Raw genomic sequence first — 113,489 nt, 5'->3', positions numbered from 1 at the left:
AGGCTGCTACATCTAGTAATATAGATTAGCAAAGAGGAATCTAGCGTGCTGAAGGGGTGTAGAGCCCGACAGATAATAGTCATTGGAACTCCTAAAACCCTCATTGGAAGTGAGGCTGGAGATGCAGTGGGGTTGGGCAGTGGCAGGGTCTGACTTGCTTTAAAGGTCAGTCATTGCATCACTGGGTGTGGTGGTGCACATCTCTAATCCCAGCACTCTGGAGCAGAGGCAGGTGGATCTCTGTGAGTTCAAGGCCAGCCTGGTCTGCAGAGTGAGTTCTAGGACAGTCAGGACTACACAGACTGTACGTTTTGTGGAGCCTGCTGTCAGGCAGGTAAGGGTGGAAGCTGTTAAGGTCTGTTGGGTGCTGGGGTAATGATGGCCACATCCAGAGAATGGGGCCCTCTGAAACTGGGAGCGACAGTCTTTTCTGGGAGTTAAGGATGATTCTGTGGCTTCTGGGCTAAGGCTCTGGAATGGTCTGAAGGTGAAGTGTATGAGAAGACTGGGGAGCTGGGCTGCGATTGGGCAACTGTTGCCTGTCGGGTGGAGGCTTTGAGCTGTCACTGACCATGCACATGTAAAGTACAGAGAAGTAGTCTTGGTTAGGGATGGCACCAGGGGACTGTGCTCTCAGCTTACTGCACTGTGAAAAACACTTGAATGACCCAAAAGGGCAAAGATCTGTCACTTCTGGGGTCAGTGTCGGCTTTCAGTCCATGGTCACAGTTCTGTTGCATCGGGCCCATGGGGAGCTAAGGCCATGCTGGCAGGGGCCATGAAGTGAAAGCAGAACTGCTTTCCTCATCACAGATGGACAGAAAGACAGAGGGGAGGGGCTGGGCAAGTGATAACTCCCAAGGATCCACTGCCTTGAACAAGGCTCACTTCCATAGCTTCCATCATCTCCCAACAACCAACAAATTCTGAACGCAACAGTGGATTGACTGGTGAGGCTAGAGCGCTCGGGATCAGGCATTGCCCGGGAGCATCACTGCGCAGAAGCAGCCCAGCCTTCGCTGTATGTGAGCATTGCAGATCAAACATCAGGGCGTGCAAGCCACGCAGGGAGAGAGCTGAAAGGGCAGGAGTCTTAGATACAAAAGAAGCTGGAGTGCACTTTGAGGTCTCTGACCACCCAGATCTCAGTAAGACGAGCATTCACCCAGGTTGGGGCAGAACTGAACAAAAGCTTAAAGGTGTGGAAAGAACTTGGGGGTATCAAAACTCTCCCTTAGGGTTGGGGTAGTGGTAAACGGGCCCTTGTTCTGGTTCATTTTATTATCAGTCTGGAGTCATCTAGAAAGAGGGAAGCTCAAAATTCAAACTGGCCTGGGTCAGATTGACTGTGCGGCATTGTCTTATTTCTCATTTATTCCAGATGGCTTGGCCATCCCTGAATGGCTGGTCCCAGAAGCATGCAGGACCTCCTGCTTCCTGCCTCTGTACTCTATCCCACTGCCCCACTTGGCTATTTAAGATGTGATCTCTTTATATAGCTCTGGCTGTCCTGGAACTCATTGTGTGGACCAGGTTGGACTTGAACTCATGGATATAAACCTGCCTCTGCCTCTTAAGTGCTGGGATTATAGGCTTGGTTACCATGCCTGGCTTCTGCCCTCAGGTTCTTGCCTTGTCTTGTCATGACTGCTGTCCATGACGGATTATGACCTGGTAGCTATAAGATAAGACAAACCTTTTGCTTCCCAAGTTGCTTTTGGTTAAAGTGTTTATTACAGCAACTGAAAGGAACCTAGAACAGCCATTACATTTAGCAATTTGAAAAATAAGTAAATAAATTTAATGGCTGAGTCTAGGCATGGTGGTACATGCCTCAAATCCTAGCATTGAGGAGGTTGAAGCAAGAGGATTGGAAATTCAAGGATGGCCTTGGCTACAAAATAAAGTTAAATTAAAAATCAAATTTAGGATTTGATTTTAACTTTGATTTAGGAGGTCATCAGTGACCTCAACCTGAATAAACCAGTTTGGCAGAGTGGGTGTCACAGTGTGTTGGTATGTAAGTTTGAATGGGGTAGAATGCAGGCAGGCTTCTGTGGTCTTGTCCTAAAAGGAAGTTGGGAATAGGGGACTCCCTCCCTTTTATTTTTAAAGATTTATTTTATTTATTCCATGTATATGAGTACACTGTTGCTGTCTTCAGACACACCTGAAGGGGACATCGGATCCCATTATGGATGGTTGTGAGCCAGCATGTGGTTGCTGGGAATTGAACTCGGGACCTCTGGAAGAGCAGTCAGTGCTCTTAGCCGCTGAGCCATCTCCCCAGCCCAGGACTCCCTTTTTTAATATGCTAGCTGGGACGGGGCTGAGCTAGACAGCTCTGACAGCCCACTAGCGGCCTGCACATTCTCCCAGGAGTCCATTCCTGCACTGGCTCACAGGACCCTCCATCCCCTCTACTCTACAGTCCATGCTGCTCTTGGCCCCAAAGCTGAGTGAGACCAACCTCAATGTGGAGCTGCTGAAGCACTTCGCAAGGCTGCAAGCCAAGGACGACCAGGGTCCCATCCGCTGCAACACCACGGTCTGCTTGGGCAAAATCGGCTCCTACCTCAGTGCTAGTGTGAGTGTCCTGTAGAGCTGTGGAAGGGTGGCAGTCTCCTCTTGGGCGACAAAGCCTGTGTGCCTGGGTCCTCACTGTCCCAGAGCATCATTAGTCCTGAGCATCTTTAGGCCTAATGCTTGGGCTTCTTGAGATGGAGTTAGCTGTAGGTTAGATCACAGCTGGCCTTCAAGGGGGTAGGTCTGGGTTCTGAACCCATGACTCCATGTCTTTACACAACACTTGAACTTCTGCCAGGCCTGGCCAGTTAATAAGACTGAATGAAAGCTGGGCATGGTGACACATGCCTCTAGTCCCAGCACTTGGGAGGCAGAGGGTGGGTGGATCTCTGAGTTTGAGGCCAGCCTGATCTACGGAGTCAGTTTGACAACAGCCAGAGCTACATAACATAGGGAGACTCTGTCTCAAAAATAAATAAACAAAATCTAGTGATTGAGTAGGTCAGCAGCTAGGGAAGAAGAGAGGGGCACACTCGGCCTCAGGCCGCTGCTGTGTACACCTTGAGGCAGTGTGGATTCCAGTGATCCAAGAGAAACCTAGGCCCACACCGTAGGTAAGTTCTCTTCCCTTTTTTTGTTTTAAGTTTTTGGTTTTTTGAGATAGGGTTTTTCTGTGTATCAGCCCTCACTGTCCTAGGACCAGCTGTGTAGACCAGGCTGGCCTCAGACTCACAGAGAACCACCTGTCTCTCCCTCATGAGTGCTGGGATTAAAGGTGTGCACCACCTTTGCTCAACATAAAATCTTTTCTTAAATTTGAGATTGATAGATTTGTATTTTTAGGCCTTGGCTCCTGCCTGGAAAGTGAGGTCTGGTAGCTTGGGGCTGCTTGTTGCTTCTGTATATTCAAGTATCCTTTCCCTATCCATCCGGGCTTTCAGACTAGACACAGGGTCCTCACCTCTGCCTTCAGCCGGGCCACTAAGGACCCATTTGCACCATCCCGGGTTGCGGGTGTCCTGGGCTTCGCTGCTACACACAATCTCTACTCAATGGATGACTGTGCCCATAAGATCCTGCCTGTGCTCTGCGGCCTTACTGTAGACCCTGAAAAATCTGTGCGGGACCAGGTAAGGCATAGCCAGGGTAGACCTGGGGGCTGAGCTTGGAGATATTCAGTCTCCCAGAGACCTGACCGTGCGTTGGGATTGCTGGAGCACCCAGCTTGGCCTCTTGCTACTCCATAGGCCTTTAAGACCATTCGAAGCTTCCTGTCCAAATTAGAGTCTGTGTCGGAGGATCCTACCCAGTTGGCAGAAATAGGTGAGTGGCCCACACTCAGGCTCTCGTTCACTTTGCCGTGTCTTTTACTGTCTGTCCCCTGGTGTGTCCTACCCCATGGGGGCATCTGGAAGCTGGAGAACCCCAGTGAGTCACCATAGATGTTGCGTAGATAGGAGGAGGACTAGGCAAGGCCAGGGAGGGTTTGCCGTGCACCACTGTAGCAGAGCTGACCCTTTTGTCATCTCAGCAGAAGCCCATACTTGTGTATCTCTCACTGTCCAGAGAAGGACGTCCATGCAGCATCCAGCCCTGGAACAGGAGGAGCTGCAGCCAGCTGGGCAGGCTGGGCTGTGACCGGGGTGTCATCTCTCACCTCCAAGCTGATCCGAACACACCCCACACCTGTGCCGTCTGAGGCCGCTGTGCCCCAGAGACCAGTGCCAGAGGGTGAGTCCAGGGCTCGCCGCATCAGTGGCTGAGGGCTGAGGGCTGAGGGCTGAGGGCTGAGGGCTATTGTCAGGCTCCCCTGCTTCAGGAACAGAGACATAGGCATGGGGCACTGTCTGGTCACTCTTTGGGCCTCATGATACCCCTTCTCCTTTCACTCCTTTCCTGTTAACCACTTTACCCGAGAACCCTGTTTCCTAGGAGACCCTGCTCCAGCTCCAGCCCCTGCCTCTGCCACCCCTGCGACCTCAGGCCACCGGGAAACACAGGAAGAAGACAAGGACGCTGCAGAAGACAGCGCCACTGCCGACAGATGGGATGATGAGGACTGGGGCAGCTTGGAGGTAAGCAGGGCAGAGGAGGCCTCACCAGCTCAAGGCCCAGACTAGAATTGGGCCCGCCCTCATCTGTGTGGCATCCTGGTAGGGGAGCTCTGTGGATGGTCATGAGAGGTCAGCAACAGCCACTGAGCCTCTATTCAACTTCAGGGTCCCTAGAGCTAGGTCAGAGAAGAGAGGGCTGGTAGGTCTCAAAACCAGTAAAAACCCAAAGGGCAGAGCCATGGCCAGGAGGGCTCACTGTACTTGGCCTCTTGGGGGTTGAGAACATTGCTGGTCATGCATTTCTCCTTCTTACCCTGCAGCAGGAAGCCGAGTCTGTGTTGGCGCAGCAGGATGACTGGAGCACCAAGGGCCAAGGGAATCGAGCTGGACAGGTGGGCAGGGTCAGGCGGGGACTGTAGGGAGCACTGTTTGGTCATTTACTCTACCTGGCCTACCTGTCTTTCCTACTGTTCACACACAGGTCAGCCATTCAGACCACAAATCTCTGGACTCACACTGGAGCAGCTGGGAAGTTGAGGGCTCCTGGGACCAGGGCTGGCAGGAACCCAGTTCTGTGGAGCCACCCCCAGAAGGAACCCGGCTAGCCAGCGAGTATAACTGGGGTGGTGCAGAGCCCAGTGACAAGGGTGACCCCTTTGCTGCCCTGTCTGTTCGTCCCAGCACCCAGGTACTGGCTCACTAGAGCACGGTTTGGAGTACACTGTGCTGGGCATTGACCCCACTGCAGCCTGCATTTTCCTTTTCAGCCCAGGCCAGACCCAGACTCCTGGGGTGAGGACAACTGGGAAGGCTTGGAGGCTGAAAGCAGTGAGTGTTTCCCAAGAGGAGCTGATGGGCCTGGGTAGCGCAGGTGTGGGACCGGAGAGCTGAGGCTGCCACACACTCATCCTTTCCTTCCTGATCCCAGGGCAGGTGAAGGCAGAGCTAGCCCGAAAAAAGCGAGAGGAAAGGAGAAGAGAAATGGAAGCCAAGCGGGCGGAGAAAAAGGCCACCAAGGGGCCCATGAAGCTGGGAGCCCGGAAGCTGGACTGACAACCCTACCCCCAGACCCCTGGGCATTTCCAACCACTGGAAAGCAGGCCCGGAGGATGTATTTATTGTACAAACCATGTCAGCCTGGTCAGCAGGTCAGGCACATCTAGTGTACATAATCAGAGCCACAATAAATTCTATTTCACATCCTGGGTTCCAGCTCAGCCTAACCTGCCCAAGCAGTAGGTCTTGGTGCTGCCGTCCCAACCAGCTTTGGATGTGAATATCAATTTGCCTTGAAAGCCAAGAGTAAATTAAAGGGGCAGATCTGACTTGGAAGTTTCTAGAAATCATCCTCAGGGAGGAAAGCAGACAGCACTCTGCAGACAGGAGCACCCTTGGTTTTGGGGTGTGGGCAGGAGCTCTGTGGGCCCAGAAGGGTCCTTGGGTCCATGCTCTCATTTGGTCAGAAGCAAAGGATGTTCTTGTCTCCACTTTCAGTGGAGAGTACCCTCGACGGATGATCACTGAGGTGTGGGCTAAGACTGCATCAGCGGCGCCGCTGAGGCACACAGGCACCGTGAGGGCGGCTGCGGGTGAAGCCAGCTTTGCAGACACAGCGGAAGGAGCCACTGGTGTTCACACACCGCTCACTCTTGCACAGCAGCCCGCGCTGGTTCAGCTCTCGGCACTCATCAATGTCTGCAAGGTGGCATAGCAGACGCAGGCTTGGGTTAAGTCCCACTGTGGTGCACTCTAACCCCCACTGACTCTGCCCTTCTGTCCCTAACATCTTGCTCACCCACGCAGCGGGCACGGGAGGCGTCCAGCTGAAAGCCCCCAGGACATTCACATACTGCCCCTCCTGGCCGTGGCACACAGCGGCCACTCACACAGCGGCACTCATCTGAATCCTCTTCCGAGCTGTCCTCATCTACTTGGGCCAGAGGAATGCAGATATCACCATGGGCTCCCACTGATGGCCTCTAATCCACACCTCTGCTCCCTTGGCCTCACTTACCTCGTGGAGACTTCCCCAGTAGCAGGGGACTTGTATCCCAGAAAGAATTGCTCTCACTCTGTGAAGTCGGGCACTGGGACCCTGGAAGTGGGTACAGAGTCAGCAAACCCTGTTGTACCCCTGCACCCTACCTCTAGTCCCTCTGGGGTAGCTCACCAGTGCCACGCGGCGGGCACGGTCTGCACTGGGTACCCCAGCCACGGCCCTGGCGGCAGCAACAGTCATCGAAAGTGAGGGCAGGTCCCGCCAGGGGCCCCATACACATGCCGTCCTCTCCGCGCTGGCCCCAGCATACTTCTCGTCGCTCTGGGCCATGCTCTGTGGAACAGGACCCACATCAAGAGGAGGGAGGTAGGGACTACCCACTGTTGTCCCGTCCCAGCTGCCGGCTGTGGCCCGGGGGCTCCACCCTGACAGGACTCAAAATCGGCCCAGGACGAATGTCGCCCTCACCCGCCTGGCTCTCGGGGAGCTGGCAGTCGCGGCCGGAGGACCCGGGCACCCAGGGCGGGTGACACTCGCAGCGGTAGGAGCCCGGGAGGTTGACGCAGCGGCCAGGGCGGCAAGCAGCCGGATCCTGGCACTCATCCATGTCTATGGGACATGGAGGGGGTTGGTGGAGGTGGTGATCACAATTCAGCCTGGGCTCTGCTCCCCGCACTGATCCCCCGGGCCTCACCCATCTCCTCCTGGGCTCTGCTCCCCGCACTGATCCCCCGGGCCTCACCCATCTCCTCCGGGCTCAGACACTGGCGCTGCGCGGGGCTGTACTCTGCGGGCGGTGTGCAGGCGCAGCGGTAGCCTCCGCGTGTGTTCTCACACACTCCGTTCCTGCAGTTGGACTCATCCAAGCACTCATCCACATCTGCGGAGAGAAAGAAGGGCTGGTAACAGGAGCGGGCCTGGCTTAGGCTGCTTCCCCAGGAACACCACTTGCAGGTGTGCTCACCCACGCACTCCAGCAGGTTGCCGTCGTAATAGAAGCCCTGCTTGCAGTAGCACTCGTAGCCGGGTTGCGTATTCACGCACTTGCCCTCCTTACAGATCTCTGCCCCAAACAATATGCATTCGTCGATGTCTGTATAACCAAGGGAAACGTGAGTGCCCAGTGGCCTCTCCTTTACCTGGAAGTTTACTGGGCCCCTTTGCTGAGACTCATGGGTGGGGCATATTGGGAAAGTTGAACCTAAGACAGGGTTTCTGGTGGGGATTATTGGAACCAAGCTGGTGTAAGGGGTGGAGTTTACCCAGTGAGTGGTAGCCAACCAGCACCCTTAAACCAAGCCAAATTGTAAAGGAAGAAGCAAGGAGGTGCCAGGTCAGAGCTTACCACGGTGGGCTGGAATGCCATAGTTCACGATGTTGTTGTCTTGAGTGTAGCCCTTTCCATCAGGACACAGGCTGTGAAATTCAGCTGCAGGGTGAGGGAGGGAAGGAAAAGCAAGGCTGAGCACACAAACCACACATCTGCTCTCTCCTCCTTTCCCTCCCATCCACCCAGCGGGATGAATAAAAGGGAGCTCTGGGAAGGAGTGGGTGTATCCCTCTTACCTGAGCTGTAGACTGGACAGGGATAGATTTCACAATGGTCTCCCCAGCCGGCCCCCAGAGAGCAACAACACTCCTGCTGGGTGACATTGGTAGCCAATACACTGTCACAGAACACTGTGTCATCAAAGTTAAGGTAGCATTCCTTCTTGTGGTGGGGCTGCTCCACCTCTGGAGAGAGGGTGACAGTTCAAATTCATGGAGGTAGTAGCTTTGGCCCTGTCTACTGTACCCCAAAACTGCACGTACTCTGGCCTTTACTTGCCCTGGCCCTCCTTGTCTAGCCCCACCCACTTCTCCCAAGCAAAGAGGATTTCTTCCTGTTTCAGGAATTCAAAAGGGTGGAACTGGGGCACACCTCCAAGCCAGCTGTAGCTCCAAGGGTTACCAAGGGAGTGTACTCACCCTCACATCCATGCTGGTCCTGGGTGAGTGTGAAACCCTCATCGCAGACACAGACATAGGAGCCCTGGAGATTCTCGCAGGCCCCGTGGGGCAGGCACAGGCCTGGGTCCTGGCTGCACTCATCTATATCTAGGAGGTGCAAGGAGACCAGGAAGCAAGGGCAAGCTCGGCTGTGGAGAGACCCAGCCCCTCTTTCCCTGGGGTGTGTCTAAAGCCCTTACACAGGCTCAGAACCTGTGCATACCACAGAAGTCCCCTTGGACCCATCTGTGTGGGGAGGTTTGTGACACCGCTGTCAGCCTGTGTAAACCCTAAGGTCCCCCTGGCACTGGAATGAGCTTCTGACCCTCAGCTGACATTTGCAGACCTTCCTGCTCATCTCCCACTACCTTTCAGTTTTGCCATTCCTTGAGGCAATGTCTGTTGCTTGCTATCCTCCTGTCTCAGCTTCCTGTGTTGCTGGGATGGCAGATACATGTTATCAAACTTGGCTCCACACTTTCATTCCTCCCAAATTTTTGCTCAAGTTAGAGTTGTCCCCACCACTCTAAAAACACACTGAGTAATTTGCAACTCCTGTTCATGGAGTAGAACCCCACCCAGAGAGACCCTTCGCACCCAGAGACCCCCTTCCTACCCACAACCCCCTACTTAGAGACCCCTTCCCACCCAGAGAGACTCCTTCCCACCCAGAGTTCCTTACTGAGAGAGCTCTTCCCTCCCAGAGCCCCTGCTGAAAGACTCCTTATGATTCAAATCTCAACTCTACAGTCAACTCCCTTTAATTAACTTCTGGGTACCCTCACCCTGAACCTGAGGCCCGCTTTCCAATCTAGGGCCCCAGTTCATTGCTGAAATACCTAGTACACCACTTGGCAGACAGGGATGCAGGTATCACATGGTGATGAATGTACATAGAGGTCAGGCAGTTGATGGGTCAGACTGTCACATCTGTAAGGGGCTGAGCGGAGGGGCTGGAGAGGTGGCTCTGCCTTTATGAGCACTGGCTGCTCTTCCAGATGACCCAGCACCCACACGTCCACTCACAACCATCTGTAGCTCCAACGCCCCCTTCTGGCCTCCACAGAGATGTGTGCATGTGGTTCACAGACATGATTCAGGCAACCACACATGCACAAAAAGTAAAAACAAGGAACACAGAAACACTGCGGCCAGCAGGGTGATCCTTGTCAGAGAACAAATGCACTGGTGAACCAGTTAGATGGATTGATGGAGGAATGGAGGGATACAAAGACTACAGAAAAGCAACAGTGTGTCAAATAGATACAGAAAAGCTACAGTGTGTCAAATAGGTAACAGAAAAGCCTCAGTGTGTCAAATAGATACAGAAAAGCTACAGTGTGTCAAATAGATACAGAAAAGCTACAGTGTGTCAAATAGATACAGAAAAGCTACAGTGTGTCAAATAGGTAACAGAAAAGCCTCAGTGTGTCAAATAGATACAGAAAAGCTACAGTGTGTCAAATAGGTAACAGAAAAGCCTCAGTGTGTCAAATAGATACAGAAAAGCTACAGCGTGTCAAATACACTGCCCTACTGCTCCTTTCAGAAGCCTTCTGCCAACTCCTCTTACCTTGGCACTTCCTGCCTCCCACCAGCCGATGGCCTTGGGGACAAAGACATCGGTAGGAACCATTGGTATTGATGCAGTCACCCCCAATGCAGGCCGCGGGGAAGTCACATTCATCAATGTCTGTAGGAGATTAGGGTTTGGAGAATTTCCTGGGTTGACCCCATACACATAGCCTGGAGTTATCTGAGTTCCCTACTCCGAGACCCTTGGGTCACTCCCACACCCTCATGTCACAACTGGGATCTGGATGGGGACTGGACCTGGGCAGTAGAGATCCTGGGGTAGGTAGGAGCAGGCCAGCGCCCAGGCTCTAGGATCCCTCACCCTCACAATGGCTCCGGTCCCTTGACAGATGATAGCCAGAGAGGCACTGACACTGGAAGGAGCCTGGTGTGTTCGTGCAGATGCCATCGTGGCATATGTTCCCGGTCTCACACTCATCCATGTCTGCGGGACACAGAGGAGTGTCAGGGGACCAGGCTGTGTGGTCTCAGGCTTCTGTTACTGTTTTCCCACTGCCCTATGGGGCTTTCATCCTGCCCACACATAAAAACCATGCATGGGTGTCCATGCCAACTGTTCCCAGGATCCCATGGCCATACTTGATGCTAAAGAGCTCATGTCTTCCCACCCTTCATCCACACTCACCAAATAAGAGGTACTCTTGCTAGACTGGTTAGAGTTCTTTAGCTTCTCAAGTGGTACTTTGAAAGCCCAGCCACCTTCCACTAATGCTACCATGCCTTTACTCGAATCTCCTGATGCCCTTTCATCTACTCCGCCTTCCCTAGCATTGGTGCCGAGAGGCTCTGCTAGACACTCTTCTATCCAACTCTGTCTCCTTGGCTAAGTAGGCTCGACTCACCTTTCCGTAGCCCCCATAGTCCACAAACCAGAGTTTCACAGGGAGATGTCTGGTTCAAGACTCCTAACCTACAGTGGTCAGCCTCTGGCATTTCTGACTGAGAGACCCAATCGGACCGTCCTACTGACTTATCTAGCATGAAGGGGCTCCCAAACTTCCCTTTTTTTTTTTTTTTTTTTTGGTTCTTTTTTTCCGGAGCTGGGGACCGAACCCAGGGCCTTGTACTTCCTAGGTAAGCGCTCTACCACTGAGCTAAATCCCCAGCCCCCCAAACTTCCCTTTTAAAGGGGTCCAATCCCGTTCAATTCCATGCAAACACATGGTGGGTCACAACCATCTGTATTGGGATCAGATGCCCTCTTCTGGTGTGTCTGAAGACAGCGACAGTGTACTCACATATATAAAATAAACAAATAAAAATCAAAGAAGGGGGAGTCCAATCCCAGGGACCCTATCCCAAAAAACAGAACCACACATGGAGTCACTGAATCAAACTCCCCTCTTTCCCTGACCTTGACATTTGGCCAGTTTGTCCTACCATCGAGGCATCTTATGGCTGTCCCAAGCCGCTACCCTCACCCCATCCACCCATTAAGTACGCTGCTCTCTGATTCTTCTCTGCTCGCTACTTCCTACCGTCCTTTAGAGAACGCAAGCCTCCTTCCTTCAGGCCTGTGTCTCTGCTAGTCCACAAATTTGTCAAGTTTCCCAACTTGTCTGAATTCTAGCATCTTGTCTAGTTTTTGGTACTTAAAACATTACAAGGACAAGGACAATGATATCTTCTTTCCCTTCAAATTATCAAGCTTCCCAAACTAAAGTTTCAAGCCTCATCTCTTAAGAGACAAAAGTTGGTTCAATAGTTAAGGTCATTTACTGCTCTTACACAGTACATACCCACTTAGGAGTTCACCGAGGTCAGTAACCCCAGTTCTAGATGATCTGGTCCTCTTTTTTGGTTTCTGAAGACACTAGGTATGTACACGATACACATGCACTCATTCAGGCAAAGCATTCATATATTAAAAAAAAATTCAAGGTTCAGCTGCTTCCCGTAAAACGTTAAGCCTCAGTAGACAGCAGAATTGGTCCCCCACCAGCTACCCCCATTCTCTAACTTCTGTGAATGAGAGTGCTAGCCTGCCCAGCATGCGGGAGCTCACCTATGCAACTGAGGCCATCCAGTGCGGGCTCGTATCCCTGGGCACACGTGCAACGGTAAGAGCCCGGGAGGTTCTCACACCATCCAGGAGAGCAGGGGCTCCCCTCGGAGCATTCGTTGATATCTGCAGGGAAGAACCCCAGTATCAGACTGTGCCCAGCTTACAAACAGTTGGGGTGAGACTCCCCTCTGCAGGGCTAGGGGCGGAACTCTACTCTCTGGAGGCCCGCCCTCCACGTGGAGCCAGATCCGCTCTCACCACGACAGGCTCCGCCCCCCTGGCTGCGATAGCCAGGCTGGCAGGCGATGCACTTGAAGCTGCCAGGTTTGTTTTCACATTTGCCATCAGGGCAGGTGCTAGGGTCGCGACATTCGTCGATGTCTGCATGGAAGAGAAAAGGACGAGGACAAGTTTGGGGACAACATAGCTGGTCCAGTGCTCTTAGTCCTCGACAGGGCCTCCCTCCGTCACAAATCAAGGCAAAATGGACCAGTTTTAGCTTCCCTGACCCCAGCCTGAGAGGATCAGAGATAGGTGCAGGCCTCTTGTTCCCATCCTAAGGGACAGCTGTGATGCCTGCTTTGGTCTGGAGGGTAACCCACCTTCGCAAACGGGTGGTCGTGAGGTCTTGAGCCGGTAGCCAGGATAGCAGTTGCATTTGTAGTGACCAGGAAAGTTGATGCAGAAGCCACCGTCACCACACAGATGAGGCTTGGCGCACTCGTTTAGGTCTGAGCAAAGATAGGGTGCGATGGGGCGTGGGGCGGGCAGTAGGAGCTGGTCCCACCCAGTATACCCGGGTTAGCCAAGGGCTGGTGGCGCTCACCCACGCACGAGCGGCCCCCTGCACCCACGTGGAGGCGGTAGCCTCGGTTGCAGTGACAATTATAGGAGCCACCAGTGTTCATGCAGATGCCTCTCCCGGGACCGCAGGGCTCTGCCTCACACTCGTTCACATCTGGAAGGATCAGTAGGTGAGGGACATCAAAGGCAAGTAGTGAGCCACGGCAGTGGCTCTCGGGCTCCTCCCCAGCCAATCCCTGTCCACACACACACTACACCCCCTAAACCCTCCACCCCTGCTCACCAACACAATATCGGTGCTGTGGATGTGACCGGTAGCCCGGGTTGCAGTGGCAGGAGTAATCCGAGGGGCCAGGCACACACTGTCCATGGCCACAGATGTTCTGGTTCAATCGGCACTCATCGGTCTCTGTGGCACGAGGGTATCCGGTCAAGGGACTGATCAGGGAATGCGTGTTTTCTGCCACACCCCCAGAGACAGATGCTGGCACACCAGCCCTACTGACTAGGAAAGCTTGGTCACACAGTGACCTCTGGCTTCTGCACATGGGTATTTAAATCCTAGGAGTTCCTAGTAATTATTTCAAGTAATACTAATGCCATTGTTCCAGAAAGTCTCCAAATAGGACTCTGGTGTCTTTGTCATCCCTGCCACCTTCATTATTTCCATTCCTACCTAGCATTCTAAGAGCCCGACCCCTGTCACCTCAAATCAAACCACAACAGCTAAGTGCCCTATGTTCTTAATACTCTTTCCCAAGAGTCTCTGAGACAACATTCTTGCCAGTCTCCTGTGGCTTCAGGTTTATTAATATCTTCTAGCCAATGACTTCAATACCCTTTGCTCCAAGGACCTGCATCTTCCATTTTCCAATGGTTGACTGTCTCCCCTCCCAAGACAGACACCAGTTAGTTCCTAGGAACCCAACTTGGGCCAGCACTGTGTCCAGCTCTGCTTGTCCTCTGGGTCATAAGCTCCATTTCCTCCTCTTCCCTTTGGTCCCCATCTTTTCCACAAAGCCCAGGGTGATGCTAAACTCAGCGTTGCCAAAATCCACCTGACCAGTGGGCCTGGATGGGCGCTGCTCTCTGCCTGCTGTGCTGTCCATAGGCTTCCTTGCTCCCCTCCCAGGCACCTTGTCCTCCACATTCCCACAATCCACTTGCGCCCCTCATCTAGGAGCTCATCTAGGTTCAGGGTTTCAGTCAGGGTCAATAACTGTGGCCTTGGAGTCCCTACGACATAGGTTCCTTCTGGCTTCTCTGTGACCTGGGACAAATTGCTAAACCTCTCTGAACCCGGCAGTTCTCATCTGGAAACCAAGGCAAGCACTTCCCTTCAGAGTAAGAGAGCACACTGATGCTTAGTCAGTGAAGGTAATCACATAGAGCCTGGCAGAGAGACTGCTCAGTCTGTGTTGGCAATTCTGACACGCAAGTCCTTGCAGATGCTTCTCATCTTTGGCATCAACCCCGAGCCTGTTATGGCGGCTCCATGAAGTAGCTTCCCCTGCTTCTCTGTGGTTTCTCCCTCCTCCACCAATGATTCATACTTCTTACACCTTTGCCCAGACTTAACCTCCCTGGAATGTTCTTTTTCTGAATCTGCACGTCCCTCCCCTCCCCACTTCACTTGAATGTCTAGCAATCTTAAACACACACACACACACACACACACACACACACACACACACACACCCTACAACCTCTCCTTGTACGATTGCTACTGTTACAATCTTCAGCCTTCCCTGACTTCCTGACACCTTTTCGAGTAACATTTATGAGACATGATAGACTTTAATTATTGCTCTATTTTGCAGGTCTCACACCATGGCCCAGGCTGACCTTGAACTCTAGGCAATCCTTCTGCCTTCACTTCCTGAGTATTGTGATTACAGGTGCGAGCCACCACACCAAGCTCAATCTGTTTGCTTTGGTTGGGATTTATTTGGGAGACACATGGTAGGTGCTCAATAAATATAAGTTGAATGATGAAGACTCTCAATTGAGCTGGCCATCACACTAACAGGCCCACTGGAAAGCAAAGCGACCCCTCTCCTGATCACTGGACCTTCCCCAGCTCCAAGTTCTGGGCAAGTGCTAGCCTGTTAGTTTACGGAGTGTTGGAAGGAGGAAAGCTAAGCTGGATGTGTAGCCTATTCAGGATGTGGCCCTGCTGGCAGGCCTTACCTGTGACCTGAGTGGGGGCGATCTCCACCGCACTTCGGGATGGGGGCAAGTCTGGCAGGAATCGGTGGAAGGTAGGTGGGGAGGGGCGAGAGATCAGCTCTGTGGGCAGAAGCAGGGGCTTTTCAGAAAGCAAGGCTCCTACCTCCTGTAGGCTACACCAAAGCTTTGCCACCCAGTCCTCACTGTTACACCCTCTACAAGCACACACCTCCCAGTGGTTTGGCCCCCATTTGCAGTGCCTCTGCTCACCTGGGTAAGGCCGGGCAGGTGAGGTGGTGGTAGTGGGGTGGCTCTGTTGCACCGATCGCTCCTCGCTCACTGGCTGTGGTTATAGCAATATAAGCCTCCTTGCCTCCTTTGTCTCCCTATCCCTCCCCCTGGGCTCCCATACTTACTGGGTCCAAGGTCACTCCTAAAAGAGAAGAAGGAACATTATTTATGTCAGAATGGGAGGTCAAGGATCAAGGTGTATAGCTAGGGTAGGTCTCTGAGAGTTCAAAAGTCATGCCTTTGGGTCAAGGGTCAAAGCTTAGATCCTGAGATTAGGGTACTTTTGCTTAGTAGCCATTGCCTAGAGGGCAGGGAATTGTACAGTGCCAGCCTAGAAGGTGATAGGCCAAGTCAGATAGTGAGAGGGTGAGGGTGAGAGGGTAAGGCCTGGGGGAGGAGGGTGTCCGTGGTTCGGCCTAGGGATTTAAATGTTAGAACAGTAGTTCTCAACCTTCCCGCCTTTACTACACTTCCTCATGCTGTGGTGATGCCCCCCCCCGCCATAAAATTATCTAATCGCTACTTCATAACTCTAATTTGTTACTGTTATGGATCTTAATGTAAATATCTGATAGGCAGGATATCTGATATGTGACCCCCCAGGAGGGCCCGACCCACAGGGTGAGAACCACTGCCTTAAGAAGTTAGCCCAGGGGTCTTATCTGTAGATCTGGAGCCTTTGGATCAAGCCAGACCTCTCTCTTCCTCTGTGTCCTCGAGTGCTGGTGCTCGGCTGGGGCTTTCAGGAAGCTGCTGGGGTTTGGGTGGCCCATCAGGGTGCAGGAAGAGGGAGAAATCACTTTCACCCTGGATGGTGAGGGTCTGGTGGGAGGTGAGGATATGGTACCCTTTCCCAGCCGGGCAGATCTCCTTGAAGGCTGCTGTGGTCAAGATGTAGACACCACAGCAAGTGAACTCCTGGACAGGTACACAGCCCATGTCCCCACCCCACGCCATGCACTGTGCCTCTGCCTCACCTGTACCATCTGCTGGGCAGCGCTGGCACCGGGCGCCCCAGGCTTTACCCACACTGCAGCAGCAGAGCTGGCGTGTGAGGCGTGTGGTCAGTGGGTGCTGGCACTGATGCTCAGTGCTCACGAGGCGGAAACACAGGCTCTTCTCCTCTGGTTTGTCGGCTGCAGGGGTGGGAGCAGAGGGCGGGACCTGAGCATCACCCATGTCCGTCTGCCCAGTTGCTTCAGACGCTCCCTGCTTCTCCATTCTGTCAACTCTTGGCCCTGACCTCTGTGACCCCAGACCTCTGTGACCCCCGACTCCTGATTAGAGTGGCTCTGAATTCCATCTGTTCTTCTCACCAAAACAGTGATGTACAGGACGCTGACTTCCTCCTCTGACCTCCATGATCTCTGACCTCACACCACTGACCCCTATCTGCTCTGCGTCTTGTCCTTTCTGCTACCAACCCTTAACCCGCCCTGACCTCGTGACTCTGCTTGAAGCCCTGTCCTTCCCATCCAGCCTTGTGAATTCACAGGACCCAAGTCTCACCAATGCACTGTGTGCGCGAGGGACCCAGGCTATGACCAGGCGGGCAGACACAGCGGTAAGAGCCAGGGTTGTTGAGACAGTCACCATGGCGACACATGCCGGGCATCACACATTCGTTGATGTCTGTGATAAGCAGTTTGATTCTTGTAGCTGGGGCCATAAGGTAGCAGCAAGCTGCTCCAAGCACTTGAGGGTTCTGCCTTCATCAGACCGTTTCTCTGACACCTTGGGACACCCCCATGACCACTGACCCACCCTACAGCCCACAGACTCTCCAGCTGACCATACCCTGGCAGTGGGTGCTGTTGAGCCTCTTGTAGCCCTGGGGGCAGTCAGCACCCACCTCCCCACGTACAGGTCCTGGCTTCTGCACCCCTGTATCTGCAGAGAAAGGGCAGACACAATAGCAACAAGACGGGGAAACACTGTGGTTCTGCAGGAGAGAAATGAGGGCTTTGGAGAAGAGACAGAGGATTTCGTGGGTTCACCACCAAATTTGGGGGCGGAGCCTGCACTGGGGGGGGGAGGGGAGATTCCCATAGCAGGGATGGGAGAAAGATAGCTGGGCCACCCTGTGGGGGACACTTCATTGAGCCAGGCACTCACACTGAAGCTGTGGGCACTTGTGACACTTGCTTTGTCCCCAGGCAGTACCGATGCTACCGCAGCAATCTTCCTGCTTGGTGAGGCCGGGCAAAGGGTTGCTGCCACACTGGAGGAAGGGATGTGGAGAGGAATCACCGAGTGGCTCGCCTCAACTTGCCTCCCTCCTGAGGCCCCTTTCTTTTTCCAGCCCCAACCTGTGACACTCAATTGTATGCGGTCATGATGTGACTCAGGTGACCCTGAAATAGAATGACTGTTCCTTTGGAGTTGTGGTTTTACTCACAGGCTGCTTGGGCAGTGTGTCCTGGAAGCAGCGGCCCAGTGGTTTTTGGGTGGGTGGCCTCGGGTGCGGGGGCTTGGGATGCGGCAGCAGGTGCTGGGAGGAGGCTGGACCTTCAGCATTCGGCCCCTCGATGCGGTGCACCTGAACGGAAGCTTCAGGAGGGTGATGGACACGCACGTTCACCACAGGGGGCGGAGCCTGCACTGGGGGGGGCGGGGCGCGGTGGCCTCAGGGCTGTCCCGCTTCTGGAGGGTCGCGACGCTGAGCTCCTCCAGGGCCTGGCCCGCGCCCCGATCCGACCACCCTTATTACCCGCCCATTTAAGCACCCCCCGGGTTTCCCAGTCTCCTAGTACCTTCTGCTGAGATTTGTCCTGGCCCCAGGGGCACCAAGAAGGCTGCATGTTGTGCAGGAGGACCCTCCCCCGGCCCGGGAGGATCTGCGATCACCTGCACCGCATAAATGGCGTGTTTGCTAGCCACAGACTCTCCTTCTGGGACAAGGGGCGGCAGCGGGCCTGTGGACATGGCTCCGGTCCGGGCCAGTCCGGGGCCTGAACTGCCGGTGCCGGCTCCAGTTCCTGCGGCAGGCACCTGGCAGAAGCGCCCCGTGAAATCCGGGGGACACAGGCACTGGTTTCGGGAGGAGCACTGGCCACCGTTCATGCAGGGTAGAGGGCACACCACTAGGGAGGAGACAGGGGTCAGAGCCTGGTTTCTCTTCAGGCCATCATCACCCACGACCTGACTCACTATTCAGGCTTCCTTGCCACCCTAGCTCTGCCCTATGGGGAACCTGACTTTGATAATAGGTCACACACATGACCCTGAAAAGCAAAAGAAAAATAACAGAAGAGAGCCCAGGAGGTGGGAGACAGACAGCCTTTGACAGCTATTTTCCATGATAAGGTTAATATTTGGAGTTTACAGAGAACTAAAAATGCTGACATCTAAAGAACCAATCAGTTAATAGGTAGGCATGAATGGCCTTCTGTAGGTCCCCAAAACCTTTCTCTCCACGACGGATTGTGGAATCTTAAATTCCAGGCTTAACTCCTGGCCATATGCCCTTATGTCTCTGAGAATTTACTTCCCCTTCTCAGGCACCTGGGCCTCCTCTATGCTGGTAACGTTGCCTGGAGCAGGCAATGTCTATACAGATGCTTACCCCAGTGTGGAACAGAGTGTACAGAAGCAACAACTAATGCTCTCCCCTTAGTTCAGGCCTCAAGTTTCTCCCCTAGCCCATCCTCATATTCAACCTTCATCTTGCCATCAACCCTAGTTCATGCAGCTGCCAATGGCACACCATGTCTAACCAAACCAGGGTCTAGCCCAGGACACTGACAGAACTCAGGACTTCTATCTGCCTGGGCTTACCCCTGGGAATTCTTGGCTGTTCAGCCACAGGTGACCGACCCTAGCATATAATTGCAGTCTCTACAGTGTCCCTTAAACCCATCTCCGGTCTCACTCAGGACCTCTGCCCAACTGTCCACAGTCCCATCATGACTAGAGAAACCTGCCTCAGGCAAAGTTCTAGAAAAAAAAAAAAAAAAAAAAAAAAACAACCCTACCCCTTCCCTCATCTTACTGCTCTGCTCCCTGTCTGAACATTTGAGGCCATGTTCCAGAACCTTCTTTTACTCCAACTCCCTCTGTTTGTCTCCTGCACACCCCTGGCGCAGGACCTAGCTACCTCCTACCAGTGTGCCAGCGTCTCCATCCGTTGGCTGTACCTCTATCCGTTCCTTTAGTTCTTGCTAGTTGCTTCATGGTCCAGATCTGGCCATTTAGGGTCCAGTGTCTCTCCCAGAAAGGAGGTTTTCCCATTCCCCACCCTCTGCCCGGCTTGGCTGGCACTTTCCAGAGTTGTAGTCATATTTGCTTCTCCCAATATAAAGGGCATTTTCCAGGGCACAGTGTGGTGGTCCTCAGCTCTGTGTCCCAAAGGAGGTCCCTGAGTTCCAACCACAGCTCCTCTCTTGCTTGTTCTAAGGACACTCCACTTTCTCGGGAGGGTAGGTGGCTGTGCTATTTCCCTGGACACTCACAGGGGCAGCCCTGACCCATTTCTGATCATGAGGGTGGGAAGAGCATCCCAGACTAGCCTATCCTATCCTGTCTAGTCTCTGGAGACCAGGCCTCAAGGGCAACAGAGGTGTGTCCTGGGCCAGAGGAGGCAGAATCCTCTTCTTCCTGCTTTCCAGTGAGTCACCCATCGTGGTGAGAGTATGACCTCTCAGTGACATCCTCCCACTGTGGCCCGGGCACAGAGCCTGGGGGATGTGGGCAGCATGGACAGAGACAGGAGCCTGCACAGGATGGTCAGGCAGGGGGCCCGAGAGGCTGGGCATGCATACACTCACATGCACAGTCATCCTGTCACACATACACACTCATTCTGACACAAATACTATGGGCTCGCTGTGTAAACACTCCCAGACAGTGACTGTAGACACACACCCGAAACACACAGAGCACGAGCTAGTCACATCGTGCCATGCCAAAGCCTGTGCATGTATACACACACACACACACACAGAGAGAGAGAGAGAGAGAGAGAGAGAGAGAGAGAGAGAGAGAGAGAGAGATCGAGCGCCCTTGGGTCTGGAGCTGTGAGTGAACATGAGAACGTGTGAGAGGGGCTGTTTTCCTGGTACCATCCTGGGCACGGCCTAATTACCCTGTCCAGGAGGGTAATTACCACTGGGACACCTCCCCCTGCCTAGCCCACAGGGCCCCAGGGGAGGAGTCTTGAGCACCAGGCCTTCTCTTTAGAGAGATGCTAAAGGAAGGGGTGGGCTCTAGGTTGACCAGGAGGCCCTCAGTCTTGGGGTGTGGGCAGCTCTGAGGGCCTTTCAGATGTTTGGAACTTATGAGTGATGTAGGGAACAGACTAGCTGATTGAGGACCCAAATGACCCCCACCAGCAGGCCTGTACCACTATTTAGTACCCTACTTCTTAGGCCTCAAAGCCTTTCTTTCCCCCTCAGATTTTGCCAATAGCTAACTCCTTCATTCCAGTCTCGACCCTAGCTCCGCCTTCCTGAGAACACAGGTGTCTTCTTCCACCGGGCCAAACTTGAGGCAGTTTCAAAAGAATTCTGTATGGGGGGCATATTTACCCAGCTCTGCACGACTTCCTACCCTTGCTCTCATCTGTCCAACCCCTTGTATGCTCCCTCTTAGAACTGAGCACCTCTCAGGAATCCTGTGTCATCCGGGACCCCAGCTTAAGCCTCAACCCTTATCCAATACTTAAAAGTCCAAGCTTCCATACAGCCCCTCACTCTGTTTTCCAAGGGCTGCAGCCTCTCAAGACCCTGCGATCGATCGCTGTATCCCAGCTTCCCATCTCTTATGCCAGTGTTCCACTCTGTTTCCTGCCTGGTGCTATTGCCTGCCCTCCCCTAAGTCCCCAGCCAGAGCCCCTGGCCCTCACCCACGCGGAAGCCAGAACCGGTGAGCGTGTCGGTGCTGTGGCCGTTCTCTCCGATGAGCGTCATATTGGAGCCCTGCTGACAGCTGTCCCGACACTGGCCCTTCAGACAGGTCCGCTTGCAGATCACCGGCGCAAAGACCACCTTGAAGCGTTCGCGGGCCAGCGCCCCGCCCCCGCCTGTGCCCCGCTCGCCGGCCGGCCCCCCCTCCGCCCCGCCGCCGGGGCCCAGCAGCGCCAGCAGCAGTAGCGCCAGCAGCCCCGATGCCCCCGCCTGGCGCATCGCAGGGGCCAGGCCGCGGGCAGCCCCTCGGGGCCCGGGCATCCGGGGCCGCACGACCCTCGGAGATCGGGGGTGGAGCCCGAGCAGGGGATCGAGTGTTGGGAGCCCGGGAGAGGGCTGCAGAGGGCTGAGCGGGGCCAGAAGCCAAGGGCAGGGAGGGGACAGCAGGAGCGGCCGGGATCTCGGTTGCGAGGGAGAGCGATGGAAGCTGCACTGAGGGGAGAGCGAAGAAAGTTCCCTGGCCGGGAGAACTGAGGCCGGAGCGAGGAGGCCGGAGCAAGTGGAGGCGGAGAGGAGGAGCGAGGGGAGAGGAAGGCCGGGCGGCCAGCCCGCTCCGCGCCTCCCCCTGGCCGGGCTCCTCTCCCGCGGCCGCCGGGAAGCAGGGAGCGCGCGGGGAGGACGCAGGGAGAAGTGAGCAGTTGTTTTCCCTGGCTGGAGCGCGCCGGCGGCGAGGGGGGCTGGGACGCTGGCCCCGGGCCAGGGAGACACTTTTTTTTTCTCCCTCTCTCTTTTTTTCCTTCTGGTTCACGCGTCTTTCGCTGCTGCCCGGAGAAGCGACGATGTGCGGCAGGGAAGGCGCCGGCTGGAATGGGGGTAGTTCCTCAGGTGCCCGCCCCGCGCAGGAACTGAGCTGGGTCCTTTCCAGAAGAATCCTCACCTGGGGACTCGCGGGCCTGCCCCATCAAATTCCTCCAGGCGGGTGCAGAGGCCTGCGTACACCTTCCCAGCCAGTTACTTTCCCACCCGGTCAAAATGGGGAAACTAAGGCATGTGAGCCTTGCTCAGAGGACCAGAGGTCTGTTAACTTTTGCCCATTGGCATTTGTACACGTAGGGGTCCTCCAAGCCCTGAAGTCATGGGAAGTTATTTCTGGTCCTGCCTTCCCCTTGAAGGAAACGATTTAAGCAGGAGAGAGCACCTTCTGGCCAAGGTTCACTGAGGTCCCTGGAAGAAGCCTGTAGGATCCAGAAGAAGAGCAGAAAGAACAAAGCTAGAAATCTGACTTCCCTGCCAATGCCACACACCCCACCCCTTTTAGAGGGCTTCCTGGTGCCCACCCTGCCACCTCCCCCCTTCCCCTTGTCTGGCCTGGCTGGCGGCGCTGGCTCTGGGCCTCAGACACTCTGGAATCGCCAAGGTCTGAGCTCAGGGCCTGGCCCCCTTCCCAGGCTAACAGCCGGAGAAGGGGAGTACTACTTACTTGAGTGCTCAGGGGGCTGGGGAGAAGCACAGCAGGGCCCTGGGGCAGGGGTGGACAGGGGCTGGGGAAGGGTCTTGAATTTACTTAAGGCTGGAGAAGAGCTAGGCTTCCTCACTGGTCTGAAAGAGAGGTTGTGGTGAACATGCCAGGAAGCCCCAGGATCCAGTGTCTGACTCAAAAAACTTATTAGGGCTAAGGGTGTCCAGGGTCAGGACCATGCCAAGTCTGGTTCATGCCAGAACCTCTCCTTGGGGAATCAGGGGTGGTAATCTGATGGGAAGAGGGGGCTGGGCTTGGCTTTAGGCACACCTTTCCAAAGAGCTAATGGTTTTTACTTTAAGGCTGAGTTTATTTGGGTAGATTTGGAGGGACTGAGGGAGGCCATTTGATGAGTTCTGCTTGAATTACTCAGTAGAGCAGGGGCCGTTCAGCACTACCTACTGCAGCAATTCTGGGAGGGGGCGACCTCTGTGTCCCTTGATGGAGAATCTAGGAGGACCTGTGAGGGGGGCCACTCCCCCCTGCTCTGGCAGGAGGGATGCTGAACGGTTTACATTCATTTTTCCCTTTGAACTCATGTAAACCTGACCCTGCCCTGCCCAGAGTAGCCCATGGCTCACCCTGGAGCACAGCACAGTCAAATAGTCCACGCTTGGAATCTCGATCTCTTCAAGCCTTGGATTTCTTGACCATGAAATGAGATCTAGTCACCGAAATCTGAAACGGGGCAAAAGCAGTGGTGGGCTGTTGGGGGTCCAGGATAGCTTCTTTCAAACAGGCTTTTCCATCGGATACTGAAGGGAAGTAATGAGGGGAGCCTTAGGGAATGCTGGGAAGCCGAGAAAGGTGAAAAAGCTGCAAAGAGTCATTCAGAGGAACCAGTGCAGGGGAAAAAACCCTCTGTCCTTTCCAAGTCAGAGGACGAGCCAGGAGAGCGACAGCTGGGGAGAGGAGAGGGTGGTGCAGCTGGGGGCTGAGAGCAGGTAAGTTACTGTGAGGAATTTCAGATCAGCAGGCACTGTGTCAGGGCAGGTGAGGAGCTGCCCACCTCACCTCTGGGGAGAGATTTAGGGCTGTGGAATGTAGCAGCATTGTGAAGTAGGTGATATGGGAGAAGAGGTGATATGAATAGGTCTTAGGGTTTGGCCTCATCCCCTGGCTGGGTGAGAGAAAAAGAGAGGAGAGGGAATCACTATGGAAGTCCCCTTCAAGTCTTCTGAGCAGAGCCTAGGACAGACTGGGACATAGGCTCATTCCTCAGCACCTAGAGAACAGCTACACTGTAGGTGTAGGAAAGGTGACTCACTTGGTTAGAGAAAAGGACCCATAGAAACAGGTAAGTCACCATTCCTGCGCACTAGGGAGGAGAGTCATCCCAGAGTCCCAGAAAGGGCATTGGAATGACATGAAAGGAACTTGGTGTGGAAACACCAAAAGGAATTTTCTAGAAGTATATGATCAGCAGCGCATGATGCTGTGAGGGGGAGTGGAGACAACACTTGTCCTGGGCTGCTGCAGGGACTCAGGGACAGGAAGGAGCAATGAGACCAACTTAGACCGTCTGGCAGCGACGGTCCCCAGACGTGATCTCTGGTAGACAACTTAGGCTCTCAGGGCCTTAGCAAGAAGTGGCTGGTACCCCTCAGGTTGGTTTGTGAAGCAGGGTGGAGGGACTATCTGGGAAAGACACCCTAATATCAGAGGGAAGACCTTATCACCATTGAGGAGACTAGGAGAAGGGCTAACTGAAGAGAACCCTGGAGCTGAAGCTGTATGGAGGGCAAGCAACCTTCAGACAACTGTGGGCCATTGACAGATCCCTTAGGCTCCTGAGCCTCTGTAGTTCATCAGAAAGGAGCCCAAACATGGATTCTATCTCTAATCTCCTCCTGTTTCCCATTTTTGCTGGTCCGGGCGGTGCGGTAGTGTGACCCTGTACTGTGCAGCAGGGAGGTGAAGTGGATCTGCAGGGTAAACTGAGGCAGTTGAGCACACAGTGTCTGTGACTGCCTTTTCTAGCCTCCTCACCATCCAGAGCCATCTTCCTAGAAGGCAAATTCTCCAGTAAGGCGAAGGAGACCGTGGCCATTGCAGACCATCAAGGCGCGTCGTCCCTAACCACCGTCCCTCCCCTGGCGTGCTCTCTCACTTGCTGTCAGAGCCGTCTTTTATTCATTTTGTGTGTATATGTCTGTGTACTTCTTCTTTTTTTTTTTTTTTTTTGGTTCTTTTTTTTTTGGAGCTGGGGACCGAACCCAGGGCCTTGCGCTTCCTAGGCAAGCGCTCTACCACTGAGCTAAATCCCCAACCCCGTCTGTGTACTTCTGTATATGTGGGGGACCTGTGTGTGGGGTATGTGTGTATTCATTCAGTGGAGACCAGAGATCAATTTCAGGTGTTTGTTTTTGTTTAGAAATACTTCTCTCAGGGACTGGAGACGTGGCACAGAAGTTAAGAGCCCCTAGTTCAATTTTCGGCACCCACACCACGGCTCACAGCTGTTTCTAACTTCAGTCCCGAATGATCCATTTCTGGTCTCTGTGGGCGCTGCATGCATGTAGTGCACAGACATACTTGGAAATAAAATACTAATACACATAAAAATATTTTTAAACATTTATTTTGAGAGCTGGGCATGGTGGTATTTGCCTTTAATCCCAGCACTCAGGAGGCAGAGGCAGGCAGACCTCTATGAGTTTGAGGCCAGAGCAAGTCCACGCCTGAGTGTGGTCTACAGAGCAAGTTCCAGGACAGCGAAGGCTATTACACCAGAAACCGTGTCTCAAAATAAACAAACAATTTTGAGACAGAGTCTCATTAGGTAGTCCTGGCTGGTCTTGAACTCATAGAGCTCCACCTGCCTCTGCCTTCCAAGTGCTCCGGTTAAAGGCACAGAACTTCATGCTTTGGTATGTTTAGTGTGTGCATGTGGTGTGTGCAAGTTTGTCTGTGCACTATGTGCACACCTGGAACTTTCAGAGACCAGAGAGGTTATTGGATCTCCTGAACCCCAGGTACTACAGATGGTTGTGAGTTGCTGGGTGGGTGCCAGGAATCGAACCTGGGTCATCTGCAAGAGAAGCAAGTGCCCTTCCCCCACCCCTATTTTTTTGAGATAGGGTTTGTGTAGTTTTGTCTGTTCTTGAGATCTGTCTGCATCCACCTCCTGAGGACTGAGACTAAAGGTGTGTGCCACCAGCGCCCAACTACCTCCTGTTTTAGACAGAATCTCTGCCCTCGAACTCCAGGTGTAGCTGAGGATGGCGACTCTCTGACTTCTGCCTCCACAGGGCTGGCCTTACACAGCAGGTTTCTGCAGCGCTGGTAGGCGAGAGTTCCATCCCCAGCTCAGAAACCTTCTCCTGCTCTGTTCGTGTGTTTATGGTCCGTCTCACTCACCTCTCAGGAAGGCACAGTTGTATCTCCAGATCCCAGACAATGGTAGACGATAAGGAGTGCTGCTGTTTATTATTGATTCCATCAAGAGTGGCAAGAATCTGTCATTACAATGTTTACACGGTGATGTCATCTCATCCATTCAGTGACATTGCACAGGGGAGTCCAAAGCTCTGAGAAGTGAAACAATTCCACTCAGGTTCCCCAGTGAGTTAGCTGCAGGGACCAAACCGGACCCGTCCACAGCCTGCCTGATGTTAAGGCTGTGCGCGCTCCTAACATGAGGAGTGAGGTTGGAGACCCCACAAACGTCCTCAAAGTAGGTGAGGGGTTAACAAAACAAAAAAGAACAGAGTCCAGACTCAGAGGATGTATGACTCGCTCAACTCCTTGGGGCTCAGAGAAGGCAACTGCCTAGGGCCACACAGCCTGTCAATGGTGCAGACATGACTTGGTGTGGAGGCTCCTCATGCCACAAAAGGAACTGGCTCGAGAGAGGTCATGACAGGTGAGTCTAAGGAGAAAGTACAGCACGGAAGTTGCATCATTACCTAGCTGCACTGTGGGCCAGGTTTCAGTTTTTTTGAGACTGAGTTTCTCTGTGTAGCCCTGGCTGTCCTGAAACTCACTCTGTAGACCAGGCTGGCCATGGACTCAAAGATCTGCCTGGCTCTGCCCCCTGAGTGCTGGGATTAAAGGTGTCTGCCAACATTGCCCAGCACTTCCTCAGTTTAAAAAAAAAGATTTATTTATTATATATAAGTACACCGTAGCTGTCATCAGACACACCAGAAGAGGGCATCAGATCCCATTACAGATGGTTTCGAGCCACCATGTGGTTGCTGGGAATTGAACTCAGGACCTCTGGAAGAGCAGTCAGTGCTCTTAACCACTGAGCCATCTCTCCAGCCCACTTCCTCCGTTTTCAACAGGGACCAACACGTTTATATTTATAAAATCCTCTGTTAATATTCATGTGAGACAGAGCTGGGTGTGAGTTAGTTCTTTGCATTTTTACCTGGGTCTAGGAGCTACACAGAGCTTCGTATCTGGATCTAGGAGTTACACGGAGCTTCGTGGTCTTTGGACCAGTCAACAGGACTGGCTCTGTCTCTGCTAAGCTTCCAGACTGTCAGGAAAGACTCAGTTCTGGGATGGTGTGTGGGTGAGAGGGTCTCATTATGTAGCCCTGGCTGTCCTGGAACTCAGTAAGTAGACCAGGCTAGTCCCCCTACCTGGGCTTTCTGTGTGCTGGATTAAAGGCATGTGCCATCACTCCAGGCTGCTCATCAAGTCTAGAGAGAAGGGATGATGCCACAGAGACCTGTGGGGAGACAACTACACCCTGAAGGTCTCTCTCCAAAGACTGAATGTCTCTGCCACTCGGTTGGTGATGGGCTTTGGTAATGCTAGGGTCTAACCTAGGCTCTGGAACATAACAGGAAGCAGGCTACCACTGAGTCACATTCCCAGCCCGTTTGTATATTCTAAGTTAGTGTTACAATGTATCTGACTGGCTTTGAACTCAAAGCAGTCCTCCTGCCTTAGCCTTCTGAATGCTGTGTTTGCCATGCATGTAGCCAGGGCTAGCTCAGCTGTGACACTGTGGCTCCTAAGATGATGAGCGCTGACAGGGTTTGATGAAGTTCAATAAACTTCCCTTCACACTCCCACCCTTCCTGGGGATTGGACCCAGAGCCTCAGCATCCTGGGCGAGTGCTCTACAGCTGAGCCACATCCCCAGCCCTCTCCACCACTTGATGCGTCAGAGTCTCTGCCACTGGACTCCTCTCGTTCTTCACAGGCAGGAACTGGTGAGAACAGACTCAGAGGAGCATCGCTTGCCAGGATGGAGGGACCGCCCCAGCTGGGTGACCATGGCAATATATCTGTTCCAAGTCTCGGTTTCCTTATTTTTTAAAAAGATTTATTTAGGGGTTGGGGATTTTTTCTTTCTTTTTTTTTTCCTTCGGAGCTGGGGACCGAACCCAGGGCCTTGTGCTTGCTAGGCAAGCGCTCTACCACTGAGCTAAATCCCCAACCCAGGGTTTGGTCCCCAGCTCCGAGAAAAAAAAAAAAGATTTATTTATTTATATATATAAGTACAGTATAGCTGTCTTCAGACACACCAGAAGAGGGCATCATATCCCAATACAGATGGTTGTGAGCCACCATGTGGGTACTGGGATTTGAACTCAGGACCTCTGGAAGAGCAGCCAGTGCTCTTCACTGCTGAGTCATCTCTCCAGCCCTTAGTTTCCTTACTTAAAACATTGGAATGAAGGCATGACCTAACTTAGTATCATCCAGAGAATTAACCAAGATGAATCTCTGAGTTTGAGGCCAACCTGGTTTACATACCAGGATCTATGCCAGCCAGTGTTATGTAGTAAAACCTGTCATAAAATGAATATGAATACAGAGCTGAAGAGATGGCTCAGCAGTTAAAAGTGTTTGCTGCTCTGCCAGAGGTCCTTTGTTCTGTTCCCAGCACCCACATGGTGGTTCTCAAACATCTGTAACTGCAGTGCCAGGGGGGCTGATGCCCTCTTCTGGCCTCCATGGGCACCAAGCGCTCATATAGTGTACAGACATGCATTCATGCAAAATACACATAAAATAAAAATAAACAAAAACAATTGCAAAGACTGTCCTGATCCACAGAGGGCCTAGAGAACCTATCAACCACAGCATTGGACGGTGACTTGGAGCTGATCCAATGACTCTTTTATGGAAAACTGCTGTTTCTCAGCTCCCTGGAAGATTTCTTAGAATAGCAGCCAATCATCTATCTAGTGATGAACAACAGACCCAAAAGTTAGGTAAATCTATTGAATTTCTGACAATTTTAGGGGCAGTTGGTAAGGAAGGATCCAGGGGTTAGGGAGAAGAGCTCATTGATGTCTTTCTTTACAAACCACTTAAGGTATGGGGCATCCCTTCTTGGTGACAAGGGTGTTGCTTCCCCTGCTCTCTCACAAAACACATGAATTCCTTTCTTTTTCTCCTTGAAACAGTGTCTTACTATGTAGCCCAGGCTAGCCTGGAACTCACAGAGTTGATCAGACTAGCTTTAAACTCATAGCCATCCATCTTCCTCTGACTCATCTATCCCACCTTTAACCCAAGCACCCCCACCCTAGACATTTCAACTGGGAGAGTCAGGTAGGAGAGGAATAAGGGTGTTTTTATTAGACTCCCCACAGTTGAGGGACTCAGACAGTAGAGTATAAAACAGCCCAGCTGTTGGGGATTTAGCTCAGCGGTAGAGCGCTTGCCTAGCACGCGCAAGGCCCTGGGTTCGGTCCCCAGCTCCGAAAACAAACAAACAAACAAACAAAAAAAAACAAAACAGCCCAGCTGTTATACTCAGGGTCCAGAACCCAGGTTGGACCAGCAAATGAGTCCTATGATCTGGATTAGCACTAGGCTCCAACCTCCTAGGCTCTCATTTGATTCCACCAGAGACTGGCCATGGACCACACTGTCAGTGTGAAGTGTCATGTCCTGGAATGGTGAGTGTGAAGCCTGGAATCTTCCAAATTGTTCCAGCTCAGTCTACACACTTCTCAGTTCGATTACTACAGAGGCGTCCTTTCCTTGGGACAGTCAAACACTCGGTGAGGCCGCTTCACTGTTATGAGTGCTCTGTGTGCACATACAGTGCATGTCAGAAGAGGGCATCAGATCCCATTATAAATGCTTATGAGTGGCCATGTGGTTGCTAGAAGCAAGGACCAGAGGTCCTTGAACTCAGGACCTCTGGAAGAGCAGCCAGTACTCCTAACCACTGAGTCATCTCTCCAACCCCCAGAAATCTTTTTGAGTTGATTTGAGGAAGTCATTTCAGCCCTCAGCAATACAGTACCACAGAGCGATGGCAGGCTGAATGCCCAGGCTGTCAGCTATTGTTGAGTCAATCTTGGAGACAAAAAGCCTGTCACCGTTAGCTGTAAAGGGTATGCTCAATGACAGATTCATCTCAAGAACTACAGAGGTATCATTAGAACTGGCAAACTGTGCTGAGATAAAACCACTCCACCCCAGTACTGTGAGTGAGCACTACAGCCTGTCAATGGGAACCTGATGCTACTGTGCCTTTAATATTTCTGGAGTGAGCAGGGGCAATGCAAGGCATACTATGGCTCCCTCATCACAACATCAACATCTGGGAAGTGTCGAAGCTGGACTTGTGGTGGCCTGGGCACCAGCGGCTTAGTATATTTTGTGTTCACACTGGGGTAGTTGATGTTTTCCATTTGCTACGGTGACAGATCAGGCAGAAATGCAGACAATCCCAGAAGAGCCAACAACCGTGAATTAAGATCAGAAGCCCCAGGCAGCCTCCTCCGAGAATGAGCATCTACTTAAGTGAGTCACAGTTCCTGGGTAGCGAAAGACACTGTTGTCTAGAGCCATAAGTTGTTTGAAGGGCGCTGCTATTGACATTCTCTACTTCACACTGAGAAACTGTACGACTCAGATACTACACTGTTTTTGTTCTCACGGAAATCCACCTGCCTCTGCCTCCTGAGTGACCGGATTGAAGGCATGTGCTGCCATGCCTAGCTATATCTATTTTTGTGTTCGTGTCTGTTTGTGTATGTTTTGCTGCATGCAAACCTGTACACCATGTGCATGTCTGATGCCCTTGGAGCTCAGAAGACGGTGTGTGACCCCTGTGTGATCCCTAGGAACTGCAGTTGTGCGTGGTTGTGGGATATCCTGTGAATCTGGGCACCAAAGCCATGTCCTCTGCAAGAGCCATTAGTGCTCTTAAACTGAGACATCTTTCTACCGCCGTTCTTCCTCCTCCTCCTATTTATTTTATTATATGAGTACACTGTTGCTGTCTTCAGACACACAAGAAGAGGGCATCAGATCTCTTTACAGATGGTTGTGAGCCACCATGTGGTTGCTGGGAATTGAACTCAGGACCTCTGGAAGAGCAGTCAGTGCTCTTAACCACTGAACCATCTCTCCAGCCCTTCTTCTTCATTTAATTACTTGTTGTTCTTGTAAAGAACCCAGGATTATGAGGAGCACTGGTAATTTACTTGTAACCCACTCAAACACGATTATAAGCCATTTCACTAGCAGGCCCTATAGTCATCGGAGAGGAGGAAACTTTGATTGAGAAAATGCCTCCTTAAGACTCAGTGGATCCTCCTGTAGAGCATTTTCTAATCAGTGATCAATGTGGGAGGGCAAAGCCCATTTTAGGTAGGGTCATTCTTGGGTTCTGTAACAAAGCAGGCTGAGCGAGCTATGAGGAACAAGCCAGTAAGCAGCACCCCTCCATGGCCTCTGCATCAGCTCCCGCCAGGTTCCTGCCCTGCTTGAGTTCCAGGCCTCACTGCTTTTGATGAACATGTTACATGGAACTGTGAGTGAAATAAACCTTTTCCTCCCCAAATTATTTTTGGTCATGGTGTTACCTCGGCAATAGCCATAACTAAGACAGCAGGCTTTACATCAGTTCTAGGCATTGGTAGAAGGTGTACAGACGACATCCAGCATGCAGACAGGGTGTTGAAATAAGCAGAAAACGACCACAGTCCCCTGTGTAGCCAGCCTGATCCAAAAAGACCTAAAGAGTTTCTGCGCCCTCGCAGAGAACTTTTTTTTTTTCTTTTTTTTTTTTTCGGAGCTAGGGACCGAACCCAGAGCCTTGCGCTTCCTAGGCAAGCGCTCTACCACTGAGCTAAATCCCCAACCCCCGCAGAGAACTTTTTATTGCAGTGACTTTTGGGCAGATGTCATTCATGGTCCCGCCTGCCTCCTGCTCCACCTGTGTGGAAAGACAACCCCGAGGGAATCGGGTATCTATCTCAACAGACCAAAGGTCCACTCCATCTGCAACAAGTAGAAATAGAGACTCTGAAAAGCCACACCCAAGTACTGAAGTGTTACCAGGGAGACGGCGGTACCCATGGATAATTCTGGCTAATAGCCGAGCGTGTAGGTCAGGGTCAAACGTGCAGCCGACACGCCCCTCTTTGAGTAAAGCGCCAGGAAGACCATGTAAACGTCACTTCCGCCTTCAGTTTGCTACATGAGGGAGGCGGAGCCGCAGTGGGGGCGCGCCTTATTTGCATCATTTCCGGTGAGCCCAGCAGTGACCACGGCAACATGGCCTTGAACGGTGCAGGTGAGCGCTCGGGTTGTTTGGGCACTAGCCGTGGGATGTGGGAGGCGGTTCCCTCCATTTCCTTGGATCTGTCTCCCCTAGATGTCGATGATTTCACCTGGGAGCCTCCGACTGAAGCTGAGACGAAGGTGCTGCAGGCGCGACGGGAGCGGCAGGATCGCATCTCTCGTCTCATGGGCGACTACCTGCTCCGTGGTTACCGCATGCTAGGCGACACGTGCGCGGACTGCGGGGTGAGGCGAGTGATGAGGCTGAGGCTGCGGACTAGGCCGCAAGACCTTTTCTCAGCGCTCTCTTCTGTGGACCCTGTCTCTCAGGCTCACCTGTGTCCATGTACTTTCTGGTTCCCAGACGATCCTCCTCCAAGATAAACAGCGGAAAATCTACTGCGTGGCTTGTCAGGAGCTCGACTCAGACGTGGATAAAGATAACCCGGGTGAGGGGCCGAACGTGCACTATGGGGAGAGGAACGTGGTGATAGTTCCCCAGGAACAGTGAGCCTGGGAGGTGACAGTGGAAATTTCTGCGTGAAGGGGCATTAAGGTGCCTTCTCATTTCAGTCCTAGAGAGGAGATTCATTCAAGAAAAACAATCAGCCTTTTGTTTCTGACACCGTGGCAAGAATCCGAGCCAAATTAGCCATCCCCACGTGTAGAATGGATGTGCAACACGGGTACTTGTGCATGTCGTGGTGCAAGCACTTTACTACCGAAGTACAGATCCCAGTTTAAAGGCACAGACTTAATGCATAAATGAGGCTAAGGCAACTGTGGAGTAGCTGGTTCTCGAGTGTAAAACAGTGGGGCAGTGTTTGGCAATCATGTGTGAGGAGAAAGAAGAGTAGAGACTAGATGGATTGGCCTACACAAAAAAACACCAGACACACAGGGGGATCAGTACAGAGCAAAGGGCTCAGGGGAGCGATGGATCTGGCATCCTGACTATTCCACTTATTTTCTTGTTTTAGCTCTGAATGCACAGGCAGCCCTCTCTCAAGCTCGGGAACACCAGCTGGCCTCTACTACAGAGCCTGCCTCCAGCTCTCGGCCCCCATCCCAGCCACCAGTACCCCGTCCAGAGCACTGTGAGGGAGCTGCAGCAGGGCTCAAGGCAGCCCAGGGGCCTCCTCTTCCTGCTGCACCTCCAAATGCAGACGTGGTGGCTTCCACACAGACAGCCCTCCTACAGAAGCTAACCTGGGCGTCAGTCGAGCTGGGCTCTAGCGCTTCCTTGGAGACTAGTATCCAACTTTGTGGGCTTATCAGGGCTTGTGCTGAGGCCCTGGGCAGCCTGAAGCAGCTGGAGCACTGAGGCCTCTACCCTCACCCCTGTTCCCCCTGAGAAAAACCCTCTAGAAAAACAGCTTTTCCTCCGTGTGGTCTGTTCCTTTCTTGCCTCTGAGTGTGCATGCAAGCCCAGCTCTGCTCGACGTTTTTTCTTATTTTTGGTATCTCACCTTTCCATGGTCTTTTTCTACCTGAATGGAGAGGTTCTACATTCAGGACAAGATGTAAATGATAGGGATAAATGACACCTTATTTTAAGGAGTGACCTCAGTCCCCTCAAAAGTTGGGTCACTATCATTGTCTCTGATCCTATACCCCCTTCATCCACCTTTTGGACCTGATTGCCATTTGAAGTTTAGTCCCCTTGGTGGTTTCCTTTCCTTCCTTTGACCATTCTGATTCCATCATCTTGCTCCAGCTTATGGCCATTGCCATCTTGACAAATTGTGGGGAGGGCAATGGTGCACTTTAAGAGCCAGGCACAGTCTTACTGCAGACTCCAGCCTCCTGCATCCCCATGCTTTTAGAATTGTTCCCTTGGGAGAAGAATAGTGTAGAACAAACATTGTGTAGGAATGAGGCAGCAAAAAGAGTCGGCCTCACTCCTTCTATCCAGTTCCTTGATGGGTTTTCCGGCTCCAGGGTCATCTCCGCGTTAAGTGTGGCTCCGCCCATGCAGAGGGGTGGAGCATAGGCGGAGTCGGAGGAGTCTGGGACGGAACAAAGCCCGGCCTGCGGGCGGCGGCTGGGCTCTCTCCGGAGGCCGGGCCACAGAGAGCGGGTCCTCTGGGCAGCAGTCCGCAGCAAACGTAGGAGGGGTGGAGGCGGCATCGCGGTCCGCGCGGTCTGGCTATGAACGGGCTGCCCTCAACTGAGGCGCCCGGTGGCGCGGGCTGCGCTCTGGCTGGGCTCCCGCCGCTACCGCGCGGCCTCAGCGGCCTTCTTAACGCTAGTGGTGGCTCGTGGAGGGAGCTAGAGCGTGTCTACAGCCAACGGAGCCGCATCCACGACGAGCTGAGTCGTGCCGCCCGCGCCCCGGATGGTCCTCGCCACGCCGCGGGCTCTGCCAATTTAGGCTCTGCAGCGGGCCCGCGCCGCCCGGTTAACCTCGACTCTGCACTGGCCGCGCTGCGCAAGGAAATGGTGAGTAGGTGGGCGCCCCGCCAGAGTAGTGGCTCTGAAGAAAGGGCAGAGATAAGTCAGGGACCCGTTCCTCACCTCAGGTTCAGCAGGAAGCGTCGGGTCACGGGGTTTTAGCTCTGATAGTAATGTTTAGCAATTGTTGCATTTTAAAAAACTTGCCTGATTTCATCCTGCTGGACAATGTTACCCCTTTGTATAAATGAGGGCCAAGGACTGACTGAAAGGTTTTACAGTTGGCAAATACCATCTGTTCTCAGAACTTTCACTTAGAAGGTGCAGGAAGATTGGATAGAGTTGTCGCCCACGGCGGGAATTTTGGGGGTGGCCTGGAACCCCAACTCCAGCCCACTGTCAGTTGTCCGCAGGTGGGTCTGCGACAGCTGGATATGTCCCTGCTGTGCCAGCTGTGGGGCCTGTATGAGTCGATCCAGGACTACAAGCATCTGTGCCAAGACCTGAGCTTGTGCCAGGACCTGTCATCCTCTCTGCACTCCGACAGCTCCTACCCACCCGATGCCGGCCTGTCTGATGACGATGAGCCTCCTGATGCCAGCCTGCCCCCAGACCCTCCACCCCTCACCGTGCCCCAGACTCACAATGCCCGTGACCAGTGGTTGCAGGATGCCTTCCAAATCAGCCTTTGAAAAGCTGAGGTGGATTGGAATGCACCCACACAAAAGGCTCAAAACTTGCCCTTCAGCAAGTCCTTAGTCGACAGTGCCTGCTCTTTTACCGGTACCACCTCACCTCACTTCAGGAGGGCAAGGCATTATACCCATCAGGCAAAGCGGTCAAGATTGCAGCCTCTACCCGGTGTACTGGGCTAACACTTCTCCCACATGTGTGCACCCTAGCTTGGCCAGCCCTTAGTCTGACCGTGGGGCCCAAAGCGTCTTGCACTCCCGTTTGCATCTCTGGGACTGGGATGAGTGCCTAGCTTCCATCTCTTTGTCGTCTTTTGCTGCCTCTTGCAGCTACTGGCTCAGGGGCATCACTACCTGTGGCCCCAGGATTTCACTGCCTGGGACAAGGGCTCCAGAACCCACCTCTGTAGCCACCCACGACCAGAAAGGCTAAGGTCTTTATGCTGGATATTTAAGTTTAGCGGTCAGTTCCTGGACAGGGAAATAAACAATTTCAGCATTGTATTGTGATTGCTTGGTTAATTGGTACTGACTGGGTTGGGGATAGTTTTCTGGCAAGGGTAGTCCGCATTCTGCCTGCAGGTGGCGTCCAAAACCCCCTAACGAAAGGCTTAGCGGGCGCGGGATGCGAATTTTCCCTCTTGTGGGCAAGACTGGAAGCATTCCAGTCTGCCGGAGCCTGACCCTGCAGCAATATGAAGGCGGTCAAGTCTCCTCCCCTTGGACTATAAGTTTTGGAACCCAGCTTACCCTTCCGCTTTTCTTTGAATCTTCTGGGAAGGAAAGAGCCGCCCATCTGGAGGAGAGAAACTTTCCACCTCCAGTGCTGGGCGGAGTTGGCACAGGAAATGGGTGGGCCGGAGCTGACTGGCCCACGGGCCCATTCCCCTGATTGGGGAAAGGTCCAAGAAAAGCCTTGGCGTTGGTGCCCCAGCCCACAGGAAGAAGCCTGCACATTTTCAAAGTTGCACCCGAGCATCCTCATTCCCACCCCTACCTTGCCTGCTGAAGATGCGAACAGGCTAGCACTCCTGGAAGACCAGACAGCCTAACCAAACTGAGGGAGAGAACACATTGATGTGTTGCTCTAGGCCATCTCTCTAACTGGGTATAAAACACCTTGCAAGTCCCATTACAGTTCGGGTTGGATGGGTGAGTGATAAGGAGTCTAATCTAGGTGTTAACACAACAGCTAACGCCCCAGGGACTTCCCGGGGAGGAGGGAAAACACCCATGTACATATTTTCTCTAGTTCTGATAACGGATTGCATTTAATGAGACATGCCAAAATCAGCCCAGCCCTCAGCTAACCGCTTTCCCAGGCTTCACCTTTCAATGACCATAAAAGATAGACCTGTAATTAGCCCCATTTAACAGACTTCAAAACTGAGGCTCAGAGTGTTAGTGCTTTGTCGACGGTGACACTCTTCATTAAAAACTGGTATTTGAACCTTTCACCGCTTGTGAGAACTGAGGATTGTTTTCCCTTGTGCCATATGAGAAATCAGGTTTGGAGACACTAGGTATATCTCACCAAGGCTGGCTCCCGAACCCTGCATTTGTCTTCTCTGGTTAAAGACATGGACGTTAACAAGAATCTCCCACCCAGAGCTAAGGAACGTTAGCTCTGGCTCAGTGAACGTTTCTTTCCCTTTCACAGTCTCTACAATTTCTCTACTTGGAAATGGGGTACCAACCAATGCCACAAGGTTGCAGGCAGGAAGGGAGACGGCCGAGGCAGCTCTTTTGAAGGGCAGCACCAAGTTGAGGGCTGTTACTTCTTGGAGTTCACACGTCCCCCCAACCCCATCCGGCTCGCGGGCGCCCACCAAACTGTCTTTGCGGTCGGGACTCGTTCCCTCCACCCCCAAACCGGGTACCCGGGTGTCCCGGTCCGGACGCTAGGTCCCGGAAGCAGGGTCGCCCCGCCCCGTGCTGCAGCCCCGCCCGCCTTCGGACGCAGGGGTGGAGGGGTGGAGGGGTGGGGGTGCGGCTCCAGGAAACGGCGCGCTCGCAATTCGGAGCTCCGACCAGCTCGACGCGCCGCGACGGCCCGGCAGACTCAGCCAGCCCACCAGGCGGACCCCGGCGGCCACCCCAACAAGCACAGCCTAGGTCCGAACCTCAGACGTATCTTCTCGGACGGGGCGGACAGATCAGGCGACATAGAAAGGGGCTCCAGAGACCATGGGGACCCTGGCTGGGCCAGCAGTGGTGGGCGAGAGGGAGTCCCGAGCCTGAGAAGAGGTCTGGGAGAGCTGCTCGGCCATGACTTCAGTGTGGAAGCGCCTGCAACGGGTGGGCAAGCGGGCCGCCAAGTTCCAGTTTGTGGCGTGTTACCATGAACTGGTGTTGGAGTGCACCAAAAAATGGTGAGTAGAAGGGGAACCTGAGGGAGTCCCCTAAGACTGATGTGGGATTCAACTTAGTTTGACTCGTTTGAACCTGAAAAAAATCCCCTCAAGTCTAGCTAAAGGGGTTCCCGCCCTAGGTATTCCAGGCACCCAGGTACCTTGCAGGTTGGGGGACTACGGGTGTGGAGGACCTTGTGGAGAACTCAGAGGCTGCAGGAGAATCTGCCTTTCCCTGCATTTAAATCAGCTGTGGTCAGGGAGTGAAGGAGAAGTCAAGCCAAGAACAGTGGTCCAGGGTGGCAGTGGAAAACAGAACAAGTTTTTAGGTTTCCAGGTGGCCTAGGCTGGGAAAGACTTTATGGTTCTTAGTCCAGTTCAGGATGAAGATGTGGCCTTCTCTTTTTCTGCCCCTCTTCCTTCAGCCAGAGTGGGCCCCAGAGCTGGGGATGTCTCCACAATGTCCTTAAAAGGGGAAACTGAGCTTGGAGAGATGAAGAGGGAGGCGGGGAGAGGCTTAAAGGGGCCTGAAGCCCTAGGAAGTGGTGAGTTCAGGAGAGGGTCCGTGGAGGGAAAGAGTTGGGTGAGGGGACAACACCCAAGACAGTACAGGTCTTGTCCTGGACTGTCAAAGGCCCCTGGGGGCATCTGGCTCACATGCCCCCACCGGCCAGCTGCCCAGGCCCCTGCGTCACACCCTAAATATATGTGTTCAGCGGTGTCAGCTTCTCTTGGCTGGATTAGGGCACAGCTGTGGGGGCCTCACAGGCCAGGCAGGGCTAAATATAGACTCCCAAGGGGGAAGAGCTGGGGTAGGCCGGAACTATGGGGTCTAAAGGGAGGCGGAGGAGCAGAGGCTGGGGTCTTCGGGCTGGGGCAGTAACCATTAATCTCTGGCCTTGAACATGCTGAGCATACGGGGAGGCCCTGTATGCAGTAAGGGGTGAGGGAGAAGAACAACTAGTTGGGGTAACACAGGGGAGCTGGCACTTGAACTCTGGCCTCTGGCTCCTACTCCAGCATTCTGGGTGAGGCCAGAGGGACGCTGGGCATGGTTCTGGTGAGCAGACAGTGTCAGTGGGCTGAGTCACAAGCAACTTGGGTAAGGCCTGCTGGGTTTCTTAGCCAGGAGCCCAGGACAGGAAGCTGGCCCCTGCCTAGGTCATGGCTTCCCAAGAAGGCGTGCCGGCCTGAGTCAGGCTGCCCAAGCAGGCCACACCCTCCCTAGACACCCTTACTGTTTCCCTTTTCTGGGAAGGCTTTGCCGGGCTTTGCCTGTGGTTTGGAGCCCGGGGATGGTTTCTTACTTCTGGGTCAGAGGACTCTATAGACTCAGTTGTGTGACCTTATCTAGCTTACTTCTCTGTGTCTCAGAAACCTCAAGGGGTTAACAACCGTAAACCACTTGTCCTGCCTCAGCCTTGAGAGAGATAGTGAGCTGGGCAGACCTAAGCCTCCAGTTGTGGGCCTGGAAACAGGCAGGGAATGTTCTCTCACTTCCTTTGCCTGATCCTTTCCTTGACCAACCCTACTTTCCTGGGCAGAGGTCAGACACTAACCCAAAGAAGCCCTGTGCTAATGGCCCAGCCCTGTGCAGCTCTCTCCTTGTGCATCTCTGCCACACGTGTCTACCTCCCCCGAGTCTTTGCAGCACATGCTTGATGTTCAGCATAGCTGTCACTGCTTGGCAGTCTCCTCAGACTTTCCTGAGACTGCACTGCCATCATCCCTTTAGAGTGGTGGTCAGTGGCCCTGGCTTTGAGGAAGTAGGGGCGCTGCTGGACCCTGCTCAGGGACACTGAGTGCAGTAAAGGGCTGCCCACAGCATGCCCTCTGTGGATGGGGGTATGTGTAATGTCAAGCTGACCCTGTGCTTCTCTGGCCTCATTCCTCCTGTTTACTGTCAGTCAGTCTGCCTCTGCCACTCCCCTACCCTCAGATCCTCGCACTTGGCCAGTTCCTCCACTTGGAGCTTCTCTGAATGTCTGCACACAAAGCCACCTCCTCCACTCCTGCCTCTGCTCAGAAACCCAGCCTCAAAGAGACCCCAGGCAGGCTCTATTACAGCCCCCTAAGAGTCACTTACTCATTTCTTTTCTATTTTTTTCTCCATCTTTATTAACTTGAGTATTTCTTTTTTTTTTTTTTTTCTTTTTTTCGGAGCTGGGGACCGAACCCAGGGCCTTGCACTTGCTAGGCAAGCGCTCTACCACTGAGCTAAATCCCCAACCCCAACTTGTGTATTTCTTATTTACATTTCGATTGTTATTCCCCTTCCCGGTTTCCGGGCCAACATCCCCCTAACCCCTTCCCCTCCCCTTCTCTATCGGTGTTCCCCTCCCCATCCTCCCCCCATTACCGCCCTCCCCCCAACAGTCACGTTCACTGGGGGTTCAGTCTTGGCAGGACCAAGGGCTTCCCCTTCCACTGGTGCTCTTATATTCATTGCTATCATTTATTTTCTTACACACACACACACACACACACACATTTTCAAAAAGGATTTATTCATTTTATGTATGTGAGTACACTGTCACTGTCTTCAGACACACCAGAAGAGAAGAGGGCATCGAATCCCATTACAGATGGTTGTGAGCCACCATGTGGTTGCTGGGAATTGAACTCAGGACCTCTGCAAGAGCAGTCAGTGCTCTTAACCGCTGAGCCATCTCTCCAGCCCATTTGTTTGTTTTTATTTTCTTTTGTTTTGCTTTGAGACAGGGTCTTACCACATAGCCCTGGCAGTCCTGGAATTTGCTATATAGACCAGGTTGTCCTTGAACTCAAAGACCTGCCTCTATCTACCTCCCAACTGCTAGTATTAAAGGTCTGCACCAGCCAGCCAGACTTCATGCCTAAACTCTTCTTCTACTTTCCTTGTCCTCGAGTCCTGTCTTCTCCTTTGCTCTGCCCTCAGAACAGGGCTGAGCGTCTAGAAGCTCTCCACAAGTATTTCCAAACAGATGGGCTGCTTTATTGAGACTTTGTCTCCCCATGTTTCTGTGTACACACGTGTGTGCGTGTGGCTGTCCCTGTCTATCGCTGTCTTTTGCATAGGCCTCACTGGGCCAGGATGTTCCAATCTCCACTGCCCAGGCCTTTGCCCTTTGCTCCCTGCCCCACCCTACATGAGAGGCTCCACCTACACTCTGTGGCCCGAGATAAGAAGCTGCCCATGCCCTCTCCTCGGGAAGAGGACCAGGGGAGACCCCCTCCGTCCCCGCCATCCCCCCCACCCAGGGAACTAGAGAGAAGAGGAAGGGAAGATGAGGAAGCTGGGTCTGCCTAGCTAAGTGGTGCTTCCCTATCCTCCAGGCAGCCCGACAAGCTGGTGGTGGTATGGACTCGGAGGAACCGACGTATCTGCTCCAAGGTGAAAAAGATTGGCAACTGGGGGTCCAGGTTGGGATGCAGTCAAAGGCCAGGGCCAAGGAGAAGGTAGATGGAGTTGATGGGGGAGTGGACAGGGTCAAGCCACATTGGTGTCTACAGGGAGAAAGGAAGATGAGGTGAAAGAAGATAAGGGCGGGGTAGTGATAGGGTAGAGCTGGGCTCAGGAGAGGGCTCTCACTTCCCCTTGCAGGCCCACAGCTGGCAGCCTGGCATCCAGAACCCTTACCGTGGCACTGTGGTGTGGATGGTTCCTGAGAACGTGGACATCTCTGTGACCTTGTACAGGGTGAGTCCTTGGAGCTCAGACATGGACAGGCACAGGCAGAAACTAGTGATGCTGGGTAGCCATGGGCACTCCTGGAGGACTGCTCACCCACAAGAAAGAACTAAATGGTGGAACCAAAATCTTTGCGAGGTTATTGCAGGTGGCTGAAGTGCTCTTGGAGGGGGAGTGTTTAGTAAGAAATCCTGTAGTAAGAAAGTCACCTGAGATCAGAAGCCAGGGTATAGGGATGCAAAAGATGGTGTAGCAGGTAAGAGCCCGGGTTGCTCTTCCCAAGAATCTGGGTTCCATTCATAGCACCCACATGGCCGCCAATAGCCATCTGTGGCTCCAGTTCCAGGGGGGATCTAACACCCTCTTCTGCCCTATAGGGGCAATACACAAATGTGTCCAGTCACAGTCACACATGCAGGCAAAACGCCCAGACACATGAGAGAAAAATAAATATTTTAAAAAGAGGAAAAAGGAGTCCGAGTAGAAGGATGGCTGGAGATGTGGCTCAACGGTAGAGAATATGTGAGGTTTTTTTTTTTTTTTTGGTTCTTTTTTTCAGAGCTGGGGACTGAACCCAGGGCCTTGCGCTTCCTAAGCAAGCGCTCTACCACTGAGCTAAATCCCCAGCCCCTGAGAATATGTGAGGTTTTGGGTTCAATCCAGTACCCCCTTCCCCACCACACACACTCAAAGAAGCCAGAGTGTATCTCAGGGGGGAACGGTAGGTACGGTGGCCCCGCCCCAGCCCCAGCCAGTGCAGATTGTTCTTCTGGTGTTGCCCTCCTTGAAACCCTATGCTCACCAGTACTCCCCTCTCCAGGACCCTCACGTGGACCAGTATGAAACCAAAGAATGGACTTTTATTATTGAAAATGTGAGTGTCTGGGTAGGTTGGGCCTGTGATCTCAGGGGCCTCAGGATAGCAACTGATGCTTCCTCCTCTGTCTTCCCGCTTCCCCTGCCCACAGGAATCCAAAGGACAGCGGAAGGTACTGGCCACAGTTGATGTGAACCTGGCCCAACATGCGGGGCCCGTGCCCGCTCAGGTTCCACTTCGATTGCGGCTGAAGCCCAAGTCTGTGAAGGTAGTGCATGCTGAACTGAGCCTCACCCTTTCTGGGGTGTTGCTGCGTGAAGGCCGTGCCACGTGAGTGCCTACCTGTGTTCCTGACCCTCCCCGGCTAGTGATCTCCGACCCCGGCCTTCACTCCCGATCTCAACCCCACAGGGACGATGATATGCAGAGTCTGGCCAGCCTCATGAGTGTGAAGCCTAGTGATGTGGGAAACTTGGATGACTTTGCCGAGAGTGATGAGGAGGAAGCCAATGGCCCTGGGGCTCCTGAGGTCCGGGCTGGAGGTCCCCAGTCAGGTGGGCTCACAGTTATCTATGGGCTGAGACTGCCAGGGCCCAAGATGGATGCAGCATTCCTGGGTCCCAAGTGCTGGTTGCTCTGGGGCAGGGCTGGTGCATGCCCAGTGACAGGTGCTCAGTACTGCCCGGCAGCTCTGATTGTCCCAGCCTGGTTGGTCCTGAGGTTACATCAGTCTTAAACAGAATTCTGCAGAATGGACCCACGGTGTCACCCCATGTTCCTGGCCATCTCATCTCTAGGTGGATGCTCATTTAGTCCCTTCTAGGCCCAAGAAGCTGGGTCACATGATACGCTCTGTCCAGTCTCCTACCCCCGACCCAGTCTGTCTTCCCTCTGCTGTCCCTCCCCTCTCCTCCTTAAAGCCTTTTGTCCTTCATTTTTGTGGTTCTTTCTCACTCTTTCTCTTTCTGCATCTGTGGGCCTGCGTCTTCTTCAAGGCCGGGGCTGTGCCCTGAGACTGGGGCGTTTCCCAGGTAGGCCCTGAACTCTAGTTGGGGTCAGGGTGGGGCCAAACTGTAGAGTCCTGCCTTGGTCTGATTATACCCCTCCAATGGATCCCTCCTTCAGATCGGTCTCGAGAGCTGAAGACACTCTGTGAGGAAGAAGATGAAGGGCACATTCAGCCCCAGCAGGCAGGTGAGACTTGGCCTGGGACTGGGGTTGGGGACTGGACCTATGTCACAATGCAGTTCTCAGCGTCCCCTCCCTTTTCCCCCTAGCTGCCAGGCCCTCTAGTGCTGAAGACACCAGCTGTGCCCCTGTGAGTGCCCCTGCGCCCCTGGCAAGGGCCTTCCGGGGCCAAGGGTCAGAACCAGCTGCTATAGCCGGGGGCCAGGTGGGGCCTGAAACCCCAAGGCCCCCACCATCCCCACCAGAGACAAGGTAAGGAATCAGCTCCATTGCTGTTAGAAGCAGATACAGACACCCCAGTCTCCACCCTTCTCTCTACTGCTATAACATTCTAAAAGGTGGTGTAGGGCTGAGAGTGCACCCTAAAAGGAGGGAGCCCCCCAATATTTGTTTTTGCTTTTTCCTCAGGTCAACTGGGCAGCCAGATCAGAACATGGTCCCCACCCCAGCCCCTCGGCTCCGGAAAGGCTCTGATGCACCCTGGTCCCCAGTCCCCTGCAGGGGGGATGAGATCCCCAATACCTCAGAGGATCCTCCAACAGGAATGGGCTCTTCTGGGGAGACCCAGACCCAAATAAGCTCTCAGAAAGGGACAGAGGCCCATGGAGCCAGGCCAGAACCAGACATTGAGGTCAGAGGCTCCAAAGACGATCTGGGAGGAGACAGATCCAAAGTTGAAGAGGGGGACACTGGGGACATGCCAGGGCCTAGTGGGGCAGAGAATAGAGAGAAGGGCACTAAGAAGTCGTACACCACAGCTGGCGAGGCTGAAGAGAGCTCAAAACGTCATCAAGTAGATGCTGAGCAGAAGTCAAAGGTACAACATAGAGCCACAGAGGGACCAGAGGCTGCAGGGCTGGTGCCCAAGGCAAGACCTGGGGAAACTCCTGAGGCCCCACCTAGGAGTGCTCAGAGGAGAATGGGGGTTAGGACTCAGGAAGAGGCTCCCAGTGACCTGAACCCCCCTCCAGCTGAGCCTGAAGAGCATCTAGGGGATCTCAGGGATGCCAGGCTGGCAGGCCAGGAGAAAGAAAGCACAGAGGTGAGGGGTAGAGCCCCCGCCATTGGGAGGACAGGCCTGGAGCAGGGCCCCTCTGCTGGAGCAGCTGGTGCTGGGCCCCAGGTGAGCTGTTTTCAGGGAGTCCCGTCAGTTGGCCAAGGGGTGGTATCTAGAGATCAGAAGGCCCAGGAGGCAGAAGTTGGGGAGCCAAGGGTTCTAGAAACAGAGGCTGAGTGGGTGCCATGGGAGGTTATAGGGACACCAGAGACAAATGCTGGCTCACTAGAGTCCCCAGATATAGAGACTGGCACAGCAAAATCTGAAATATTGAAGGCCCAAGAGTCAGAAGCAGCAAGGTCAGAGGTCCTGGAGTCAGAGGCTACTGGAACAGCAGAGTCTGAGGTGTTGAGGACTCAGGATAAAGAGATTGTGGTTCTGGGGATGCTAAGGACAGGAGCTGAGATCAGGGAGCCTAAGGAATTTGGGATCCAGAAAACAGAAGTTGGAGGTTCTGCAGTTCCAGATACTAAAACAGTAACGGCAGAAACTAAGACATTAGAAGCCCAGGGGATAGCAGATGGTGGGGCCTGTGTGTTGAAGATACAGGCTGAGGTATTGGGAACCCAGAAGACAGAGGCAGGGGAGGCAGAAACTGGAATACTGCAGACCCGGAAGGTAGCAGCTGAAGGTTGGCAGGCTCCAGTGGTGGAGGCAGAGATGGTGGAGTCTGATGAATTGGGGATGCAGGAGACAGAGGTGGAGATTGGTCGGATTCCAAGAGTAGAGACTGAAACAGCAGGAACCGAGACATTGGGGGTCCACAGAATAGCATTTGAGGATTCTGGGTCCCCACAGATGCAATCTACAATAGTAGGGGACCAGGAGATCGATGTTTCAGTGACAGAGACAGCAGAAGATGCTATACTGGGGACCCAGGAGCTAGCAGCAGGTCATGGAGTACTTGTGATAGAAGCTGAGCTACCAGAATCCAAGATTGACAGGTCCCTGGAGACAGAGGAAAGAGGTTTAGGGGTTCTAGATACTGGGACAGCAGAAACCAAGATCTCAGGGACACCAGAGAGAGCACCAGGGGTTTGTAAGGTGCTGGGAATAGGAGCTGAGGTAGCCAGGGTCTTGGAAGAGGAGGCTGGCTCTTCAGAAGTCCCAGAGACAGAAGCTGAAGAAACTGAGACACGGGGAGCCAAGGAGCTGTGTGGGAGTTCTGCGGCACTGAGAGTTGTGTCTGGGAGACCAGAATCTAAGATATTAGGGGCCCAGAAGACAGAGGTGGGAGGCACTGGGCTGTCACAGGCAGAGGTTAGAGGGACAGAGTCGGAAATATCATCTGAGGGTTCAGGGGGTCCAGAGTTGGAAGATAAGTTGGAAGAGTCTGAGATACTGGGGGCCCAGGAGAGAAAAACAGAGGCTCGGGAGCTCTCAGAGGTAGAGACAGTGAATCCTCAGTTCACTGGGACCCAGAAGGACTTGGAGATCACAGAATCAGAAGCTAAGACAGTAAAGTCCGGGATTCCGGAAGCCCAGGAGACAGAAGCAAAGACAGCTTGGACCCAAGAAATAGAGCCAGGGGATGCTGGGGTCTCCAGGCCAGAGGCCGAGGCACCGAGGGCCCAGTGGACAGAACCTATAGTTTTGGAGTCAGGGGAGGTAAAGACTGACATTTTGGGGGTCCAGAAACCTGGGGCTTGGGGAGCTCTTAAATGTGAGGCCTTAGGAGTCCCTATGACTAAGCAAGGGTTTTCTGGGGCCAAGGAAGTAGTGCCAGAGGTATCCAGAGTACAAGAGCCAGAAACTAAAGTTTTGGGGATAGAAGAAGCCAAATCTTGGACTTTGGGGCAACAGAAAGCAGAGAGGGAGGGGTTTGAATCTCCAGAGAATAAATCTGATATTTTTGAGGCCCAGGAAACAGAATCTGGGGTCTTGGGAACCATGAAGGGGAAAGAAGCCGATGAAAGCCTCAAGGAGGCCAGCCTGAATAAGGCACAAGTGGCCAGTGAGGCAGGGGCTGGGGTACCCAGGCCCTCAGGGGCCTCTTCCCCAGAGGAGCCTGAAGAGGACAGGAGGCTGCCGGGCAGCCAGGTAGGGTTGGGGGCCATTGGGTGCCAGTCTGCTTTCCCACTAACCTGGGGCTGATTGAACAGTGGCTCTGCATGGACCCACCTGGTGGACTGAGATGTGGGATTTTTTTTGGGGGGCGGGGGGTTCGGCTTCAAGAGGGTCCATCATCCCTCCTCCCTCAGGATGCCCTGGCCCTCCCACCCTGCTGGGCTGCATGGAATGCATACCCCTTAGCTGATTTTCTGAGCTGACTTTGAGGTGTGGCTGCTGGTGACCTCTGACCTTGCCTGCGTGCCACTGACCTTTTAGGTGACCTTGGCAGATAACTCCACTACCCTGAGCTGGAAACCTTTTTGCCTGGCCTCAATACTCCGGCCAGTAGTCTCCGGTGACCCTTGTAAGCTCAGAGCTTGGGTGGTATTGTGCCAGACCTGAGCTTCCCCCAAAGGGCATAAGTTATTAGAATACATTCTCTAAGTCAACCCTTGTGTCCCTAGGCACCATCTGCCCTGGTCAGCTCCAGCCAGTCCCTGTTGGAGTGGTGCCAAGAGGTCACCAAGGGCTACCGTGGTGTCTGCATCACCAATTTCACCACATCCTGGCGCAACGGCCTGGCCTTCTGTGCTATTTTACATCGATTCTACCCAGACAAGATGTGAGCTGCCAGGGATATAGGGCTGGATGGGGAGTGAGCCTGCTGGGACATCAGTGCCATCCATACCTGACCAGCACTCTCTCTCTGCAGTGACTATTTCTCCCTTGATCCACTCAACATCAAACAGAACAACAAGCAGGTGAGATGAGGAGGGAGCCATGGCTGGAGACAAGGTCTAGCTAGAGATCGAGGCTGCCGGCCTGAGAATTGGAGTCTGAGGTCCAGTCCCCTGGCCTGGCTTTTAGAAACTTTAAAATCTTTTAGGTTATTAAATTGTTTGTTTCCCTAGTTTTGTTTTGGTGTTTTAAATTTTAAAAGCATATTTTTCCTAGGATTTTTTTTTTTTTAAACCATCCTAACTGGGTGGGCGATGTACAGTTGCTAGGTAACAGCGAGGGCGGGCCTTGATGTCAGATTTCCCTCTACTGGAGGGCCAAGGCGTTGCTAAGCAAATCCTGGCTTTAGAGTCTCTGGGACCCCCTGGGCTGGCGTGGGTCTGGAGTGTTGCTGGATGGATGCGGCTTCTGACCAGAGTACACTCTTCTAGGCTTTTGATGGCTTCGCTGCCCTGGGCGTGTCTCGGCTGCTCGAGCCAGCGGACATGGTGCTTCTGTCCGTACCTGACAAGCTCATCGTCATGACGTACCTGTGCCAGATCCGTGCCTTCTGCACTGGGCAGGAGCTGCAGCTGGTGCAACTGGAGGGCGGCGGTGGCTCTGGCACTTATCGTGTGGGAAACGCCCAGCCGAGCCTGCCGGACTGCCTAAACGCAGGAGACCTGGCGCAGCGGCTACGCGAACATGGGGCTGAAGCGTCTACAGAGCCTAAGGAGGCTGTGAACCGCGGGACTGGGGCAATACCCAAGGTAGCCTCCAGGGACACGGACCTGGGCTCCTCCTCTAAGGATGGGGAGGCCGAGGTTGCCCAGGAAGCAGTCCCTCAAGAGGCATCCTCCGACGGCCCTAGAGCCAGGTCGTCCACATCCCCCGTGGTCCCCACAGAGGGGCTGGTGAATGGAGTTGGGGCGCCGGCTTCTGTGAGTGGTGTGAGACTGAGACGGTCCTCGGTCAATGGGGAGGCTGGGCCAGTACCTCCACCCCGAGCACATGGCTCTTTCTCCCACGTGCGTGACGCTGATTTGCTAAAGAAGAGGCGATCCAGACTAAGGAATAGCAACTCCTTCTCGGTGGATGACCAGGATTCTGGAACTGCAGTTGGAGCAGGGCCTGCAGGATCTGGGGCTGTGGTGAGTACCCCTACTGCAGCATAGGACAGTGGGGAGCTTTCAGAAATCGGCCCTGAGCGGCCCCAATGTCACAGCAGGTACAGGAGTGGCAGTTTAAGTGAAGCGGCTTAGCTGGATGCTGGGGTGTTGTTCTGTCAGGTGGACCCTGGTGCTGTGGAAGGAGCCCCTGGTATGGTACTGAGCTTCCTATGAGGAGACAAAGCCTACAGGCCCAGAACACCTATACTGCGTTGCCAGTTTTGAATGTGTGAGCGGTTTCTAATACTTGGTACCCAGTTTGTAGAAACATAGGCTGTATAGGAGGTTTGCAGAAGGGTCCAAGTTTAGTACTGGTCTTTGGGCCTTTTCTTTCTCTGTGTGTGGCCCTGGGCGTCACCTAGCAACTAGGACCCCCTCCCCCCATAGCCAGGGGCAGGGATACTGTCCTCTAGTGGCCCCTGGAGCTCCTCCCAGCATCCAGATTCTCTGGGTGGAATATTTAACTCCTGAGGCTTAATGAGAGGAGGTGGGACTTCTTGCCTGGGAGTGTCTAGGTCTCAGGTCATATCTTCCTCTCCCTCTTCTTTCACACACACACACACACACACACACACACACTGCAATGTGCTAAAGGAGAGAAAATACTACAGGAAGCCCAGGGACTGAAGATGAACTTTGGCTATAGGCTATAGGCTTTTAATCTGAGGGTGACAGTAGAAGGGGTCACTGCACACCTGCACACCTGCACACCTGCAGCTGCTGTTTGGAGAGCATCAACGGAGAGCAGCTTTGTGGAGGAAGCAGCTGGTCCTCAAGTTAGTTGGTAGGATATACAATTTTCCCTAGTGAAAAACAAGACCAAGGAAATAGCCTAGGGGTAGAGCGGTTGCCCAAGAGGTCCTGGTTTCAAATGCTAGTGTGGAGGGTCTGGAGAAATGGCTCCTCGGTAAGGAGGACTGATCTACCTGATACCCGAGTTCAATTCCCAGCAACCACATGGCAGCTCAAACGCTAGAGTCAGTATAAAATAGCAAAATGCTGGGCTTGGTGGAGGATGCCTATAGTCCTAGCACTTGGAAGGTAGAAGCAGAAAGATGAGGAGTTCAAGCCATTTCAAAACAAAACAAAACAAAACAAAAAAGCAAAACATGCCAGGGCCGGGTGTGGGTGTCGGTGTGGGTGGGCTTAGTGGGTAAAGCATTAGCACCACAAGCTCCAGGACCTCAGTTGGGATCCCCAGCACCGTGGAAAAAGCCTGTACCAATCCAGGCTCCAGGTTCCATGAGGGATACTGTCTCAAAAAATAAGACGGCAGGGTGATGGCTTATCAGGTGAAGGTTCTTGTCACCAAGGCTGATAAACTGACCTCTATCCACACCGTAAAAGGAAGGAATCAAACTCCCACAAGTTATCCTCCTACTGTCACCCACGTCTTGGGGCACACTACCTATTCCCCCATACATAAATAAATCTATTAAGAAAGCAAGCAAGCAAACACAGTGGAGTGTGATGAAAGAGGACAACTGGTCTACACACACACACACACACACACACACACACACACACACACACACAAATGTATACGCAAGCATACAAGACACACATACATAACATACAATAAAACAGGAGCGAGGAGGTGGGGAGGGAAGGGAGAAAGGAAGAGAGAGGGAGAAAGGGAGGGAGGGGGCAGGGAGAGAGAAACAAACAAAAGAAAACAGGAAGGCATGGTTCTCAAATTAGGAGATCCACACAGGCAAAAGGGCGGTCTCAGGAAGTTCAGGTCTCATTTAGGGACTTGAAAGTCATGTTCATGAAGTCCCCAGATGGCTGTGAGGTAGTCAAGGGAATAGGAGCCCTGAGGGAAGGTCCGGAGACAGGGGAATCTGGGAAAGAGAAGTAGAAAGGCATTTCCTGGAGGAGGAGGTGGAGGTGGGACTTGTAGCCCAGCTGGCTAATGTAGGTCAGTGGCCCTTTAAATCACAAAGGGGCGGGTCCCCCCTTCTGGGGCCCACAACTGGTCTTTCCGAGCCAGGCCCTGCTCTAGCCTCACTGGAGATATTTGATGGGTGGGACAGAGGAGCCTTTCTCATTGGCTGACTTTGTCCCTATAGTTTTAGGAGGTTGTTCAGCCCGACTCCACCCTTGGAAGCTCCCCAAGGCCTGGAGTAGGATGAGATCAGGCACCTTGAGGCTGAGGTGGGGTAGAAACAGCTGCGTGAGAAACATGGGTGCTTTTAGGGCAGCCCAGCAAAGAAAGTATAGAAAGAGGAATTTGGGTCAGACACGAGGAAGAGGCTTTGGAATTCCCACTAGGGCTGTGTGAGTAAGCACAAACGTGGTTGACCTTTTCGTCCTCAGCCTCCTATTCAGCCGGCTCTGCCAGGTGGGCCATCTGCACGATTACCTGGCTTCCCACAGTGTCCCTTACAGGAAGCAGGACTCCTGCCTTTTAAGGATGGGGATAGTGAAGTTGAGGGAGATGAAGAACTGAGGCAAAGGGTTATGCTGCTCCTGCTATCTGAGTCTGTGGTTCTAGTCGTTGCCCTCTGCTGGGCCCTGCAGGGAGTGGGGGGATCAGGGGTGAAGGGTGGGGGTGGGGGTGGGGAACTGGAGGGTGGGGTCTTTTTCTCCTGAGAATAAGATCAAAACACTTTGCAAAGTGGCATGAAGCCACACTACATGGTGTCAAAATTATGGGCTAAATGTTTCCCTAGATGCCTGACTGGAGTCTTGCATCAGGGCTGGGATCTATCCCCAGTTTTCACACAAAGATGCTATCAAGCCCCGTGGGGTAGTATGTCCAAGTCTGGGAACAAGTTGGGTTTTATTTGTTTGCTTGGTTTTGGTTTTGTTCCTTTTCCCTGAAACAGGATTTCTTTGCTCGTATCCCTGGCTGTCCTAGAACTTACTCTGTGGACCAGGCTGGCCTCAAACTCACAGAGATCTGCCTGTCTCTGCCTTCTGAGTGCTAGAAGTAAAGGCGTACACCACAACCACCAAGCTGGAAATGAATTTTGAGTCAGACAACCCTGGACCATAGATCAAGTTCTGTGACAAACTTCATTTCTGGCTTCCTCTTGTCTTGTCTGCACAGTGTGACTAATCACTGCCTCAGTGGTCCCTGGAGAGACACCAGTGCTTAGTGCTTAGTGCTTACTGTCTTTAGTTGATGTACCTAATGTGTTGGACCCCTGGGCTAGCCAAAGGGTCAGTCTCTTGGGAAGATGGCTCAGGGTTAAGAGTGAAAATTGCTCTTACGAAGGGTCTCAGTTTGGTTCCCTGTGCCCATAGCCAGTGGCTCATAGTGTAAGTCTGTAACCCCAGTTCCAGAAGCTCTGACAGGTTCTTCTGGCTTCCAAGGACACCTGCACTTGGATGCACGTACACATGATTTTAAAAATAAAATAAACCAGGGCTTGGGGGATGGCTTAATGATTAGGAGTGAGTATTGGTCTTCCAGAGGACTCAAGTTCAATTACAAGCATGTAAGACAGGGAGGTCACAACAGCTTGTGAGTCTAGTTCCAGGTTAACTAATGCCTCTGGTCTCTGAGGGCACTCACCTGTGTGTGGCATGCACGTGATTACAAATAAATATTTAAAAATGTTTTAATATGCTAGGTGGAGGTTGGTGCTACACGCCTTTAATCTCAGCACCTGGGACGCAGAGGCAGCGGCATCTCTGAGTTCCAGGACAGCCTGGTCTACAGAGGGAGTTCCAGGACAGCCAGGGTTACACAAAGAAACCCTGTCATGAACAAACAAACCAAAACAAACAAGACCAAAGAAACTTTAATGGGACTGGAGAAATGTCTCGATGGTTAAGAGTACGTGTTGCTAATCCATAGGGCCCAGCATCCACATCAGGTAGTCCACAATTGCCTCTTCCTGCTCTAGAGGGATCTGATACCTCTGGGCTCTGTAGGCACATGCATTCACCACACACACACACACACACACACACACACACACACACACACACACACAAAATAAATTTTAAAAACTCAATCTTTAAAAATAGGTAGGGGGGTTGGGGATTTAGCTCAGTGGTAGAGCGCTTGCCTAGCAAGCACAAGGCCCTGGGTTCGGTCCCCAGCTCCGAAAAAAAGAAAAGAAAAAAAAAATAGATAGGGGAGGGGTTGGGGATTTAGCTCAGTGGTAGAGCGCTTGCCTAGCAAGCACAAGGCCCTGGGTTCAGTCCCCAGCTCCGAAAAAAAAAAGAAAAGAAAAAAAAATAGATAGTTAGGTGGTGCACACCTTTAATCCCAGCACTTGGGAGGCAGAGGCAGGTAGATCTCTGTGAGTTTGAGGCCAGCCTGGACTACATAGCAAGTTTCAGGTCAGCCAGAGCTACACAGTGAGATCCTGTCCCAAATATATAGGCTGCCTCTAGTTAAAGAGGATGCACGAGTAGGTATGTGGGGTCTGAGCCACCATGAGTAAGTTCTGGGGTGATCAATGCCTCAGTGTGGGGCCAGACACTAGAAGGCCAGGAAGAGAGGCCGAGGTGTGGAGGGACGTGTGAGGGGCCTGTTTGCAGGAGGGGTCCAAGCTGGGCCAGGAAGGGGTAGTTGGTTTGGAGCAACTCAAGCTGGAGAGTGGTTTCAGATCCAGGAAGTTTTTTAGGGAACTGAAAGGCCATTGCTGTGGCCAGAGGGTGGTGACTTGGTGGGCCTTGTGGTGGGAAGGGGATCGAGGCTGTGCTCCCCAGTCCTGAGCGCTGAGACTGGGGGCTGACATGGGGTATGGAGAGAGTTACACCATAAGTGGATGTTTTGGGGAGGCCTCCCAGTTTGAGTTGGAAGTGAGTGACGGTGGAGCATGGTGGTGACTGGTGGTACCACTGCTATCCCAGTCCAGGCAGGATAGCACCCGAGCCAGGAAGGCTTGTCTGATGGGCACACATTGGGGTGAACAGTTGGGCAACTCCTTTAGGTTCCACACCTCTGAGCCATAAAAGTGGCTAACAGTATTGTTCAAAGAGCCAGACTATTAGTTAAAGTTAGGCCCCATGGGGGCTAGACAGACAGTGGCTTAGGGGTTACGAGCACTGGCTTCTTTTTTTTTTTTTTGAGCACTGGCTTCTATTGCAGAGGACCTGAATTGGGTTCCCAGCACCCACATGGTGTTGAACCAATTTCCAAGAGATCTAAAGGCCATCTGACACCCCCTCCTGACCTCTGCAAACACCAAGCACCAGTACACCACACATAGATACATACATACTGGAAAAACACTCATACCATAAAATCAATATAGACTATTTTAAAAAATAATCGGGCCCTAGTAACAGGGAGTGGGGTACAGTGGGAGCCGGACAGCCTTTCCAGGATAAAATTCTTTAGTTCCTGCAAAGACCATGGCTGGCTCTAGGTATGGGATCCTAGCAGGTAGGAGGGCGCCCCCTTGTGGCCAGAGGGTAGATGCTGACTCAGGGTAGCCTGGCTTCTGGCTTCAGCAGCACTAACAGTGTTGGAGGCTCCCACTAAATGCAAGAGCAGATGACCTGAGGGTGCTCTTTGAAGGAAAGAGGAAGTGGAAAGAAAGGGCCCCCGCTGTGTCTTTCCCAATCTTTTGTCACTGACTAACCCTAAAAGAATTATCAACTCAATGTCCCCGAAGGAGCATTTGGAGGCAGAGAGGTGGGGCGGGTGACCCTGGGCCCAGGCCCTGGATGGGAGTGAAGGCATGGCTTTTCCTTGAGGAAGTCCTTTATCCTGAAGGAGGTGCTTGAGGAACAGGAGAAGCAGCTGGACCAGAGGTCCTCCCTCTGCGGTGTACGAGAGTTTTTGGTTATCTGCAGTGACCTGGACTGTTGGGAACTAAGAGTCCCGCTCTCATTAGACTCTTTCCACAGGAAGGCCCAAACCCTGACTCCAGCCTTGACTCTGGCACACTCACAGCCACAGCCCCACAGCAGCCACCCAGTAAGTTGTTTGGAAGGTGGGGGTGGTGACCGAGCTCAGCTCACAATGTTCACAGATCCTTCTGAGGGCTTCCCGGGTGGGTGGGTGGGCAAGTGGGGGGAGTGGGGGGTGGGGGGTGGGAGGGTTCTGCTAGCTGGAGGGACCTATCCTGGTTTCTGTCTGCAGGTGGGAACCCTCCTACTGAGGAATCATCCCCTAACCCCGGGGAAGAGGCTGGCCAAGTAAGGAGGAGAGCTAGGTGGGCAGGCAGAACTGTTGTGGTACTTTGTGAGAGGGCCTGGGATGAGCTCAGCTGTCCTCTCCTTCCTCTTGACCCTTTCAGCAACGGTTCCAGGACACAAGTCAGTACGTGTGTGCAGAGCTGCAAGCCCTGGAACAGGAGCAGGGACAGATAGATGGGAGGGCCGCTGAGGTGGAGAAGCAACTGAGGAGCCTCATGGAATCAGGTGGGACAGGCATTTTGGGGCTCACTCCTCAACAACCTCCCTAGATCTGCCCAGCTCTGCAGCAGTTCCTGACCCCGGGGGGAGCTAGGAGGAGGCCCTGCTAGCGTCCCTTTGGTGGAAGGAGCTTACTGGTGGGGTGTAGCCCAGACCTCAGAGATACCACAGGAAAACAAGCCCCCTTCCCCGATCCCCAGCTGCTCTGCCCTGCCAGGAGGCATCTCTGGTGATTGTCCTGGCCTGATTCAGGTGCCAACAGGCTGCAGGAGGAGTTGCTGATCCAGGAATGGTTCACCCTGGTCAACAAGAAGAACGCGCTCATTCGGAGGCAGGACCAGCTGCAGCTGCTGTGAGTCTGGGCTCTAAGCCTCCTCTCTGTCTGCTCACCCACCCTGCTGGCTCAGGACGGCCTAGAAGGCAGTGAAACTTACTTTGGTTAAGAGTTACCTACTCAAGGGGTTGGGGATTTAGCTCAGCGGTAGAGCACTTGCCTAGCAAGTGCAAGGCCCTGGGTTTGATTCCCAGCTCCGAAAAAAAAGAAAAAAAAAAAAAAGAAAAAAAAAAGAGTTACCTACTCACTTCTTTCTCCTTTTTTCAAAGATCTTTTGGGAGAGATTTTGCTCAGTCATTTTATTATCATTTTGCCTTGTCTAACTTACTGTAGTAAAGCATACACCTCTTTTTTTTTTTTAATTATTTATATGTATATGAGTACACTGTAGCTATGTTCACACACACCAGAAGAGGCACCAGATCCCATTACAGATGGTTGTGAGCCACCATGTGGTTGCTGGGAACTGAACTCAGGACCTCTGGAAGAGCAGTCAGTGCTCTTAACAACCACTGAGCCATCTCTCCAGCCCACACCTCTTTTTTAGTAATTTATTTTAATGTTATTTTATGTATGTGGTGGGAGGGTGTCAGATCTTCTATAACTGGAGTTACAGACAATTGTGAGCCACCATGTGGGTGCTGGGAATTGAACTGAGGTCTTCTGGAAGAGCAGCCAATGCTTTTTAACCCCTGAGTCATTTTTCCAGCACCAAAGAGAATTTGTTTGTTTGTTAGAGACAAGGTTTCTCTGCATATGTGACCCTGGCTGTCCTGGAACTCTCTCTCTGTAGACTGTGCTGGCCTTGAAGTCTTGAACTCATAGAACACCGCCCCACTCCAGCCCACCCCCCCCTCCACCCCACCCCCCCCTCCACCCCACCCCACCCCCACCTCTGGCTCCTGAGTGCTGGGATTAAAGTCGTGCACCACCACGGCCTGGCTAAGCGTATACATCTTTTTTTTTTTTTTAAACATTTATTTATTTATTATGTATACATCATACAGCTTTCTGCCTGCATGTATGCAACTACAGGCCAGAAGAGGGCACCAGACCTGATTATAGGTGGTTGTGAGCCACCATGTGGTTGCTGGGAATTGAACTCAGGACCTCTGGAAGAGCAGACAGTGCTCTTAACCTCTGAGCCATCTCTCCAGCCCAAGCATATACATCTTAAGTTGGTACTCTTTAGTGAGAAATCAGGCCCTCCACTTTGACTCTAGCTTTACAGTAAGGAGAATGAGCTGAGAGACATCTGAGCAGGTTCAGAAGTGGGGTGGCCAACCCCTCTCCCTACCCTTGCTTTCACCACGCTGCATGCCAGAGGCAGCTTTGCTTCCTGTGTGCAGTTTGAATCATTTCCCCAGAACAATGTTAGCTTACTTTTTCTTCTAAATAATCCTTAAAAAAAAAAAAAAATAGAAGAGGGGTGTGGGCAGGGAGAAACCTACATATCCACACCGTAACGGAAGGGCACCTGGAACAACAGGGAGCTCCGAGTGGGCATTGGCACAGGACACCGAGGGTCTCCCAGCCCTCTGTGGAAACTGATAGAAAGGAAGTGGTCACAGCGCTGGGCGCTTGCATCCCACTTCTTTTTTTTTTTTTTTCGGAGCTGGGGACCCAACTCAGGGCCTTGCACTTGCTAGGCAAGCGCTCTACCACTGAGCTAAATCCCCAACCCCTGCATCCCACTTCTAACCTAACATACTTCTCTAACAGCATCGAGGAGCAGGACTTGGAGCGGAGATTCGAACTGCTGAGCCGTGAGTTGCGGGCCATGCTGGCCATTGAAGGTAGGAAATAGGACAGCCTAGGCTGGAGGCAGAACGAAGCCCAGGTAGGCACCCTCCTGATTCAGGCTCCTGGTTTCTCAGAGTGGCAGAAAACAGTTGCACAGCAGCACCGGGAGCAACTCTTGTTGGAGGAGCTGGTATCACTGGTGAACCAGAGGGATGAACTGGTCCGGGACCTGGACCAGAAGGAACGAATGTGAGTGGGGGACCTGGATGGCTTTGGAGAGGCCCCAGGGCGCACTCCTGGAGTGCCGTGTTTGCAAGGCTTGCAAGTAGGGTCAACTTTGAGACTAACTTGAACCCCTTGTCCTCAGCGCTCTGGAGGAAGATGAGCGCCTAGAACGAGGCCTAGAGCAGCGGCGTCGAAAGGTGAGCCGGCAGCTGAGCAGGCGGGAACGCTGCACCCTGAGCTGAGCCTCCTGTCCAGTTAGTCGTGGACCCTCCTCGTCACTCCCCCGCCTGTACAGCGGAGGACAGGCCCCCCCATGCTCCTCCAGCGGGCGGAAGCAAGACCGATCAGATTCTCGGACTGGAGCAGTGAGCCTACCAGGCAGTATTTATTTATCCGAGTGTATGTGAGTGTGTGGCGGTGGCCAGGATCCCCCAAGCAAGGGATGGTGTGGGAACGACACCCACGTCCTCCTTCCCTTCTGAAGGGAGCAATAAAGTTGAACTACAACAAACCAGTGCCTGCCCTTACTCAGTAGGGCTTCAATGGGAGGAAGAGGGTGGGACTTAGGCTAATAATGCGGATGTGTACGGGATTCTCAACCTGGAGCCGCTGAGCTTGGTGGTACACAGATGCGGCCTTTCAAGGATTGAGGACCCGAGGGTGAACACATTTTGAAAGAAAATCTAAAAACACAAGTGTGATGGTGTACACATGTAAAACCTTTAAATACAGTATTTGGGGTGATGGTGGAGGTTAGAAGGATCAAGAGTTCAAGGCCACTCTCTACTACGTTGATGGTGGCACATATAATTCTAGTGCGAGGGAGGCAGAGCTCTGTGAATTCAAGGCCAATCTGGTTTACATTGTTCTTATGTTTGGTTTGTTGTTGTGCTGTTGTTGTTTTCTGAGACAGGGTTTCTCTGTGTTGCCTTGCCCATGCTGGAACTCACTCTGTAGACCAGGCTGGCCTTAAACTTAGTGATGTTGTTCTAAAGAAAAAAATATTGAAACAGGTCATTAAGATAGGGTGGAGAGGGCTGGAGAGATGGCTCAGTGGTTAGGAGCACTCACTGACTGCTCTTCCAGAGGCCCTGAGTTCAAATCCCAGCAACCACATGGTGGATCACAACCATCTGTAGTAAGATCCGATGCCCTCTTCTGGTGTGTCTGGAGACAGCTACGGTGTCCTTATATATGTTAAACAAATAAATCTTTTTTAAAAAAAAAGATGGGGGGGTTGGGGATTTAGCTCAGTGGTAGAGCGCTTGCCTAGGAAGGGCAAGGCCCTGGGTTCGGTCCCCAGCTCCGAAAAAAAAGAACCAAAAAAAAAAAAAAAAAAAAAAAAAGAGAGATGGGGTGGAGAGATGGCTCAGTGGTTAAGAGCACTGACCGCTCTTTCAGGGGTCCTGAGTTTAATTCCCAGCAAACACATGGTGGCTCACAACCATCTATAATGGGATCTGATGCCCTCTTCTGGTGTGTCTGAAGACAGCTACAGTGTACTCAAAATATCAATCAATGAACCTTAAAAAAAAGATAGCTCAGTGGATAAAAACATTTGTTGAGCAAGCTTGAGGATCTGAGTTCAATCCCTGGGACCACCTGAAGGTGGAAGGAGGGAACCAACTCCACAAAGCTGTCCTTTGACCTCCAAACATGCTCAATGCCTCCCTGCCTGAGTGTACCACCCCCACTAGATTGTTCGGGGGGGGGGGGTTAACATAAACACACTCTCACAGTTGAATTTTTTCCTGGTGCTGGAAGATCTAGCCCAAAGCCTCTTGGTGTAAAGCAGTCCATTTAATTTTTAACATTGGCATCATCCCATGACATCTTCATTCCCATAACCCCTTCCCCCTGTGCTCTTCAGGCCTCCTTAGGGCCTCCTGCTCAAGGTCCTCCAATGATGGAACTGGGTTGCTGTCACCTTACTTGCATCAGCAAGCTGGTGTCTGTTGTGATGCTGATGCCGGGATGGTTTGTCCCTTGACTGGGGCGTCAGGCGGCATGGTGCTCAGAGCCAGCTCATCTTGGCCTAGGATGCCATCTCGGTCTTCATCGGGTCTAGAGCTACTGGGCCCAAAGAATTTCACCACGGCTCGGACCTGTGGCAGCTCTGAGAACGTCTCTACTGCTAACAACATGGCCAGGAGCCCCAGGAGCAAGTAACCTGGGAAGAAGAGGCGGTCAGGGCAGCTCTTAGGATACTCAGAATGTTCCCCACCCGCTTCCCATGGTGACCATCCACCATGACACTACTTGCAAACTCTCAACATGTCTCCCAGTGTTCTTTGAACTACAAATACCCATTCTGTGCCCTAGGGTAGGATCTCTTTGTGGATTGTAGCCCCTAGTGGTCTATGGGAGTTGTAGTCCAGACCCCTCTACCCTCCTCTTTTCTGAACTCACCAAGAAGTGCAAACTGCCCAAGGCGATAAATGGCTGGATGCAGGCCTCTTCCCTGGGCAGGCAGCAAGTCTCCTAGGCCGATAGTGCTGAGTGAGCCGAAGCAAAAGTAGATGGCTTCTAACAGGCTGCAGTCACCCTGTATGCCCCACAGCACCAGTGCTGGCAGCAGCATGAAGACACAGGCCACCAGGAGGCCTAGTCCTGCTGCCTGGAGCAGAGCAGCCTGCGCTGGTGCCAGCTGCCAGCGAGCAGCTACCCAGGCACCTGGGCAACTGAACACAGGGAGCAGGCAGCGGCGCAGGGCAGCCACAAGTGCTAGAGAGGCCGGCAGCCCAAGTGCCGCGTAGACCACACAGAAGGCCTTTCCACCTGAGGAGAATGGGGCCATACGGCCATAACCTGGAAGAGAGAGGGCAGCGAGCTTTGAGTGGGATGCCATGGCGGTCACTCTTTCTCCATCACCTCCCACACACGTATGCCTTTGGGTGATGTCATGAATGCTTCAGGCTGGGGTCCTCATTCACTGCATGGTGGACTGGTTTCTTAACCTCACTGGGTTACTCTTGGCTTCTCTGGAAAATTAACCCTGAAGACACATGCCCTAGGCTAGCTGGAACAATTTAAAGCTGACATTCTGGCTTTGAGAGGGCCTTCCTCTTTCTCCTCACTTCAGATGAACCTAGGGAGCCTTATGCATCCTAGGCAAGTGCCCTACAGCTGATGAATCCCTAGCCTGATGCTGGCTTCCTGGGGCTTATGGGTTCTTATCCTAACCAATGCTTCCAAATCTTCAACCTGCCATCTGCTTTCTTTCCCCAAATGGGTATCTGCCCGGGCCCTGGGTTACCGTGAGGGAAGCCGGCGGGAAAGAAGACGTTCTGAAAAGAGGCAGCATGCACGAGACACAGCATTTTAAGCCAGAGAAGCAGGAGCAAGAAAGGGAGAAGGAGGAGAGTGGGGCATGCTGGGAGAACAAGATCACAGGGTCCATGGGTTACAAATGCCAAAGCCCATAGGAGTCAGATGTGAGGTAAGAGAGTAGTGGGTGGGCCAGCGGGCATGTGTTCTCGAGACAGGTTCCGTCCTGTTCCAGCCAATTGGAAGAGAAGTTAGAAAAACACATTTCACTTTGAAAAGTATTTAGACTATTTGCAGGACAACAAAACCAAACCAAACCCCTAGGACTATTTCAGTGCCTAAGCACATCTGTTCTCCTAGCCAGAAATTTCACTAACCCTACCCTGTTTCTGCACCCTGTTGACTGGGCTCCAAGTACATCACCACTTCCTCTTCTCAGCCTCTCTTGAGAGGGTGACTCTAAGCTGTGCTTCCTACGGCATCTCTCTAACCAGAGTCTATCCCACCCTGATGTACTTATTCCCTGCCTGGCTTCAGGCCTATGTGACCTGGGCTTTTGCTGGATTCAGAGTACTGAGGGGTAGGGCTAGGGAGGCCACACCCCTCCTGGCAGCTTAAGTGGAGGCACCAGTTGGGGTGTGTTGTGTGGGGAGCCCTAGTTGTGATGTCAGGCCTGATAGAGCCATGGCTTTGTCTGGAGCTTTGGGGTGGAGGAAGGGCTTGCACCCTATAGCTCTTGGATCCTCCTCCTGATTTGCCTGGTGGTGGTGGTGGCCTACCGGTGGTGGTGAGGATGCTGGCTGTAAACAGCAGAGCTGAGGGCAGATCCCAGTTGCTTGTCTCTGAGCCGTTCCCCAGGCTGGAAACTCCATGGGCCTGTGCTGTCAGGACCGCACCTAGCAGCTCCTCCAGTGCTTCAGGTGGCAAGCAGGCCCTGTGCTCTGCCTGGAAGGCAGCCAGCTCAGCCTGGAGCTGGACCTGGAGGTGGAGAGCTGGAGGGCCCTCCAGGGCCTGAAGCACCACAGCCCCAAGGCCCATGGCTAGCAGGTGGGCCATAACGAGGAGCAGGTATCGGGCCCATGGTTTCAGAGTTCCCATAGCATGGCACTCTGAGCCTGGGAAGGTGAGGGAGTAGCCTAAGCCACCAGTGGCACCAGGGAGGGGCTGTGAAGGGCGTGGCTGGGAGGAGGTGCTGCGTGGGTAGGTGGCTGAGATGACTAGGGTGAATGTGAATGGAGGGAGGTGAGCTGGAGCACGCCCAGTTTCTGGGGCAAGACATGGCAGCTGTGCACTGGGGGTGGGTGGAGGAAGACACTGGTGAGAAGATGACTGAGTGAGGAAATGCAAGCCTGGAGAGGGCCTCACACCATCGCAGGCAAGGTCACACCTCCTCAGTCACGTATATATCACTCATTCAGACACCAGGGAAGAAGACAGAGGTTTGTCCTCTCCTGGTGCTCCCACAAGGAATCTGCTGACAAACCACCAGGGAGGGCAAGCTTCCCAGGGAAACTCTTTGAAGGAAGTAATATTTCAATCCAAGAATGAGCTAGTTATGGCCCTGGAAAGATGGTCTGCTATGGGGAACACTTGCTACTTTCTCAGAGGACCTGGGTTTGATTCCTGGCACCTACATGGTGGCTCACAACTGCCTTTGACTCTAGTTCCAAGGCATCTGACAACCTTCCTCTGGCACAAGTGTCCCAGGCACACTTGTGGTAAAGACATACACGCAAGTCAACCATCTATATAAAAAATATAGGGCCAAGTGTGATGGCGCATGCCCTCAATCCCTGCACTTGGGAGGCTTCAGAAGGGTGAGATTTCTTTGAGTTCAAGGCTATCCTGGTCTACAAAGCAAGTTCCAAGTCAGTTAGGGCAACAGAGTAAGACCATCTCAAATACAATTAAATAAAAATTTAAAGATAACATCAGGGAAAAGTCAACCATCTGAGTCAGAGAGTAACCATGAAGGGACCGAGGAGATAGGGCTTTGAGGACAAGCAGACCAAAGATCTCTAGAGGATGCGGTGGCATTCTAGGTGGACAGTGGCCCTCTGAGCAGAGGGTGGATGAGGCACCGTGGGACTCAGATGGACAGTTGGGGAGAATATGAGGTGAGGGCACTTACACATCCTGTTCGCAGACCCAGAATGGCTACCTTGTGTAAACTGGGGGACTTCACTCATAAACTGTGGAAGGACACTGCCCTAAGGCACCGAGTGGGAGCCTCAAGGCCAGGTCAAGAACACCAGGGTTGGTCACCATGCTGCTGGTGGGTGGGTTCGTTCATATCCAGGGCATGGACTAGAGACAAACCCTTGAGATGTTCCCCAGAGGGCTACAGGTGAAAGATCTACCTGGGGCAGAGGCAATGGGTCCTGGGAAAGATTCCTAGAGAAGATCTTGCAGTTGAGCCCAGAAGACAGGCAGGGCCCACCAGGCAACAGGGAACAGTGGGGCAAAGCATCGCTTGAATGGTAGAAATGGCTCAAATAAAGATGCGGCGTGGACAAGGCCTGGCAGTGGTGAGGAGCTGGCTGGGATGGGCCCTTAAAGACTGTCCAGTCGGTGGGCTTGGTCCTAGGAGAGGAGTGTGGTACAAGGCATCCTAGCTTTGCCTCAGCCAGTTATCTGCCCATTGTTTTAGGGGCATGAAGACAAGGACACCAGATCACCTCCAGAGAAGTGAGAGACTGTGTTTGGGGAGACAGCTTACAAGTTTATTTGGCTTCATTGGCTCCCCAGGCCAAGGCTCCAACCTTGGCTGGGGCAGTAGAAAGGCACCCAGAGAGCCCCGGCTCCAATAACCTCCAGGGTAGGGGGTCCAGGAACTAGGCCTTGGAGACAGGGGCCACAGTAACAGGACTTGGTCAAAAGTGCTGGTGACACCTGAGGTCAGCCCCTTTCCCCTGGACCCCCTCCCTGCACCACTCCTTGGGGGGCAATTCCCTGAGACAGGCTCTGGTCCTCCTAACCAGCTAGGTACAGTGTCAGGCCCCAGTGGGGCAGGTAAATCAGGGGGACCTACAGTTTGTAGGCATGTGGGGTGTAGCCCCCATCCAGTGTGAAGGCTTTCTGTGCAGTGTAGTGTTCCTGACCGCCAAAGGGTCAGGGTCCCTGGGGGAAACCAAGGCAGCCACAGAGGCCTTCCTGGCTCCTCTTCCAGTGTATGCTATGCCTCCTCTGAGGCAGCTGGAGCGCAGGGGGTATGGTCTGGCCCACTCAGGGCCCTGCTTCTGGTGCCCATGGCGCCTGAGCACCCACATCTTTGGTCTGCGTCCTGCAGTCCTGGGAGCCTCCCCGGAAGGGGTTGGCAGGTGGGGAGTCCCAGAAGGGATCTGAGTCTGGGAATAAGGTCCATGGTGCCCGTCGGGGTGCAGGCTGTGGAGAGGGCAGGGGTGAAGGCCGTGGCCCAGCTGACACGAAGCTCCATGGGTCAATACGGTTACGGAGTGGTGATGGCCGAGGTCGGCTGATGAGGCCCAAAGGTGGTGAGCGAGGGGTTCCAGGGGTGCCAGGAGCAGAGCGTGATATTCCTGGTGGAGGTGAAACAGTTCTTCCTATGGGGTATAGAGGGGTGCATGGTTAGGCATCCACTAATTCTTAGATGTCTCTTGGAGGAACTGCCCTGCTCTTGCCGGAGCTTCTAGCATTTCAGTGAGTTATGTGATTGCCTCGTGGGTTCTCTTCATGTCCCAAGATATGTCTGTTCATTCCACAGTTCCAGGGTCAGGCTGTCTTAGCCCTATGTGGGCTTGGCGACTTACTGGCTGCCCCTCTGCATTTGTTTTTTTTTTGTTTTTTTTTTTTGTTTTTTTTTCCCGGAGCTGAGGACTGAACCCAGGGCCTTGTGCTTGCTAGGCAAACGCTCTACCACTGAACTAAATCCCCAACTCCGCCCCTCTGCATTTGTATGCTCTGTGCTCCTTACATCCCCCATCTCGGCTGCTGAGACGGCTTAGCAGTCACAGGGGCTCACTGCCAAGACTAACAACCTGAGGTACCTGGAACCCAGTGGTGGAAAGAGAGAACCGACTCCTGAAAGCTACCCATATGTGCTCTGTGGCATGTGTGCCCCCCCACAGTGAACACATAAATGTAAAAATAAATTAATCTCCTCATCCAGCCTTGCGTGGTGGGACACGCCTGTTATATTGGAACTCGAGATGCTGAGACAGGAGAACTGGGACTTGAGCCCAGCCTGGGCTATACAAGACCTTCTTGCTACAAACAAACAAACAAACAAACAAACAAACAAACAACTTCATCTAAGAACTAGGCATAAGAATGCTTCCTATACAACTTCTATACAGAATGGTTACAGCACTTTGCCCAATCAATCAATAGGAGTCCATCATTAGGGAGATTTCTGTATTTCACAGCTGAACCTAGAGCTCTACCAACAGCCACAGAGCCTAAGAATCTAGTTTGGGAACCAGCAGCTGTCTGTGGTCCTGAGTTCCTAGCCATTCCTCCTTTCTCCGATGGCTTCTATCTCCCCATCAGTCTTACATCACTCACCACGTGTCTCTTCCCGCCGAGGGCTCTTGGCTGATGGCTGGCCAGAGGAAACACCTAGGTCCAGCAATAAGGGTGCAGGGGTGAGTGGTCCACGGGCATCAGGTGTTGCTTGTGAGAGGTGGATGAGCGGGGTGGAGGGCAGGTCAGGTGGACAGGGTGAAGCCATCTGTGCAGGGGGTGGTGCTGTCGGGGACTCTCCACGTTCACGGCTCAGGCCTCCTGGAGGCTGCAGGTCTCGGCCAAGGCCTAGGGAAGCCAGCAGAGCGGTCCCCCGGAGCAATGCACGTTGGATCAGTTTAGGCGTCCCAGAGCTATTGCCCCGTTCTGTGGGCCCAGACCGCCGTGGCTCCTCTGGCTCAGGGCTAGGCCTTGGAGGATTACCTGTGAGTATCAGTGACACAGGTTAGAGTGAAGCTAGCACGTCTGCCAGGTGAGCATCCTGGGTGGCTTAGAACAAGAACTGAGCTCTGCTTCCCAAGGCTATCTTCTTCAGCTCTACCTGTAAAGCAGCCCTTCCTCGTCTGCTGAACCTTTCCATCACACACATCTGCCAAACAGAAGGGATCTGGGGCAGGGGCAGCTATTAGGAGCAAAGCCTGGCAGTAGCTGCTGTAGAAGACAGTCCTCCGAGCAGAGCAGCCTACTTCCTGGGAGTAGCTGTAACTTCTTCCAAGAGACCCTCCCTCATCAGGCCTGTCTGTGGTCCTATGTAGGAGGGTCTGAGGAGGGTCCTTGGGCCTTCACCTGACGTTCTTAGGTGCTCTCTTCTGTACCCCCAGCCAACTGCCCTGACAGTCCTTCATTGTATCCCTTCAAAGCCCTTCCTGCTCTAATCCCTTCTGCCCTTCCCTTCCTCCTGCCAGGCACCCAGCTGTTAAGTCTGGAGTTCTGGGTTGGCTGGAGAAAGACACAGAAGGCTGGGGAATGTGATATTCTGCTGTGAACAGGATTTAGCTCAGAGCTCTGTGGGCTCAGGGAGCCCTCTTGTTAAAAAAATAATTTATTTGTATGAATATTTTTGCCTCCATGTGTGTCTGCATACTACCACACATGCCCGGTGCTTACAAAGATCAAAGAGGGCATGGATTCCCTGGAACAAATTATTAATAAAAATGTAAAAGAGAATCTAAAAGTATTAAAATAAGCAAGAGAAAATGACAGAAGAAAGTGAGATTGGAGACTGGAACCTAATAGGGTGGGTGGCAGTTCCTGAAGTCAGTTCTGAGGTCCTTAAAGTTAAGTGACTTGTCCACGGTAACATGTCTAGAATTTAAAGTTGCCTCTAAGGTTCCTGAATGTCTGAGTTAGCGACCCTGCTAGTGAGGAGATGATGATTGTATGAGAGGCTTGACCTGGAGTTGAAGCAAACTTGCTTCCACCGTGCTCTGGGTTGGTGAGTGGCTCCTGGCAATACTCTTCAAGGCAATTTTCTGTCAGTGCAGGCTGACTGCAGACTGCCTAAGAGCAATCACAGTGATCAGGTTCTCAAGGGCCAGAACCTCTATCTAGGGATAAGGTGAGTAAAATCCTTGATAGTGATCTCTGCATCCTCTGTGAGACCCCATTCCTTGACTCTGCCAGCTTCCTGGCTGCGGTATTCGGAAGGCTGAGGTCATGTATCATCATGACCCAGACAGCAGCATGAGTGCAGGCTTGGGCTAGGGAGCCACAGCTTGCTCAGCACCTAGGCTGGGCTGATGGCACATCAAGGTGAGGGAGAGCAGTATGGGGTCTATGTCTTGTGTCTCTTTTTCTGGGACCTCAGAGGGCCTGGCAAGACACAGTCGAGGATTGATCTGATCTACACCTGGGTTCTAGGCCCTCAGATTCTCCTTTGGTCCTTCTGACCTGGTACATTTAAGAACAAATGCAATCCCCTTGGTCTTCCAGCTTTCAGTTCAGCCCTCATACAACAGCCAGTGGTGGGCTATAACTGCTGGAGCAAAACATGTGGGAACTGGAGAGATGGCTCAGTGGTTAAGAACACTGGCTGTTCTTCCAGAGGACCTGGGTTCAGTTCCTGGCACTCACATGGTGGCTCATAGGCATCTATAATTTCAGTTCCAGGGATGTGATGTCCTCTTCTGGTTTTCCCAGGCAATGCACACACACAGTGTTCAAACACATTCAGAGTAAATATATATACATATAAAATAAAACAATAATTAAAAAATTCTTTGTAAAGGGCCTGCCTCTGGATTAGATCAACCCTGGTTCAAATCCTGTTCTGCCACTTAAGTGAACTACTTAGCTTCTCTGTAAAAAGGAGCCAATGATAACATCTACTTGGCAGGTAGGAGAAGGCAATAAATATTAGCTACAATTATTACAGAAAAGGGCGGATGGAGGTGACGGCTATGTGTGTGGGTGCCGAATCGGCACAGCTAAACCGTTTGGTGAACAGGGCTCTAGCCTAAGAGCCATTAAAGTAGGCTCTAGGCCTTGCTTCCCAACCTTCCTAACACTGACGCTTTAGTATAATTCCTCATGTGGTGACCCACAATCCTAAAATTATTCATTGCTACTCTGTACCTATAACTTTGCTCCTGATATGAGTCATCATGTAAATGTCTGTGTTTTCCAATGGTTTGAGGTGACCCCTGTGAGAAGGTCACTTGACCCCCAAAAGGGTCGTGACCCACAGGTTGAGAAGCACTGGTCTAGGGTCTACATCCTGCTATGTGCAGAAGGTAGGGCTGGGACCCCCTGAGATGGTCCCTAGGTTGGTATAGGATCCCCCAGACAAACCACGACTTTGACTCTGTGGAGACTGGGTAGCACTGAGCTGAGCTGAGCCCTCATCCTTCTGGTGTTGGAGCCCGACTTAGCTTTGTAAATAGTTTGTTTAGAAGGAAAGCTTCCTAGGAAGCCCACAGAGAATGTAGAAACCACATCATCTGTGGTTAGAGTCCTTAGCTGGGGTGAGGTAGCTTATTCCTCTCTTTTAGCCTCAATTTCTTTACCTAAAATGGGGAGAATAATGGCTCCTCACTCAGGGGTCAGACATGTTGTCTCCTTCCTGGTGAGGCTGTTACCATTGCAGAGAACAGAACCGTCCTGGACATCCCCAGATGCAGATGAGGGTCCTGGGTCTCTTCCTGTCTCCTTATCCTCTTTTCCACCCAGCAGCTCCCCAGAAGGGACTGGGAAAAGCACTGTGGAAGCTTCTGGGTACCAATGGAAGAAACCACTCCCTGTTTCTTGTCCTTTCCAGAGTCTGTTGAGGGTACAGTGCTGCCCAGGGCCCTAAAAGTCCTAACAGGAGGACTAGTCTCTAGAAGCCCTGAGGCCTCAGGTAAGTCCACTTCTGTGGGCCTGGTGTCCTGGGTTCTAGGTCTGGTTCTGTGCAATCTCAGCGTTAGTTTCCTTGTCTTGAGTTCATAAGGCATTTCTGTTGCTGGCTCAAAGTCTATCCTGGTGCCCTCAGAAAGAATTCAGCAAGATCTGATGGGAGAACAAAATTCCTTACTCACCGTTGAGTGCTGGGGGAGTAGAAGGAGACCCTAATGGGGATGAGTCATCTGAATCTAGGTACCACGTGGCTTCATCCATGCGGGACCTTCTCCTGGAGAGGGAACATGCTTGTGAGTCTTAGGGCTCTAAAGAGTAGAGTGACAGGGTGTGGAACACTGAGGTACTTACCTCCCATTCTGGGCCTCCCCAGGCTTGGGGGAACTGGGACCCCAGGCCCAGCAAGCACGCCTCTCTCCATTGCTTGAATCGTCAAGACGTCTAGGGGACTGGCGACCCCAAGTCTGGCCTGATTCTGCAGGTTCCACTGTAAGGGAATGCCACAGCTCAGAGTTCATTCTTGTCCTCCTGTATCCTAGCAGCTAGGATGGGTGGGGTGGGCTGGGCGTAGATGGAACCAGGGCCTGGGCTAGCAATGAGGAAGTCTGAGGAATATTTGCTCTGCCTCTTACTGACCATGTTGACAAATTACTCTTTTCACATTTCTCACTGATAATTCACTAGTATCATAATTCTCACTAGTAATCCACTAGAATTATTGAATTAATATTTGCAAGGCATTCAGGAAAATAAAGAATATATGATCAAGTGCAGTGGCACAGGTCTTTAATCCTAGCATTTAGGTAGATCTCTGAGTTCCAAGCTGGCCAAAGCTACAAAGTTGAGACCCCTGTCTCAAAAATGAAACAAAAACCTCAAAAGCATGATATGATACAATTACCTGAGGAGAGAGGGAATTGTTTTTGGAGGGAACTTAAAGGTAAACGTCAGGATAAAGGGGAGGAAGGCCTGGAAGCAGAGTACAGCGAGGGAATAGTATATAGTAACTGGGTATAGTGAGGGAAGGCAGATACATCTCTAGACATCAGGGAGTTTTAGGGGTTGTGGGGAAGGCAAGGCAGATCGTTTCTTACACTGGATAGCTCGGAACCGAGGGAAGGTGGGCGAGTCCCCAGCCCCAACCTCGAACACATTTCTCCTCCGGTCAAGTCCTGGAGAGGCCTGCACAGTGATGCGATGTTTGAAGTCTGGAATTTGGGAAAGGAAAGGTTTTAAGGACGCACCCTTAGGAGGCTCCCAGACCTCTCCCACAGTGGCAACAGTAGCTGTGTCCTTGGGGGTGCTTCACTACATTCCAGTCTTCAGGCTTTCAGTAAAGAGAGCCCAGTGGTTGGCCCCCATTACCAGCACTAACTGGTGGAGAAATTAGTTTACTGTCTGGGCAGGCCGGCCCCACCCTCTAGTCCTCAGCACCAGTGGCAGCCCGACATGCAAATATCCGTCAAGACCCGCCCAGAGACCGAAAAGAAAATCCCAGCCCAAAAGTAAACCCCTCCTTATTCCAGCTGGTCAGGCTCCAAAAGCCTTTACCAGCACACAGGCTTGATCACACGCCAACAGCCAATGGCAGAGAGGCGTCCTACTGGAGCCCCGCCCCTTACCCAGGGGCATGCTGATGCGTTCTCCGCCATCCCTCGCTCGGAGCTTGCTCCGCTTGAAGGTGCCGCGTCGGCGGCGCACGTGTGGCCGTTCTCGGTCCACCTGCTGTAGCAGCAGTGTCAGCTCGCGCTCGAACACCTCCAGCTCCCACTGCGCCAGCAGGTGCTCGCGCCGTCGCAGCTGCTCTGCCTGGGACCGCTGCTCGCGTGCTGCGCGCGTCAGTTCCTCCTCGCGGCTCAGTAGTTCCTAAGCTCCGGAGCAGCGAAAGAGGTGGAGTTAGCTAGGCATTGACCCAGACTCCCCACCTTATTCTCCACCCCACCTTGTGTCTTCCATTCTTCCCACCTTTTCCTTGGCCCGCAGCTCATCAAAAAGGCCCTGGATCTCGCGTTTCCAGCCCTCCTGCATGGAATGGAAGGAGTCCCGTGGCATCTCCCTCAGCACCTGAGCCTCTAGAGCTTCCAACTGCTGCAGGATGGAGGCGAAGTCGGGCCTGCGGTGGGGGTCCTGTGCCCAGCAGTCTAATGGGGCAGGAAACAGGTATTTGTGTCTGGGCCCAGGGAGTTCTGCCCCTCACCTCTCCAGCCCTATCCTCTTACCAGCCATGAGTTGTGCGAAGGGCTCAGGGCAAGTGGATGGGATGGGTAATGTTAACTTGTTTACAGCCACACCATAGGCTACCGCAAGACAGTCGATACCACGGTAGGGTACCTCCCCAGTCAGCAGTTCCCACAGCAGCACCCCAAAGCTGTAGGGAACACAAGAGATTTATATGTTCAACTCAAAGCATGGAGGAATTAAATGGTTTGGGGTCCTGCCTTCAGCCTGTCTGGCCACCCCGGTCTTAAGCACCCCTTCTCAACCCTCTGTAGCCCCACACTGTTCAGTCCCAACCCAGGCTTTACCTCCAGACATCGCTGCCCTTGGAGAAGGTAGATGCCTTGATAACCTCAGGAGCCATCCACGCATAGGTCCCCGCAGCACTCATCTGTGTGGTTTTGTGCCACTCTCGGGCGAGGCCAAAGTCAGTAATCTTTAGGGTCTTGTGCTCCATGTCGTCACCTTCAATGGGCTGCAGCAGCAGAACTGGGGAAGAAGTGGAGCAGGATTGTGGGGGTGGAAAGGAGAGGTAATGGGGCTGGGAGAAGAGCCCAGAGGTGCATCTGACAGACATCCTGGCCAGATACTGAGTACACAGAGGTGGCTGCTGAGGACCCTGCCTTGAGAAGTCCCAGCTGGGGATGGGGTGGGGACTTAACTACTCAAGTACCAACTGGCACACATTTACTGGCAAGAGATTACTATGTTGCTGCCTCTCGAGCACTAGAGGCCAAATTTTTACACTTAGTTCTAACTAACACAGATGAACTAAACCAAATGAAACAAACGAGTGAATGTATGAATTGTCAACATCGTCTCACAGATGAGGAAACAGCAGGGAAACAGTCATGGTCACAGCAAACATTCTCTTCAGCCTGTGGCTCCAGAGCTGATGTTCTAGCTCTTTCCTAACACTGAATGGAATAAAAACTGTGTTGTGGTGGTTTTCAGTGTTGGTTCTCCTTTCAAGAGAAACCCAAGCCAGGCTTGGTGGCACATTCCTTTAATCCCAGCACTCAGGAGGCAGAGGCGGGTGGATCTCTAAGAGTTCAAGGTTCAAGTCCAGTCCGATCTACAAATGGAGTTCCAGGACAGCCAGGACTACACAGAGAAACTCTTGTCTCAAAACACACACATGTATGCATGCCGAGAGAGAGAGAGAGAGAGAGAGAGAGAGAGAGAGAGAGAGAGAGAGAGAGGAGAGAGGGAGAAGGAGAAGAAGAGAAAGAGAGAAGGAGAGAGGGAGGGAGGAAAAAGAAGGAGGAGGAGGAGGAGAAGAAGAGGAGAGAGACTCCTGTGTTAGAACTTAGGCTAGGGAACAGGGGAACAGGCGGGAAGCCCTTATGAGCACACAAGGTCCCCTGGAGGTCACAGCACTGTGAGTATCACAGACTTTCACCTCAGAAGACTTCGGAAGATGTCTACAGCAGGAGTTGGGTGTGAAGAGAGAGGAAGAGTGAAAGCTCTGGTTGGCAGGCAGGAGTGTTTAGCTTTGACAAGAAGCAACATCTTAGAACTCTCTTGTCAGGATAAAAACAGTTCAGATGAGAAGCTCAGAGCAGCAGAGGACAAAGTCAGAATCATCAAGGGTCCATCTGTAGTGAGCAGTGCCTTCTGTTTTGAACAAGTGGCAAGCACATCCCCCAGCCCTCTTACACGGGTATCAGTCGGGGCTGCAATGGGACGGGATAGGTATTGAGCATGAGGAAGAGGGGGAGGGCACCTATGTGGCCAGGTGAGCCAGGGAGGGCTTCTTGGAGGAGGAGTCACACCAGGCTTTTATCTTTGAAAGCCTGAAGCCAGAACCCATTTCTGCTGATGGTCAAGCCCTGCAGTTTCACGGGTGATTTGGCATTAGTGCCCAACCCCTACCTACACCATCCATTCCCAGGGCCTCTTCTGCTTGACTCTTTTCCCTTGAGGGCCCCTCCCACTCTCAGCTGCTTCAACTCTGGTGCTCTTCAGAGCTCAGACTCCATCACCTCCGTCTACTCTAGGCTCCAGCCCCCTCTAGGCAAGACAGCAGGGGCATGCCCTACCTACTATCAACATGCGGCATGGCTTTTCTTACACCCCCACTCCTGGCAGACTTCCTTTCACTATCTCCTGGGTCAGAGAATGGTGCTGAACCCCACCCACCCCTCTTCTGCACTGCCTCAGACAAGACAGAAGATGACAACAAATGCAGCTCACGGGGTTGTGGAGGAGTCTGAGGCCAGTTCAGACCACTGAAAAACCTTTAACCTGGGGCCTGACATGTGGCAGAACTGTTCTCAGTGCCTTTCAGCCTAGAGATCCTGAGCTCACATCTGTCAGAGCCCACTCTTGTTGCTCTCCACCCTTAATCCTAACTTCCGCCCTCCAGCCCTAGGTCAGCCTGCCAAAGTCGGCAGGGACCCGTTGTGTTGTTAGGCCTGTGCAAGCTCATCTCAGGAGGAACCCCAACAGGCTGGGGCAGGAAGGAGGACAGAGCACAGGTTCTCTCTGGAGCCAGGACCCACCCTCCACTGAGGACTTCTTACTGCCTCTAGCCTGGTCTCTTGCACACATGGGTGCCCACAGACAGGCAGAGCACACTCTGCTTCATATTCTTAGGCAGGGAGCCAACCTGCCTCTTCTGTGGTTGTGGAATTTTAATGGTGAAGAGGCAGCCATTCAGCGCCCCAGGACTTTATCAATAGCTGTCCTGCAATCTCCCATCTGCACTCTGGTTTTGCCAAGCACCTCACCTCTGCACCCTCAGATGTCCCTCCAAGTTGTTTTGCATCCTGCCTGGGTCCTCAATTCTCAAAACCTAAGTTGTTTGATGTTTGATGGAGACCTTGGGCATGGGAGGTCAGGGGCCACTCAGACGCTAGAGAGCCCAAAACTTGGGGAAGCCTCATGGTCCTCTCCTTACTGTCCCCTCACCCCCTTCTGGCCTTTGTCAGGCTATGGACAGCCTGGCCAGCTCACACCTCTTCCGCTTCCCTCTCATGGTCCCTACTTCTCCTTTCTAGGAGGCCTGGGCCAACTTGGGGGGGGTGTTCTTTGGGGACAAATTGGGGGAGGTCAGGTCCAGGCCGGGCTGGCTGGTCAGTCCTGTGACTCGTGGGCCTGGAGAATTCCCCCCTCTCTCCCAGCCAGGCTTCCTCACAAGGCCCCCATTGTCCAGGAAAATCATGCCATTGTTTCCTGCCTGATTCCCCCCCCCCCTCTAAGCTCAGGGACTCCCCCCACCCCAATCCCACAGACAGCAACTCGGGCCTAGGACTGGGTCTGTGAAGTTGGATGCCAGGCTCAGAGACTGAGGGCACCTTGCCTGCACCACCACCCAGACTCTGAGAAGGAACTAGTGCCTGGGGGGGGGGGCACAATCCCTGGCTCCTTCCTCTCCCAAAACCCCTCCACCCCCAGCTCTTTCCTCCCTTGCAGGCAGCTGGGCCAGGGAGGGAACAGGGGCTGGAGCTGGGGCAGGAAGCCAGCCCAGGGGCAGCAGGAAACACAGGAAGCCGTGTGGAGGGTGGGGAGCAGGGGCCTGGACTATTGTTCCATTTTTTTCTGGAAAGAACGGAGGAAAAACAGAAGGCAGGAGCCCCCACCCCCTGGGCCTTCGGGGAATCCCCCCAGGCTAGTGGAGGGAGCATGTGTGGGGGTCCCTATATGCCTCGGGCCCACCATTGTGCTCTGTAGATGATAGGCGCGCTCAACTGGCAAGGAACTGGGTCTCCCTGGCTCTGCTGCTGTTTTCCTCTGGCCCTGCTTTACAATAAGCCAAAGCCAAGAGGCTCAAATGTCTATGCTGATGCCCCTAAGAATCTCTATACTCTTCTCCAGTCATGCCACAGAGAACCGCTTCCTCTATGTTTCCTACTGTGCCTAGCCTGTACCCTCTGTTCCAGCAGACCCAGGTCCTGGTGTCCCCACATTGCTGGACTCTGCCTCTGAGCCTGCACTGTGATCAGGCCCTGCCCAGACACCCATCCAACCAAGTTCTTCACTAAATGATGCCTGTTTGGAATGGCTTGAAGCCTGCCCACTTGAGGAAGCCGTCTGAACCTGTCACCAATTTTTCCTGGGCCTATGACAGCAGCAAACGGGAGTCCAAGATAGTGAGAGATGGAGTCTCCCTTCACTAGACTTCCCAGCCCTACTGCCAGAAAATATTTACATCCCTGGCTGGGAGACGCACTGCTTGCTGGGCATCCAGTGTCAGGGCTCTGGAAGGTCCTTGAGCTGCTCTGGCCTCACTGTTCCTATTCTAGAAGGCTGAAATTGAGGTTCTGAGTTAAGTAGGCATCTGGAGAACATGTAGTCAGGAAAGAGTGGGATGGACCAGCCTTGATCTCCAAGCAGGGAGTAGGATCTTCCCTTCTGAGATCTCTGTTCTGAAGGAGCTGCCTATGGGGAGGGAGAGCAGCAACACCATGTTTATACACTTCAGGGAAGGGGAAGACCTGAGAAGCAGCTTCCAGGAGTCTTCCCTGAGGTGGTGACCATGGGAAGGCAGGCTGCTGAAGGCCCCGAGAGAGCTCAGTTTTTAAAACTTGTTGAAACTTCAGCTAAATGCTGGGACAAGGAACTTCGAAGACAGAGGCAGAACTCTGCCAGGTCCCTGGGATTCTTGCTTTGGGGTCACTGATAGGTCACAGGTAGTTCCTAGATATCTAATACTCCTCTAGGGAAGGAGCTCTTGACTCCAGCATCTCCCTAAATAGGCTTCGCAGAGATAGGAGATGTGTGCACCTGGGCCTTGGCTGAGCAGTGCTCCTGGCCTCCCCATTCCCATTTCATGCCCCTTGAAACTCACTGTTGTTGGACTTCAGGTCTCGGTGTATCACAGGCACTAGAGCCTCACAGTGCAGGTAGTGCATCCCTCGGGCAATCTGCACAGCCCAGTTGACCAGCACATGGGGGGGCACCCGCCGACCAGCCAGGGCACGGCTAAGAGGTCCACCAGCTGCATACTCCATCACCAGGCATAGGTTTGGCTCCTCCAGGCACACAGCTTTGAGGGCAATGATGTTGGGATGTGCCAGCATGGCAAAAAGCCGGGCCTCCTGTCGAACACTCTCAGCTGTTACACTGATGTCCTCATCAGGATCCTGTCGAGCTGCTTTCACAGCCACCAGCTCCCCTCGCCAGCTGCCACGGTAGACCTTGCCGAAGCCACCGATGCCGATCACCTCCTCCAGTCGCAGCTCCTGGAAGCTGGCCACCTCACAGGGGGGTGGGCCTCCACCCCGAGATACATAGTTGGATGGAAAAATGCCCACCTGGCCACCCACCTGGCCCGCCCACCAGCCTTCATCTCCTGAGATGGCTGCATCCCTGGACAGCACCTCCACACGGTCGCCCTTCCTCAGGGCTAGTTCGTCCTGCCCATTGGGCTCATAGTCGAACAGGGCTGTCCAGACAGGGTTGGCATAAGCTGCTGTTGCCTTCGGGGACCCCTCTGGCCGGACTCCACCAGAACCCCCACCGCCCCCACTGCCACTGCCGTTCCATGACCCCAGCGGGCTCTTGAGGAAGAGGTTCTTCAAGGGCTCCATGGCAGGGAGCCGGCGTTGGAATGTGTGGGGGACCTTCTTCGGGTGCCCGTGGTATCCACCCCCGGTGGCTTGTGAGGCCCTAGTGCCGGAACCTGGGCATCCGGGCCCTGGCCCTCAGCCCCAGACCCACGCCTCTCTGGGGAGCCAGGAGTGTCGCCTCCCGGCCCCCCGCATCTCGGGCTTCTGGAGGAGGGCACCGAGGGCAGTGTGGTCAGGCTGGAGGGGTGGGGCCCACTGGCCTCCGGCGCCTCACCATGGCTGAATTGGAGCGGCAGTGAGTCCCTCGGTCCCGAAGTAGTCCTGGGAACCTGGCTCCAGCGCCCGCCTACTGTAAGGTGGGGCCTGCCAGGGTCGGCGCCTGGACTCTGGTTGTTGTCTTGAGATACAAGAGGTAAGAGAAAGTCTCCAATAGAGCCGAAGCTACCTCTTCTCGGGCTAGTGCCTTTGGCCCCGACAGCTCCGACCCCGTTCCCTTCTTCCTCCTCCCTTTGTACTTTGGCCCCGGGGGCGGGAGGCAGAGGTGGAGGGTGGAGTTTCACTTTTTTCCGCTCTTCTCCCTCCTGCAGGAAACAGCATCAGATGACGCGAGCGGGTTGCACCGCTCCCCTCCCGGAGGCTCCCGGCAGCTGTGCCCGGGAGTTCCCGGGGAGGTTGGCCAAGAGAGGTAGAAGGCGGGCAAGGTAGGTCCTCCTGCCTCTCCAGCCCCCAAACACACCATCACAACTCTAAGAAAAGCCTTACGTTAGGAGCTCCGCTGCTCAGGGTCGAAGTGGATCTCTGCAAAGACAGATAAGAATCCTTGTGTCTGAATCCTCAGCAAAATCACCCTTGCGATTGCGCCCAAACCCAAATCTGGTCTTGGCTACGAAGTTGCAGAACTCTTTAAGCTTCGTTCTTTTCATATATGAAATAACAAGATACCCTGCTTTTCAATGCTAGAGGGGGAGGTGAATAGGGAAGTTTGGAACTTCAGACTTGGCTTACACCTTAAGCTCTTGGAACCATTTAAAATTATCTTCCTTTCACCTGAGAGGCAATCCATTTTTTCGTGTCCTTTCCCCAAGAGGCAAAAACCTGACACTGTTGTTCAGAACTTTGCCTGGGATTCGATTCAGAGTTGAAGGGCCTTCAACAACTTCGTTAGTTTATCACTTGTGTCGGTCACTTTAAGCATGCCGATATCATCCTGTTCGACTACTCAAGTCTGATTAGGATCCTTCTCTCCATCGTCTAAGCTCTGACCCGGAAGTAGAGGCGTAAGCCAAGCGACGACTTGACTTACGGTCAACCAGTAGGAGGGCGGCCCAAGTTAGAGGTGTGACCCGGTAACGCAAACTGGAAGTAGCCTTGAGGAGTTCCAGCCTCCTACTTTTCTCCGCCTCCTGTAACGCATTGGAAAAGCTTTGCGCCAATCATTAAGTCGTTACCCAATGGCGACTCATCCGGGCATGCGCATGAGCCAAATCCCGTCCCTTTTTTTTTTTTTTTTTTGGACTCTCTAGAATTTGACTGCGCGCGCCTAAGACATCTCCGCATCCCGTCTTTTCGCTACTTCTCTGCGCTTGCGCACTTTTGCCACCAGGTTTTCCTTTTCCGGGTCCCAACAGGTTCTAACGGGCGCATGCGCCAGTGCAGGCTGGCAGCTCGCGGCTCCTTCTTCCGGCCTCCCCTTTGCGCCGGCACCGGTAGAAGCGGGGCGAACGCAGAACCCCAAGCTTTTGACCTGCGACCCCGGAAGTGGACCTCAGGGTCCCAAGGCTTTCTCCGGTCCGGAGCCAAGGGACCTATCACTGGCACTCCGAGAGCACCTATTCCACGCCCACCTCTGGATGCCGCCGACGGGTGCCCAGCCCGTGCCCTGCGCCTGCCTTCAGGCTTGGCCCCTTACAACAGTTCTGGGCCACCGGAGGGGGCCCAGGCCCCGCCTCTGATGCCAGTCCCACCTCTGTATTCCGGCCTGATCGGCTGACTGCCTGGGCCGGCCCCGCCCCCTGCCTGTGCCCTCACCCTGCCAATCCCCTCCCCCGTTGGGGGAGGCCATGGCGTGAAATCTAAGTCGGACCCCGGGACCCTCGGGCGCCAGCGGGGCATGGGCCGGGGGCCGCCCCCATGAGGGTCCCGGGAGGAGGGCGTGCGCAGCAGCGGCTGGGCCATGGGGTCTCAGGTGTTGCAGATCCTGCGCCAGGGTGTGTGGGCCTCGCTCACTGGCGGTTGGTTTTTCGATCCGCATCAGAGCACCTTCTCCAACTGCTTCCATCTCTATGTCTGGATCTTCTTGCTCATCTTTCCCTTCTTGCTGTACATGGTGAGAGGCTGCCACCACCTGTAACTACTGGGAGAGGGAGGGCAGTCTGGAGGGATGGGAGGAAGTGAGAAGAATCACTGTAGAGTTTGGTTTTATGTAGGGGGAAGACCAAGTCTTTCCTACATGGAGTGACCTTGAGCGCCTCATTTAATCTATTCGGTTAAACAGGACTGCTCCTAACAGGGGTCTTTGTACTGTTGCATGCAGGAGTGATGAAGTTTTGTAAACTGATGAATACCTAGTACTTTACAGTGATGGCAGGTACACTCTCAAGGGATCAAGGTTTTTCTGAGAAAGGGTTCAATTTAACTGTCATCTCCAGGTCCTGCCCCCCAGCCTGATGGTGGCTGGAGTGTACTGCCTGGTGGTAGCTGTCATCTTTGCTACCATCAAGACTGTGAACTATCGCCTGCATGCCATGTTCGACCAGGGCGAGATTGTGGAGAAACGCAACTCTACCATGGGGGAGCAGGAAGAAGAGGCTGCCCAGGGGGAGAGCAGTCTTCCCAGGTGACTAGGTGTTTCAGGGATTGTTTCTCTGTGTTTGTGGTTGTGTCTATGTCTTGGAAGATAGAGAAGGCTGAGGGAACACTGGCTCTAAGTACTTCCTGTAGTCAGGGTCAGAGCAGTAAAAGGGAGCTTTGAGGAGGAAGGAGTGTTAAGGTGAGAAGAAACAGTAAAGAGAGGTTAGCTGAGAGCCTCTGCTTAGCTCTTCTTTCTGTTTGCAGAGACCCTGGTGTAGAGATGACAGTGTTCCGGAAAGTGAGTTCCACACCCCCTGTACGCTGCAGTTCCCAGCATTCTGTTTTTGGCTTCAACCAGGTTTCAGTGAGTAGGCCCCAACCACAGGCTTCTGTCTCTGCTGTCCTGGGAGTCTGTCCCTGTTGTGGGCCTGTTCCAAGCCTGCTTCTTGCTCTGTTTGTTCATTTGTACTCTCTCCGTCTTACCAGGAATTGCTGCCCCGGATGGAGGATTCTGGGCCCCTCAGAGGTAGGTGGCTATATTCTGGGCTGGTTGGTGGTGGTGTCACAGGACCCCTGGGTCATTGTGACAACTCTGGTGATATGGTTATAGACATCAAGGAGCTGGTACGGGAGCAGGGCAGCAACAACGTGATTGTGACCTCTGCCGATCGGGAGATGCTGAAGCTCAGCTCTCAGGAGAACCTGAGTGAGTGGGCAGGGGTCTGGCAGGAAGAGCAGGTGTCCTGTGATTACGTCATCCCAAGTTTGGCTCCACTGTTGTGCTCCTGGATGGGATCCCCTTGGTGATCCTCTTGTGCCCATATCCTCAGTGGGAAATGGAGGTTGTGAAATCCCCTTACACTGGTTTGTGTTGTCACATGCCCTTCTCTCATCTCATCTTTCTTTCTTTTAACAGTTGGAGACCTCCCCCAGACACCCCCTGGGGTTGTCCCAGACCCCTCTCTCCCCAGTACGGATTCCTCCGAGCGTTCTCCCATGGCTGGAGATGCTGTTCCCTGGGGTGGGAGCAGTGTGGCTGACACTCCCATGAGCCCCTTACTGAAAGGGAGCCTCAGCCAGGAGCTAAGCAAGAGCTTTCTGACCCTGACCCGCCCTGACCGGGCCCTAGTGAGGACCAGTAGTCGGCGGGAACAATGTCGGGGAACTGGAGGCTACCAGCCCCTGGACCGGAGGGGCTCAGGTGACCCCCTGCCCCAGAAAGCTGGGTCTTCAGATTCCTGCTTCAGTGGTACTGACAGGGAGACTCTCAGCAGCTTCAGGAGTGAGAAGACCAACTCTACCCATCTGGACAGTCCCCCTGGTGGGCATGCCCCTGAGGGCAGCGACACAGACCCTCCTTCTGAGGCTGAGCTCCCTGCCTCTCCAGATGCTGGGGTCCCCTCAGATGATACACTTCGTTCCTTTGACACAGTCATTGGGGCAGGGACACCACCGGGCCAAACTGAGCCGCTCCTGGTCGTGCGGCCCAAGGACTTGGCCCTGCTTCGGCCTAACAAACGGCGGCCCCCCATGCGAGGACACTCCCCACCTGGTCGTACCCCAAGACGGCCCTTGCTGGAGGGCTCAGGCTTCTTTGAAGATGAAGATACCAGTGAAGGTAGTGAGCTGAGCCCAGCATCCAGTCTCCGGTCTCAGCGCCGCTATAGCACCGATAGCTCCTCATCTACTTCTTGCTACTCCCCTGAGAGCTCCCAGGGTGCAGCAGGGGGTCCTCGGAAGCGGCGGGCCCCTCATGGGGCTGAAGAAGGAACTGCTGTGCCCCCTAAGAGACCCTATGGGACCCAGCGGACGCCCAGTACTGCCAGTGCCAAAACTCATGCACGTGTGTTGAGCATGGATGGGGCAGGGGGTGATGTCTTAAGGGCTCCCCTGGCTGGCTCCAAGGCCGAACTGGAGGCCCAGCCAGGAATGGAGCTGGCTGCCGGTGAGCCTGCTATGCTGCCTCCTGAAGCCCGTAGGGGACCTGCTGCCAACCAGCCTGGCTGGCGGGGGGAACTGCAGGAGGAAGGTGCTGTGGGGGGAGGTGAGTGTTGGCCCCGGCAGTGAGGGTGAGGAAGGAGATCTGGGAGGGTTGAGTTTGGGTAAAGGGCAGACTGCAGCAGACCCTGTCATCATCAGCTTATCCTCCATCCCAGGAAGCAGATGGATGTGTATTCGATGGTTAAGAAATGTGGGCCACACCTCTTGGCTCCAGGCCCCATGGTTAGCACTGAGCCTCTGTTCCCTGCAGACATCCTCTGCCTAGCATCGGGGCAAGGCAGATGATTGCCATTCTTATTTCCAGAGGGGAAAACTGAGGCACAAGTGGCTAGAGATGTGCTGGCAGGGCTCCTGAGACCAAGTGTTCCGGTACTGAGTCTAACCCTTAGCTCCATTCTGGAGCACCTGTCCCAGTCCCATCCCATCCCAGCCTGTCACTTATGCTTGGGGCTTCTTTCTGGACAGCACCTGAGGAAACAGGTCAGCGGGAGTGCACAAGCAATGTGAGGAGGGCTCAAGCCATCCGGAGACGACACAATGCAGGCAGCAACCCTACGCCGCCAGCCTCTGTCATGGGCTCACCACCTAGGTGAGCATCTGCCCCCTGGCTGCAGGGTAGAAGGGCCAACTGGCTCTACCTGATGCTAACTTAGGGCTTACCCTGTCCAGCAGCCTACAGGAGGCTCAGCGGGGCCGGGCTGCTTCCCACTCCCGGGCACTGACTCTGCCCTCTGCTCTGCACTTTGCCTCTTCCCTGTTGCTCACCCGAGCTGGCCCCAACGTACATGAAGCCAGCAACTTTGATGACACCTCTGAGGGTGCTGTGCACTATTTCTACGATGAGAGCGGTGAGCCCTTCCCCAGCCAGCCTAGCACCTCTTCTATGCTTCCCACAGGCATCTGTGGCTACCCACACACCCCACAGCACTGCTGGTCGGTGATTTCTCCCTTGGCTCTGTGGCAAGTGCTTTACCTGTGCTGCCCGATGTCATCCTTGCAGCATCTCTGAGGTGTGGGTGTCATCATCCCTGCTCTGCTAATGAGGAAACCAAGGCACTCCTAAAGCCAAAGCCGTAGGCTGAGCTAGTGGTAGAACAGAGCCCTACCCAAGGCAGGCTGACCACAGGGCCTAGGCTTTTGATCTGTAGGTCCTTCCTACCTAACACTTGGTCCCCAGGGCCTGGGCTGTCACGACAGGGGACATACCACAGGGCTCCTCTTTGTTTGTTGGCCTTGATACCCATGTAGCCTCGGACCTTGACAGTGCTGCTGTACCTCTGTCCTAGGTGTACGGCGGTCATATACCTTTGGCCTAGCTGGAGGTGGCTATGAGAACCCTGTGAGTCAGCCAGGGGAGCAGGCAGCCAATGGAGCCTGGTGAGTCTCCAGGGTGGGCTTCTTGTGGGCCTGGAAGGCTACATTTCTGAGAGCATTTGTTCTGGTGGAGCAGCAAAATGCTAGGAGGGGAAGACAGTAAGGAGACGGGCATGTGGTCATGTTAGGTTTCCAAGTCTTCTAGGAAGCATAGTATTGGCCTCTAAGGAGGAGGGCAGGGAAGCACAGCTTTCAAGTAGGCCAGGGTCTGCAAAAGAGATACTTCTGCAATGTATCTTCTTCTGACTCCGGTGCTCCTGATCCTTGGGCACCCCAGCAATGGGGGAGGCATTCCCATCTACCTGGCCTTGACTCCCATCTCACCAAGATCCAGGGTTTATCCATGTCTATGTCCTTTACCCTCATCAGTGCTGTATCCACAGGGACCGCCACTCACATTCCTCCAGCTTCCACTCAGCTGATGTGCCTGAAGCCACAGGAGGCCTGAACCTGTTGCAACCGAGGCCAGTGGTTCTTCAGGGTATGCAGGTGCGCAGGGTGCCCCTGGAAATCCCAGAGGTGAGGAGCGGCTTTGAAAGGGCTGTGGGACAAGGTGCGTGTAAGCAGATGACTAAGGCTGGCCTAGGTAAATAGCCTGCCAGGCATCCCAAGAGGACTAGATGACTCTGAGGAGGAGCTTGGGGATGCCACTGGGTCCCCAACTTTAATGGTTTGGTAGAGGGTGCACAGGCTCAGAGCTGAATGGCTCTTCAAAGTATACGTTTACTTACTCTGTAAATGTGTTTGGTGTGTACCACTCTGATCCCAGAGCAGAGCAGCTAGCAAGATAACGGGTGTTTCACAGTGATCCCTGCAGAAGGGGCGGTTCAGTTTGTCCTGTGCCTGACAGTCTACAGGTGTGATTGCCTGAGGCTGTATCTGTTAATGCTCCTTACAGCATGGTTTTTTTTTTTTTTTGGTTCTTTTTTTTCCGGAGCTGGGGACCGAACCCAGGGCCTTGCGCTTCCTAGGCAAGCGCTCTACCACTGAGCTAAATCCCCAAACCCAGCAGCATGGTTATTGATGGTGTCCTTTTTTACTTCTAATTGTTTATAACTAATAGGTCACTCTAGTAATTAACAGAAGTAATGAGTGCATAAAACATGACCTTGACTATAGTCCCAGCTTCTCCAGAGACTGAGACCTGATACTACATGAGCCCAGGAATTGAAGCCCAGCCTTGCACCATAGAGGAATCCCGCCTCTACTAAATTATAAGCTAATACCTTAGATCACAGATGGACTGTGAACACTGTGAGAATCCACCATAGGCTGCTCTGTGTGTGTGTGTGTGTGTGTGTGTGTGTGTGTGTGTGTGTGTGTGTGTGTTTCTGTGTGAGATACTGGGCAAGCATCTATTACCAGGCTACTTTCCTAACCCCGTCTTGTTTTTTTAACCTTACTAAGTTGACTGGACTGGCATTAACCTCACTCTGTAGCATAGAAAGGTCTTGATTTGGAGTCCTCCTGACTCAGCATCCCAATTACCTGAGATTACAGGTCATTGCTGCCAGACCTGGCTACTCTTTCTTGACTGTTTATGTGGGATCGATGGCATCATCCTTGCAATCTAGTAGCAACTTAAGGGCCAGAGCTGGGCATCTTTGGCCTCTCTATTGTATCTTGCAGATGTTATGTGTATGTGCGTGCGTGAGTGAGTGCGTGCGCGCGAGTATGTATCTGTGTGCACATGTGCATATGTGTGTATGTACATGTGTATATGCACACATATTCATGCCTATGCATACAGGCATATCACAGTACACATGTGGAGGAGTCAGCTTTTGCCTCCCACTGTGGAGTCCAGAGATTGGGCTCAGGCTGTCGGTCTTGTGTGACAAATGCCTCTACCCTTTGAGCCATCTCTACAACCTATAAACACTTGTTGAATGGAGGATACATCCAGCCTAAAGAAGCTAAGGCTGGGGACTTTTCTCAGGGACATAGAGCTTTAGCCTGTCCTCTGAAACAGGTGTTCTGTGTTCCTGAATGAGGTTGTCACAATGACAATGGTGGCTCCGTCTTGGAGGAGATATCATTTGTGCTAGGTCCTGAAGGGCAAAGTAGATTTCACTGACTATTCTGTCTGAGTTGAGAAGACAGACATATGATTTGGTGACTCTGGCACCTGGAGCCTATAACAACAATCCAACTGTGTCCTAGGAAGCCAGAGCTAGGAGCAAGCCCTTGTGATGGAGAGTCAAGGCAGGCCACAAGGTCACAGACAGTGGTGCCTTCATGTGCTGAATTACATGCCCAGTCATCAGATCAGTGTTTGGGGAGGGGTGATGTTAGAGCAATGGGGTGGTGGGGCTGATGGATGCGGCTGTGGGGACTGCAGTTTGACCTGCTGGACCAGGACTCCCTGCACGAATCCCAGGAGCAGACATTGATGGAAGAGGCACCACCCCGGGCCCAGCACAGCTACAAGTACTGGTTTCTTCCTGGCCGTTGGACCTCTGTGCGCTATGAGCGGCTGGCCCTGCTGGCTCTGTTGGACCGGTGAGTTCCTACAAGTACTAGTTCCTGATCCCCAGAAAGTGTTGGGACTCCAATCTTCCAAACTCTAAGTGCATGGAGATGGTCATGCCATCAGAGACCCTGAATGCCTCAGTGGCTGGAGACTGTAGTGGATTTCTTTGTTGTTTTTGGCTTTTGAAGAAGGGTATCCATAGGCCAGGCTGGGTTCAGATTTGTCGTGTAGCTGAGGCTAACCCTGAGTTTCTGGTTTTCTGGTCTCCACTGACCATGTGCTGAGGCTACAGGTGCACACTACTGTGCCTGGCTTGGTTGGTGTCTGTTGCTTTTAGACAAGGTCTCATTTGTATCCTAGACTGGCCTGAATTCACTCTGGGACCCTAGACTTCCAGTGATCCTCCTGCTTCAGCCTTAAAAGTTGTAGTGGAGGTGTGAACCACCACTCTGCTGCAATGGCTTTCCTCAGGCTGCAGAGGGTGTAAAGAGGTGGGGTACAATGGTCACCTTTTCCTTGAAGCCTTTCTCAAAACAGTGATCCCTCACTTCCCCAGCTCCAGGGTCCGTCTCTTTTTCTCTTCCATTTGCCTGATTGCGTAAGTTAAGCACTTTCGTAAACCTGGTTGTCTCAAAACCTTTTCCGTTTTCCAGAGAGGAAACAGGCCAGAAAGTTAGATAAAGACGCCGTCAAGGCGTTCATTCCACATCCTGGCGTCCTGTCCATCAGCCTGGTTTCACTCATGTGACTGGGGACTGCCCATGTGCACATGGCACTCCTGCTGTGTGGACACCATAACTCATGTCCCCATGAGCAGGAAGTGGACGTGGCCAGGAATAACAGTGCCTTGAACTTTCAGCGTCTACATGGCCAAAGAGTGGGGCTCAGGGCAGCAACAAGATGGTTTTTCAGAGCAAGTACAACCTGCTCTCTTCCCTCTGAGGTCAGAGGTTTGGCTTCTCAAGGCCTAGAGGTTTATCTTTAGGGCAGAGTCCTGTCTCCCCAATGCCCCTTAGAAACTGGGGCAGGAAGCCATACCCTGACTCACATGTCTTTGCAGGACACGAGGGATAATGGAGAACATTTTCGGTGTTGGATTGAGTAGCCTGGTTGCCTTCCTGGGATACCTGTTGCTGCTCAAGGGCTTCTTCACTGACATCTGGGTCTTCCAGTTCTGTCTGGTCATCGCCTCCTGTCAGTACTCCCTGCTCAAGGTCAGGCCTGGCTCCCCAAATCCACAACTTTCCTGGGCCTTCTGCTTTCCCTTATTTCAGGTCTGAGGGGAAGTATGGATAATCTGATTGGGACCCTTTTAGCCAGCTACCCATCTGTACTGTACTGAGGCTCAGGACAGTACAGGGTCCTGCCCTGGTCACTTCCTACTGCCCAGTGGTGGAGCTGTGTCCCTTTTCTGTGGACACAAGTTCTTGTTGCCAACATAGCCCTGTGTCCTGTCTCTTCCAGAGCGTGCAGCCTGATGCAGCATCTCCCATGCATGTGAGTACCTGTGGGGCAATACTCTGGCCAGAAGGCCCTGGAGGGTCTGAGCAAATTCAAGGCCATGGTGGGAGAGAGGCAGTGTTCCCTCACCACCCGCTTTGCTCCCATCTTCCCCAGTTTTCCAGCTTGGATGTGGTCAAGTCTGGGGCATGTTGAATATGTGCACATGTCCCAGGGAGGTCAGTGGGGAAGGCCCAATTCCTCACTGGCCCACTCCCTAGGGCCACAACTGGGTGATTGCGTACAGCCGGCCTGTCTACTTCTGTATCTGCTGTCTACTCATCTGGCTGTTGGATGCCCTGGGGACCGCCCAGCCCTTCCCACCCGTCTCCCTGTATGGCCTCACGCTCTTCTCTGCCTCTTTCTTCTTCTGCGCCCGAGATGTGGCCACTGGTAAGGCAGGGCAAGATTGACCCAAGGGAGTGAGTCTGGAGGGTGGGCCAAGGAGAGGCTGGCAGGCTAATTGGTCCTTCACTCCCTCCTTCTGCACAGTGTTCACCTTATGCTTCCCCTTCGTCTTCCTCCTGGGCCTCCTGCCCCAGGTCAACACCTGCCTCATGTACCTCCTGGAGCAGATAGATATGCACGGCTTTGGGGGCACAGGTATGGCCCACAGGTAGCTTATGTGGAAGAGACAACGTTGGGCCAGGAGGTTCCACCCGCGGATTGGGTCTGCAGCTCTGGTTCTTACAGAGCCTTGTCCTGCATCTGTAGTCTGGCTGTAAGGAACCCATCCTGCCTGTCCTCTTCATCTCCTCTCTTTTTCTCTCCCCTCCCTTCCCTAGGCAAGTAGTTTCAGCCCAGAACACTAGAAGCTCTGAAGTTTGGGTGGAGATGGCTGGTGTCATAGGAAGTCTCCTGGGAATTGAGGCGCAGTAGAACAGGGTGAGACAGTGAGAGGTTGGTATCTGGAGGTCAGAGCTGGACTTTACCCATTTCTTCCTGCTTACAGCTGCCACCAGCCCGCTCACTGCGGTCTTCAGCCTTACCCGAAGCCTGCTGGCCGCTGCCCTGCTTTATGGCTTCTGCCTTGGTGCCATCAAGGTATGGGTGGTCTTCAGGAGCCAAGTATGCCGAGCCCCCAGGGTTGGCTCTGAATTGGGTTCAGCAGTGGCTTCTCATATAGGACATCCCTTTTCACTACCCCTGACCAGCATGGGTTCTCTCTTTTAGACACCTTGGCCAGAGCAGCACGTCCCTGTCCTCTTCTCAGTCTTCTGTGGCCTCCTGGTGGCACTGTCCTACCATCTGAGCCGGCAGAGCAGTGACCCCACCGTTCTCTGGTGAGTTGTGTGTGTGTGTGTGTGTGTGTGTGTGTGTGTGTATGTTCACACCTGGAACTTGGGCAGTCAGTGAGTGCATGTACCTGAGACTGACATTATATGTGTGAGGAAGGGACATTAGTGCCTGCTTTGGCCTCTGACTTTCAGGTCTCTCGTTCGGAGTAAGCTCTTCCCTGAGCTAGAGGAGCGGAGCCTAGAGACAGCCCGTGCGGAACCCCCAGACCCACTGCCAGAGAAGATGCGCCAGTCAGTGGTAAGGGACGGGAACTGATGGGGGGTGGAGTATGGGGTTCCGGCAGGTCTGAGCCTGGGAAGGACATGCCAGCCTATGCAGTAGGCAGTCAGGCTGTTTCTCCCGGCTCTGCAGCGTGAAGTCTTACACTCCGACCTGGTGATGTGTGTGGTGATTGCTGTTCTCACCTTTGCCATCAGTGCCAGCACCGTCTTCATTGCCCTGAAGGTTTGTGTGGTGTATATAGATAATCCCCTCTTGGTTTTGATAAGTGCCTGCCTGCTGCACTTGAGAGCCCCTCTGTAGGTCACACCTACCCTGGTGGGCTGAGCCCAGGCTGAATTGAGCCTTTGGCCTCTCCCTCCTGCAGTCAGTTCTGGGCTTCGTGTTGTATGCACTGGCAGGAGCTGTGGGCTTCTTCACACACTACCTGCTGCCGCAGCTCCGCAAACAGCTCCCCTGGTTCTGCCTCTCGCAGCCTGTGCTGAAGCCACTGGAGTACAGCCAGTATGAAGTGCGAGGTGAGTGCCCCGGTCCACTCTTCCCATTGCCGCACTGGGCACAGTCAGGTTGGAGGGCATCCTGATGTCAGTGAGTACCTGCTGCTCGTCCTGCTCTCAGGTGTCCTGTGCCCATTCCTTTCACTGCCCTGGGACAGCCTCTGCTGTGCTCCAGGCCTGAGCAGGCCCTTTCTTGCTTCCTGCTGTTTCTAATGGAAAAGGAATCCAACACTTTTTCTTTTTTCCTTCGGAGCTGAGGACTGGCAAGCGCTCTACCACTGAGCTAAATCCCCAACCCCGGAATCCAACACTTTTAAAAGTTTTATGTTCTGAATCGCGTGGGGTCAGAGCCATCTAGTGCTTATTGCTGGCAATGTTTAAAAGTTAAAAAAAAATAGACAGGATGTATTAAAAAATATTTTCTGGGCTGGAGAGATGGCTCAGTGGTTAAGAGCACTGGCTGCTCCTCCAGAGGTCCTGAGTTCAAATCCCAGCAACCACATGGTGGCTCACAACCATGGGATCTGGTATCCTCTTCTGGTATGTCTAAAGACAACTACAGTGTGCTAAATAAATAAATCTAAGAAATACTATAGACCTTAAAAATTTGTTTTTTACATTATACACATCTTTAATCTCAAAACTTGGGAAACAAATGCAGGTGAGTTTGAGGCCAGTCTGGTCTACATAGTGAGTTCTAGGCCAGTCAGGGTTACATAGTGAGATCCTGTCTCAGAACAAACAGGTTGGTGTGGTGGAGGGATGGCTCAGCAGTTAGAGCACCGGCTGCTCTTTCAGAGGGCCTGGGTTCGATCCCCAGCACCCAGGTAGTGGCTCACCATCTGCCTATTGAGATCTAATGCCCTTCTCTGGCCTCTGCAGACACCGCATGCACATGGCACAGATGTCCATGCTGGCAAAGCACCCATGCATGTAGCATCTTTAAAAAAACTCTTGATTGGTGATACAAAGATCACAGTATTTGGTGTTTTAGTGACAGAATTTTAGGAGTGTGTACACACACCACTGCACACAAGTGGCAGGCAGAAAACCTTCTGGGGTTCTTTCTCTCCACTGTGTGCTCCAGGGAGACAAACTCATCAGTCTCAGTGGCTGGTGAAGCCTTGTTCCTTCCTAAATGAGAGGATATCGTTTTCCCTCGCCCTCCCCTCTTTCTGGCCCCTCCTGTGAGCCCCTCTTCTGGCTGTCTCTCAGGTTCACTGCACATACAGGCTACTCCATATAATGTTATTTGTTTGTAGCCCTTGTTTTTCTCAAACACTGGGAAATTTTGCTCCTTGGGCCAGCGTCTCTGTCTTCCTGTCATTGCCTTAATCCAAGAGAGCTTCCCCCTCAGAAGGACCTGCAGCTTGCAGTCATCCCAACCCCACAGCCTAGACAATATGGCCTTCGCCTGAGTCTGGGAGGTATCTAGGAGGTTTATTTGTTGGCTTTGTGTCTACAGACAGTAAAAACAGCAAAGTCCCCTCCCCCAAGCCTGTGACATGCTAAGTGGCATGTGGAGCCCCTTCCCTGTTGGGCTCGCTCTTCAGCCTTACTTGGAGCTGTTAGCAATATTCCAAAGACACTGGCCAAAGCCTCCAGGAACGCAGGACAGCACAGCTGGTTTGTCAGCCTTCCTGAGTGCTTTCTGGCTCTGTGATGCCTAGTCCCCTGGGCTCCAGAGAGGTGCCATGTTGAGGGCCACATGCTAGCTGACAACCCGCCTTCCTCTCACAGGTGCTGCTCAGGTGATGTGGTTTGAGAAGCTCTATGCTGGCCTTCAGTGTGTTGAGAAGTACCTCATCTACCCTGCCGTGGTTCTCAACGCTCTCACAGTGGAGGCCCACACAGTTGTCAACCACCCAGACAAATTCTGCCTCTAGTGAGGACCACTAACACCCCCACCCCTGCCATCGTCTGTGTTACATCTTCATGTGATTCCCACTGAGGAATGCGTAGGACTAAGACTGGCGACAAGCCAAAGCTGGATCCCTGCTCTTAGTGAGCTGCCAGTTAGAGCTAATATGTCCCCTTCACCTCATTCAGAGGTACTGCTCCCTCCCCCACCCCAAAACAACTAAGGCTGTTCTAGTGAACAGCAGGTGCCTAGGTTTACACAAACCATTGGTGAGAGATGTGTGTCTGTGCCCACTCCTCCCTGAGGCCTTGCCATGTCTGAATGCCTGCCCCCCCCCCCACAGCTGCCGGGCCTTGCTGATGACTGTGGCAGGACTGAAGCTGCTGCGCTCGGCCTTCTGTTGCCCACCCCAGCAGTACCTGACTTTGGCCTTCACCGTCCTGCTCTTCCACTTTGACTACCCGAGGCTCTCACAGGGCTTCCTGCTTGACTACTTCCTCATGTCCCTGCTCTGCAGCAAGGTAAGCTGGTGACTGACTCAGGTCCAGGCTGATGAACAGAAAAGCAGAACTGCTCTGTCAGAGGGCAAAAATGTGTCCTGGGCCTTCATTGCTTTAACAGTGGGCCTTTGCAGTGGCCTGAAGAAGGCATTCCTCCACTTCTGCCTGTAGAGAGCAGGTTGAGACTTGGAAGGGGAACTTGCTCAGGCCCTCCTGGGTGTTGGTTTGACCTCACAACCATTTTCCTCAGGATCAGCCAGATCAAGGCGTGACCTTGCTCCCTGGATGCTGTAAAGCCTCTGAGCTCTATCCCTCTCCTAGCCAGTGTCCATAGCTGGGTTCAGAGCTGAGACCATATACCCTAGAGCCTGGGTGCATTGCTATTCTCTTGGGCTGTGGGGTTCCCACTCAGGGATTGGGGCTCACACAGAACAAAGGAACATTCCCACATTCTGAAGGCCTACCCCTGCCATGGTACTGGGACTCACATTGCTCTCTGAATGATTTTCTCATATTTGGCTTTTGTTTGCTAGCAAGCTTTTGTACTAGGTACCCTGCTGCTTTATTTACTTATTTGCTAGAATTTGAATCCAGGGCTTCAGGTATACTGGGCCAGTGTTCCACCACTGAACTGTTTCATTGATCCTCTTTTGACTTGTTTTCAGATAGAGTCTTATTAAGTTACATAGGCTCACCTGAACTCACTCTATAGCCCAGGCTGCCTCGAAACTTGTGATCCTCTTAAATATCAGAATTATTAGAGACCTGGCCCACCAGGCTTACCTTAGACCCTACTGAGGGCAGGGCCTAGGGTCATCTCTGGAAATCCTCACTAATGATTGAGTAACATGACCAGAGCAAGTCCTTGGCCTTCTCTGCCTTTGTCTGAAGTGGGCTTTTCCTATCCATGGGCTATGGAGAGCAGTGGGAAACTGCCCCTGTCATCATGGGAATTAACTGGCTGATGTTCTTTAAAGCCAGTTAGAAGTTACCATGGCTCAGGTGTTGCGAGCCAAGTCTAGAAGGGAAGAGCTGGGAGTGGTCTCAGGGTCCACCGTGGGACTGTTGTCTAGAGGCTTGGCAGATCTCACCACATGCGACTGTTTTACCACCCTACCCTTGACGACCCTTGCAGCTTTGGGACCTGTTGTACAAGCTTCGTTTTGTGCTGACCTACATTGCACCATGGCAGATCACCTGGGGCTCCGCCTTCCATGCCTTTGCCCAGCCCTTCGCTGTACCACGTATCCAGCTTCTGGCTGTGGGTGGGGTGTGTGTGTGTGTGTGTGTGTGTGTGTGTGTGTGTGTGTAGCAGAGAAAGGAGAGGGAGGCAGAAGGTCCTATGTGCCTGTTACCTCCTTGACTTGCGCCCAGACTCAGCTATGCTGTTCCTCCAGGCCCTGCTCTCAGGGCTCTTCTCAACACCACTCAACCCCCTGCTGGGCAGCGCAGTCTTCATCATGTCCTACGCAAGGCCCCTCAAGTTCTGGGAGAGGGACTACAAGTAAGTCTCCTGAGAGGTAGGAGCTGGTGACCAGAGGGAAGTGAGGCCTTGGAGTCCTGGCCAGAGAGCACCCAGAAAGGGGCTCCAGATACCCAGAGCAAGGATGCGAGTGCTTGACTTTGGCGCAGACACTTGAGGTAGTGAGTCTGGTGAAGCCCAAACATGCAGCAGTCCAAAGCCTCATGGATCATCTCGTCTCGGAGAACCCACTCTCCTCCAGGTTTCTCCCTCATGGTCCTGTGTGGGTCCCTTCATGTCCATAAGCTTTAGCCTCCTTGTCTGTCAGCTGCAGTGGGCTGTCACAGGTGGCATCTACTCATAGCTCAGGGACGTGGAGCTTGGGCTGAGGGTGTGGTGATGGGCTGCCTCACCCTGGCCATGCATTGTTGCTCTCTTTGAACAGCACTAAACGTGTGGATCATTCCAACACTCGCCTCGTGACACAACTGGATAGGAACCCAGGTAGGTGGTGGCTGCTTGTCCAGGAGCTTGCGGGCAGGCTGTCTCCTGGAGGGTGCCCTCTTTACGTTCACCTTGCCTGTTTATGTTGTTTTGGATCCCAGGCGCTGATGACAACAACCTCAACTCTATCTTCTATGAGCACTTGACACGCTCGCTGCAGCATACATTGTGTGGGGATCTGGTGCTGGGCCGCTGGGGCAATTATGGCCCTGGAGACTGCTTTGTCCTGGCCTCTGACTACCTCAACGCACTAGTGCACCTCATCGAGGTTGGCAATGGCCTCGTCACCTTCCAGCTTCGTGGCCTTGAGTTCCGGGGTGAGCCACAGGACTGAGCTGGGAGAGTAGTAGGGGACAGAGAGGGCAGGCCTAGGCTGGGACACAACATTTAGTTTTGTGTTGAGACTGGAATCTAGTCCAGCTCTCAGGTTACTGGGTGATCTCAGGCAAGGTTCTCTTCCTCCTGAGCCTAGGTGTCCTAGCCTGGCTACCTACTTTCTAGTGACACCCCACACATGCACACACCACGTTTGACCTCATAGGGGGTCCAGAGATTACTGCTGAAATCTGAGGCTTGAGCTTTGGTGCCAGCTTCCGGCCTACTCTGGGTCTTAACTGGCCCCTGACAAGCAGCATGCTAGCACTGTAGGTAGCTGCTGCCTTACCATCTTGGGTACTTGTTAGTGCAAGTAGGGGCTATCCTGGTAGTTCTGACTAGGCAGCCCTGTCCCACAGGCACATACTGCCAGCAGCGTGAGGTGGAGGCCATCACGGAAGGTGTGGAGGAAGATGAGGGCTGCTGTTGCTGTGAGCCTGGTCACCTGCCCCGGGTCCTGTCCTTCAATGCTGCCTTTGGGCAGCGCTGGCTGGCCTGGGAGGTGACAGCCAGCAAGTATGTGCTGGAAGGCTACAGCATCAGTGACAACAACGCAGCCTCCATGCTGCAGGTGTTTGACCTCCGCAAGATCCTCGTCACCTACTATGTCAAGGTATGGGGTCTGGGGCTGGGTGGCAACTCCTGGTGAATTGTCACTCCTCAAGCATGTTGATGCTGTTAGCTGGAGTATAGGAAGGCTGTTTTGGTCAAAGGTCACTTTAAGCATTCTTTACAGTGCTACCATCAGACAATAGGCTACAGAGGCCTTGGTAAACAGACGCCTGGATAGGAACTCCCTATTGCACCTTCCAGAATACCTGTTTCAGGCCCCGAGTGTGGAGGGTGGGTGGGCAGCACATTTATGGATCCCCTCCCAGACTGATGGGGCTAGCTGGGGCAGTTGGCTAAAGTATGTTGTTGGGACCATCAGTCCAGGGCTGGGAGTGCAGTAGAATGCAGGCCTAGCATGTCTGAGACCCTAGATTTAACTCATAGTACCAAAATAACACCTGCCAGCCTTCCCATCTTTAACAATGATGGCACTTGCTACCACGGGAGCCAAGCAGGGCTGTATAGGGAAGGTGGTGGGGTCTGTGCTAAGCACCTCACCTGGGTAGGCTGTCATACACCTGGAAAAGCCTAAGGTGTCCCTGCACAGGCGCTGGCTTCTGTAATTCAAGCATCTGTTAGGTAGAGGCAAGAGGATTAGGAATTCAAGGCCAGTTTGGACGGTGTGAAAGACTCTCAAAAAAAGGGGTGGGCGGGGAGCTGGTTAGATGCTTGCCATGCAAACAATCATAAGGACCTGAATTCCGATCCTGTGAAAGCTGGACCTCTATCCCAGAGCCGAGGGGTGGATATCGAAGGGTCTCTGGGGGGGGGCACTGACCGATTAGTTTAACCAAATGGGTGAGCTCCAGATTCAGGGAGAGTCCCAGACTCAAAAACAAGGTAGAGAACAACTGAGGAAGACACTCTGTCAGCCTCTGGTCCGTCCCCACATGCACACACAGACACACACCATCTCTAGAGGTGAGGTGATTGGTTGGAGAATGTGACAGAGCCAGACTCTACCTCAGGCCTGGCATCTCAATCACTAGGTTTTTTGCCTTGTCCTGGGTGGAAGGGAGGGGGCTCAAGTCAAGCCAGAGAGTCTTGAGACCTGTTGGAAGTGGTGAGACAGTGAGGTGTAGAAGCTCTGGGCTGGAAATTGTAGGGTTTTCAGGCAACCTAGAATATTGCCTCCTTTGTCCTAGCTCATTTTACCTGTTGAGAAATAGAGACACGCAGACTTGTGGGGTATTAGGAGCAATAAGGTTCTGTGACACACAGAGAGGGGCACTATGGGAATGTCTTCATTACTGTTACAGTTTCAGAGGGCTAGTGCATGACATTGTCATAACTGAGCGTGGTTGTAGCCAGGCATTCAGTAGCTGAGAGCTTATGTCTTAGCCACATGGCCGGAACTTTTGAAGCCTCAAAGTTCATCTTAGTGACACACCTCCTCCAACAAGGCTACTCTTAATCCTTCCTAAAAGTCCACCAAGGAAGAACCAGACATTCAAATGAGCTTATGCAGGTCATTCTCATTCAAACTACCATAGAGTGTGGTGGGTTTGTGGGCACAGTCCAGGTCCCACACGCTTTTTTTTTTTTTTTTTTTTTTTTGTTCTTTTTTTCGGAGTTGGGGACCGAACCCAGGGCCTTGCGCTTCCTAGGCAAGCGCTCTAACCACTGAGCTAAATCCCCAACCCCCCACATGCTCTTAAGATCTGCCTTGAAACTCTGGTGACCTGCTGGGGCCAGGTGAGCCTGCTTCACTGAGGTTCCCTTTAAGGCAAACTCATGCAAGCCAAGTTTGTCCTTTTGTCCTAGGCGATGTGGACACCTTTCAGAGTCATGTGTTGGAAAAACTGAGAAACCATAATTTCTGTTGTTCCTTTTGTCCTCGGAACCACTCGTAGGAAAGTTTGTAAAGCAATGCCCACCCTTCACTTTACTAAGAAGCAGGCCAGAAGTTCATTCCCCACCCCAGATGACTCAGTTGTCCAGGTCACCCTGCTTCTTCCCACAAGTCCTATCAGAGCTCCATGTACCTCAGACTGCTGTGCACTGGAACTGGCGAGGCTTGGGTTGGCAGATTGAAGTGAGCTTGGCCCTGTCGGCCTTACTGTCCCTTTAAGAAGCCAACGTGCCCCTCAGCCTGGATACCTGAGAAGCTGGACAGAAGTGATAAAGGCATGGAGGGGTGAAGCTTGTAAGGACAACACAGGGCTGGGGCCAAAGTGCTAGAAGCCCAGGCTGTGGCAGTGCTTGGGCCTTCTAGGCCCTTCTGAGCAGCTCTGGCCATGCTAAGGTGCTTCACTCACATATTGCCCTTCCTGTGGACATCATTTAATAGATGTCTCTGTTACAGATGACAGATGGCAGTCTCGGGCCACAAAGCCACTAGCTCCTAGCTGCCTGCAGCCAAGCCCCATCCTTGAGGCCTTCAGGTTTTGCACTTTGTCTTGCATCCTTTGTGAGCCTTAGGAGAAGTGGGCGGGGCCAGTGTGTCCGGCCCTACCACAGCTCACTTTAGACCTCTTACAGGCACTGAGCCTGTGCAGGAAAGCACCATGGCTCTGAGCCCCATTCACAGCCAGTGAAGTGCACTCAGGCAAACAGCTAGAGAGAGTTCCAGACAGGAGCTCTTCCTAGAAAGTCCTGAGCTTCGGTGTCATCTTGAGAGTCACACAGAGAGCGTGTCATAGAACACAATGACAGTGTTAAAAATTCACTGCATCAACACATTCCAGCTCAGCTTCTCCCTGAACCAGAAGCAATGCTTTTGGGGTTTTTAGTGGCTACAGTGGCCCCTGGGCTTCAGAGATGCTCTCTAGGCAGGACAGTCAGTCTAGAGACCAGAGATCACTTAGTCCTGTTCCCTATGGTAAGACCCGAGTCAGCAGCCAGCTCTCACCAGACTTCTTCAGCTGTCCCCAGCCCTGCATTGTCCTTACAATCTTCACCCCTCCATGCCTTTATCACTTCTGTCCAGCTTCTCAGGTATCCAAGGCCACATGGGTGTAGAGAGCTGAAGGACACTCTCACCCCACACCTCCCCCCAACCCCCACATGCTGCCATGTAGCCGTCCACCTCATAGTCCGTGTGTTCTACCTGAGCTTTAGCTCTTCCTAGCTTACCCTGGCCATTTGCCCAGGCTCTTAGCCTCCCAATGTCCCACCACAGTCATCATGCTGTCACTGTTGCCTGGACCCTCTGTCCCTGGACAGCTACCCTATCCTCCTCAGCCTGGGCTTGTCCACTGCTTAGCCAGGCAGAGGGCCAACCCCATCAGCCTCAGCTCAAGAGTAGTGCATGGAGTCCCCATAACTCTGCTGTCTGCCAGCTGCTGTCCCAACTTTGCCAGTTCCCACCCTCCCAAAGCTGCTCTCCACTTGCCCAGCCAATTTAAACACCAGTAAGGCCCTTATGAGTAGTCAGACACTGGGGGCTGGGGATTTAGCTCAGTGGTAAAGTGCTTGCCTAGGAAGCGCAAGGCCCTGGGTTCGGTCCCCAGCGCCAAAAAAAAGAACCAAAAAAAAAAAAAAAAGAGTAGTCAGACACTGACCTTTTTCAGAGAAGGTCTCACATCTGTTGTAGTAATTTGCCGAAAGGGACCTGTGACTCAGGTCATGTAGGCTACCTGGGCTGTAGGCGACATGCTGTCTCAGCCTGACTTCCCTGTCCCAGAGATGCAGATGTTGCTGTGTTCTCACGTTCCAGCCCAGTTTGCTCTGTTATGTGACACTGGGCAAGGCTGTCATCAATGTGAGCCTCCGTTCCCCTTACAAATGGGCTGGGTTCTATGGATGGCAGGAAGAGGACAGGAAGCAGATCCTGCTGCCAAGTGCACGACCACTCTGTAAGTGGGGTGCTTCCTGCTGGTTCACACTCTGTCCCAGGAGAGGAAGCACTTCCCTACCTACTCAGCTTCAGAGAGAGGCTAGCTGCAGAAGCACATCATAGAAAGCATGGCTCAGGATGGGATGTGTCCTCCCCATTGCTGGGGTTGCCCCTGACACCTGCCCCTCCTCCCAGAGCATCATCTACTATGTGAGCCGCTCTCCAAAGCTAGAGACCTGGCTGAACCATGAGGGCATCGCCGCTGCTCTACGGCCTGTGCGAGCCCTTGGTTATGCAGACTCTGACCCTACCTTCTCACTGAGTGTTGATGAAGACTATGACCTTCGACTGTCTGGCCTCTCGCTGCCATCCTTCTGCGCTGTTCACCTTGAGTGGATCCAGTACTGTGCCTCTCGGCGCAGCCAGGTCAGGCTACCACTCCCTTAGATCTGCCCTGCCCCAGACTCTGGGGACTGGGGCTTCCTGGTCACTCCCTTCACACTTGGTGACTCTCAATCTGGACGCCAGTCCCACACGAAGCTGTGCCCTGACTGGGGGTTTTGTGCCATAGCCCGTGGACCAGGACTGGAATTCACCATTGGTCACACTATGTTTTGGCCTGTGTGTTCTGGGTCGCCGGGCCCTGGGAACAGCCTCACACAGTATGTCTGCCAGGTGAGTGCCCACAGCCTGCTGTTCTCCCTCTGCCTTTCCCTGAAGAGCTCCACATGACCTCCTCTCACTTGGATGAGACTCTTAGCAGTCCTGACCGACCTTGCCTGCTCTTGCACTGCTCTGTGAGGAAGAGTTTGGCTTCCTTGGCAAGACAGGGAATGGCCCCTTCTGGCTCTCTCCCCATTGCTGATGTCTTCTCCCCACCCAGCCTGGAGCCCTTCCTCTATGGCCTGCATGCCCTGTTCAAGGGGGACTTCCGCATCACCTCCCCTCGTGATGAGTGGGTCTTTGCGGACATGGACCTGCTTCACCGAGTGGTGGCCCCTGGGGTTCGCATGGCCCTCAAGCTTCACCAGGTAGGAGGAATGTGCAGAGGCACAGTACGAGGCAGGTGGGAGATGGAGCCCTCTCCAAGACCAGTGGTTCTGACTTCTGTCCTCCCTTCCAACCAGGATCATTTCACATCTCCTGATGAGTATGAGGAACCAGCAGCCCTGTATGATGCCATTGCAGCCAATGAGGAACGGCTAGTCATCTCACATGAGGGGGACCCTGCCTGGCGCAGCGCCATCCTTAGCAACACACCTTCCCTGCTGGCACTGCGCCACGTCATGGACGATGCTTCTGATGAGTACAAGATCATCATGCTCAACCGGCGTCACCTCAGCTTCCGAGTCATCAAGGTGGAGCCGATGGTCTCACTCCATCCTGCAGCCCAGGCCCCTCCTCAGTGTCCCTGCCCTGACTTTTGGTGTGGCCCTCCACAGGTAAACCGAGAGTGCGTGCGTGGGCTGTGGGCTGGACAGCAGCAAGAGCTGGTGTTCCTGCGCAACCGCAACCCTGAGCGAGGCAGCATCCAGAACGCCAAGCAGGCACTCCGCAACATGATCAATTCCTCCTGTGACCAGCCGCTGGGCTACCCCATCTATGTGTCACCGCTTACCACATCTCTGGCTGGTAGCCACCCCCAACTGCGGGCGCTGTGGGGTGGTCCTGTCAGCCTGGGTGCCATTGCCCGATGGCTCTTGCGCAGCTGGGAGAGGTGAGCCCTGGCTGTCACCCTAGCTTGGGAACCTTTATGAGGCCTGATCCTCTGGGGTTCAGGGAGCAGGGCACAGAGGTGAAGCAGCTCTCTCCAAGGTCACAGAAATGAAGTCGAGTCAATGAGCTTGCATCCTGAGAGATGACCCTCTCCCCAGAGGGATCCCCTTCCCCCTAGAGTGGGCTGTAGTGTTTAAAAGATTATAAACTAGGTAGCAAAATCTCTCAGGAGATGAGACCCCTAGGATTCAGGTGTTAGATGTTTCTGTAGGGCTCAGAATGCCTCTGCCCTGGACCCCTCCCACTTCTCCCGCTTCTCCACCCAGACTTCATAAGGGCTGTGGCGCGGGCTGTAACAGCGGTGGGAATGTGGATGACTCGGACTGTGCTGGGGGTGGCGGCCTGACCTCCCTCAGCAATAACCCCCCCTTGGCACACCCTACGCCTGAGAATACAGCAGGTGAGTAGGCAAAGCTGGGCTGAACCTGTGGGTTAGACTGTAGCCCAGCTGAGGTCTTTGTTCTTATCTCTGTCCTACAGGCAGCAGTGAACAGCCCCTCCCACCAGGTCCTAGCTGGGGGCCACGGCCTTCCCTCAGTGGCTCTGGTGATGGGCGGCCCCCTCCTCTGCTGCAGTGGCCTCCCCCTCGGCTCCCTGGACCACCACCTGCTTCACCTGCTCCCACTGAGGGTCCCCGGCCCTCAAGACCTCCTGGCCCTGGTCTCCTCAATTCTGAGGGGCCCAGTGGGAAGTGGAGTCTGGGGGGTCGGAAGGGACTGGGAGGACCTGATGGGGAGCCAGCCTCAGGGAGCCCCAAAGGAGGCACCCCCAAATCTCAGGTAAGGGACCTGTGGAAGGAGTGGACCCTAGGAGTTCTCATGTCGGTTTGTCTGCTCATCCCTCGTCTTCTCTTCCATAGGCCCCTCTAGACCTCAGCCTCAGTCCTGATGTCAGCTCTGAGGCCTCACCCGCCAGAACAACCCAGGACATTCCTTGCTTGGACAGCAGTGTTCCTGAGAGTTGCACACCCTCCGGCGCTCCAGGTGACTGGCCTGTCCCTGTTGAGGAACGAGAGAGTCCAGCCGCCCAGCCCTTGCTGGAACATCAGTACTGAGTAGCTGTCCTCTGCTGGATCTCATCCCAGGACTCAATATCGCAGACTCTGCTGGACCACAGGACTGATTGGCTTTGGCTCTGGTGTCTGCACCCTGATATCTGGCTACTCCAGTGTCAGAACTGAGTGACCAGACTTCTCCCTGATCCGTGGCCTGGATGCCCCAAATTGAGGCAGCAGCCTCCTAGCCAGGCCATAAGAGCCAAACCCATGGGCTGGTCCCTCTTTGAGCCCATGGTCAGGACTGACTTTGCCCTAGGCCTTGCACTGCCTACAAGGCTGGCCTCCTTAGCCTGGGCCTGGGGCCTGACACGTGGCAAGGGTGGGTTCATTCGTTCTTTTGTCATTTTTCTTTCCTTTTTTTCTGTGCTTCAGAGACACCAAATTAATAACACTATTTTTGATTTTGGTTGGCAGTTACTTTCTGTGGGACTAGGTGAGGTTGGTAGAGGTGCCTGAGGTGGGGAGGATGAACACACAGCAGAGGGTGAAGGCTGTGAGGTCGGACTGCTGAGTCCTCAGGTGCCACGGGCTGCCTCCCTCACCAGCCTCTGCTTCTCAGGCAGTCCTCTGTGCCCTAGTGGCTCACACATTCATCAGCCTTGATCTTGACCAAAGATTATTCAACCTCGTTTGTCCCAAGCCTAAAGAGAATGACACCTATATAGAGAAGGCTCTATTTTCTTTTTGAGACGTCTTACTGTGAACTTCCTATGTAGATCAGGCTGGCCTTGAACTCAGATTCACTTGCCTCTGCCTCCAGATTGCTGGATTTAATGATGTTCACCCCTACATAAATGATAGCCTTGTAGACCGGTTATCTTGGCCCTAACACCTGTGTCTGCCGGGCCACAGTAGGACACTAGGTGGCCTCTAAAACTCCAATTAGTCTGGAAGGCAGGTACTTTTGTTTCCATTTCTCCATGAGGTTACTGACTGGGCTAGGGCTGGGAGTTAAAACTGCTGGAGGCTGGGACAGAGAACTTCAGGCTGTCCAGAGAACTTCAAGCTGTCCAGGGCTGCCTAGGTTCCTGCCGGAGGTCCCCACCCACTGTGCTTCCCGCCTTAGACAGCTCCCGGGTAGTCCCGCCCCTCTACCATGTACCGCCTCCATCCTGGCCCCGCCCCCAGGCAGAGCGGAGGCGCCGGGAGCGGTGTGAGCAGGCAGCGGGACCCTGGTGCGGAAGGCAGGAGCGGCCAGCGAGAGCACGAGAGGTACTCGTGGGATTAGGGATCGGGAGGCACCAGGCTCGGGCTGAATACCCAACAAAGTAGCCTGGACGTGAACCCTTGTAGTGTGGGGAGGAACGGGACTATTGGCTGCTTTCACTACCCGCACCCCACCCAACCTCCTGCCCCAGTCCAGCCCCAAGTCAGCACGTCCAGTGTTCTGTCTCCGGCTGGCAGCTCCCACTCCCTCCTCTGTGTGAGCAGATTCATAACTCCACTGAGTGGATTCATTGGTTCTGGGCCTTTCTCAGCAGTGCTGGCAACTTCTCCTGCTGCTGAGTGTGTGGGGCTCCCCCTATTAGGGGCTCTCCTCTCCCAGTGTGACCTCTTTCCCAGCCTTTGCAGTCCTGGGTCTGGCCTGGGAGGAAACATCTGTAACACTCCCTGGCAACAGAAATAGGGTCATGACCTCCAGATGTGCTGGGAAGCATCCAGCGCCTCCTCCTGGGGCAGCCAGGCCTTCCGGATCTGTGGGGGCGGGGCACCCCCCTTTCCCCCCCAGTGACACAGGCTGCAAGGAATGTCCTGGCCTCAATGGACCTTGTGTGAAGATGTGGGATGGGGGGCAGAGCCCAAGTACACCCCTTAAGGCAGGGCCAGAACAAGAGGCAGCTCCTGAGCTGGGCTACACACATTCCCAGAGCCCAGCTCACAGTGAAGGGCCCTCACAGACCCCTCTTGTTTCTCTCACTCTCCTTCCCACACTGTGGTCTAAGTCCAAGCCCACATGTGCTCACAGCTTGGTCCATGGACCTGGGGTCCGCATAGTTCATGGACATAGTTGGCTTCACCCTTTCAGTTTCTAAGCAGTCTTCAAAGAAAGCAAGAAGTACGCATCAGAGCTTATCCTAGGAGAAAGTAAGACAGGAAGATCCTGAGGTGGAGGTCTATTCTTGCTTGGTTCTGAAGGCCCAGCTGAGGGGTACCGTGGAACTGTTCCCTATCCCCTTCTAGCCTAGCCACACTTGATGCCACTGGGTGACATATCAAACCGTACCAACAGAGGCCTGCACCTGCAGTGAGGCTCCCATGCCCCTGCCCCAACTGTTGACTCCATCCATCGTTCACCCAAGGTGGTCTTGGCGGCCTCACACCTTCTGCACCTGCCTAGTCTAGCTTCACCACATTTCCACACTTAGTAGGTCCCTGGGGCCGTGGGTGTTTCAGCCTCACATCCTGTGAGACCTTGAGCCTCTCCCCTCTTCCCTCACAAGGCTGCCTTACTCCTACGCACACAGAAGCAGAGTAGACAGGTACAGTTCTGCCAAACCCAGAAGCAGCGATTCTCAACCTGTGGGTCGAGCAGCCCTTTCACAGCGGTCATATTTATAATTCTTAACAGTAGCAAAATTACAGTTATGAATAGCAGTGAAAATAATTTTATGGCTGTGAGGTCACCACGGCATGAGGAACTCTATTAAAAAGTCACAGTATTAGAAAGGTGGAGAACCACTGCCTTAGCAACTCAGAGCCAAGGTTCAAATTCTAGTTTGAACATGGAGCTAATTCAGGCAAGCTCATCTTAACTGGGCTTCATTTTGACCTTCTAGCCCACTGGGTTCAAACCTCCCTTCCATACATGTGAGGCTAGCAAGACACATCCACAGGGATCCTGTTGGGATTAGCCTCTCTCACCCCCAGAAGAGAGGCAGCATTAGTCCTGTCCTGTAGACTTAGGTGTCTTGGGCCCCATGACTGAGCTGTTGTGACCCTAGCACCTTCCTCAGGATATAGGAGCCAAGCAGGGGGCTGGGCTGAGTTGGGGCCACTTCCTGTGTTATAGGAAGTCCTCTCACCACTGCCTCTGTCCCGCAGCAGCTGCCCCAGGAACCCCTGTGTCCTTGAGGTATTAAGGCTGCGGGAGTGAGGGCATTGAGTCTAGGCCTTGGGTGCTCAGCTCCTTAGGGACCCTGGAGGAAGTGGGAGGTACCAGGGAGGAAGGTCTCTGGGGACAGGACGTCCTCCCTTTGTCAAGTGGGCAAGACCCAGACACCAGTGGCTGCTTTGATTTCCGTCCCAGTGGAAACTGTCTGTCCAAACTTTGGTGGCAACTCTCACTTTGGGCCTAGTTCCACAGCCAAGGTGTACAGGGGAGAACTAGGAGGCCTAGGTGCCCACTAGGCCCAGTCACTAGGATCCCCCAGAGGCAAAGCATCACAGCTTAGCCCTCAGCCTTGACCAGGGCTAAGGCTAGGAGGGGGCTGGAAACTTCAGCCCCAGGCAGACAAGGAAGTGGCCAGGAAAGCGGAAGCAGCTTTGATGGTCCGGGAGGGGGCCGGAAGCCAAATGGGGTGGTGGAAGACTGGGCTGGGGGCCTGAGTTCCTGTTTTCTCCCCAGGCCCATCTAAGCAGCCCCCTCCTCCTGCAGTGCAGGAACCACTGAAACCTCAGCCTTCTGGCTGGGCACCAAGGACCCGTGCCCACCAATGCGGCCCGGCCCCCAGAGAGTCAGGCCCACAGAGCACGCCCATGTGGGCCGGCGGTGTGGGGAGCCCTCGGCGGGGCATGGCCCCTGCACCTACCGATGACCTCTTTGCCCGTAAGCTGCGCCAACCCGCCCGGCCCCCACTGACACCACATACTTTTGAGCCAAGGCCAGCTCGGGGGCCACTCCTGCGCAGTGGCAGTGATGCTGGTGAAGTCCGGCCTCCTACACCAGCCAGCCCCCGTGCCCGTGCCCACAGCCATGAGGATACCAGCCGCCCTGCTGCAACCCCTACTCGGCTCTTCACTGACCCACTGGCACTACTGGGGTTGCCAGCTGAGGAGCCAGAGCCCACCTTCCCACCAGTGCTAGAACCCCGATGGTTTGCTCACTACGATGTGCAGAGCTTGCTCTTTGACTGGGCTCCACGACCTCGGGCGACAGGCAGCCATACCGAGTCTAACTCTGGGACTCTGGCCTTAGCTGAGGACCAGACTACCACCTCAGATCTACTGCTCGGGGCACCTGGCTTTGTGAGCGAGCTTGGTGGGGAGGGTGAGCTAGGGCTGGGTGGACCAATATCCCCACCTGTGCCCCCTGCACTGCCTAATGCGTCTGTGTCAGTCCTGGAGGAGCCACAGACCCGGACCACAGCTTACAGCCTGGAGCACGCAGATCTGGGTGCAGGCTACTACCGCAAGTACTTCTATGGCAAAGGTAAGGGGTCAGGCGAGCCTGGGAGAGGCAGGAGAGGGTGTGGGGTCAGAGGTCCCTGTGGTCTATGCTATGTACGGTGGGAGGCTCATGGACAGTCCTTTCCCTGTAAAAAGGAGCAGGAGCTGAATTGGGCTCTGTTGGCTCAACTCTAACCACCTCTTTAAGGCCACGCCTTGGTGTCACACCTGAAGTCAGGGAGTGGCCTTCCATCTGGCTCATCTTCGTAGCCCTCCAGGAGGCCAGTGAGCGATTTCCTATTTCCATATCCGTGTGGCGAAACCCTGTTCTCATCATTAGCAGGAAAAGAAGCTTCCGTGTCTTGAAAGGGAGAACATAACCTTTGGTGGCGCCAGGGCCATTTAACCTAGGAGTGCTTAGGCATTTGTTCCCAGAGCCTGGGACTAGGTGTAATGTGGGTGGGACTGCAGACCGAGGTTGGAGTGAACATCTCCCAGGTTCGGCTTGGAGAGAGAGACTCTAGGGCGGTGGGCGTGGTCGAGAAGGGATAGGATGGTCTGTGGATTTGACCGATAGGCCACCTCCCAAACCCCCTACCTCAGAACACCAGAACTTCTTTGGGCTGGATGAGGCGCTGGGTCCGGTGGCAGTGAGCCTACGACGGGAGGAGAAAGAGGGCAGCGGAGGGGGCACCCTACACAGTTATCGGGTCATCGTACGGACCACGCAGGTGGGCTGGGATTACAGGCTCTGGAGGCGGGTTCCCTCGACCACAGCCTATACAAAAACTGAATGTCCCTACATCCCATCCTTAGCTCCGGACTCTCCGTGGCACCATCTCGGAGGATGCACTGCCTCCCGGCCCCCCGAGGGGCCTATCTCCGAGGAAGCTTCTGGAACACGTGGCTCCACGGCTGAGCCCAACCTGCCTGCGCCTGGGTTCAGCCTCTCCCAAGGTGCCCCGCACGCTGCTTACTCTAGATGAGCAAGTGGTGAGTGCCTGGGAGGAAGGAAGGAGGGCTCAGCTTCCCAGGGAGATGGGTCTGAACTTCCGTCTCCCTAACTAGCTCCCAGCTCCCTAATCCTGACCTGATCTGACAGGACCTAAGGAGAGCTGATCCACCTCCAGCACTTCAGAGAGAGGGATCCAAGGTCACGGAGACTTGTTTGATCAAGGAAGGCTTGTAAAGCAGCCACAGCATGTTAGGAATGCAGAATCTGGGTCTGCAGCCTTGGCTTACTTAGGCTCTGCATTAATGAACAAACCTACCTAAGGCAATTCTTAGGCACCTTTACAATACTGACTGACCCTGTTCAGCTGCAGATCCCTCACCAGCTTTGGCCTTTTTTCCCCCTTCCCCCAGCCCGTTTGGTCTTCTCCCCGGAAGGGAAGCTTCCCAGAGCTTCCTGTTTCACTTCAGGACACAGAAGCTAGTTGGAAGTCCTGTACCTTGTGCTGAAAGTTGCCCACTGGCTCTCTTCTGTGTTGCTTATTACAGTGGTCATTGAACAAATACATCTCATACCTTCACGGTATCAGACCCTAGAGCAGATGCTGGGGCAGCTCCTCCCTGAGTATGGGCAAGAGGGCTCCTGATGAAATACAGGAGCCAGCAGGGTTCAGTGACAGGAGAACACCGGGTCCCTAGAGACCACACAGATGGTACTGACAGCAACTAGTTTCACACTGAAAAACATAAGCCCTCAGACCAGCTTTAGAGGGTTGAAGAGGTTTTTTCTGAGCAGAAGACTCCACTGTGATGGTTTAGCGGTCTCTGAATGTCACGTGATATTTCATGTCGGTGGAGGGCTTGTGGGACTTACATGGGGAGGCTTTTTTTTTTTTTAAGTCTTGTAGAAATTGAGAGTCACAGAGGGATTCAGGACAGACTGATCTGAGGGGCACAGTGGCCCTCTTTCTCCCACACATAGGACGGAGGCTGAACAGAGTACAGGCCCAAAGCAGCTGTTATTGTTCAGAAGATTAGACACGGTGGTCGTGGTGGTTACAGGTAACTTCATGACCAACTGAAAAGTGTGGGGAAGCTTGAGACCCCCAGTTTCTCAGCCCTTGGCAGTTGTATTTTGTTGTGGGCCCAGGGACTCTGGAGGAGGGATAGAAGGCAGAGGGCAGAGACATCATAGTTGAGGGGGGTCAAGATATTGGAAAGGGCCAGGTGTAGCAGTGCATGTCTTTAGTCCTAGAACTCAGGAGGCAGAGGCAGGAGGATCTTTGTGAGTTTTAGGCCAACCTGATCTACATAGTGAGTTCCGGACACCCAGGGTTATGTAGAGAGTTTCTTTAGACTCTTGTCTTTAAAAAAAAAAAAAAATACTGGAAAGGCAGCCGGCAGCTCAGGCAGACCTGGAGTTTGGGAAGGGTTTGAGCATGAGCAAGAAGCAGCTGTGGGAAGAAGAGACAATGCAGAGGGAGCCGAGAGTTTCAGGGAAGGTGAGGTTCTTGTCATCTTCCAATACTAGGGCCAATAGTGCTAAGAGAGTGCCAAGATAAGGCCACATAAAAATGGTCTATAGGGGGAGTTGTGGGTTTTGTGGATTTTGTTGTTTGCAGCCTCTCCCCCTCCCCCACACCTCCTCTGAGGTACAGAAGCCAGGGCCTCAGAAGCCAGGGCCTTAGGCATGCTAGGCAAGCCCTCAGCCACAGAGGTTAGCTATGAAGGAGGGAGGTGAGAGCTGGGGACTGGGAGATGAGATTACTTCAATGGGGTCAGTAGGGCATATCTATCTGTAACTAGAAAACACTAGGAGAAGAAAGTGTTCAGAAAAGCCAGGGATAGTGGTGTATGCCTGTAATCCCCATAGTAGGTAGCTGAGACAGGAGGATTGCAGTGAATTCAAAGCCAGCCTGCACTACATAGCAAGACCCTGTTTCAAACAAACAAAAAATGCAGGTACATGTCTAGAATTTCAGGATTTCGGAGGTACAGGCAAGAGGATGAGTTCAAGGCCAGCCTTAGTTTTACAGTGAGTTTAAGTACTGCCTGGGCTATACCCCATCAAAAAGACAAACAGGAAGGGACAGAAATGGCTCCAAACTTCAGAGGGCTGGGTAACAGTATGTTGGAGTTGAGGGAGGGGAGCGTGTTGGGCCTTGAGCTGAGGACGTGACATGTGGCTGTCGCTGAGAGTGGAGGCACTGTGCTCGGCCGGCCGTGGTTCCCAACATTCCTGGTGCTGCAGCCTTTACCTCAGTTCCTCATGTGGTGGTGAAATTATTTTCATTGCTACTTCATAACTGTAATTCTGCTACCCTTAGGAATAGTACCATAAATATCTGATCCGTGGGATCTCTGCTGCAGGGCGACCCCTGTGAAGGGGCTGTTGGACCCTCCAAGGGGGTCACAGTCACAGGTTGAGAACCACTGGTGTATAGGGTCCTTTCTGTGAGTCATCTCTCCTGTTGCTGGAGAAGTAATTAAATCCTCCATCCCCTCCCTCTGACCTCTCTGCCCTTATGAGCACAAGAAGAGAGGCAGGCAGAACCCACTTGATGGGCAAAGACACACAAGTGACTCAGAGTTCCTACCAGGGTAGCCCAGCCCCACGACCAAAGGCCAGCTGTTCCCATTCTCCACGGCATGGTGGGGCTGGCAGGGTATTGAAGCCTTTGTCTTCTGTTGTCCATGATCCCCTCAGCTGAGTTTCCAACGCAAGGTGGGCATCCTGTACTGCCGGGCCGGCCAAGGCTCTGAGGAAGAGATGTACAACAACCAGGAAGCCGGAGCAGCCTTCATGCAGTTCCTCACCCTGCTGGGTGATGTGGTGCGACTCAAAGGCTTCGAGAATTACCGGGCCCAGCTGGATACCAAAAGTGAGGCCCCAGGGAAGGAACTGGAGGCGCAGGGTAGAACTTCACCACCACTGTTAGTCTGTGGTTGCTGGGGCTGAGGATAGGGGCTGAGCTGCCCACAGCAATCTAGCTCTCTGCTTCCCTCTAAGACTCTTATTTCTGGGTTCGTTCTATCTCAGCACCCCTATCCTGATTACCCTTCACCCTGGCGTGGTGCTGTAGACCAAAGGAGATGGGAGGGGATTTACCAAGGATGGGGCTCTTGGACTTTGTGGCCTGGACATTAGGGGACCACTTGAGGGGATTGACCACAACTAGCTGGGGCAGAGAGAGAAGTAAGTTCAGGCAAGGCGACTCATTGAAATCACCCACTCTCCTCGTGTTCTCTTTGTGTCCCCAATTGTCTGGCTATAGCGGATTCCACGGGCACACATTCACTCTATACCACCTACCAAGACCATGAGATCATGTTTCACGTGTCCACGATGCTGCCTTACACGCCTAATAACCAGCAACAGGTGTGTGAGGGATTGGGACAGGCCAAAGGCTTTCGGGAAGCCATGGAGGGTGCTACTTGAGTAGTAATATCAGAACCTTGGTATGAGCGCTGCTCAACCGAACAACCCTCCCCTCAGGCTGTACCACCTCCCCAAATACCCTCTCCTCAGGCCTTTATGAGGCACAGGTGAGGAACCATTGGTGCTTTTGCCATGCCTAAATGAGGGATTTCGGGGCACACAGCTCATCTCTTATTGCCTATCTTTAACCCTCTCTAGCTCCTGAGGAAGCGTCATATCGGCAATGATATTGTGACCATCGTGTTCCAGGAGCCGGGTAGCAAGCCCTTCTGCCCCACAACTATCCGCTCTCACTTCCAGCACGTTTTCTTGGTGGTGCGTGCGCATGCCCCCTGCACCCCACACACCTCATACAGGTGGGTGCTAGGGTAGTCTCAGGTCTCCCATGGGCACCGATTATTGGACGCATTCCCTTCCCCCTTCTGCCTCTCGTTCCCTCACTACAGCCTTCCTCCACGCAGGGTGGCAGTGAGCCGCACACAGGACACTCCTGCCTTCGGGCCGGCGCTGCCAGAAGGCGGAGGCCCCTTTGCAGCCAATGCTGATTTCCGGGCCTTTCTGTTGGCCAAGGCACTCAATGGTGAGCAAGCGGCCGGTCATGCACGCCAGTTCCACGCCATGGCTACACGCACACGTCAACAGTACCTGCAGGACCTGGCTACTAATGAAGTGACCACTACTTCGCTGGATTCGGCTTCGCGGTTTGGCCTACCATCTCTGGGGGGCAGGCGCCGGGCAACCCCTCGGAGCCCAGGCGCAGAGCTGCAGGCGGCGGGCGCGCTAATGTGGGGCGTGCGCGCGGCTCCAGGGGCGCGGGTCTCAGCGGGAGCTGAAACAGGCGGCCCAGACCACGCCGAGGTGCCATGCTTGTTGGGCATCTCAGCAGAGACCCTGGTGCTAGTGACACCTCGCGACGGCCGCGTGGTCTTCAATTGTGCCTGTCGCGATGTATTGGCCTGGACCTTCTCAGACCATCAACTTGATCTATACCACGGGCGCGGAGAGGCGATCACGCTACGACTCGATGGGGCCCCAGGGCAAGCCGTGGGCGAAGTCGTGGCACGTCTGCAGGTGAGCCAGAGTCCAAAACTAAGGCTCGAGCCTCCCCAGGTCTGGTACGCACTGTGGACACAACCTATTGGAAACTCCGTTAGGCTGCTGTAGTGGGGCGGGTGACTTCTAATCTCAGCGTCTCCAATTCGAATACACAACTATCAGGTGGGTCACTAGGGCTCCACAGACGTATTGCGTTAAGTAGATAGAGGCCGGGGCGGGGCCGGGGCGCGGCCTTTGGAAAGCCACGCCCTCAAGGGGGACCCTCTCCCCTAACCTTTCGCTGCAGCTGGTGAGCCGGGGCTGTGAGACCAGAGAACTAGCCCTGCCCAGAGATGGCCAAGGTCGCCTGGGCTTCGAGGTGGATGCAGAGGGTTTCATCACGCACGTGGAACGCTTCACGTTCGCGGAGACCACGGGGCTTCGGCCTGGAGCACGTCTGCTGCGCGTATGTGGCCAGACGCTGCCCAAGCTGGGTCCAGAAGCTGCTGCCCAGATGCTGCGCTCTGCGTCCAAGGTCTGCGTCACGGTCCTGCCCCCAGATGAGAGCGGCCGGCCGCGAAGGTCAGGGCACCAGGGGCGGAGGTCGGGGGTTTGGGAGGAGGTAGAAGAACTCAGCTGGATTCGGTATCTCCACTCATCTAGACTTGAAACTGTTTAGGCTCGTGCTTTCCCTCTCTAAAGGTCAAATAGCCCCTTCTATTATTATTTCAAGATATTAGCTCCTCCAACCCAAGTACTCACTAATTGATCACTAAACCCAGTATAGGCAAACTTCCCCCAAAAGCCCCAAATAGTAAATATTTTTAGGTTTCTGGAGCCACTACTCTGGCACAGTTACTCAACTCTTCTGTAGGAAAATGAATGAATGTGTGCCTGAGCTTCTAAAACCAGGGAGGCTGGCGTTTAGGGACTTGAAATAGATGCTCTTTATCTTGTGAAGAGGTTATTGCTGGAAAACCCGATGTAAGATCAAAAAACCTTCGAGTGGAAATACGTTATGCTCAGACTGTAATTTTTACATGTCACGAAATTACTCTATTAATATCTTTCAATTATTTAAACGTCTAAAAGCTAGGCTGGAGAGCTGGCTCAGCCACTAAGAGCATTTGCTGCTCTCAAAGAGGACCTGAGTTGGATTCCTAGCACCCACATTGTGATTCACCACAGCCTTTATGTAACCCCAGATCCAGGAGCCCCATGCCCTCTTCTGGTCTCCATAGGCAGCTGCATTCACACGTGCCTGTCCCCTCCCCACATGAATACACATTTTAAGACATCCAAAAACTATTCTTAGCAGATAGGAGTTTCGAAAGCTGGTGTGTGTGCTAATAAAAAGAGACGCATAGACTGGATTTGGCTCCAGGCAGTGCACTGTGGATGCCAATCAGTTTACATTACACTGTTTAAACTCTCACAGCCTACAATAAAGTAAGTACTGTTATGTATGTTTGATAAAAAACACAGGCAGAGTGGCCAGCCTGGGATACATGGGGGACAGCCATGGACACAAGGTTAGCAGCGATATTTGACTGCTCCGGAGTCTGGAGAGGGCTCTGTATCAGACAAACGCTGATAGGATGCCTGGAGCTCCCTTCCTTTTGGGAGCCTCTGGCAGTAGCTGGTCTGGGGTGCATGCTGTGGAGGGGACGGAGGGTCCTACCTGATGCTGCCTCACCCCATCCTCCAGGAGCTTTTCCGAGCTGTACACGCTGTCTCTGAAGGAACCCAGCCGCCGTGCGGCCCCAGAGCCAGAACAAGATGAGACTGAGAAGCTGGTCACCTTGCCCGCTGCAAAGCAGCTGCTACATTTTTGCCTGAAGGACGGTGGTAGTCCTCCGGGGCCTGGGGATCTCACTGAGGAGAGGACAGAGTTCCTGCACAGCCACAACTCCCTGTCACCTCGCAGGTACACCCTCTGGGTCAGCCTTTTAGGACTTGGAAGCACAGCTCTAGGAAAGCAGCTCACAGCTCTTAGCCGCCCCCTACCCTCCTTAGCTCCATGTCCGATGAGGCTCCAGTCCTGCCCAACACCACTCCAGACCTCCTCCTCGTCACCGCTGTCACCACATTGGCACCCGGTACTGACAGAGAGACGCCCCCTTCCCAGGTAAGCAGAAACAAGGTCTCTGGAGATTCACTGCAGAGAGGTGACATTGGATGTTACTGCCTTGCCCTCACTTATGCCCCCAGGACCAGTCGGGAAGCTCCAGTAGTCATGAAGACACCAGTGACTCGGCACCAGAATTGAGGGCCTCCATCCTGCCCAGAACCTTGTCTCTTCGGAATTCCATCAGTAAAAGTGAGTCTGGAGCCACGGGGGATGGGGCAGGAGGAGAAGACAGACAGCTCTAGCCCCGCCCCCTAAGCCTTTCTCCTTTATTGCAGTTATGTCAGAAGCCGGCAGCGAGACCCTGGAGGATGAGTGGCAGTCCATCTCAGAGATCGCCTCCACTTGCAACACAATTCTGGAGTCACTGTCCCGGGAGGGTGAGGCCACTAAGGCCCAGGGGAGAGAAGCCAGAGGGATGTTTATCCCTTTCAGACCTGCTCACAGTCTGTCTCCCCCCCACCCCATAGGACAGCCCATCCTAGAGAGTGGAGACCCCAAGGAAACTTCAAAGTGTAATTCTGAGTAAGGTTTCTGCCCTTGCACACCCCTTCACACATGTGTGTGTGTGTGTGTGTGTGTGCGTGTGTGCACGCGCGTGTGTGTGCCCGCGCGCATGTGTGTGCCCTTCCCTGCCTGCCCGTGGGAGTTGAATGTTATCTAGGCTCTGCTTCCGGAGATTCCTAAATCTCAGAAGACAGGGTTGGTTGGGTTCATTATCAGTCAGGAGTGTCTAGGAGCCTGCACTGCTTCCGCTGAGTTCTGACCCCGTGTCCTCAGGCCAGAACCTGGGAGCCTGTCAGAAAAGGTCTCTCACCTAGAGTCCATGCTGAGGAAGCTCCAGGAGGACCTGCAGAGGGTGAGGAGAGAGCCTGACAGGGAAGCACAGGGCTACCCCTGGAAAGGGTTCTGACTACCATTCCTCAACCTAGGAGAAGGCGGACAGGGCAGCCCTGGAGGAAGAGGTTCGGAGCCTCAGACACAACAACCAGAGGCTGCTGGCGGAGTCAGAGAGTGCCGCCACCCGCCTGCTCCTGGCCTCTAAGCAGCTGGGTTCACCCACTACTGACCTTGCCTGAGTTCCAGCCTGGACCTGCTTGGGACTGCCTGGCCCCTCAGAGCAGCTGGGTCATACTAGTGACCTTCCTCAGGACGTCTCCCCTGCGCTGAGGCGCATCTAAGCACTGCCCCCGCTTTCAGGCCCATTTGGTGGCTGATACCTGTCCCTGTTTGTAAATATTCTGTAAAGAAAAGGGGACATCAGAGTTTAAAAAACAAAAAAACAGAAAACAAAAAAAACACAAAAACCCTGAGCAACTCTATTTGTGTTTGTGTGTTCAAGATACACAGGAGGGGGAGTCACCCCCCTCCCCAAGGTCACATGAAGTTCCTAGGAGCAGTAAGGGCAGGTCCCAGGAACATTGACTTAGAGCAAGTCTGGCACCAGGCACAGGGTGTAGGGCTCTGAGGATAGAACCCCTTGGTGTCTCTTCATATTGGGTCCTCTTGGGAGGCAGGTGGCCATACTTCATGCCTGTCTGTTTTAGAGCAGGAGTGGCCTTCAGAACAGGCCAAGGAAGGGATGGATTCTGGCCATGCAGTATGGAGTCCCCAAATCAGCCTCACTGAGCTGAGCTTTCCAGCATCATGGACTCTACCACTGGATCACCTCTTACAGGCCCTGGTGCCTCATC

General features: G+C 53.5%; 9 protein-coding genes and 1 long non-coding RNA gene across 83 annotated transcripts in view; 6 read left to right on the top strand and 4 right to left on the bottom strand.

Moving 5' to 3' along the window:
- Positions 1–5,780, top strand: part of Scyl1 (SCY1 like pseudokinase 1) — a 13,661-nt gene extending 7,881 nt beyond the window's left edge. For 2 of the 4 annotated variants that reach the window (XM_087548310.1, XM_087548323.1), the window contains exons 9-17: positions 2,432–2,587; positions 3,468–3,656; positions 3,774–3,849; positions 4,093–4,257; positions 4,459–4,601; positions 4,904–4,972; positions 5,062–5,268; positions 5,348–5,408; positions 5,509–5,780. In XM_087548310.1, the coding sequence (XP_087404436.1) occupies positions 2,432–2,587; positions 3,468–3,656; positions 3,774–3,849; positions 4,093–4,257; positions 4,459–4,601; positions 4,904–4,972; positions 5,062–5,268; positions 5,348–5,408; positions 5,509–5,633 (1,191 nt within the window). In that variant the 3' untranslated portion in view covers positions 5,634–5,780. Of the gene's footprint in view, positions 1–2,431; positions 2,588–3,467; positions 3,657–3,773; positions 3,850–4,092; positions 4,258–4,458; positions 4,602–4,900; positions 4,973–5,061; positions 5,269–5,347; positions 5,409–5,508 lie in introns of all 4 variants that reach the window. The other 2 variants (NM_001011938.2, XM_087548317.1) reach the window with 1 other exon arrangement.
- On the bottom strand, positions 5,676–21,968 carry Ltbp3 (latent transforming growth factor beta binding protein 3). 17 transcript variants are annotated; one of them, NM_001444212.1, is made up of 28 exons: positions 21,276–21,968; positions 18,187–18,516; positions 17,832–18,034; positions 17,549–17,654; positions 17,231–17,323; positions 16,943–17,065; positions 16,411–16,569; positions 16,129–16,314; positions 15,559–15,575; positions 15,413–15,485; positions 15,164–15,262; positions 13,257–13,382; positions 12,996–13,127; positions 12,772–12,900; positions 12,428–12,550; positions 12,170–12,292; positions 10,466–10,588; positions 10,142–10,261; positions 8,548–8,676; positions 8,146–8,313; positions 7,925–8,008; positions 7,544–7,672; positions 7,322–7,459; positions 7,048–7,188; positions 6,751–6,912; positions 6,595–6,675; positions 6,376–6,507; positions 5,676–6,275 (listed from the first exon to the last, which is right to left on the bottom strand). In NM_001444212.1, the coding sequence occupies exons 1-28, from the start codon at positions 21,595–21,597 to the stop codon at positions 6,124–6,126; spliced, it is 3,903 nt and encodes a 1,300-aa protein (NP_001431141.1). In that variant the 5' UTR covers positions 21,598–21,968; the 3' UTR covers positions 5,676–6,123. The 17 variants fall into 17 exon arrangements, with proteins under 17 accessions (NP_001431141.1, NP_001178490.1, XP_087450750.1 ...); XM_087594624.1 differs by having other exon boundaries at positions 5,682–6,275; positions 6,376–6,510; positions 7,274–7,459; XM_087594631.1 differs by having other exon boundaries at positions 5,682–6,275; positions 7,274–7,459.
- Positions 21,969–32,187: 10,219 nt separating this feature from the next.
- Znrd2 (zinc ribbon domain containing 2) lies at positions 32,188–33,971 on the top strand. Its single transcript, NM_001109537.2, has 4 exons — positions 32,188–32,303; positions 32,385–32,536; positions 32,655–32,739; positions 33,271–33,971. The coding sequence occupies exons 1-4, from the start codon at positions 32,285–32,287 to the stop codon at positions 33,612–33,614; spliced, it is 600 nt and encodes a 199-aa protein (NP_001103007.1). The 5' UTR covers positions 32,188–32,284; the 3' UTR covers positions 33,615–33,971.
- LOC147997031 (uncharacterized) lies at positions 33,465–36,201 on the bottom strand. Its single transcript, XR_015652830.1, has 2 exons — positions 36,127–36,201; positions 33,465–34,766 (listed from the first exon to the last, which is right to left on the bottom strand). It is a non-coding gene; the product is annotated as an uncharacterized LOC147997031 (long non-coding RNA).
- Positions 34,325–35,880, top strand: Fam89b (family with sequence similarity 89, member B). 2 transcript variants are annotated; one of them, NM_001015013.1, is made up of 2 exons: positions 34,325–34,732; positions 35,098–35,880. In NM_001015013.1, exons 1-2 carry the CDS (start codon positions 34,442–34,444, stop codon positions 35,374–35,376), a joined length of 570 nt encoding a protein of 189 aa, NP_001015013.1. In that variant the 5' UTR covers positions 34,325–34,441; the 3' UTR covers positions 35,377–35,880. The 2 variants fall into 2 exon arrangements, with proteins under 2 accessions (NP_001015013.1, XP_087419377.1); XM_087563251.1 differs by having other exon boundaries at positions 34,337–34,732; positions 35,088–35,880.
- A 1,172-nt stretch (positions 36,202–37,373) lies between the features above and the next one.
- On the top strand, positions 37,374–57,537 carry Ehbp1l1 (EH domain binding protein 1-like 1). Of its 35 annotated transcripts, none has more exons than XR_015626874.1 (21): positions 37,374–37,748; positions 41,043–41,100; positions 41,311–41,406; positions 42,218–42,271; positions 42,366–42,544; positions 42,626–42,768; positions 43,210–43,245; positions 43,340–43,408; positions 43,492–43,654; positions 43,811–44,219; positions 46,317–46,499; positions 46,976–47,133; positions 47,224–47,272; positions 47,681–48,379; positions 54,215–54,284; positions 54,450–54,505; positions 54,607–54,730; positions 54,925–55,076; positions 56,781–56,854; positions 56,936–57,050; positions 57,169–57,537. XR_015626874.1 is itself a non-coding variant. In XM_087563186.1 (21 exons), exons 1-21 carry the CDS (start codon positions 37,645–37,647, stop codon positions 57,266–57,268), a joined length of 2,847 nt encoding a protein of 948 aa, XP_087419312.1. In that variant the 5' UTR covers positions 37,374–37,644; the 3' UTR covers positions 57,269–57,537.
- A 1,270-nt stretch (positions 57,538–58,807) lies between these two features.
- Positions 58,808–61,426, bottom strand: Kcnk7 (potassium two pore domain channel subfamily K member 7). The gene is made up of 3 exons (NM_001427489.1): positions 61,073–61,426; positions 59,436–59,834; positions 58,808–59,196 (listed from the first exon to the last, which is right to left on the bottom strand). Exons 1-3 carry the CDS (start codon positions 61,389–61,391, stop codon positions 58,964–58,966), a joined length of 951 nt encoding a protein of 316 aa, NP_001414418.1. The 5' UTR covers positions 61,392–61,426; the 3' UTR covers positions 58,808–58,963.
- A 1,568-nt stretch (positions 61,427–62,994) lies between these two features.
- Map3k11 (mitogen-activated protein kinase kinase kinase 11) lies at positions 62,995–76,294 on the bottom strand. Its single transcript, NM_001013150.1, has 10 exons — positions 75,118–76,294; positions 70,634–70,814; positions 70,328–70,476; positions 70,074–70,249; positions 69,731–69,974; positions 69,203–69,316; positions 68,460–68,595; positions 68,291–68,382; positions 64,818–65,198; positions 62,995–63,856 (listed from the first exon to the last, which is right to left on the bottom strand). The coding sequence occupies exons 1-10, from the start codon at positions 75,857–75,859 to the stop codon at positions 63,519–63,521; spliced, it is 2,553 nt and encodes an 850-aa protein (NP_001013168.1). The 5' UTR covers positions 75,860–76,294; the 3' UTR covers positions 62,995–63,518.
- Positions 76,295–77,464: 1,170 nt separating this feature from the next.
- Pcnx3 (pecanex 3) lies at positions 77,465–100,322 on the top strand. 15 transcript variants are annotated; one of them, XM_087563045.1, is made up of 35 exons: positions 77,465–78,164; positions 78,487–78,674; positions 78,893–78,926; positions 79,115–79,154; positions 79,239–79,334; positions 79,545–80,672; positions 81,095–81,218; positions 81,299–81,477; positions 81,916–82,006; positions 82,387–82,522; positions 84,384–84,505; positions 85,537–85,690; positions 85,941–85,973; positions 86,198–86,369; positions 86,469–86,579; positions 86,929–87,020; positions 87,150–87,259; positions 87,407–87,512; positions 87,627–87,719; positions 87,862–88,012; positions 89,732–89,876; positions 90,196–90,373; positions 91,488–91,596; positions 91,727–91,856; positions 92,260–92,318; positions 92,420–92,635; positions 93,053–93,306; positions 97,279–97,509; positions 97,655–97,758; positions 97,967–98,114; positions 98,211–98,441; positions 98,526–98,800; positions 99,126–99,259; positions 99,340–99,638; positions 99,719–100,322. In XM_087563045.1, the coding sequence occupies exons 1-35, from the start codon at positions 78,012–78,014 to the stop codon at positions 99,911–99,913; spliced, it is 6,021 nt and encodes a 2,006-aa protein (XP_087419171.1). In that variant the 5' UTR covers positions 77,465–78,011; the 3' UTR covers positions 99,914–100,322. The 15 variants fall into 15 exon arrangements, with proteins under 15 accessions (XP_087419171.1, XP_087419144.1, XP_087419137.1 ...); XM_087563018.1 differs by having other exon boundaries at positions 84,345–84,505; XM_087563011.1 differs by having other exon boundaries at positions 78,893–78,992; positions 81,302–81,477; positions 84,363–84,505.
- A 724-nt stretch (positions 100,323–101,046) lies between these two features.
- Sipa1 (signal-induced proliferation-associated 1) lies at positions 101,047–113,112 on the top strand. Of its 6 annotated transcripts, none has more exons than NM_001004089.2 (16): positions 101,047–101,128; positions 103,482–104,285; positions 104,846–104,973; positions 105,059–105,235; positions 107,901–108,075; positions 108,469–108,572; positions 108,831–108,988; positions 109,094–109,703; positions 109,975–110,249; positions 111,376–111,594; positions 111,684–111,795; positions 111,879–111,987; positions 112,074–112,175; positions 112,266–112,320; positions 112,576–112,654; positions 112,728–113,112. In NM_001004089.2, the coding sequence occupies exons 2-16, from the start codon at positions 103,613–103,615 to the stop codon at positions 112,872–112,874; spliced, it is 3,123 nt and encodes a 1,040-aa protein (NP_001004089.2). In that variant the 5' UTR covers positions 101,047–101,128; positions 103,482–103,612; the 3' UTR covers positions 112,875–113,112. The 6 variants fall into 6 exon arrangements, with proteins under 6 accessions (NP_001004089.2, XP_087430471.1, XP_087430480.1 ...); XM_087574345.1 differs by having other exon boundaries at positions 103,512–104,285; positions 112,728–113,108; XM_087574354.1 differs by having other exon boundaries at positions 101,047–102,989; positions 112,728–113,108.
- Positions 113,113–113,489: the final 377 nt, after the last annotated feature.

This window comes from Rattus norvegicus, chromosome 1 (assembly GCF_021556685.1).
Source record: "Rattus norvegicus strain SHRSP/BbbUtx chromosome 1, alternate assembly SHRSP_T2T, whole genome shotgun sequence".
Classification (NCBI taxonomy): domain Eukaryota; kingdom Metazoa; phylum Chordata; class Mammalia; order Rodentia; family Muridae; genus Rattus; species Rattus norvegicus.
This window is presented reverse-complemented; position numbering and strand designations above follow the sequence as displayed.

Bases quoted from the DNA above. Each gene is read 5' to 3' on its own strand.
- Map3k11 (NM_001013150.1), bottom strand. From the start codon at position 75,859: ATGGAGCCCTTGAAGAACCTCTTCCTCAAGAGCCCGCTGGGGTCATGG. The intron at 70,250-70,327 runs GTAAGAGGATAG...CTGCCCCATTAG, and splicing joins CTTCGCACAACTCATGGCTG to ACTGCTGGGCACAGGACCCC. The intron at 68,383-68,459 runs GTAAGTACCTCA...TTCCCTCTCCAG, and splicing joins GGGGAGGCCCAGAATGGGAG to GAGAAGGTCCCGCATGGATG.
- Pcnx3 (XM_087563064.1), top strand. From the start codon at position 77,969: ATGAGGGTCCCGGGAGGAGGGCGTGCGCAGCAGCGGCTGGGCCATGGG. The intron at 78,993-79,114 runs GTGAGTAGGCCC...CCGTCTTACCAG, and splicing joins TTGGCTTCAACCAGGTTTCA to GAATTGCTGCCCCGGATGGA. The intron at 82,523-84,344 runs GTGAGGAGCGGC...TGGGGACTGCAG, and splicing joins TGCCCCTGGAAATCCCAGAG to TTTGACCTGCTGGACCAGGA.
- Znrd2 (NM_001109537.2), top strand. The intron at 32,537-32,654 runs GTGAGGCGAGTG...TCTGGTTCCCAG, and splicing joins ACACGTGCGCGGACTGCGGG to ACGATCCTCCTCCAAGATAA. The intron at 32,740-33,270 runs GTGAGGGGCCGA...TTCTTGTTTTAG, and splicing joins CGTGGATAAAGATAACCCGG to CTCTGAATGCACAGGCAGCC.
- Sipa1 (NM_001004089.2), top strand. From the start codon at position 103,613: ATGTGGGCCGGCGGTGTGGGGAGCCCTCGGCGGGGCATGGCCCCTGCA. The intron at 105,236-107,900 runs GTGAGTGCCTGG...TGATCCCCTCAG, and splicing joins TTACTCTAGATGAGCAAGTG to CTGAGTTTCCAACGCAAGGT. The intron at 112,655-112,727 runs GTGAGGAGAGAG...TCCTCAACCTAG, and splicing joins TCCAGGAGGACCTGCAGAGG to GAGAAGGCGGACAGGGCAGC.
- Kcnk7 (NM_001427489.1), bottom strand. From the start codon at position 61,391: ATGGGAACTCTGAAACCATGGGCCCGATACCTGCTCCTCGTTATGGCC. The intron at 59,835-61,072 runs GTAGGCCACCAC...TCTCTCTTCCAG, and splicing joins CAGCATCCTCACCACCACCG to GTTATGGCCGTATGGCCCCA. The intron at 59,197-59,435 runs GTGAGTTCAGAA...TCTTCTTCCCAG, and splicing joins TGGGCAGTTTGCACTTCTTG to GTTACTTGCTCCTGGGGCTC.
- Ltbp3 (XM_087594624.1), bottom strand. From the start codon at position 21,597: ATGCCCGGGCCCCGAGGGGCTGCCCGCGGCCTGGCCCCTGCGATGCGC. The intron at 17,066-17,230 runs GTATGGTCAGCT...TGCTTATCACAG, and splicing joins CAACAGCACCCACTGCCAGG to ACATCAACGAATGTGTGATG. The intron at 16,570-16,942 runs GTGAGACTTGGG...CCACCCCTGCAG, and splicing joins CTCGCGCACACAGTGCATTG to CCGACAAACCAGAGGAGAAG.
- Fam89b (NM_001015013.1), top strand. From the start codon at position 34,442: ATGAACGGGCTGCCCTCAACTGAGGCGCCCGGTGGCGCGGGCTGCGCT. The intron at 34,733-35,097 runs GTGAGTAGGTGG...AGTTGTCCGCAG, and splicing joins CCGCGCTGCGCAAGGAAATG to GTGGGTCTGCGACAGCTGGA.
- Ehbp1l1 (XM_087563102.1), top strand. From the start codon at position 37,645: ATGACTTCAGTGTGGAAGCGCCTGCAACGGGTGGGCAAGCGGGCCGCC. The intron at 47,273-47,680 runs GTGAGATGAGGA...ACACTCTTCTAG, and splicing joins TCAAACAGAACAACAAGCAG to GCTTTTGATGGCTTCGCTGC. The intron at 57,051-57,168 runs GTGAGTGGGGGA...CCTTGTCCTCAG, and splicing joins CTGGACCAGAAGGAACGAAT to CGCTCTGGAGGAAGATGAGC.